The following is a 144,179-nucleotide window of genomic DNA, read 5'->3' on the forward strand; positions in this document are numbered from 1 at the left end:
GAGATCTTATTAAAATGAAGATTTTGATTCAGTAAGTCTGGGGTGGGGTCTGAGATTCTGCCTTTCTAACAAGTTTCCTGCTGATCCAAAGACTTCACTTTAAGTAGCTAGGAGACATTGAGGAAGATATGTGTTGTGAGCGCTGGCTATTGTGTACCTGTACTCTTGAAACAAATAACACATTATATGTCAATTAAAAATAAATCAATTAATTAATATAAATAAATTGGGGGAAAATAAAGGCACTGCTGGTAAGCAATAAATAAATAAATAAATAGCCAGGAGATAATGTTTGTAAAGCATCTGATACATAATAGATGATCAGAAATTATTGCTAGTCATTATTCCCAGTGATCACGATCATCAAACTCATACATCTGAATGGCTTCTACTTATAGTTAATTGCCATACAACACAACAATGATAATATAAGTTATTTAAATTTATCCAAGCTAATGTTTATAATGAATTTGGCTCAATTTCAGCAATAGGCTTTGTCCATATGTGTTTATTCTTTATATTACACGAATCATTTATTCACAATTTTAGAAACTAGAGAGAATGACCATGAAAACCTCTTGAATTTATGACATTATTTTTTATTTTTCCCTCCATTTTAGTAGATAAAGGAGAGACTATAATTTATTAAATGATAAGAAGTGTTCTTAGCATTACCTAATCAGAAATATTATTGCCAACAGTAATACTTGTTATCCTCATTCAGTAACAAAATATTACACCTAATAATGATACCAATTATGATGTGTATAGAAAAGAAAAAAATGGGAGGGATATGCAGCAAATTACCTGAAAATGGTGTTTTCTTAGGAAATCACAGTCTAATATCGGGAATTATTTCCTCCATTTTTTTCTCTTTCCATGTGATATAGTTTTATACCCTTAAACTTGCCATAATTCCATGTTTGACATTTGTAATTAAAAAATTAAAGGAAAAGCAATTATTACTTTTAGTCCTTGGATATGCTTGACTTTCTGGAGTCCTAACATTTTTTTGTAAAATAGACAAAATTTTCTTGAGAATAAAGTACTTCCTCTTACTGCCAAGCATTTTTACAGAGCAGTGAAGAACATGGTGAGATCAGCTTTTCCTAACGCTTACTTAGTTCTTGGGAGTAAATTGGGCATTCGAGTATATACTTTTAAGTTGTGCTGAGAGTCCATCTCCTCTAGGTCATGAATGCTTTGGTTTAAGAGTTGAATGAATTAATACACTTCCATGAGTAGAACTTACTCAGGATAGACACACTTGTAGACAATGCAAGGATTGTATTTTTGATATTTTTTCTCCTCAAGGGACATTAAAAACCATAAAACCAATCAAAATGGAAATGTGCTGTTTGCTATTTGAGATGACACCAAATTATAGACTCTTTAGCCCAGGATGGGATTTTTAGGCATCATCTTGTCCAAATCTCATTTTTAGGTAAAGGAATAGAAGCCTTTGGGGGTTAAATGAATCTGATCTGTAGTAATGCTGTTAGAAAGAGAGCCCCTGGAGAATAATGAATTGGTTTAAATTAAACTTCTGTGGGCAGATCTCAGCATTTTTTTCCTTGGTGTATAAAATGATTTCCAATACAAATTTTAAAATTATTTTGAGTTTCAGAGTGCTAGAGGTGAAGATTACATTTGCTATGTAATCTTCTGAGTCCTCTGGGATAAAACAGTGAGGATCCCTCCCAAACGTCAGAATAGTAAATGACTTTTCCTTAAAAAACCATAAAACTCATCATTTTAGTAACTGTTTTTACAGTTTTAAAGTTCCTGTCTATTCCTGAGTGCACAAACCTCACAATGTGCCGATATGCAGTTTAGATCTGAAGAGTGTAAGAAGACATTTGGCTGTAAAGGAGGGTTACAGAAGGTAGAAATCACAGCTTAGGATCAAAAGTTATTTCTCCATTTTAGATTTTCAATTAAAAACTTCTAGAATTAGAACCTTCTAGAAGAAAAATTCCCTTCAGATCAGATATGTAGGGCTTCCAGTACCCAAACTCCATGTTCACACAGATAGGGAATGTGTAAATTATTCAATGTTAATCCTGTAGAATTTGATCCAGAATGCCTGACTTCTAAGTTAATGCTCTCTGGGTGGTAATTCCTACAAGACAGAAATGATCAAAAGCAAATTTAATGTTGAAAACAGTTATGGTTCCTGAATTTGGATGAGAAAATAGATTCATGTGTATTGAAAACAGGAAGGAATGCCGTTGTGGTGCAGGTAAAAGTCAAAGGAGTTGTGTGTCAGAGTTCTCCTGGGGCGTCTCCACTTGTCAACACCTGGGGTTGTCTTTTAAAGATCACCATGTCTTTGGGCCTGGTGTATAGTGATAACTGGACTTTGGTCCCTAACAGCTGCATTTCCGATTTATCTACATCCGTAATTCTCATCCATCCTTTCATCCTCTTTAAAAAGGAGATTTATGCCCCCTCTCCCCCGCCCCCGCCAATTGTTTGCCTGATATATCCTCTTTTTGGCAGAATTTTTCAGAGGATGGGTTGTTCCAGTCCTTAGGAAAAAGCAGAACTATGATAATTTAATGGATCTAAATCATTTGTTGTTTAGCCCCTTGTTATCCATAACCGGAATTTTTTAAAAGTATACACACACATACACACAGTAATGACAGAGAACTCAGGAAAAATGTATAGAATTACCTAAGTTCTTAAAACAGCAGTTCTATTGAAAAAAAAATGGAGAAAAAATTCAAATTTAACCATTATATCAGGAGTATAAATGTTTCCAGAATTTTATGAACGGATATTCAGTTTTGCAAAATGATGACAAATTGTCTGTTCTCTATGTCAGTTTTCATCCAGATGAGATTTCATCAAATAGCAAAGTCAGCTATACTCCTGGTTGTTATGATAATTTGAATCCAGGAGGGAAAAAAAACAACACTACTTTTTTTTATGAAGTAGAAGGCCCAAATTAAACACTAAGCTTTATTGCCAACAAACCAGGATAGGAGACAGTAAAGCACAAGCCATATTCCCCTTCTAGTTTGATATCCAGTCAGCTGAAGCTCTTGGCACAACCATCTCTGTCCTTCAAGTAGTATTACAGGTGATGTCCTTCAGTTATAATAAAAATACACTCTTTGACTCTCTCATGGAAACAGTAAGGACCAAAGTGTGGCAAGAGGCTGGGGCCTCCCCATTGAAGGGCTCTAAACGGCCATCAAATGTCCCTAATCCCAAGAACGCTCTCACTGAAGAGACAGAATCTAGTTTGAAGAACTCCCAAAGAAACTCTACTTTCATGAGACTAACATTGTCAGACTGGCTTTATCATATTTCTTAGAAGCTTTGAAAGTAAGTTCCTCAACTGTAGTATTTGCATTATGGTCTTCATTCAGTGAAGACACCCATGATGTAGAATCTGGGATGTTGGGAAACGGAGTTGGTGGCAGAGAGGGAGAGGGGGCAGGCCTGGCATGGGGCCAGAAAACAAGCTCGTGGAAGCACTTTGCTAGGCTTCCCCAGGACACTTGTGGCTGGCCCACAAGGTGCACCTGAGGTCCAGGTAGCCTTCTTACTAGGAGACACATTTGTCTCATCCTTCCAAGCAGACTGGATTTGCCCTTTCCCAAGCCCAAAGCTTGGAAACCTCCATCTCTTAGATTCTTAAATACACTTGATATTACCTCTGGATAAAAGAAGAAACATTGTGTGTGACTTTTTTTTCCAAACTCAACTCACAAGGACCTTGTCTTCCTTCTCTAGTCTCATTTCCTCCTTCTTTCCTCCTTTCCCTAAGACACTGGTACCTGCAAGCCATGTGAAATTAACTTTAGATCAATCACTTTAGACACTAGTCTTCAAGTTTTATGAACATATTTTTCAACTCATTTCCTTGTTTTTTTCTTAAAGGTAAAGCACTGAACAAAATGCTCTCTTGTGAATAGTAAAAATAGTTTGGTCAGCAAATAGCAATTTTTCCTTCCAGTTGATACTGAGTGGCTTAAATATACATGAGAAGCAATGCAGTGCCTTATGGACCAGCCACATCTTTGTTTCATGGTAGTGTTCGATAGAGTATGGCTTCCCTTTCACCATTTGGGTGGTGGAAAGTGGAGGTAACAAGATCTGCCTTTGTGTTTATGGACTCGGTCTTCTCTAGCATTTCATGAAGTAAATAAAAATCATATCTTATTTCATTTTCCATTCACTAGCATCATCATCCCCACTGTCCACCTCATAGTTTTTAACGGAAATAACCTTCCTGCATAACCCTCGGTAGACTCTGAAACAAACTTCTATGCTTTCTCTACATTCTTTAATTTACGTGGTTGTCAAATGAAGAGATGCCTGGCTTGAGACAAGATTGGACACACTTTGGGAACACTGGAAAACTTTAATGATAGCAATTACATTGTGCATTTGTGTAGCACTCTGTAATTGTAAAAGAAGTTACAGCAATGGAAAAGCTTAAGTAGATGTAGAGATTCTAGCCTGTAAGTATGACTTTATCACCTTATTGCTGTTTGTTGATATGTCTTCTTGCTCTTTTGATATCACATTAAAATGGCATAGTCTTGTGAAACATTAAGTAATTATTTTTCTCACATGGAAAGAAACTAAGAGGGTAAGTGTCATTTTGTGTTATTTAAAAATACTTGTTAAAAGAAATGTTCAAAAGACTTTAGGAGACCTTGCAACAGTGGTATTTTCATATTAAGTGTTTAATAACTCAGATTAAGGACAGGTTGTTTGCTTCCTAGTTTTGTTTATATTTTTATTTTTTTTCTTTTTTTAGGTTAAGGGTCTATGCAATTTACATGGCATTATGGAATATTTTTTCTTTTGAAAAAAAAATTTTTAATTTAATTTTCTCTTTTTCAGTGCTCCAAGATTCATTGTTTACATATAACACCCAGTGCTCCATGCAATACGTGCTCTCCTTAATACCCACCACCAGCCCCACCCAATCCAATCCCCCTCCCCCATCCCCTCCAAAACACCCAGTTTGTTTCTCAGAGTACAGAAGGGCATAAAGAAAAATATAATGAATGTTCATGACTTCACCACCCAGGATTGATACTTACTAACATTTTGTCATAAAAAAGATAATGTTGAAGTTCCCAGTGTAAATCACTGACTTCACAAAGTCTTTGTGTCAGAAGTGGAATCACAGAGGTGGGATCCTCCTTAACTCACGTTGTGGAGTCTGTTTTCCTGTGGTGCAATGCCTTGTGAGGAGAGCTAGAATCAGTCACCCAGGCAAACTCTGACCCACTCCGGCCTCTCCAGCATATCGCTAACTTGCTATTTGCTGTTTACTCAAGCTTGCCATGACTACCTGAAGAATGAATGCTTTGACATAAACAAATGGTACAAATAACCATTAGTGATTACTACTGGGTGCTTCATCAGCCATGATTTCATTCCTGGACTGGCACAAATTTCTTTATCATTTTGGAGATGTTTGCCACTGCTGATAATTACATAGACTATTTTCTCGTATGGTGAGAAAAATATACATAATTCCTATTCTTTTGTGCCAGTGAAACAAGATAGGGACTATAAATATAATTTCCCCTCTAAGTTAAGAAAAAAACAAAAAACAAAAAATAAAAAAAAACACTCAGCAACTTCTTTTTTTTTTTTTTCTTTTTAAGGTACTGGGCTTATTTCTTAATTTCTTTGAAGGATGAGTATTTAAATGTTAACCTGGGTGCTAGCTCTCTCAGGGAAAGAAATAGGAAGATGAAACAGAGGAACATTCCTAGAAATGAGTGTGTGACCTACGTGGTCCTTACAGTAAATTATACTAATTCTACATTTATGTTTATGTGTTGTGGTCCTATTAAGCTGAGATAACTTTTCCATTAAGTGGGCAGGTTGATTTCCTGTAGTACCCCCAATTGCTTGAAGAGGTGTATTGTTTTCTTGTGTTTCCATTACAATATGTAGACTAAGAGGGAATCCTCTGTGGTATTTTCACATAGGTTATGAATCTTTTATCTGGCAGTTGTATTTGTATCTGAGGGGTGAATATTAATAGCGTCCTGGCAGCAGAGTGACTTTCTTAAAAAAAGGGGTTTCCCTATGTATGGGTGGATTAACCTTTCAAAATATATGTTTCTACTTAAACCACTCAGTTACTGTTTGATTCAAAGAGTCATAACGACAACCTCGCCACATCTCTGTTAGACCTTGTAGTATGCTTACCTAGATCTGAGAGGGACTTTCAGTAGAGACCATGGTGAGTAACATAACGCGGTGTGCCTTTACTTTCATTTCGCTTGCTTACCAGGGTTTGCTGTATCTTCATTTCTTTTTTAAATGCTTAAAGTTTTCATATTAAAATGGCATGTGTGATTGATGATAAGTTTTGCAATGGCAGTTAAGATATGGTTTCGTGTATTCCAGGTGGAAAGTTAGGTGGAACTTCTGAAATGTAATAATGTCAGATGTTCTCCTTTAAAATCTTCATAGCTTTTACCAGTTAGCCTCTTTGTCCACATCACAGAACCAAGCTTTTGAAATGACACATTGAACTCTATGAATGTTATCCTATATCCTTTATTATTTCTAGCAATTCTGTAGCGAGTAACTAAATTTAAGTACTTATATGAATAATTTAACTATGCCTTGTCCTTTTTGTCTATTATAGGGGCTAACAATCTTGACTGAGGAATAATCAGTGTAGGGAGTCAGGCGGCATGTGTCACTGTAATCTTCATGGTACAATGTAATCATGTTGATGGATGGCATAATAAAGCTCTCAAAATGTGTACTTCTAAATATAAAGTCACTGGTCTGTTCTATTCAAATAGTCAAATGTTGCCAAGGAAATAGAAAAATAAACCTCCTTGGGCATACTTCAGGTGTAAGCAATCAAACTGACATCCAAGGGAAGTTCATTTTAAAAGTCAGGGGCAAACAAAGGTAGACTGAATGCCTATGATCATAGGGACCATGTTTCATTAACCAAGCAGCATTAAACTTCTGGCTTGACCACGAAATTTCTTGCTATGAAATGCTAAGGGACTTCATTCTTAGGAATCACAGGTCATGCCCTGTTGCAGAAACTCCAAAAGCTCTCTTTTAAACAGTTACAGCGTCCACAAGCCTATCCCTCATAGCATAGGGCTTGCACAGGACCTTAACAATACGTGTGAGAAGCAAGTATTTGTAGGATGGGTTGATGTGAACTCACTATTTTCAGATATGCTCCCCTCACTTTTTTGAGGCAATTTTTAAAAATCAGAATTGTAATATATTTTTAAAGACCAGGAAACATATCTTCTCATTTCCCATTTCCTCTTCATTCTCTGTCTCTCTTTCTCTCTCTGTCTCTCCGTCATCCTCTCCGCTTGCTTCTCCTCTCTCTCTCTCCACTGTCTTCATTTTAATTAGTATATTATCGGCTTCCAGTACCCCTTTTCCAATGAAATTCGTGGCCACTGTACCATTTTCCAATTTAAATGTGGTAGATGACACGTGAATGAGGAAGAAATCATAGTTTTTTGAACATGGGAAATTTAATATTAAGCTCAGTCCCTCCTGTTAACGGAATGTGAAGCACATAGGCACTGAAGGAATAATACAGGAACTACATAAGAGAGATAGGCATCCCTATGCCTAGTCAGTCAAGGTCCCTGGCCCTGGACCGTCAGACTCTACTGGGGTTAGGCCTCTTTATTAGGTCAGTGGGGGTCAGGGTCGGGAGGAAAGCAAAGATGCTTACTAAGTTCTCTGTCAGCCGAATATTCCTGCTGAGGATAAAACCTTAGACCTCGTTTTAATTAACTTTCAAAAAGTGCTCTTTTATGCTCTATTTTTTAACACTTTAAAAACTATCAGTTTTTAAACCTAGTGTCCTCATTCAGATTAGATCATGAGGATCCCTCAGAGGAAAACCTGTGAGTCACAGTTGTTCTCCCATGTATTTGGAGTTGGGAGTGTTTTGACTTTTCAAATATTGTTTTCATGAAGGATGAAAGACTTGGAGTAAAAGAAACGTACTTTATACACATATGTCCTCAAGTCTCAAGAAAGATGCAAAAATTAAAAATGACTTTCTACTGAAATTGCACAGAGCGCTAGTAAAAAACTCCTTTTATTTGAAAACACAGCCAAGATTCAATATCGTCACGGTTTTAAAATTAAAACAACATATGGATGAAAATTATTCTAGTGGCCACAAAGCACAGTTTCAACAAATGGATCCTTGGATTGATCTAAGAAAGTAGAAAACTTGGATGGCCGAGAAATAGTCACAGTGGGGCAGTTGGTACACAGTTAATAGATCATCATGGTAAGTAATCAAAGTTAATTATTCTATGCTTTTGTATAAATTCTGTGAGAAGAAACATATTAGGCAGCATAATTCATAAAATACTTTTGAAGGCAAAATATCCCTTTAACAGTTTTAAATTATATCTTAAATTACAAATATGGTGAAATGTTTCCTTTTGATGTGAATGAATATTGATAAACAGAACATGTTATGTTTTGATGACTCTAAAATAGATTGTATGCTTACAGGTTATATCACTTTAATAGATCTACTTTAATAGATCGCCATATTTGCTTTTTCTCCTTCAACTTTAGAGAATGTATCATTAATTTTCACAAATTCTTTCCTAGAAGAAGGCATTCAAAAGTTTTCTGGGAAGATAACTTACATTTTTTGAATTACAAAAGGCAAAACAGCTGGGGATACTGAATTAAGCCAAAAAGAAAGGTGTTCCACCTAAACAAAAGAAAAATGCGTGTGCTTCCCTTTTGAATTTTTCTTTTAGAGAGGAACATAAAATACTGGCACAGTATGAAAACTGTTACATTTGAATTATCATTGAAAAAATGAGCAGAAAGAACTTCAACTTTAAGATGTTTAATGTAGACAGATTTCATCCTACCTAAATATGTGTCAAAAAAATAAGATGACTTTCTCATTAGAGATTGTCTTGCTGCTCGTCTAAAAACAAGAAAGAGGGCACCTAGGTGGTTCAGTTGGTTGAGTGACTGCCTTCGGCTTGGGTCAGGATTGAGTCCCACATAGGGTTCTCTGCTTGACAGGGAGTCTTCTCCTCCCACTGACCTCTCTCCTCTCATGCTCTCTCTCTTTCATTCTCTCTCTCTCTCTCAAATAAATAAATAAATAAAATCTTTAAAAAAAATAAGAAAGAAATATCAAAAAACATAAACATTAACAGTAAGATAAGAATAAGGTGAAGACTATATAATTAGTGTGAGAGGATCTTAAATTCCACAGGTAAAAACCTAAGCACGCATTCTGTAGCTTAACTCCAGGGTTCAGGGATTAAGTCATCTCAACTTTGGATTACCAACAGAATTCCTTTACTAAAATCCCAGAGCTGAGCTCAACAATTATTAATTAATTCTTATTATAATTAAAGTCTTTCACTTATTTTTGCTAAGGTCATCTTGAGACAGTGTACTTATTTAAGTATGTTTGTTAATCTGGAGATAATCACCTGTTAAAATTCCAAGGTTATTTCTTTGTGGTCACTGATATTTAGACTTACTGCAATCATTTGATTTTTTAATATATTTTTAACTGAAGTAAAATTAACAGTGTTATATAGATTCAGATGTACAATATAATGATTCAACATTTCTATACATAACTCAGTGCTCATCGCTGTAAGTGTACTCTTAATCCCTTTTATTTTACAATTGCTTGCTTTTAATAATAACAATATTTTGAAATAGAATCTCTTATATGGCTTCTATTGTTTAAAAATTTGATGTCGGTTAGAATACATTCACTTAAAGCATATTTTTCTTACAGCAAACAACACATCCTTATTCTCACATTTTCATGATTATCAGCAGAACAATCAACATCCACAAATAATAACATACATACTAGCATTCATGTTCCATAAAAATCACTTTCTCTGTAGGCTTACAGCGAGTTTTAGACATTAAACAAGATTTAAATTCCGCCATTTTTATTTAGGGTATACTAAATAGTGCATCTGATCATTACTATAGAACCGAATAGACAACTCTAGGCAAATGTGCTTATAATTAGAAAGCACTAATTACATTTAATGTAATTAAATTAATTACACTAATCACATTAAATGTTAATTTAATGTAATTAACATCTAACAATTAGATTATCTATCTAATTGTTATCTATCTAACATCTATCTAACATCTATCAATCTATCTAACATCTAACAATTACATTAACATTATTAATTACATTAACAATGTTAATTTAATTAACATCTAACAATTAAATGTTAATTTAATGTAATTAACATCTAATTCATTGTGCCAATGAATTAAAAATGCTTTCAATTCCAATCTCTTATTTAATCCTCATGTTCTTCCCTTTGAAGATAGGAAGTATTATCCTACTTCACAGATGAGGGTATATTGGGGCTCAGAGCTTAAATAATTTGCCAGAAGTCCCAAAGCTTGTTTGACACTAAATCCAATCCTCTCTACGATATACATGTTAAGAAAGGTGAATTCAGGGATGCCCGGGGGGCTCAGTGGGTTAAGCCGCTGGCTTCGGCTCAGATCATGATCCCAGGGTCCTGGGATGGAGCCCTGCGTCGGGCTTCTTGCTCAGCAGGGAGCTGCTTCTCTCTCCGCCTCTGCCTGCCTCTCTGCCTGCTTGTGTGCTGTCTCTCTCTCTCTTCCTCTCTGACAAATAAATAAATAAATAAAATCTTTAAAAAAAAAAAAAAAAAGAAAGAAAGAAAGGTGAATTCATCATTTGGGAATTCAGTGAAGTTCTTCAGTAGAAATTCACATGCCTGGGTGGCTCAGTCGTTAAGTATCTGCCTGCAGCTCAGGTCATGATCCCAGGGTTCTGGGATTGAGCCCCACATCAGGCTCCCTGCTCAGCAGGAAGCCTGCTTCTTTCTTTCCCACTCCCCCTGCTTGTGTTCCCTCTCTAGCTGTGTCTCCTTCTATCAAATAAATAAATAAAATCTTAAAAAAAAAAAAATCCACATTCCAAGAATAGTTCCCAAAGCTAAGCTGGATAAAGACCCAGAGTAAACATATGCTTATCTTGCTGCAGAATGAGGGACTATTATATGGAAAACAAAATCCTCTCTATAGGGTAAGAATTGGCCTTTGGTTGTATTTTGGTAAATCTCTCAGATGCATACAGCATGAGTGATATTGCAATGTATATAACCCTAGGATGACCAATTCCATAGCGCCTGTGTAATGGAAGGGCTCTTAGCCATTATAATGTCCAATCTTGGCTCACTTCAGAAATGGTGATAAATACCTTATTCAGGAACAAGCATGTTTAGTGACAGCCCTAGTGACAGAATCTTGGTCTCCTGACTCCTGGTTCAGGAACTTCTCCAGTGTCAGTTTCCAGGTGTCAGTCTTCCATATAGAAGTAGTGCAGGTGGCCTGATAGGATTGAGTAATAGAGAATCTGTGATGGCAAAGAATTTCACTTTATTGCTATAAAACAAAAAGACTTCTTAGAAGGAAATAGATGATAAAAGTCCCCTGATTTGACACCTTTCTCAGAAACATGAAATGGAAAAAAAAAAAAAAAAAAAAAACGGCAGTTCTTTTGGGTATTTCTTTCTTTTGGTTTAGCCAAACTATGTGTAGCCAAAAATCTTTCTTATTCTTAATTTCCTTCAAGCCATTACTGTAAATGAGACTGGTATGTATTTCCTCTCCTCCAATTTCTTCCACACTGCACTCAAAGGGCCTTAAGTATCTGTTAGATATAGGAATCTTACTTGCTAGAAGATATAAATGAATGAAAACCTAGAACATATGCTTATTTTTATGACATTATCATAGGTTCTTAAAAACCTTGAGTATTGGGGTGCCTGGGTGGCTCAGTGGGTTAAAGTCTCTGCCTTCGGCTCAGGTCATGATCTCAGGGTCCTGGGATCGAGCCCCGCATCGGGCTTTCTGTTCAGCGGGAGCCTGCTTCCCCCTCTCTCTCTGCCTGCCTCTCTACCTACTTGTGACCTCTGTCTGTCAAATAAATAAAATCTTTTAAAAAAATCCAACCTTGATGCAAATGGCAAATGGTTTATAAAAAATAAAAAATAAAAAATAAAAAAAAAAAAAAAAAAAAAAAAAAAAAAAAATCCAACCTTGAGTATTTGCCTAGTTTTGAATAGAAATTATCTGAAGTATTTTAATTGAATCCTAGCTTTTTGCTTATAAATTTAGGTTGGTTTTATAATCACCTGAATGTTTTTATAAGTTTCTGTTTCTAGGCTAAGTGAATTCCTTCTTTTTTTTTTTCCTTTTTAAAATTTTTTGGGGATATGATGACTTTGATAGGGATCTGTGGGGCTAAAGTTTCTTGAACATAGAAACTGGTATAAACAATAATTTAGACAAAGCTGAGGTATAATTAGGAAACTATATTCAAGAAAAATTTTACAGTTCTTGGGGCGCCTGGTTAGCTCAGTTGGTTAAGCGTCTGACTCTTGTTTTCAGCTCAGGTCATGATTCAGGGTTGTGAGATCAAGGCCCAAACTGGGCTCTGTCCTCACTGAGTGTGGAGACCGCTTGGGATTTTTTCTTTCCCTCTGCCCCTCCTCCCTCCTCTCTCTCTCTCTTTCTAAAACAAATAAATCTTTTTTAAAAATGTTACAGTTCCATGTACTACTAACTGCTGGCATAATTCATATTCTTCAATTCATTAACTGAATGTTTGTGGAACATTTAGCACATATATTACAGGCAGTGTACTTGGTACTGGAGATTCCGTTGTGAACAGAACAGGCATAAAATCACAGAATTTACAGTCTAGTGGAGAAGAATGGTCTTTAGTAAGTAATCACTCACACATCAAAATAGGGAAATTACGACTATAATTGCTACATGAGGAAGGTTCATATAGTTCTAAGAGTATATATATTAAAGGAATTTGTATAATATGGGAAGTCAGGAAAGATTTACTTTAAAGAGAAGAACAATCTAAGAAAGAACAACTGCTTCAAAGTTTACAGCAGAAGGGAACATGGCACCTTAAGAAACTGACAAAATTTTCTTGTGGGTGATAGAGAAGAGGCTGAAAAATGCTTCTGGGTCAATGCGGGGGAAGGGAGCATTTTTGGTTATCATAATAATTGGGGGACCATGATGTTAAGCATCTTGCAATACCAGAAGTGTTTCCACACAATCAACAACCATCATCTCCTACATCCAGTATGTAACCCATCTAAGACATGCAGAGCTCCTTAGCTATTACCAGGACTTTGGTCATTATCATGAGAAACCATTAAGGTGCTTTTATTGCGGGGGTGGAGAAAGGGGAGATGACAAGGTCAGAAATATGTTTTCAAAAACAGACAAACAAACAAATAACCTATGCTTACACTGTAAAGAGCAGATAGAAGGGAACCAAGAGAAGGAGGCACAGCAGTTAGGAGGCTATTCCAGTGGCCAGGTAAGAAGGAACACATTACCAATGGCTTGCAAGCTTTGGAAAAAAACCTATATGCTTGAAGTTATTTCTAACTAGTCAATATAATAGAACATTAAGCATAAAGAAAACTTTCTTTGGCCCTTTAGCTCCCCAGTTCACTACTTGAAGGAGAGCCACACATGGAGGCAATAGCACCCATGCTGCACTTCTGCTCTAAGCGTTAATCCAGTAGTGATCATGTTCACCATCCCATGGTGACAGTAACTATTTGCCAGTGATAGTCATACAATTTCAGAATTCAAGGAATATTAGATATAATCCCATCGGGCCTTGGTCCTGCAGAAGAGGACTGAAACCTAGAGAAAATAATCGTTATCCTTAAGATTTCATATCTAGGTAATTTAGGAATTGGGACAAGAGGAAAAAAGTGTCTAATGTGATGTGCTTTTTTCCCCACATTTCTTTCTTACTAATATAACAAGGAACTCAAAACTGTTAGCATTATTATCTGCATATTGGCATCAAATAAGCTCATGCTTTGGAAGGTACAAAAGGTTATGAAAAATACACTCAGTAATTATGGAAAGTAAATAGGGAGGAATTTTTTTAGAGAGAATTGTGTTTTGTTTGTTTACTTTGTTGTTTTTGAAAAAATGGAATTTTAAAACCTTTAGGCAGGGCATTCATTAACTGGTTCTTCACAGGTCCTACCACCGAGCCCCACCAATGTATGTTAGTTTCCTGACCCTGCAGGGTTTTCCCACTCCTGACTGAAACTATTGCTCTTTTTCTATCCTCCACGTAACCAACTCAGTATGGATTAACCATGCTGACCATTCTCTTTGTAAAACACACAGACTGGCACTCAAGGCACGCTGAATGCTTACAGCTGAGGGCATTCACTTATTTCTGTTTCAAAGTGAGTGGGACGTTACACCAAGAGTCAGCCTTTATTGTTCCCCTGAGTATTTATGACAATCTTATTTTTCCTCCAATTACACACTTTAGATACAATTTATATAAGCTGATGACACATGAGTACAAAAAAGATAAAAGAATTACTGTTTCTAAACAAGCTCATTTGAGTACCTTGGAAATATCCAGTAACCGTGAGTTGCTAAATTTAAACTGGATGTGGGTGAGGCAAATATAAAAGATTGAACAAATATTATAAAGATCTAAAAGCATTATTTTCAGATAGCTTCGTAAATGTCTTAAAATTCTAGTTCCCTTGTAAAAAAAAAAAAAAAATCACAATTAGAATTCACAGAGGATTTGTTGGGGGCCAGAAAGCCCATGTGGATTACCCTCAGTAGACTCCTCCTTGGAAAAGAGAGATTGCCAATTGGTGCGCACCTGGGTATTTTAAAATAGGATAAATTAATATGATACTAATATATTATTCTTCATGATTCCCAGCCTTAAATAGTTTTTTGATCAACTCACTATATATAGGTCTCTTATGTGAATGATATGAAAGCTTTTTTATGTATTAGACACTAAAACATCACTTCTAAAAAAAAATCAATAAAATTACATTTATATGTAAGTATAAGTATGTATGCCTTTATGTGTAAGGCATGTGGTTTTATAACATATTTATTTTTATCATATATAGAGAGATATAAGAATAGTAATTTTCATGATGTTTTTAGTACTTACCTAGAACATTCCATCCTTAATGTATTGAATCTGGCTCACATTTGATTTTAGTACAGGTGGATACTGGAATGAAACAGACTTTCTAGGTGAGAATTACAGGTTCTAAATTATATGTCCCAGAGGAAAGAGCACTATATACAGATAAAAACTCCTTGTCAGCTTCAAGGTTTTTCTCTCTTAAGTGGAGCTCTCAGGCCTTTGATTCCCACATATGTTTTGATACATTCCAATGCTATAGCATAGGCTTGACCAACACAAAAACTTATACGATGGTGGAAGAATTCTTTGGTAATTTTTAACATGACATTTTCAAGGTCTATAAAACAGATTCTTGCAGAGTTGACTATGACCTCTAATACTCACATCCTAGTCCTTGAATCTAACTTTAGAAATCCAAGTGTATTAAAAGCTGTCACCACAAATGGCAAAAAGCTCATAAAACTTGGTTTACTTCCCAAAGTAAGTTTATCCTCTAAAGTTGTGTTATTTTGGAACTGTGGATTGTGTAAACTTCTGCTTAAACAATCAAACAGCTTACGATCTTCACTGATTTACTGAAATCCATCCAAGAATCCAGGACATCTTTTGGTTAAGTTAAACAGAAACCAACAGCTGCTTCTTGAGCAGGGGGGAAAAAAAATCCCTCCTTAAAAAGAGGAGTAAGGGAGGAGGAGAAGAAGAGGAAAAAGAAAGTAACCAAATGATGGAAACAGAAATGTGTTTGCTTTTACCTTAGAGGGTGCTGTCAGCCAGTCAGGTACTCTAACATCTATGGTTTTAATTGCAAATCTTTTGGTTAAGATTTGAATCCTAAATCTTAAAATTAAGAAGGGTGAAGTACACTATCTTCCCTTTATCTTTCTACTGTTTGGTATTCAAATACAATTTGCCATAATGAAAATCCACCATGTTCTGTGTTAACTTGGTTGTCCCATTCTGTTTCAAATACTTAAAATGGTTAGCAAGATAAAAGGTTTGAATTACATATTTTATAAGACATTAATGAACCATAATCCAAGGTAAATGCAATGTACTGCTGGAATTGGCAGTTCTTACTCAATGTCTGCTAGTTTGTTGTAGCGGCTTTGTTCCTACATATTTTCATGTCTCCACACCAGCCAATAAAAATTTTGGAAATCCATTCCCTCCCTTTTAGACTGATTTTGTGCTTTTGCTCAGTGAAGAACTATTGAAGAGAGAACTTGAGGAGAATTCCTTATGTTACAGTTTCATGTCACCCTGAACTGTAATTAGTAAGATAAAGTTCAGAGGCACACGAATATTTGCTCAGTCTTAAGACACTTCTGAATTTGTTCATTTTCTCTGTGATTAAAACAAATGAGGCACTGGTATTAAGAAGCGCCCTGGGTCCTTAGGGTTGGCTTGTTTTATTTGTTTTCACCTGAAAGAAAAGTCTTTCAACTGCCAAGTGTCCTTTACTAATTGTCTTTTTTGTCGCCATTCCATTGGAAAAATATCTCTATCAATAAAAAAGGATAAATATTAGAAGTTATAATATTGGCTTTTGGCTATTGGCTTTTCTGATTATCACTACTCGGTATTTTGACTTCTATACAGAATAATAACAAGTATAAAATCTCAGCATATGAAAAGGCTATTTAGAAAGGAAATACAATGTTCAGTAAAATAATACCTTATGATACCAGTCTTGTGTGTTTTCACTGCCTCAGAGGTTTTATCTGTGCATCTTAAACTGTAAAATTCTAAGTCTGGAAATTTCCCTCTCCACATGCTGTTTTGGGGTTGTTTACTTAGTTCAATTGATACAAAGTCCTTACCTAAGAAATATACTTTTATGAGTTTTGGGAAGCACTTGGCTCAGTCAGTTAAGTGTTCAGCTCTTGATTTCAGCTCAGGTCATGATCTCGGGGGGTCCTGGGATCAAGCCCTGACTCAGGCTCTGTGATGAGCGTGGAGCCTGCTTAAGATTCTCTCCTTCCTTCTCTCTCTACCTATCCCCATGCTCAAGCACACGTACTCTGTCTCTCTGAAAAAAAAAAAAAAAGAAAAAGAAAAAGAATGATGTATACTTTTATGAGTTTCATTCATAATGTAAAATTTTTGTATGTTACTTTTTAAATATTTTAGTATTAAAATATCTTCCCTTATTTCAAACTTGAAATTTTGTCTGTATCATGTTTGAATATTTAAAAAAAAAAAACAAAAACAGTAGAAAACCACGGATTACGAGTTCAATTGGCTTGACATCTAATCCTAGACCAGCCATTTTTTAGCCAAATCACTTGTCCTCTTCTAGCTTCTGGTTTTTTCTCTTGTAAGATGATGGTGCCAAAACACTCAGAGTATTCTCCAAGGTCTCAATCCCATGATTCTCTGACATTCCAGGACTCCATGTATCATTTCAGATCTTTTGTGATATTATCACTATTTTAAAAGTAGCTTTAAGGATAATGAAGGCATTGAAGACATTTTTAAAAACTTTTCTACAAATTTATGTGAATGAATTAAATACATTTTTAAAAAGTCTTTCAGAAATTACAGCATAAGCACTTACTGCAAGTTAGTTTGTCAGGTAGCACCTCATTTGCCTGCCTTTTCAATGCATTTGCAGAACTGTGTAATAATTCCAGAGTGCCATATAAAGAAACTGGGCACTTTTGCAATACTCCATAATTAAAAGATAGCTGTACTAGTTGGTGGTCCAATTCCTACAACAGTCCTGAAAGACATTTGCTTTCATCTACTAACTGGCTACCATGGTGGTAACAGATGACTTTTAAACAGCTGTCACAAGCTGAAAACAAAACAAAAAAAAAAAAAACCCACTCTCCCACACTATGTACAGACAGCTTGCCAATAGCTGAAACAAATCTTAAGATCATTTTAACAAACAACCTCTCCTCCCTTTTTTTTTTCTTTTGGTTATTGTTACAATTAAATAGAAACTCATAAAACTCAGACAAGCTGGTTTCATGTTTCTTGCAGACCTGAACTGCCTACATTTTCTAATGGGATCACAGCAATTAGTGGTTTCCAGATGCATTTAAAATGTGTTAAGTGCCTGCAGGAATTGGCTTTTAACACACACACGTCTTCAAATGCTTCAATCTCAAGAATCTACTATAAGCCCCACGAGGTACTATGAAGTCTATATAATGTTTGAACAAAGTTGGGTGCTTACACTGCAATTAATAGGAAAAAAATGGGAAATTTCAAAAATTCTGTGTCTTATATACAGTTTTCTTTTTATTTCCTTCTTCTCTTTTAATGGTTACATCACCAGTTCCCTTATTATCCGAAAATCATAGAAATAATTATCAACTTTCATTAGAGAAAAATCTAGAGTGAATGGTGTTCTGAGAAGAAAGTTCTTGGTGTCCTTGGGTCATTAGGACTTCTGGAAAACTCATTCCTGGACTGTGGCTAATTGAACTACAAACATGTCAGTCTGACAATTTTAACAGTTTATGACTCGTCCGTTGAAATGTCCAGCTTTCTTTTACTTGTTCCTGGACAATTTCTCCCTGTCATGAGACTCTTCTACAACCGAAAGACTGAGTCTTTATGTTTATACCTAGTGTTTTACCTTTGGTTGAAACTAGGCAGAAGACGACTTTGTGGTCTGTTTTCTCATAACTGGCAGTGCTGAAAATAAGACATGAGAATAAAAACATGGCTTTTGATGAAAAATGTATTTAACAGGTGGTTTTCTTCTCTAGTCACTGACATGGTTACCTTCCCTGGAGACCCATCCAAGCCTCACGTCCTTCATATTTTTTTTTTCTTTTAGATTCCATGTGGACGACACATAAACAAAAATGAGAAACACGAAGAGAAACTGGTAATGTTCACCAATCAGCTGGAGGATTCTGAAAGGTAATATGACATTTGATTTAGAGGAAATATGCCTATAATAATAATGTTCTAATTGAGCACTTCTGCCGTCAGACACAGTTGATGAGTCCACCAAAAGTGGATGAGAACCTAACCGGATCAAACCACATAGGGTAGATAAGAAAAAGAGGGGGGATAACAATGTGGATTACTTGAATATATTTTCTTTCATTGCTCTCTCGGGGGCAAGAATCTATAGTAGGTCATGGAGGTTTTTGTTTATTTTTTTAAGTATTTGGTAAATTTACCTTGGCAAATTTGGACCTTAAGATAATTTCTCTTGAATAGTAGAAATTAGCTCCTAGAAAACAACTCTAGTTCATTAATAACATGAAGTGATCGTGATATCTTCTCTCCTGAGTTATTAAATCCTTAGCTGAGGGATAGGGTGAGAAATTTACTACATCAAAAATTCCCATCCTCGGGCACTTTCCATATTCTCTCAACCCTTTATAGATTTTCTCAAGCTTTCTATTCATTGACCCACATAGATTTTTCTTTGACTTTTTATATGGCACCTTTTAGGGGCAAGATATTTTGCTTGCTATTGCAGAAGATGAGTCAGATACTGACCCTATCATCTAGCTTACTTGCTGTCCAGAAGTGAAAAACCAGACACATACCTCAGTATATTATACCTTCAGCATTTGCCTCATAAGTAAGGCCTATATACACTTCTCTGAGAAATCAGAGGAAGGTGAGAATCCTAGTTGTGGCCATAAAAAGATGCCAGAAGAAGGAGTTGTCTGGCCTGACTTCTAGCAATAGAAGATGGGAAAAAAGATGAAAAAGTGAAGGAAGAAGTGTTTCAGGCTCAAGGCAGAATGTGTACAAAAATGTCCTCACAGGAAAATGAGGACTTGTGTAGGGACCAGTAAGCAGTTCATTCTGGCTTCCACATCTGGCATGTAATACAAAACACATCTTGAGTGAGAGACTAAATAGCCGGCAACTTATTCTGTAGAGCAGTGTTTCTCTGTCTATAAAGACAAAACTTCTTTCAAGTTAAAGTTAAAGAAATAATAAAACTCAGGTTCATAAGCCGGTGTTTCTCAAATTAGTGTTCTCATAACCTGTAGGTCTGGAGACACATGTTCAGGTTTCTTGGTCTGTGAAAAGCTACTAAAGAAGAGAGGTCCATATGTACTTCCAGTATGGGAATCATGACCCCATATGAGGGGAGGGAATTTTGAACAGGGCATTGACAATAGGGTAATCTGGCAACAGTGCTTACAATTGGCATGGAGGATGATTAGAAGCTTGAATAAATATGGAAATGTCAATTCCTCCCATTCCTCTCAACCAGTTTCTATAACAAGCATGTTAGTCTTCAACTGTATAAGTTTAGCATCTTAATTTGTACTACTCTTTGTTATTCTATAACTGTGCTGTGTGTATCAGTCTTCTCTCCCTGATACGATTTAATCTATCTCAAGAGAAAGAACTCAACATACAGCCCAACAGTATAACCCACCGTAGGTCCACAATAAGCACTGATCTATTTCATATAGAATTTTATCAAACGTAAGTAAAATACAAAATGTACATCACAGAAGTACTCTGGGGATTAACCAATTATAGTGACAACTCTAAGATACTATAGATATTACAGAAGCATAGAATACAACCTACAATGTTGAGTGATTTCTAGGAAAGCTGATACCTTACTCTCCTTTGATAGAAGAGGTCCATGTTTGCCATATTTTACCAATTTAAAAGAGAAAGAAGAAAAGTAAGGAAAAGAAAGAAAGAAGGAGGGGAAAGAGACGGAAAGAAGGCAGTCAAATCCATCGTTCCTGTGTTTTGAAGATATGTATATCCTTAGCATTTTCTGTATATCCACTCTGAAGAGGTAGGGATTAACCTCCTCCCCTCCCCCCACACCATTGTCTTCATGTGGAGAATTATAAGGACTCCATGGGTTCCTGGGTCTTACTTTGTTGCCTCCTCCTGCAATGCACAGGCATGTTGAGATTCTCTCCATTTACTAATGATGAAAATTACGCAGAATTTAGTAGTAACGTATTTCTTTCTCAGTAGTAAAAAAAATAATGTGTATTTCTGAGAGAAAGGCGGGGTAGGTTTTTAACAGTAATTTGAAATGTTCAAGAGATAGTTTTCAGGTTAACCTTTCAAGGTGTATATGACTCAGGGTCCAGAAGAAGTGTGAATGGATGAGGCAGATACTGCAGGCTGCATCTCTGTCTCAGGGGAGGTGAGAAGAAGGAAAAAGGGAGATGAGAAGCAACAGGGCAGCAACGGCAGTGTGAATGCTGAGTCATCGTTCCCTTCTGCTTTCCTAACCGGACTCCCTTCTAATTGAACCGTTTTAGGCTCTCCAGGGGTAAAATTTGCCATCTCTTCAAGTAGTACATGGCTATACTATGGATGTCATACCAAACTTCTTTGCAAAGTAGAAGTAAATAGTAGAGGTTTTTATGGATCCCAGGGAAGGATTATCAAAGTAAATACAGTATTTTATAGTTTTTTATCTCCCTTTAATAGGATCTCAAAGCATCTTTGTTTTGGAGTACTCTCATAATGCTAGCTCCTCATCTTAATTTTTCTAAGGTAAATGTTTGTCTGTCTTAAAGTTTATTTTAAGAAATGTGAGTATTTTTAAAATGAATTATGTGTTCAGAAAGTTATAACTTAGCAAGGAAAACTACTATGATTCATTATAGCCTCATGTAGAGGTAATCTCAGAAGGATAAAATGAATGTTAAATTCTCATGAATTGCCTCTTTTACCTGGCATTAAACTTATTCATGATGGCACTCTTTCAGCCTATTATTAAACATGATTGAATACAATCTCAGTCATTCATTGCCTTCCCAGCACGATGTACAGGTTTTAAATGCACTTAAGGAGCTTCTGTGAAGTTCAGAGAACTCAAATGCCATTATGCAAAACATTGGTGTACTTTAAGAAAATAAAGCAAAGAGACTCAATTATTACTAAATTTGTGGTTTGGGGGGAAATGTAACTAGCCAGTCTGTTAGCTTTTCGATTAAAAAAAAACAAATAACCCGGGGCACCTGGGTGGCTCAGTTGGTTAAGTGACTGCCTTCGGTTCAGGTCATGATCCTGGAGTCCCAGGATCGAGTCCCGCATCGGGCTTGCTGCTCAGCAGAAGTCTGCTTCTCCCACTGACTTCCTCTTCTCTCATGCTCTCTCTCTTTCATTGTCTCTCTCTGCCTCTCAAATAAATAAATATTTAAAAAAAAAAAAACAAATAACCCCCCAAAAATAATAAAAATAAAAATAAAGCAATAGTTGCTGGGGTTTTGGGTTTTTTTTTTGTTTTGTTCTGTTTTGTTTTTTAACCATATGAATAGTATACTCCCCTCCACATGCAGTATTTGGCAGCCAAACAGCTGCTGGCTATTAAATGTCCCTTAAAACTCCATTTTTTGCTCATAAAGGGAAGAGAAGTACAGGGACATTTATGGGCTGACAGGCAGATGTTTTTGTTAGAGCAAGACTATGTATTTGGTAAGAGAAAGCTAAAGTGATCTCTTTCATGATATCATCAGCATTTTTACAATTCTTTTGGCTTCTTTGTTTTTAACTTCCTTCTTACCTGACCCTGAATTAAACTATTTTGGAAAGGCAGAACAAAAGACCGCTTGTACAGTTGCCGTCCACATTGAAGAGAGGTTAGTGGTACCATCTACTTTCTCAGAGACACATAAACTATTTTCTGTCCCCTCAGATTGTTTCATCAGGTAGAAGAGAAATGATTTTGAAGTGTTGAGTATTTTTAATGACTCACAGAACATCACAGGTCATCATGATTTTTTTTCTCATAAATTTTGCTAATTCTTAGTCATGCTTTAAGTAGTTTCAATATTAAAGTTCATGAAACAAATTTGTCAGTTTTTCATATATTATAGATATTCAAACTAGTAAACATCAAAGTCATATTGGATTTCTGGACAGTATCTCAATTATGTGTTTATATGTAACATTAAATAAAACTAATTTTTTATTAGATGTATAAATTCACAGAGATTTAAGACAAGGGGCTTTTGGAAAACTTGTGTTTTCAGCCAGACTCTATAAAGCATATTTAGGAAAAGCTTCTTCCATATAAACAACCCCCACGGGATGAAAACAGACTTTTCATTTTCCGAGGCCTCGCTTACACAGAATGCCTAAACAGATATCCATAGTATGTCTTCTGTTCTGTTTTTGACACTTTATGCCTGCATAAACTCTTTGATTCAATGCAACAAGCACTTGAGAAATTCCTACTATGTGCTAAGAAGTGCTGGGGAGATGCTGGTGGAAAGAACACCAAATTAGAATTCCCCAAAGAATCTACTGAGTGAAATAAGTCAAGCAGAGAGAGTCAATTATCATATGGCTTCACTTACTTGTGGAGCATAAGAAATAACACAGAGGGCATTGGGAGATGAACAGGAGAAGGGAGTTGGGGGAAATCGGAGGGTGAGACAAACCACGAGAGACTGTGGACTCTCAGAAACAAATTGAGGGTTTTGGAGTGAAGGAGGTGGGGGGTTGGGTGAGCCTGGTGGTGGGTATTAAGGAGGGCACAATTGCATGGAGCACTGGGTGTGGTGCATAAACAATGAATTTTGGAACACTGAGAAAAAAATTAAATTAGATTTTAAAAAAAAAGAATCTTCTTATCAGTTATCTGAGAAGGACGGCTTCTGCCTCTCAGCATGAAATTTGTGTATTCAGAGGCTGTCTCTGCCAGCTTTTACCTCAACAGAAATGTCTCTGATATTAACTGTGGAGGGACAGAGCTTGCTGAGCAGGTCACAAATAACATGCAGTTAGCTGAATGAGCTGAATATTAGTCTTCTTTTTCTGTGTGTGCCAACTCTTCTAGTTGCCTTTTTTGCTAAAGGCTTCAGAATTTAAGCTCAAGGCATCTCCTCCAATGTGCTAATTAAATCCACAGATCCTTCTGAGGTGGTACAGTCAGTTTCCATGGATCAAACTTGACACAGTTTGAGCTGAATAACATGATGGAAGATACTGCATTAGCAAAACTCTGGTTTTCAGGGCAATTTGGAAGTAACAAATTCACGACTCTCTTTGTGCTGTTTGGACAGGAAGTCACGTAAATATACTATGTGATGAAATAATGAAAAAAATAAAGGAACTCAAATTTGGAAAATTTACTTTATGTTGGTTCTCTCTTATTCTTTAATATAAATTGAAAACTTAAATGCCCTCAGCAAATCAGGTTTTTTCAACCTCTGGTAGGTTTCTACTTCGAAAACTCTCTATGTCTGTTCAAACATAGGTTTACTTTAGAGAGTAGACAAGTTATGAGCAGAATTTGATATAAGTTTTTATTACCCACTTTTAGTCATTTATATCATTTACTAATTTTTATTTTGATACAGTACTCTGGCTGTCGCTTTATATTCGGAATATACTGCTTTGTTAGGATTGCAATTACTTACTTCACACATCACCTCATTTTCCAAGGCAACTAGACTAGAGATTTCACATCCAGAAAATATTTCTAAGATAGGGACATCTGCTTTCCAAAACAATTACTTCCATTGCTTTAACCATGTAAGTTCCATTATTCTCTTTATATTACCAGATCAGTGTTTTCCGTTGTTGTAGAAAATACCAGCACATTAAAAAACAAAATAAAACATATTTTTTAAAGGTTTATTTATTTATTCGAGATGGGGAGGGGCAGAGGGAGAGAGCGAGAAAGAATCCTCAAACAGACCCCCTACTGAGTGTGGAGCCCTACTCAGGGCTGGATCCCAGGTCCCTGAGATCTGAGCCAAAAAATCAAGAGCCGGCTGCTTAACCCACTGAGCAACCCAGGTGCCCCAAAATAAAACTTATTTTAAGATTGAAACCATTTGGCTTGCTTTGCCTTTAAAAAAAATGTTTCATTTTACTTTTTACCATATCACCCTTTATATTAGAACACAAGCAAGAAAGGAAACATAAATATTAGCAGCAAAACTTAAGTTTCACAGCCTATCCTGTCATTATTAATACTTGAAATACTGGAATACGACACTGTTGGGGTGCTATTATTCATAATCAGACTTAAATCTGTTTACTAGTTTACACAGCTTGGAAAGTCTTTTCACATCTATATCTAAATTTGGAGTAGGTTAAAAGGGTACATGGAAAAGTAAGCTTTGGTGTGTGATTCTTGGTTTCTTCCAGTGGTTTCCATATCTTATCTGCTGAATGGTTAGTTGCTTTGTATAAGAAAAGAGCTGATCACAATGTATAGCACATGGTATGTGCCCTGAAAACATTTGCAAAATGAGGGGATACAGTGGAGATTAATTTAGCCTGCAAGGTTGCTCTACCCTTAGGCTAAGAAGAACCATTTTCTGGTCATTGCAAATTAACCTGCCACCATGCCATCTTCTTATCCTCCTTGTCTTTCTCTTTCTTTTTGAAGTTAGTTTTTGTTTTCTAATTACAACATTAAAACATTAGCTCTAAGTCAGTTCTTTCTGTGTATGGCAACTTTCAGAGTTCCTGTATTTATGCAAAACGTCTTCATGTTTAAAATACAGATGGAAAAAGAAAAAAAGAAAAGAAAAATTAGGTTTAAACCCACTATCCCAAATAGCTACTGATAGAATTTTACAGATGTCTCTCTGTCTCTCCATTTTTTTTTCTTTAAAAATAGGACCAAAGGGGTGCCTAAACTCAGTGGGTTAAGCCTCTGCCTTCGGCTCAGGTCATGATCTTAGGATCCTGGGATTGAGCCCCAGATTGGGCTCTCTGCTCAGCAGGGAGCCTGCTTCTCCCTCTCTCTTTCCCTGCTGCTCTGCCTACTTGTGGTCTCTCTCTCTGTCAAACAAATAAATAAAATTTAAAAAAAAAAAAAAGGACTATAGCCAAAGGTTGTTTTGAAACTCTTTTTAGTAGGTGTATTATAAATATTTTCCCAAGTAAATATTTATCTCAATATATCTAGTTATATAATGTTTCAATATTTATTTATTTATTTATTCTCTGTTTGAGACATTAGATTGAACTCAATCTTTTACTATCAGGAAAAAAAATGCTACAACAAGTACACTTGTATTTGAAATTTTTGTGTACATTCACTTTTGTTTTTTTGAGTAAATTCCTTTTTTTTTCTTTCTTTTTTTTTTTTTTTTTTGGAGAGAAAGAGCAGAGGGAGGGACAGAGGGAGAGAGAATCTCAAGCAGACCTCCTGCTGAGCCCTAACCTGGGGCTTGATCTCAAGGTCCTTGGGATCATAATCTGAGCCAAATAAATCGAGAGTCTGAGGCTTAATTGACTGAGCCACCCAGGCACTCCTTTGGGTAATTAACCTAAAAATCCTAAAAGTGGATTATTGACTGAAAATTTAGAAAACTTAAGGCTTTTGATATGTATTGCACAATTCTCTCAAGAAAAATAACACACACCAGTTTACCTTCTCTGCAGGAACAAAGAGAGTGATTTCTTCTACAGTATTGTTATTGCTCCAAATATTATTCACTGTTGAACCAAATACCTTACTCTGGTCAAAATTTCTTCCCTAAGAATATTATCCTTTTCTTCAGTTAGAAGTTTCTCTCCTACTTGACTTGGTTGGCTTTCTAGATGTCCTCACTAAATCAAATAACCTACCTATGATATTTTCTCTACAGTAAATCCCAGCAGACCCTGTTTTTTCTAACACCCTCACTTCTTGAATGCCATTCAGCTCTCCAACCTGGAATTTTCCTTACCACCTCAGAATTTCCAATCTTTGCTTCTTTTTTGGCCATTCCGTTTTTCTAGTGAGGATTTTCCCAAATGTGTAGTCTTGGGACACATGACTGGTTAATAGGTATTTAGAGCAAAAGTGAGGGAAATGATCTCAGGCTACTACAGTTGACCCGGTAGATTTTCGTGCAGCCTCTCACCCTCACCCCTCCGTGTCCTCCTCTGTGCCTTCTTCCCTGAATCCAGAGGCTTTGGTTTTATCTTCCCAAAAGAATCAGCCTCTGGCCACACAAGGGATGTTAAAGACAGTTGCCAGGCTGCAAACGTCCATGTGGGAAGAGACCTCAGGGATTCAAATGTTCCAAAATCAGACACCAAATCAATCCCCTTGTTTTCAACTTTTTCCTCACTCCTTTCAAAAGCTTAGCCTCTCAAGGACTCTTTGTTGCAAATTGTCCTTACTTCCTGGTGGCTTTCTCTCTAAAGAGATGGGTTTTAACTTCCTGTGTCCCAGTAATGCAATTTCAACTTCTGCTTTTCTTCTTCAAGAAACTGATTGAGAAAAATCTCATCTACTGGTGTCTCCTCTCCCAATTCTCCTTGTCATTGTGGGTTAATATAGTTTAAAGAATTCATTTGTTGGGATATTAACAGAGCTCCAAGAAAAGAGTTTAATTGTTATGTATAATCTACCTTTTTTTTTTTTTAAGATTTTATTTATTTGAGAGAAAGAGAGAGAGCATGAGCAGGGGGAGGGGCAGAGAGAGAAACAGACATCCACTGAGCATGGAGTCCGACGCAGGGCAACATCACAGGACCCTGAGATCATGATCTGAGCTGAAATCAAGAATCTGCTGCTTGACCAACTGAGCCACCTAGGCACCTCTGTACTATCTACCTTATTGATATAATGCTTATCTGATTGTTAGGGAAATAGAGTATGTTCAAGATCAATTTTAAGAATTAGTTTATAGGGGAACCTGGATGGCTGAGTCAGTTAAGCATCGTTTCAGCTCAGGTCATGACCTCAAGGTTATTATGTCAGGGTCTGGAGTTCGAGCCCTGCACTGGGCCCTGGGCTCAGTGTGGAGTGGACTTCAGAGTCCTTCCTCCTCCCTTCTGTTCCACATCTGCATTTCCCCCTGCTCATGCTCTCTCTATAAATATATGCATATATTTATTTATTTATTTATTTATTTATAAGTGAGCCCAGTGTTTAGGTACCCTCTGAGGTTTAATGTTTTCTGACATTTTCAAATTAATGGCCAGAGATAGGTGAACTATCAAGTGTACTCACTTCCAACTAATTTCATAGAGTGTTAACTTGTCTCATTTAATGCTTCGAGTCTGAATTTTGCCTCACTGATCTCAAACCCAGCATTCTCCTTGCCTTCATTCGTCTGCTATGTCTTAGCCCAGTCCTTTCCTTCTGGCCTCTCAGAATCACTTGTTTTTGGAGTGTCTGTTCTTCAGCAAAGATTTGTTTTGCTTTGTAAGCCACATTGAAAATCCCATTTATTAAATAGCCAAGTTAATCCCATTTACATTTGTTGATATTACCAGTATGTTTGCTCTCAATTCTGTCTTATTACTTGATGTCAGTATTAATATTAGATTTACTTTGTTTCCCCCTCTTCTTAATCTGTCGATTTTGCTAATTTTTATTACTTACTTTTACATTTAGGAAAGCTTGTATTTTGATTTTAGTAGTTGATTAACTAGCTAATAACTCTTTAAATTCCCTTTATCTTTTTTTCCCCTTAATTAGGCTTCTATGATTTGTTAGACTTAAATGATATTATTTGACTTCTATCTATAATCTATGCAGCAATCAATGAACTTATTGTAATTTCTACTTTTTCTCTTCTCCAGTTTTTTTCAGCTACTTTTACTTTGTCAGAACACACACAATTTACATAAGACTTTTTCATATTTGTTCTTACCTTTGTTTGAATCCTGGATGCATTCTTAGATCTATTATTTTAATACTCATCAACAGTCCATTTGCCAAGATTTCCTTTAGTTTTGATACATATAAAACAGTTTCGCGGGATACAAAATTCTTTATTCATACTTCCCTAAATAAAAAAAGTCATTTTTTGTCATGTTTTTGTTATGTTTCAGTCAAGAAACTTTCATAAGTTTCTTGGTTTTTTGTTCCCCTAATCATATTTTTTCCAATTCTTTAAAAGTAAACAGTTTTGCTCGACTCTGTCTTATAATTTCCAAGGTATAAATTATAACAATAATATTAAGATTTTATTTTTTTTCTTTGGCTATAGTTTTAATAGTAGTTCTACTCCATTGTATTTTTCTTACTAAAAAGAAAGATTTTTTCTTATTGAGGAAAATCCAATGTATATATGATCTGTTTTGTTGTTCTATACCTAGTACTTCTTTCTGATCCTTTCATTTTAGTTGTGTTCCCTTACTCTAAATCTCTTATTAGACTTGCACATATCTATTCTCCCTAGGATACTTTGTAATTTGGGCTTCATGGGTGAAATTATTTTTCTTTTTCTTCAATTTCTTTCTTGAATTTGATCATCTCTCATTTTTTTTTTTAAGATTTTTTATTTATTTGACAGAGATCACATGTAAGCAGAGAGGCAGGCAGAGAGAGAGATAGAGAGAGAGAGAGGGGAGGAAGCAGGCTCCCTGCCGAGCAGAGATCCCGATGTGGGGCTCGATCCCAGGACCCTGAGATCATGACCCGAGCCAAAGGCAGAGGCTTTAACCCACTGAGCCACCTAAGAGCCCCAATCATATCTCATTTTAAATTGTGCTTTTTGTTCACTTCTGTCCTGAGTTTTCTGAATTTATGATTTAAGGTTGTCTTTTACATTTATGAATACTCATTTAGAGATGTTTACATTGTTGAGGCATGTGTTTTATTGCAGTTTTCCTCTGTTCCTGTTTGTTTTTTATTAAAGAATATTTCCATCAGCTAAACTCCTTTAATTCTCATTTTCTATTTTTTTCTTTCAGTTTTTAATGGGCACTGCCCATCATCCTATAATCATTTTCCTGAACTGAGGATAGGAGTTGTTTCTTTGTAGATATGATGAGTGTGTATTACTAGGTTCTTTAGTTCAAGAGAACCCTCTTCTGCTGATGAAGATAAATGATTTTCCTTTGGTAGTTGGTGTATTCCTGGTTGATGTATATTCTGATTTTATTTCCATGGGGTTCAATTCCACAGCTTGTTTACTTATATCCTTTCACCACCAAATTCCACAGGGCTTTTCTCATCCTCCCCTCCTCAGTCATGCCTTCCCAAGGTTGCCACTGTTAAAGAGACCTTGGCTTTCCAGACTCCAGAATGGTGAGAAATACGTTTCTCCTGTTTAAGTAACCCAATCTGCAGTATTTTGTTATGGAAGCCCGAGCAACCTGATACTTATTTATGCTGCAGGTGCTTGTTATGGATTTTATTTCCCATTTTGCTGATCTGTAAGGATTTGGGAGTATGTGTGGAGCAATTTGGATTAGCAGCTGCTAATATATAATAGGTATTTAGAAGTCCAGGTAATTTGCATTCCTTAGAGAACCATAATAACTTTTAGTAGCAATCCTATGATTACCAAACCTAGCTCAATTCAAGACTATTAGAAATTAGAACATTTCTAAGGAATTATTTCATCTCTATATAGTGGTAATCTTTGTTTAATTATTATATGGTGTAATTTATTAGGAGATGGTGAAACCCCTTATCATCAATGGCCCAGGGTCACTCACACCTATCTCTTTGTGCAAACTTGAGAGCAGAAGTTCTTATATACTGACAAGTAAAGGGCATCCACTATTTCAATCTCACCATTTAAAAACTGTATTGTGGTTAAGAATGTGGTTTCTTGAGTCAGACTGCCTGAGTTCGAATCTCACATTTTAAGTAAATTATTTAATCTCTCTAAAATTTTCATTTTCTCATCTTCCCAATGGGGATAATCATAGTTCTGAGGATTAAATAAGATAATACATATAGAGCTTCTGACACATAGTAAGCATTCAATTGCCATGCAGATCTATTTAAAACAACCAATTGGCAACCAAATTAGGCTATGGTATATTTCTAACTTTGCTTAGAAATATTTTCAAATTTCAGTAGTTATCTTAGAAGCAGTCATGTAAGATTAGGTATAGTTATATGTAATGTGAAAATTTGTTACTGGCTTATCTCTTACAATAACAAATGTATTATAAGAAACATCTAAGGCAGTTCTTGGCCCGTAATAAACTTTAATACATATTTGTTGAGGGAGTAAATAAAAACCACCTAACAAAATGATTAACTGCTATTTATCTCACCCCACTTGGGATCAAAGAATAGAGGATCCTGATTCTTCTGCAGTTATTTTATGGCGACTCAGAGATAGAAATAAGTATGGGTGAGATTTGTCATAACTTTATTGATCTGAATTTATAAGACTAATCTGGAGACTTATCTCCTCTGGGCTCACTAATCTTTCTATCATTATATAGAATTTGGGGTTATTATAAGCATTATTTATACCCATTGTGACATCTTTCTTTCCAATAGCAAATGAGTGGTTTTTGCACACCAGATTTTCCAAAGCCAACTGGGTATTTGGCAATTCAATTCAATTCTGACACCAGCTCCCTTGAGTTAGCACAGATGCCACAAGTTAGTGGTTTAGTACTGCAAAACTGAGCCTACTTTGAACTCCAGTCACAAGCTCCAGGGGCCACCTCTGCTTCTGACTGACCAGCTATAAATTTGGGGGTTCTATAATTCCCTCCTCAGGTTCAATAATTCATTATAATGGCTCACAGGACTCAAGCAAATATTTTCAATACATTTACTGGGTTATTATAAAGCATAAAACTCAGGAACAGCCAAAAGGAAGAGACACATAGGTAAGGTATGGGGAGGTATGCCCTCTCTGGGACACCAGACTGAAGCTCTCTAAGAGTCCCACCCTGAGTCACCTCATTAACATAAATTAAGTGTGGCCAGAAGGAGCTCCGATTGATTAATAAGACACTCTCATCACTCAGGAAATTCCAAGGGTGATAGGGGTTCTGCCAAGAACAAGGGACAAAAACCAATATATATATATTTTTTTGTTGTTGTTGTTGTTGTTTGTTTGTTTGTTGTCTTGAGATATATATATATCTCAAGACTTTATTTATTTGAAAAAGAAAGAGAAAGAGAGAGAGAGCAAAGCAGGGGGAGGGGCATAGGGAGAGGGAAAAACAGACTCCCCACTGAGCAGGGACCCTGATGTGGGGTTCCCTCCCAGGACCCTAGGATCATGACCTGAGCTGTTTGTGGACTTAATGAACTGCTGCTTAACCGACTGAACCATACAGGCACCCCAAGACCAAGTATATATTTTATTAGATGACACCCATTTTTTTGTTCCTTTACTCTGGGTGGTAAACTATGCCCCAAATCTGCATGTTTGGGGCACCTGGGTGGCTCAGTCTCTAAGCTTCTGCCTTCGGTTCAGGTCATGATCCCAGCGTCCTGGGATCAAGCCCCACATCAGGCTCCCTGCTCAGTGGGAAGCCTGTGCCTCCCTCTTCCACCCTCCCTGCTTGTGTTCCCTCTCTAACTGTGTCTCTCTCTGTCAAATAAATAAATAAAATCTTTAAAAAAAGAAAGAAACTGCATGTTTGTTGTTGTTTTCATTGACTAATATCTTAACTCAGAGCAGTTAAATAAAACACTTAAAAATTACCTGACTTATGAAATAGTGTAAAGAGGAAGATTTAAAGGAATATAGCACTTACATAGAATTAGTTGCTTAAGCCATGGACATTTAACTATCATAAATCATGTATTGGTGTATCCTGGTTTCTACCAAACTTCAGTAGATTTAACCTTAATTAAATTTTCTGATTTTTCTGAGACTTATAAATTGCTCTTTGTGATTTTTAGAAGTTCTTGCTTTGTAATGATCAGACTCTAATATCTTCTTTATATTCTAGATTAAAATACATAATTGACCATTGTTTTTTATTCATATTGTGCTTGTTTTTCTTTATACTTTTGAACACATCTCTGAACATTCAGGGTCATTTTTCAATTGTCAGTAGTTAACGATGCTAAAAAAGAGGAAAAAAAAAAAAAACCCAGACCACATACACAAAGATATTCTCACTAATATACCCTCCATGACTGTTCTTTTCCAACAAGATTTTCCTCTACCTGACCACCTTGTTTTGTTCTTAGCTCTTTGCCCTTTGGAGTCAATACTTAAATCTATTTGTACTGTGAGTCAAAATGTCAAGAGCCAACCCCATAAATACAAAATTAAACAGTTCTGTAGCTCAGGGGCTAGAGTAGGTCTAAGCCTCATATTTCAACACCTTTAAATAAATTTGTATTTAAAAGATCAAAATACTCAGTCATGTGTCTATAATAAAATGTTCTGACAATAATGAATAATTTGCATTATTATCTTTAAGAAAAAAGTCAAACATGATTACACTTAACTTACCTGCAAATCAGGCAATAACCAAAACTTCCTTACTGTGTTAAGGTGAGGATTAAATTTGGTCAAGTCTTATTCATTTGCTTACTCAACATATCTACAGAAATGTCTTTGTAGAGATGTCTAAAAGATACCTGAAATAAGAGGCTCAAAAAAAAACAAAAACAAAAACAAAAAACCCTCCTTCTGTAAGTATCCCAAATTTGCTCCTTCCTCAGTCTTCCGTCTCTCAATAAAGGGCAACTCCATTTTTTTGGTTGCTTATTCTCTGTCTCTCTTCCCCTTCTCCTTTCCTGTCCTACTGGTTAAATTCAAACTACGCCCAGAATCCAACCTTTTCTCTCCACTTTCCCACTAACACACTGTCCAAACCATTAGCGCCTCTATCTGGATCACCGCAATTATTTTCTAATTGGGTTTGTGCCTCTTCCCTTACCTCCTTAAACCCAGCAACCAAGGGATCTTTTCAAAATAAATCACACCATTTCACCCCTTTGCTCAAAAACCTCATCTCCTCAGAATAAAAGCCAAGACTCTTTTTCTTTAGTTGAAGTGTAGTTGACCCACGATGTTACATTAGTTTCAGGTGTACAACATAGATATTCGACATTGTTAGGCTCACCAGGAAAAAGTCATGTCTTTTTAATGCTCATCACACAAGCCCTCTTTGAGCTGACTCCCTTTTATTTCTAGTATTATGAGCTACAGTCCCCCTCCTAGCTCCTTCTACTCCAGTCATATCTTCCTCCTTGCTATTTGTAGGACATATCAGGCAAGCTCTAGCCTTAGAATCTTGACACTGGCTACCTTGACAGGAAATGACTGTTTGCCCAGTAAGTTACATGGCTCCCTCCCACACCTCCTGCAAGGCTTGCCCAAATGTCCCCTTCTCAATGAGCCCTGCCTTTGATCACCTATATAAAAGTGCAATTCTTACCTCCTCAAGCTAATACCCATAGTCCTAATCCCATTTATATTGCTTTGTGTTTTTTCTAGAACTCCTGTACTTGTGAAAATGCGCACTAAACAAGGAACTAGTGCAGATGGGAAAGGAGAAACACACATAAGGAAAGTCAGTCAAGAACCAGAAAAAACAATTACAAAATAGAACAAGCAAATAAATAATAACCATATTGAAATATGATCAACATCACTGATAATTAGGAAAATACAAATTAAAATAACACTGAGATATCCATTTCGGCAAAGATATTAATACATACAGAGCTGACTTCATTGCACGAAAATAAGAAGTCTTACACATAGATGACATAAATGAAAATTACTATAACCAATTATTAAAGAAGCATTATTAAAAGTTTGAACATTCAGGGATTAAGTGTCAGGCATCTGCTCAGGTCATTATCTTGAGGTCCTGGGATTAAACCCCGTGTCTGGCTCCCTGCTCCGTGAGGAGTCTGCTTCTCTCTCTCTCCCTCTGATTATATCCCCCTGCTGGTAGTCTGTCTCTTTCAAATAAATAATGAAAATCTTTAAAAAAAAAAAAAAAAAAAGTGTGAATATTCATACTCTTTGACCCAAGAATCTAACTTTGATAGATCTATATAAAAAAAGTTCAGTATATAAGAGTATACCTAGACAAACACTTCTTTTTTAAAAAAACATTTTATTTATTTCTTCAAGAGAAAGCACAAGGAGGTGGTGGGGCAGAGGGTGAGAGAAAAGCAGGCTTCCCACTGAACAGGAAGCCTTTGGGGCTTCATCCCAGGATCCCCAGGATTATGACCTGAGTCCAAGACAGAAGCTTAACTGACTGACCCACCCAGGCAACCCTAGACAAATATTGCTATTACAGATTGATTCTAGTGAAATTAAAAAAAAAAAAAATAGAAACAACTAGCTTTTCCATTATAGGGAAATGAATAAATAAATTTGGTCCATTTATAATTTTCAAGTAATATTTGGCCATTAAAAATCATTAGTTAACACTATATGTATGAACCTGAAAAAAAATTTCAAAGTGCTACAAAATAACCAAATAATTAGCACAATGATGTGTAATATGGGTATATTATTATTTTAAAAAAGAAAGGAAGAAAATACATAAATTTAATAAATAAATATCATATACACTTACATTTGTTATGAGCCTAGGAAAAAACATGGAATCCTTGTGTTAATATTAATTATTAACTAAGGTAGAACTCAGGGAAGGATACAAAAATTATTAACTTTTTCTTTTTGTCTTCACTAATGTCTGCTTGTTAAAATGCATGCACTCTTATAGTGTAAAAATATCCAATAAAAAAAGTGTATTACTTGAAAATGCGTAGCCCAATACTTTAATCAATATGTAATAAATCTACGTATTATACCACATTCTCAAAAAGAAAAATGATGACATTTTTAAATCAACCATGTGCTTTCAACATTGAGTTGATTTAGGATATTTCCTTTGATTCCCATATGAAGAAAATGAGATCCTCGTGCACATAGCAGTTTCTTGGTATCTGGCCACTGAATAAATGAATAGATGCATTAGTTACTAAGCAAAGAAGAAGCTAAGTACTTGCCCAAATAACAGGTAGGTAGGGGCAGAGGTACATCCGGAATCCAGGCCTTCCAATTCTGGGTCCAGAGCTCTTTCCATGACCGCATAGGCTTGGATGAGCAGCAGGGAGAAAGATGTATTGCCTGAAGCAGTGATAGACTTATCCGAAGACTTATAAATATTCTACCTCTAAATTCGCCTAAGGCAAAAATCATAACAAGGAACAATTAACTACATTTTCCTCTAAGAAAGCTAGTGATATTTTGTTTTGGGTTTTTGCTTTGGTGTTTTGTTTTCTGAAGCATGCAAAATAATGCTTAGAAATTAATTTTAAACACATGAGACAGAAAACAATACCTAATAACCAGATGTTCTACTCTGGAGCCTGCTGTTCTGTCAGAAGCAAGCCGGTGACCACACGCCATCTTGCATGGTTTCTTTTGTGGGGCCTCCTGTGGTCCTTTCCAAGCACTAAATAAAGCATTAATATGGCTACCCTGTCGTTCTCTTTTGTCGTTCTCATTTGATTAGCACCTTTTCTGGACTTTCCTCACACCCCAAAACTTCCTCTCTTGCCCCCTACTCATTCAGGCTCATCTGAAGCATCCACTGACGTAGCTTAGAATCCATTCATAAATTAACCATAGTTACTACAGCCACCAAATTTCCCCCTTGACCTTCAACTCCTACTCTTTTCCCCAACACACAGTTCCACTTTTACTAATATTCAGAGTCTGTTACCAAAAAGTGACCTTTACTTTCACTCCCACCTAGCAGATCCAAAGAACAGTTTCACTTTGTGACAATCTCCGCTGGGTTCGTTCTACCTAAGATACACGATTTTCCAGTACAGTTCTGCTTTCTCTTTTGAGTCTGAGCAGAGGACTTGGAATGGCCAACGAGACTGGAGTTCCAGAAATCCAATGGATGAAAAGAAACAAAAAGCTCTCTTAAGGGAATAGAAAGAAAACAAACAAACACACACTCACACACACAAAATCTGTTTAAGAAAGGCTAGCCAGTGTGCCTGTTTGCTGGCAGTAATTCCCTGGTCATTAAATCAATCATGCCCTGAGCGTCAGCCAGAGCTCTTTTTTGAATTAGAGTTCTGTCATAGGCAAAGGAATTTTCAGATGGGCAGTTCACTGGTGGTTACCAAAAGTGCCGTGGGAGCTGGAAGCCTGCTGGTCAGGGCATGTGTGCTCAGGGATCCCTTTATGCATCCAGAGACCGCCAGTGGCTCTGCAGCTGCCAACTGTCAAAACTGTGTGTAAAGATGAAAAACGTTGCTCAGAAGCGTGGAAAATCCCCTCAGCCTAACAAGTTCTAACTAGGTACAGTTTTGAGAAATTGGGTCTAAATAAAGCCTGCTGAGGGCCCTACTGTAACGTTTTTGAGAAATCTTGGACTGTAAAGTGTCCTATTCTTAATTTAAGATTATGCAAAGGGAATTTGTAATTTTCATAATGTCATTGTTGTAAAAACTCTTCTGCAGTCATCCTAGTCACCCTTCGCCAGTGCTTGGTTCTCTCAGGTGTGATCGGTGTTACCTGTTGGGTGAGAACTGGCACGAGGAAGTTCTTCCCCTCGTCTGTATCCATGTGGGGCCAGTAAAGGAGCTGAGGCAAAGTGGTTGCAACGCCTCAACATACAAACAGAAGAGATGCCAATGTCACCCCAGTGTTGCCAAATAAGGGCTCTGCCTCTGACTGTGGTTTTGGAGAGTGGACACGGTTGCCTGGGCACCACCAGCCCATGGAGTGCCTTCGTGTAATTGAGAAACAGGTGCTCCTCCTTCTGGGAATAAGCAGCCCAGTGCAGAGCTCTTAGAGAGGCAAGTGGAGAACCAGGGAGATCCCAGCCTTCCCTGCCCCCTCAGTCGGGGCTCTGATGCTGCAACCAGAACCATGCACGCTGTCAGTCACCCTGACAAGTTCCCTGCCCCAAAGTCACCTCAGAAGGATTGAGTTCCCTTAGCTTCCTTTCTTTGAAACATTCTTCTTAAGGCGTCTCAGTCTGGCACACACCATCCGTTCCAGCTGAGTGTGGGAGAATTGGGGAGATAAAAATCAGTTCAGTTATAAATTTAATCTCACAGCTCTCAACTTGTCGTGGGTTGAAACATTTAATCGATGGTTGCCGGGGACATTTTCTAATCCATTTGATGCCTAGACTAGCTCCTGACCGGGACATGTGGAGTTCTGTGGGTTCCCCAGCCAGCACAGGGGAGCAACATTCTTTCCTCAAAGGCTTCCCGCTCACCTTCTTTTACTCTTAAATAAAAACTGCTGTCAATAGCTATCACAAATATTTTACTCAACTCCTCCTAGCTCTTGCCCTGGCTGTTCCCTGAGGTTATGCATGGAGTGGGGAGGAAGGGGCCATCCCCATGAGCTCTTCCCAGTTTTCTTGTCCACCACAGGGTCTCTTGATTTTCTTTCTTTGTTTTGCTTTTGGCTGGAAATGTCTATCTCCTTGCCCTCATCCTTGCCCAGTGCTTTCACCTGGGGCTGCTGTGGTGTGTCCTGGCGTTCTCAGAGTATTTTATTTTTTTGGAGCGTTTCACCAAATCCCCTCTCAGGTTTTCTACAACTTTTTGTCTCTAGCTGTCATAGAGGATCTGTACCGTTTTCAAAAGAATTTTTGGAAAGTTTTACAGGTTAAAGATATTATCTTTCTTAGGAACCTCCCTAATTCTTCATTTTTATTTAAAAAACTTAAATACTTAAGAGTTTTGTGTATATTTTATGACGTAAACTCTAGGGTCTTAGTGCAGACCTTAGTCGCTTTTGAGAGGGGTTGTTCTCATAGCATATTCCATGATTTTGTTAACATTCTTCTTGAAACTACTTATGTTTTTCAAACAGGTATACTAAAATTTTAATTATTTGAAAGTAATTAATCTTCCGATCGGTATTCCTGGTCCTCACTGGATCTTCTGAGCCATGTTTATTAAGCAAATTCACTATAAATTTGTTTGGAGGTCAGGTAATTATTGTTATTTTTATGAAATTCTGGAATGTAATCTCCACAACAGCAGAGATTTTCTTCTTTTTTTTTTTTTTAAGATTATTTATTTATTTGACAGAGAAAGAGAGATCACAAATAGAGAGGCAGGCAGAGGGGGAGGTAGGGAAGCAGACCCCCTAAAGAGCAGAGTGTCTGATGCAGGGCTCCATCCCAGAACCCTGAGACTATGACCTGAGACAAAGGCAGAGGCTTAACCCACTGAGCCACCCAGGTGCCCCTTCTTTTTCTTTTTTGTTCATTGATATAATGTGCCAATCAGCAAGAAGAGCGTCTGGCACATAGTAGGTGTTCAATAATTATTTGCTGAATGGATGAATGATAAAATCTAATAATTCTCTTTTTATTTTGCTTTTTTTACCTCTGTAAAGCTGTGAGGATGATTTCATAAGCAAACAATACGTTTTGGGTTATGTTTTCTCTGAATGCGGTTCCTTACAATGAAAGTCATATACCACTTTTCATAGCTACCCATAAACTTAGTAACTTTCCAGTAGTCTATTGTTTTTCCTTTAGCATTTTGGTTTGAAAAGGTTTTAAAAATGTCATTGTCATTGCTTCCTTTTTCTTTCCTATAACTTACAAAAAAAAGAAAAACCCCAAAACAAAAAACAAACAAAAACATTGAAATCTTTCCTAGCCTGGATCCTTAAGAGGAACCAAAGATTTATACTGAACCAGAAATATATCTATTACCTACACCCTTCAGTTCTTTTTTAGAACCCCTTTTTAAAAACACGACAAAATATTTTTATTGCTACTCAATTTTTAAAATTGCTTTTGCCTACTTGCAATCTTAGTGAAGTTTTCCCATGTGTGTTTATTCAGTGAAGCAAGATCTGTCCTTAGGGAAATGTTTCTTTCTATGACTTAAATTTATTTTCATACTAGTGGATCTGTATCATGAAATTCTACTGCTCGCAGATAAGGTCTTTGACTTTCTAATATGGCTCTTCATATTAATTAAATTATTACTAGAAATCCTCACATCTCTTTCTTGATGGCGACCATATTTTGAGGAAGATTCCTAAATTTGCCCTCAAATTCCTTCAGAATCTTTGGGTAAATCCCTTTTTTTTTTTTTTTTTTTTTTTTTAATGTGTAGCTGTGTCATAAGACTTAGAATAGATCCTACATGTGCTTGAGCTTGGACTTAGGTGTTAAGAAACACCCAAAGTCTTTAACAGGAAAGTCAAAAACCAAGTTTCTTAACTCTGAACAGTCACCTGCTTGTTCTTTTATTTTTTTAAGTTTTTATTTTAATTCCAGTTAGTTAACATACAGTGTTTTTTTAGTTCCAGATGTACGATATAGTGATTCAACACTCCATACATCAGCTTTTACATTGCCCTGATAGTCTCACTCTCTTCTGTTTTTTTTCTGTCTTTGGGGTTTAAATACACTGTATTTTATTAACGTTTATTAAGCTCCATAATTTAAGCCAAGTTGGCTCATGTTTATTCTTGAATATTTTAAATTGAATTCCTCTCCTGCCTATGGATGTCTTTACTAAAGGAAAGGCCTTTAGTACTCTAATGATACATTAATCAGCAAAAGCAAAATATGAAAGTTTATATACCCTTAGCCCCAATTTTAAAAATACGTATGTGTATCTAAAGAAAATATTTATTCAAATTTTCTGCATTAAAGTTGTATTCTTATAATTATCGTAAAAATATTTATTACAAAAGATTAAAATACTTGTTATTCCTATTTATTCAGCATATTTGAGACTTGACATTGTTAGATATTCATACTTACATTTAGCATGAATATATATCTTTAAGCAATTAATTTTTTATCTACAAAACTAAATTCTTTTCTCTGCATATTTATGATTTCAGTGGTTTTCCAAATCTCACTGGAATTATTAATCTAATTTTTTTGTGTTATGATCTCCATGACATACATAGTCAACCACACAAAACTATTTCCTGTACCAGTCCCGATTTTTCAGTTCTTCAGGACCTAATCTTGCATGTGAACCTTCTTTTATACGTGTCTTCTTCTTTCAAATGATACTTGCTATGGGGGTGGGGGAACAAATTTTGAAAAGATCTACCTTTACCAGTGTCACTATGATCTTTCTAATCCTTTACCTTTGGCAGTGAACACATAATCCTTGCTCAGTGGAATGCAAGAGTTAAGAGGGTAAATGATCTCATCTCTGGGAACCTCAGTTTCCTCAACTGTAAGATGGGGAGGCAGCTCCGACCTCAAGAGGGACTTTGGATTGAATGAGATAAAGCACATACAGTGTTCAGTGCAGTGCCGGGCTCAGTAAATGCTGCCATCCACATGACTAGCCTGGATGGGCAGGCTATGTTTGTCATATTTCAACAAGTGTCTCTGAGTGAGGGTGAATGTCCTGTCCTTAGGAGAAGGCTACTGTTTCCCACCCCTCCTCTCATCACTTCTCAAAACAATGTCACCTTCCCCACCTGTTGGTCCCTGTTTTCACTACAGAATGCTATCTGGCCTTTGAAGATGCTCCTTTTTCCTTTTTCCACTGGATATCTGAAATACCAGTTATATGGGAGGTTCACTAGGTTGCCATATATTCTGACCTACCCAATTTTAGTAATTCCTATTCTAGTATTGTGTGTGTGTGTGTGTGGTTGCACTTACACAAATACTGCATTGCTTTAATGTCATCTTGTAAAGATGTATTAAGAACAAAAAGTAATTTTATATGAAATAATAAAATTATTTTGCTTTGCTGGTTTCTTTCATAATCATGACCCTTGAAAATTCACTCTTAATTCAGTGGTTTGATATTTTGTAAAAACAAAGAAAAGCCAGTGGTTGTTTTTTTTTTTTTTTTCCCCATTTCACCTACAAATAAATAATCCATTCTCTACACTCAGAAATGACGATATAAGGTTTGTATAGTGTTAGAGCTTTTGCATCTAAAAATAATATGGTGATAGGGGCACCTGGGTGGCTCAGTGGGTTAAGCCTCTGCCTTCGGCTCAGGTCATAATCTCAGGGTCCTGGGATTGAGCCCCACAACGGGCTTTCCACTCAACAGGGAGCCTGCCTCCCCCTCTCTCTCTGCCTGCCTCTCTGCCTACTTGTGATCTCTCTCTCTATCAAATACATAAAATCTTTAAAAAAATAAAAATAATACAGTGATAAAACCTCATTATAAACATCTGTGATGTTCTCCAATGTCAAAGGTCTCATCCTTGTGTAAAAAAACATTATAATTATTGAAAGGAAAAAAAAATCCCCTTTTATGCACATTCCTTTCTTTATGAAACGCATCCAAAATGATGAGGACACTCTTGGTTGATTTTGAAGGTTAATGGACCTTACACAAAGAAATTTTACGAAAATATTTGTGGAATCAAATGAGAAAAAAATGTCTTTCTAAGACTTTTGTTTTTTCTAGTGTGTATGGATTTTAGCACTAACCCACATTTCCAAAAGTAAGCTTCCACAATATGAGTTCAACAGAGCCTATATATTTATTGTAAGTCCATAGGGAGGTGAAATGCCAGCTATTACAGAGCAAAGGTGAAGACATTCAAAGTTTGGGGTTTTGTTTGGTATTTTGTGTGTTTTTTTCCTAACTGGGTTTTAAATACTATGGTGAAAATAGCTCATTTGTTTTTCTGAAATGGCTAGAAAAGACCATCAAACTAATATGATTCATACAAATGTTCTTCCTCTGTATTCTTTTACAAAACACTTAATCATCTTTGCTTTGTTTTGGTTTGCACTAATTTCACAAATCTCAAAGAAGATTTATTGGCCTGTGTCTTAGTGTCCGCTGCATAATGAAATGCTAATTTCATTTTATAAAAATGATTTCAACATTGAGCATAAGATAATTTATGTGTCGAATCAGATTTTATTTTGTAGGTTTAATATTTAAGTACTTTTTTACTTTGAAATAATTTCAAACTAAAAATTTCTAAGTGTACAAAGATCTTTTTACTCCTGGGCCATTCAGAAATAAATTACCCCTGTATGATTTAGTTGGCATTTCCTACAACCAAGGACACTTTTCTGTGTAATCACAAAATAATCCCCTATCCACTAGGACAACCTTTATCTCTACCCTCTGAGGCTCAGTATCTGGGGTCTGCTAATTTACCTGACAAAGGCTGCTTAACAAAAGAAAAGTAATATACACGTACTAATGTTTTTATTTGCACAGGAGTTCACAAGAAAACAGGTGAAACTTAAAGAAGTAGTTAGATTCGGGAGCCTATAGATACTTCTTAACAAAGGAAAGAGGTGTGAGCGTCAAGGGAAGATAAATTGTAGGGAAATGAATAGGAAATATATGGGGGGACCGTTGGATGATAAAGATCATTTCGATCAGTATGTTTATGCAGATTAATTTCCATGCTGGCTCTCCATTTCTGTGGATAAAAGTCTCTCTTCCCATCCTGGTAGAGGAGAGGGGTGAAATTTATGCCACTGTCACAAAGGAAAATGCATGCTCTGCTTTTAGGGAGATCAGGGAGGACCGAGAAGTCTTCCTGTATTTGTCTACTCATAATTGCCCTCCGCTTCAAATCATCCTATGTTAAAGTGAAATAAAAAGCTACACGTCAAAATCAGAAAGTGAACCAAACTGATACAATACTACCACCTAACCCTCAAACCCATTCAATGTTTTGCCAATTTTCTGGTTCATACCCTTCATAGGAAAAAAAAAAAAGGATGCAATCCAAGATCACACACTGCATTTATTTTTCATGAGTTTAAGCCTCTTTCAGTCTGAGATAGTTCCCCAGTCTTTGCTTGACATTCATGATGTGACACTTTATAGGCCTGATATTCAGTAGAATGTCTCTCAGTTAGCTTTTGTCTAATGTCCCTCATAGTTAGATGCAGAGTATGCATTTGGGGCAGGAATATCACAGATGTGAAGCTGTGTGTTTTTAATGCATCCCATCAGATGGTCACAGTTTAAATTTTTCTCATTACTGGTAATTTTAACCTTTATCATTTGGACTAAGGTGATGCCTATCAAGATTCTCCAATGTGAAGTCATTCTTTAGTATTTCCTCCAGTATTCACTAAGTATTGGGGTGGGAGATCCCATGAAATTATGTAAATATTCCATTCTTCATCAAAATTTGAGCCACTACTGTTAGCATCCATTGATATTTCTCAATTTGAATTGTTACTGTGATGACTGTCAAATATTAATTTTCTAAGACCATAGTTTCTTTTAAATTTATTAGTAGGCATTCCAATGTAAAGAAAATATTTCTCTTGTTCCCATTTCTGTTCATTTTAAAATTTGTGTATGTATAAATTAATGAGTTCCTATTTTATTTAATGAGATATAATGCATTCTTATCATTATTTATTTTAATGCTAAAATTGTCCCATTTGTTTTTTTAAAGATTTTATTTATTTATTTATTTATTTATTTGAGACTGAGAGAGAGAGAAAGCTAGGGAAGAAGCAGAGGGAAAGTGATAAGCAGACTCTGAGTAGAGTGCAAGAGCTAGATACGGGGCTCGATCCCTTGACCCTGAGCTCATGACTTCAGCCAAAATCGGTTCAGCTGATTGAGCCACTAGGTGTCCCTAAAACTGTCCCCCCCTCCTTTTTTTTTTTTAAGATTTTATTTATTTGTCTGAGAATAAGAGCACAAGCAGCGGGGAGGGGAAGGCTGAGGGAGAAACAGACTTCCCACTGAGCAAGGAGCTTCATGCCAGACTCCATCCCAGGATCTGAGATCATGACCTGAGCCAAAGACACTTGACCCACTGAGCCACCCAGGTGTCCTAAAATTATTCCATTTTAACCAGTCTTCTGAATACTTCCTAATTTTTGGCACAAGAAGAAACTCTAGGTTCATCAATTTCACATTCATATGAACATTGCAAAGGAAAAAAAGGTAAATAGGGACTATAGCTACCTTTAATAAACCAACTAACCATTATAGGAGGAAATCTATTTGGTGTAAGTCTATTTACATGAGTGTTAAACAATGATTGCAACATAAAAAAAAAAAAAAAAAAACTTTTATTAAAATACTTTAAAAGGAAAATAAACAGAAGTAAGCTACAATTATCACACATTGTACACTACACATCTCTCCTCTCTCCCTCTTCTGTAAAATTCAAAATGAAAATGTGAGCAACGTGAGAAACTAGTTTCTACCTGAACTGAATGCAGAGTGCCCTCTAGAGGCTTTATTCAATCAACACAGTCTTTCCAACAGAGGAACCTATTTAAATTTCTGTACGTTTTCACACACAGTTCTCAGAAGATCCATAGGATTACCCCACACATGATAATAGCTGACCATGTGATAATTCAGCCTATTAGGTACTGCCTTAAGAAAACATGTAAGGGAGCTAACAAAAAGTCGGCAGGTACCTGATGAGTTAGACAAAAGAATTGGAAATGTGCTGTCAGAAGATACCAGAAGAAATTAAATTCTCTTATGTCAGTTTGCGACCTTTGGAAAAACTGTTATGAAATATCCCCCAAATTTCTGACACAACAAATGTCTTCATAACTTATTCCATCATTTCTTTAATGTCCGTAGACAGACCAGTGTGGATTCCGATGAGCAAGCTGCCTCACTTGCCAGTCTTCACTTGGCTCTGCACCTCTGTATGCTGTAGGCCACTCCAAATCCACAGATGGCTCATAAATTAAAACCAAGAATGGCAACCATGCTTTAATGAAACTCCAAAACAGATGTGAAAAAAAAAATCACATTTAAGCAGATATAGTTTACATAAGTATTATTTAATGATCATTTAGAAAGATCAACTATTCTAAAATTTTTATAAAGCTCTGGAATTTAGTGTCTAAATTACTTAATACCTCAGATATTGACATTAAAAGCATCTCTCGCCATCTTTGATATAATTTAAAAGAATTTGAATGAAATCATTTTGCTAATAGCTGCTTCTTTAAAATAGAAAGTCCTTTCAAATATTTGTCCCAATGAAGTTCAACTTTAGCAACAGTGATTTAATAGTTTTAAGGTGATACTGCTTTGTCGTTTGATGGTAACACTTACCTAAATACATGGTCAAGAAACATCATTTGAGGTACAAGAGGAGGTATTATAATTAATTAGATATGACTCAAACTTAGTCTTTCAGTCTTCCTAGTCACAAGTTGATGTTGTGTAGAGATTTGAGATACTTTTTTAGAAGTTAAAGGAAAACCACAGTCAACACAAGAATGTGGTTACATCAGATGAAAATCCCAGGCCTGGGCACCTGGGTGGCTCAGTGGGTTAAGCCACTGCCTTCGGCTCAGGTCATGATCTCAGGGTCCTGGGATCGAGTCCCGCATCGGGCTCTCTGCTCAGCAGGGAGCCTGCTTCCTTCTCTCTCTCTCTCTGCCTGCCTCTCCGTGTACTTGTAATTTCTCTCTGTCAAATAAATAAATAAAATATTTAAAAAAAAAAAAAAAAAGAAAATCCCAGGCCTAACTTACCTCTTTTGTTTTTTGATATGGACTCTACTGCAAAATATACCAAAATATTCCTGTTGAAATTCTTATTTATAAGAAAGGTAAATTCTTTCTTCTGCCCATTTTAGGGCTTGTCTGGGGCTCTGTAATGAAAGTTTACAAGAGAAAAATATACAAATGTTTCTGTGATATGGGAGCCCTTCTGTGGAAATGAAGAGCCAAAGAAAGAGCGAAACCTAAATGCTTTTCTACTAGGTTGAACAAAGAGAAGGTTTTGTGGAAATGTAAAATATATAGCAAAGCTAAAGGAAAATCAGAATTATTTTAACAAGGTCTGTTTGTGGAGAATTCGCTCAGTCTTCCTGGCCTGGGTAATAGGAATGTTTCTTTTCCCCTAGTAGAGGGAGGGCATCTTTCAAAAGGAGTCTTATCTCAGTTTTCAGGAAGAAAAGGGGAGATCCCGGGCGCCTGGGTGGCTCAGTGGTTAAGCCGCTGCCTTCGGCTCAGGTCATGATCTCAGGGTCCTGGGATCGAGTCCCGCATCGGGCTCTCTGCTCAGCAGGGAGCCTGCTTCCTCCTCTCTTTCTCTCTCTGCCTGCCTCTCTGCCTGCTTGTGATTTCTCTCTCTCTGTCAAATAAATAAAACATCTTTAAAAAAAAAAAAATCCTTAAAAAAAAAAAAAAAAGAAAAAAAGAAAAGGGGAGATCCGAATGCCTTCCTTCCATCTGCTGTTTTCCGAGTGACTTTCGTTCAAAAACAATCCTCATGCTGGAGTGCCATATTTTGGAACGGGATATTCTGTCACCGTTCAACATGAACAAAAAAAAATATGATTTTTCTGTGCATGAATATCTAGTTTAATTTGTTCTCTTCCAGATGTTCATCAAGAAGTCAATATGAGAATATTCATACTCCAGAACAATAGTTCAAAAGCACTGACTAGGTAATGCAAATGGTAGAGTAAGTGCCAAGGTCTTCTTGTCTCGAAAAAGCAAGGCTTAACTTGCTTTTCATAATGGTGCTTAGGGACAAAGTTTCCTATCACCTCAATCTTTAAGATTATTCACTTTTTATACTCTGCTTCTTGAAGAGAACGAAACTTTAAACAAACAAACAAACCCTAATGATAGTATCCCATATTAAAACAAAAATAACAAAAAAAATACCAAGGACTCTTTGCTTGCCTCCCCTCCCCCCACCATCGGTGGGCAAACCTGTGAAGCTGTGTTCTTCCTGCAGCCTTGTCCAAGAGGGCATTTTGTGTTATTTATAACTCTGTGATAAATGATAGGCAGAATAGCAAAGTTTGCTTGACTTCTTCCTCTTCTTCCTTTTCCACTTCTTGGATCCTTGCTCCCTGGGGTAGAAGAACTCACATCTCAACACAGAGGGCTCTTCATGATGAGATCTAGTGTGGTATCATTTTCCTCTCGTCAAAACTGAGAGAGTGTTAGTAAAGAACTGTGCTTAATACGTGCTTTTGAACCCTTATTTATGTTTCTTCTCAAGCGTTGATGTGACTGTGAGTTTAATTAATTAACTGGAAATTGCTACTCAGAAATATCTCCTGAACCCTGCCTACTGATGCCTGAAACTACACTTTGTAGCAGAAAGATGTGTCCCTTTCACGATATTCATAGCTGTAAGTCTTTGTCAGCTCCTTTTCTCAGAGGCAAATGTATTGACATGAGGAGGGAAAAAATAACATAGATATCATCGTGGAGAAAAACACTCTAAAAAGGACAGAGGGACAGCCTATACATGACTTTTAATAAAAGCTTCTTCAGGACTACCTTCTATCTTTGTTGACTTAAGATCTAGTTGTTCTTAACTATTTGTTCTCTAGTGCAATATTTAATAATCCTGGCGTGGATCTGTATGTAGATGGATAAGCAAGCTAAATCTGTCCCTGCCTCCAGAAGCATATAATCGAATGGAGAATGCATGTAAGTAAGCAAACACACAATTACGATAAAGCGTAATAAGCTTTGTAATGGGAGAAAGGCAGGTTGTGATGGAAATACAGAGTTGGACTATCCCATGCAATCTACGATTCAGTTTCCCTCCCATATTTAAGGTGAGAATCGTAGGATGGCTAACATTAAGTCAAGCAAGGAGGCCAGTGTATGCACGTATTAGAATATTTCCCAAGGCTATATCCTATCTCTGTCCTTCTGCCCTTGTGAAAGAGAGGGCTTCACCTGTACAGAACAGCTCCAGTGAAGAGCCAACTCAGTAGGGTAACTGTTAGGAGGATGTGGTTTCTACATAGCTTTACTCACTGGTGCCCTTCCGTGGCCTGACCAACACTTGCCGCAGCTCTGTATCTATTCTCCAACCTGGCGTCTCTGTGCGCATGCTCCTCGTGGGTGCATCCCAGGAGCGCTGCCTTGGGTAGGAGGCGCATTAGTTCAGCAACCTGGCACATTTCAAAAGCAGGGACAAGATAGGTAGGGATCTAGCCAGGAATGCAATTTGAGGGCTATAACAGACTCCATGTTTCTAAGAAATAACCCCTGTATCAGGCATACCAAGACCACTTTTAGAAAATATTTAAATTATTAAACCACATAACCTTGGGTAAAACTTTAGAAATATTCGTTCTTGCCTTAAGCCAATGCTACTTTAAAAACTCTCTGAGTAATCATTTTCTATTCTACTACCTTCTTAAGCCACAACTGTTGAAGTTCTCAACTACTAAAATAATTAAAACACTGTGACTTATTCATTTAGCACACATATACATATTACAAAGTAATATATTACATATCACATATTACATATTATAAAACACATATTACAGAGTAATTTGTTTCTCTCCACATTGGCCAGGACCATACTCAGAGTACTAATATAATAACAAAAAGTAAAACCTAAAAAATTACTCTTTGATTATACTCTTTTAGACAACACTTCTCATTCCTGGGTCACCAAAGATTACAATTCCCAGGCTTTGAACATCTGGAAGCATTTCCATTAGAGAAGACCCACTATTGACTTTTCCTTGTCTTATATTTGCAAATGTGCTTTGTTCTTCAAATTCTTCCCTAAAAGGTCTTGGCTTAGGAGGTAAGATCAAAGCACAAAATGTGACCTTGGCAGCAGGCTGGGAGGAAATGTGGACATTTGAAGTGGGCGAGTATATGTGGAGGAAGGAAGAACATTAGTGTCCTTAATTCTTGCCCTGTCTTTGCAATCCATCGTTTAACCCCTCTGTGCCTCATTTGTGTGTGTTCTAATGCAGGAGATGAAGAAATGAATTTCAGGTTATTTCCAAGATTGTAGTTATTTGTTTTGTCTATTGAGTAAAATAATGTTCTTCAGGAATTTACACTACTGGCCAATACCAATGATGCAACCGTAGCATATAACCATCAAAACCAAGTCTGGTGGATCTGGATTGCATGCTCACCATGAGTCATTATCAACAACTAGAAACTTGATGACTTTGAAGTATAGATATCCAGTGATATTAATGTCAATGCACAAAAAGTTGAAAACAGGATCATCATACAGCTTAAAGTGAACTTCTGTTCATGGTTTTAATTCAACTCATTAATTAATGATACCCCAGAAGATAAGAAGACACATTCAAAGAGCATTTGAGGAGCTGGGTAGTTATAGGCAATTTGATGAAGGAATGTTAGAATAATATGCTAAGATATTAGTGAATGCTCTACAAAGCGGGAACCCATAACCTTCGGGATTATCTTTTCTAACAGAGAGGTTTCTACAAATGAAAAATGTCTAAGCTCTAATCAAATAGTAAAATTTAAATAATGATATAATCCTTGGATAAGCTTATTAAACCATGGCATTCAAAGACATGCTCTATACTTTGTTTAACTGGATAATTTTTTTAAGGCCTCTGTACTGGAGACTTTTGAATGTGTAAAAGAAGTCTGAGGGCTCCAAATATACCTATTTAGTATATAGTTCACTTCTTTCCCTATTTTCTGTGGTTGCTCACTGGGCGAATCATTTTTTCCTCGTGGTAGTCTAGGGAAAATCAGCTCACACATCATACATAATTTAGGGAAACTTTTTTTTTTAAGCTTCATTGTCATACTGGATTAACTTACTATCCTACTGGTAAAATCTGATTCATATTAATACCATTTCTATTTACTTTTCTATGTTGGTTTGTTTTTGCATGTGAAAGGTAGGAATGAGGGATAATAATTCAGGAGATTTATATTCATGTGATTTTAAAATAAACTATGAATAAGTCAGGGTCCAATGGGGATTTATTAGACTTCATTGAATTCAGTCATGCTCACCTCAGAGAACTCTGAGCTTAACAATATTATCTCTGTAATTCTCTGTTCACTTGTGATTTAGCAGGGAAGCCAAGTCAAATAAAAATTTTAGTAAGAGTGTTTGAGTCAAAGAGACATTTATGAATTTCTGTACTTTATTCATGGTAAAAAAGAAATTAAAGTGTACTCTTAGAGAAAACCATGCTGAGATTTGATTTTTTACAATATTCACTCATGACAATAATTTAAGTCAGGTCAGTAACTTTCAGCTTTTTGGGGGAAGTCCAGATCTTGATAAAAACTATAGACCTTTCCTTTAGAGGGAGACAATGAGCATATAATGCATCTATTATTTCATATTCACTTTTATTTGGGATGATTTGTGTACCATCTGCATCTCATGTATGCACCTTGGCCAAGAACTCACAGCTTAGAGAAAACGAGTCACATTGAAGATAGATCATAGGTGAGACACCTGATCCTTATACCTTGTCTCCTAAAGCTCTCCTAACAACTGACTTTGTAAATCAGCTGCATTTCACTTTAGACCCCAGTAGGTTGTTTTCTTTGAAGCTGAAGCAGACACACTCAGCAAGATGGAAAACCTCAACTCAATTATTTGGGGATAACATAGCATTCTTATGGTCTTGCTGTGTTGACAATTCACACCATAGAGTGAAATGTCCTGGGCTTCAGAGTGCATCCTTATCCTGTCCCTTATAATGAGAGACCTTAAGAAAGGTTTTTTAGGACGTTTGGGTGGCTCAGATGGTTGGACAACTGCCTTCGGCTCAGGTCATGATCCTGGAGTCCCGGGATCGAGTCCCGCATCAGGCTCCCAGCTCCATGGAGAGTCTGCTTCTCTCTCTGACCTTCTCCTCGTTAATGCTCTCTCTCACTGTCTCTCTCTCAAGTAAATAAATAAAATCTTAAAAAAAAAAAAAGAAAGGTTTTTTATTGGTTTTGTTTTAAAGATTTTATTTATTTGAAAGAGAGAGAGCATGCCCACACGTGAGTGGGGGGGGGGAGAGGCAGAGAATCTCAAGAAGAGTCTGCACTGAGTATAGAAACAGAAGTGGGGCTCAATCTCAAGACCATGAAATCATGAACCTGAGATCATGACCCGAAATGAAACCAGGAGTCAGACACTCAACTGACTACCACCCAACCACACCAGCATTTCTTTCCTAAGGCTCAATTTTCCAATGAAAAATAATGGTGATTAAGAAATAGGGACTGGAGTATATGTAGGTCATTGGAATCATAAACCTCAATCTGATCAGTGGGGTAGAAGTAGAAACAGGAAACAGATCCAAAAGTGAGGATAATATGTACCCAGTAAAACTCACGCAGGATCATGTAGGTTTTGTTCTATTTGTATATAAAAATTTGGTAGAGTGTTATTATTTTTAACACAACTCTGGACCTAGAGTTGAAATGTTATATTAAAACTATAACTATGGTGCATGATCATCATTATTTAATGATCTAAAGAGAAAAGCAGAGTTTATCAACTTTAATTGATTCTTCCTCTCAACTATCACATTGTTGAGCCTAACAGAAAGAAATAAACCTTGTTAAGTACTTTTTTTTTTTTAAGATTTTATTTATTTATTTGACAGAGAGAGATCACAAGTAGGCCGAGAGGCAGGCAGAGAGAGAGGAGGAAGCAGGCTCCCCACTAAGCCGAGAGCCCGACGCGTGACTCGATCCCAGGACCCTGAGATCACGACCCGAGCCGAAGGCAGCGGCTTAACCCTCTGAGCCACCCAGGCGCCCCCTGTTTGTTTGTTTTTTTTGTAGAATAAATCTAAGGCCAGTTGAAATTCATGAACTAGAACAAATTTCACTAATAAATGATTTTATCTAACAAATTCTCATATTAAAGAATAATCTAAGAGATTTGCTAAGAATGTTTAAAACCCAAATAGCAACATGGCTATCTTTTTTTATCCAAGGTGTGACTAAACTTTTTGCTTATCTTGTGAATCAAATTGGATTTTTATGTGTGTTTTCTAAATTATTTTTCTTTTCAGCAATATATGCTAAATGTATTTTTCTTACTTTCCAAGCTCATTTGTTAGAGCATTTGGTAGCTGGGCAGCACCCTCAGAATGAAAAGAGTGCTCTCAATTATAGAGCACCTACAGCAGGGCTGGCCCTGGGCTAACCCTTGTACATGTTATCACTAATCCTACTGATAGTCTCACAATATAACAGTATTTCTCTCTTCTTATCAACCACACCAAGAATGTTCAGAGAAGCTAAGAGACTCTCAAGGTCCCATCATTAGGTTCAACTCTTAAGGCTTATATTCTACTTTCCACTGCATCTAATGCTTCTTTCAGAGGCTTCTACTGTACGTTCTGAGGTATACTCATTATAGTGACAACAATGGCCATAACAATGCCAGTGAGAAATAAGTGCAAATCCTCACTGCGGTAAGATCTCTGGAGTCCCACCCTTCCTGTGTTCTTTCAGTTCCCAGGTGGGGTTCTGAGCACTCAAGCCCTGTCCCTGCCACAGTGGTCAACACTGAGACCCACCAGCTCCATATATATGACCAGGAGCTTCTTGCCTCTGGTCACCACCACGTGGTTCTCTTCTTTTTTGCTGTCACTTCTCCTCTTCCTGTAGCAAAAAGTCACCACATGGAGGCTCATTCTTCACCAAGTCCAGGGACCACCACCCTCATAAGACCCTCTGTCTTTGGCTATTATTCTGAGCCCTACACTCAAGAGAGGGAACAAGGTCCCTGCTCAGAAGCAAAACATTTACTCACTTGTCCAAATCAAAAAGGAAGTGGTGGCTGTTGGCATCTAACCATGTTCACCATTAAAGCTGAGACAATGTGAGAATCAACACCATGTGATTGTTTCTGTGAAAAGTGAGTACCCTGCAATAGTGAATTCTCAATGAATTATCGCTGAACATTGAAGAATGCACATAATGCAAGTATAGAAGAACAAGGCAGGGGAACCTGGGTGGCTTGGTCAGTGAACCATCCAACTCTTGATGTCAGCTTTGGTCTTGATCTCAAGGTTGTGAGTTCAAGTCCCAGAATGGAGCCTACTTAAAAAACAAAAAAATAAACAAATGAACAAAATACAAGGCAGCCATGAAGACAGTAATAACTGAGCTCAAGTGTCCATTAGAAAGCAACTCTTAGTGTTTCCTTGCTTCATGATTTAGATCTCAACTTTATCAGTCTTATGAGTTTGAGGTTATTCACATACATTTTAAATAAGCATCATAATTTAGTGGCTAGATTTGAGTTAAGGTTAGGTGTTGTGAGTTAAATTTTATCACAGTCACATTTATTTAATGACAGATATTTATTGAGTTCGTATTATGTGCCAAGGAGCAGAGCAGCTGAATAAAATCAAAGGCCCTTCTTTTCTGGGGCATATATGGGAACTCTGTGGGTGTCAGAGGGAACAGCAAATACATAAAAAATCAAAATAATAGAAAATTCTAAGAAGAAAATGAAACAGAATTAAGGGATAGTAGTGATAGGTATGAAAAAGCTATTTCAGATGCATTAGTCAGAAGAGGTTTTCTTGTTAAAGTGATTTTTGAGGCAGGACCTGAGTGGCAGTGGGGAGCAGGTTTTGTGGAAGTAATAGCAAACACCAAGTCCCCAGAGTGGGCTTTGTGCTTAGCATGTTCTGTACCCTGTGATGGGGCAAGAGTGCATGGAAGATTAAAAGAAAGAAAAAAAAAAAAAAAAACCTAGGTAGTAGGGGAAGAGATGAGCTCAGAAACATAGCAAGGGAGCTAGATCATCTTGGGGCTGGGTGTTAATGGGTCATACCAAAGTGGAGATCCTGTCTGGGGTTTGAAAGGGCTTAGGAATATGTTTGCCACAGAGGGATGTTGTGACAGAAAGTATTGTGAGCTGGTGATAGGCAATTCTGGTTCAGATTTGGTCTGAAAACTGCCTCAGGGGCTTAGCCTTTGGCTTAGTTCAATCCCAAGGCTATTTGGGACTCTAATCTGAAGGATTTGAGGGAGTTTTCAAAGAAATTTTGCAACTCTTCTCAGAGGGTTGTGGGAAACAATTGCAGACTCAATGTCATGCCTATGTAACAGTTTGGGTCATGAAGAATTTTACCCTAGACCCAGTAGCTTGTAACGTACAGTGACATCATATGTGGGGCATGAGGTGCAAGTTCACAGCCTGAGAGAAAAAATAAATATAAATATGAAGGTCAGGGTGCCTGGGTGGCTCAGTCATTAAGCGTCTGCCTCCAGCCCAGCTCATGATTCCAGGGTCCTGGGATTGAGCCCCACATCAGGCTTTCTGCTCCTCAGGAAACCTGCTTCTCCCTCTCCAATCTCCCTACTTGTGTTTCCTCCTCTCTCTCTGTCAAATAAATAAATAAATAAAATCTTTTAAAAGAAAAAATAAATACAAAGGTCAAGATATATTACTTAGGGATTTTATATCACAGATAACAGAAACCAAGCAAAGCTAGATTATATATAAAAACAAAAAGACAGAGATAATTCACTAAAAGGACATGGAATGGTTCCCAGAATATAAGGGTGGGAAGGCAATTATGCCTTAGAAAAGGATTATTCAGAAATAGAAAATTGTCGGGGCGCCTGGGTGGCTCCGTGGGTTAAAGCCTCTGCCTTCCACTCAGGTCATGATCACAGGGTCCTGGGATCGAGCCCCGCATTGGGCTCACTGCTCAGTGGGGAGCCTGCTTCCTCCTCTCTCTCTGCCTGCCTCTCTGCCTACTTGTGATCTCTGTCTTTCAAATGAATAAATAGAATCTTAAAAAAAAAAAAAAAAAAAAAAAGGAAATAGAAAATTGTCAAGACTCTGAATTTTCCCTGAATTTTGCCCTGAATTTTCCTACCCATAGCTCTCTGCACACAGAGGAGAATCTCTTGGCTGGGATCAGTTGTTTTCTCTTGGTTCAATTAGTTACAACCAAAGAAGTGAGGTCAAGAAGGCATGACTGTCAGAGTCTGCTCCTAAGAGTCACTCCCAAAGAAGGTGGCAGGTTGGGCAGACAAGCCAAGTAACCTCTTCCACATAGGTCTACACCTAGGTCATCAACTGATGCATTTATTTTATGTGCAGACTATTTGGAAAAGTACTCCTAAAAGATTCCCTACCCCAATCTAAGGGTAATTTTTACCCATTAAGAAATTATAAGGCAGGGGGGAAAATATATATATACACATATATATATGTATATAAAGAAGAATCAATGTATACATTTTTCTTGTGAATTGTGTTTTTAGTGAGAAATTTTCTCTATCACATAACATGGGACAGATGAGACAGAAAAATAGACTTAAGTCGGAAATTTTGGTTTAGGTGCACCTGGGTGGCTCAGTCAGTTAAGCATCTGCTTTCAGCTCAGGTCATGATCCCAGGGTCCTGAGATGGAATGCCACATTGGGCTCCCTTCTCAATGGGGACCCTGCCTCTCCCTCTGCCTGCCACTCCCCCTGCTTGTGCTCTCTCTCTCTGTCAAATAAATAAAATTTTAAAAAAAATCTAGTTTAAATCTTGATGTTATTAACTAATGGTCATGGCAAGGTGAGCAATTCATTCTAGTTCTCATAAATGATAACCATTGGACTAGATTCTTTTTAAGGTAATTAATCTTTGACCCTAATACATTATTTCCATTTGGTAGCAAATAATTGCTTAGGCATATGTTCTCAGGTTAATTGCAAACATATATCAAGAATGGTTAAGAAACAGGCTTTACATCATCATTGATAATAACCAAGACATGGAAACTACCTAACTGTCCATCAGTGATGAATAGATAAAGAAGTCGTGGTGGGAATGTGTGTATGTGTGTGTGTGTGTATAATTTTTTTAAAGATTTCATTTATTTGAGAGAGAGAGAGAGAGAGAGAGTAAAAGAGAGAGCCCAAGTAAGGAAGAGTGGAAAGGCAGGGAGACTGGCGTGGGGCGCGATCCCAGGACCCTAAGATCATGAACTGATCTAAAGGCAGACGCTTAACCAACTGAGCCATTCAGCTGCCCCTATACAATAGAATATCATTCAGTCAGGAAAGGAAATACAACTATTTGTGACAACATGGATGGACCTTAAAAGCATTATGCTAAATGAAATAAGTCAGACAGAGAAAGACAAATGCTGTATGTACTATGTGATCTCACTTATATGTGGAATCTAACAACAAAACAAAACAAAATAAAACAAAAAAACACAAGATTGGAAAACCCCCACCAAACTCTCAGAAAAAGAGATCAGATTTGTGGTTACCAGAGCAGGTGGGGGAGTGCCAACTGGAGGAAGGTGGTCAAAAGATACGAATATGCAGTTATAAGATAAGGACTAGAGATGCCATGTATAGTATGATGACTAGAGCTAACACTGCTGTAGGATATATGGGAAAGTTGTTAAGAGAGTAGATCATAAGAGTTCTCACCACAAGGAAAAATGTTTCTTTCTTTTCTTTTTATTGTATTTATATGAGAAGATGAATATTAGCTGACCCTATCTTGGTAATCATTTCACAATATATGTAAATCAAACCATCGTACTTTAACTTATACAGTAATCTATGACAATTATTGCTCAACATAACTGGAAGGAACAAATAAAAAATAAAATAGTAAAAAAGTTAAAAAAAAAATAGTAATAAAACATATGCACAGGCACATGCACATACAGAGGCTATAGAATCCTATAGATTTGAGTTTTCTCTTGCCAGCATCTGACTTTGCATAAATTCGTAAGTTGGTTAATTTCCTAAATCCAAGTTTGGTTAACTGTAAAATGTGGGTATGGGTGATACTTCAATGGACTCTTATGCCACTGAGTAAGAAACTGTAGGTCACCCGGTTCACTGTAAGTGCTCAATTCTGGTCATTGTTATCAGACTGTGAAAATGCCTAAACTTGTCTACCTCTTACTTTATCATTTTGTATAAATGTGCAAGAAAGTGAAAATTAAACTCCCGTGTTCCTTGAAGTATTCTAATGGCATGGACTAATACAAAATGAGATCAGAGATTGGGAGACTCTAGAAAGGTACTGTATACCTCCATGCCATTGAAAACTCATTGTACCCTAAAATAATTTTTAATTGGCTTTATAAAATGTGCCTTTCCCATTACCCCCCGCGCAGATGTGAAAGCATGGAATTGGACAATAAAATCCGAGATCTGATTGAGAGGAATGCTTCTCCTGATCTTAAAGGGGCGGCCCTGGGAGCCATACCAAGTCACAGAAATTCATGTTCCCTAAAGGTAAGAAACCACCTTTTTTTTTCTACGTTTTCTCAAAACACTCTTCAACAGTGTGTTCACCCAGAAGAATTTATGGGGACAGTCCCCAAATCATTTACAGTAATGTACTTCCTTGATGACTGAGAGGATAAAGTCAACCACTATAAAACCTCTCTTACACAGTCACTTCCTGTTACTGAGGAAACCCTTCAGCAGAAACACTTTCCCATTTAAAGTGTGATGCCAGGCAGGCAAGTGTTGCTGCAGGGAAGTAAGGACAAGCTCAGGCTATGAAAAAGAATGTCAAATACAGCAACATCTCTTTTGGGGGGAGTTAAGTCACCCAATTTGTGTAAACATTCTTACATTGGATTACTAAAATCAGTACAATTCATTATCTTTTTTTTAACATTTAAAAAAAATTTAAAGATTTTATTTATTTGAGAGAAAGAGAGAGAGAGAGCACAAGCAGGTGGAGTGAAAGAGGGAGAAGGAGAAGCAGACTCTCCACTGAGCAAGGAACCCAATGCAGGGCTCCATCCCAGGACCCTGGGATCATAACCTGAGCTGAAGGCAGACGCTTAACTGACTGAGCCACCCAGGCACTCTACATTGTCTGTTTTTTAAAAGAAAAAACAGGCTTTTCAAATAGAAGGAGTTGTCCAACTATGAATTTCTTCTTGTTTCAGGATACTTTTGTATGGTGCTTCATAGAAGCAAATAAAATTCAAGGGTAAGGTCAGGCTAGGAATCTTGAGGATGACTTTCTTGAAATGCATCATAAATGACCACACGAACTCAAGCTCTGTAGCCCTCCTGATTAGAAACCATCTCTAATGATCTTTTCAACTATAAAAATCCATACAGAGAGTTTTATAGCTTGGATCTCATAGACAAATATTTAATTATGCACCTAAGTTGCTTTCATACACTTATATCTTTTTCTCTTAAAGAAGACCCTGGAATTAAATAAGGTTTAAACTCCGGACCTCAGTGAAATCTCTTGGCCCACTACTCCGAAGAGAACATCTCTTAGCATTTGAGATCTCTCTGTGTCTCTCTTTTTCACACACACACACACACACACACACACACACACACACACACAGAGTTCATTGAACCTACCTCTTTTCTCTTTAAGAATATGCTGCAGATACACCTCTACCTCTTTTTTCATTCATTTAATAAATATAGAATTGTTTGTGTTTGGTATCTACATACTTTTTCCTGTTTAGAAACTCACCTGTTCCTGACAAAACAGTATCTTTTTTTTTTTTTTTCAAGATTTACTTATTTATTTTAGAGAGAGAAAGAGAGAGTGCACAAGTCAGGGGGAGGTGCAGAGTGAAAGAGAAAATCTCAAGCAGACTCCTCACTAAGCATGAAACTGGGCTGTGGGGCTCGATTTCACAATCCTGAGATCATGATCTGAGCCAAAATCAAGAGTCAGACACTTAACCCACTGAACCACCCAGGCGCCCCAACTAGTATCTACTTTTAAAGAAAGAAATGAATGTCTGTGGATGGTTAGAGCCATGGAAGGCTTCTTTCTTCTTTTCTCATCTCACCTCTTCCTCTGAACCCTCATACATACCATTTCTAACTCCCAGTTAGGATTTTCCTCCTTCATGGAAATGTATGCTTTTCTCAAGTAGCTTTCTTGTCTACTTTATGACGAGAGTTTGAATCCCCTCCAGTACCCTGATCCTCATATGTTTTGATTATCAGCCCCTGAGACCCATTTGCTCATGACTGACTTCCTCCCAACTCTGTTCATTTTGTCCTCTGGATTTCTCCTTATATGGTAAAGACCTCTTCTACATCCTCATCGTCATCCTCTTGGTAATTAGTTCCCCCTATTTAGGGAACTTACCCAAAACTTGTTATCTTTCTTTAATATACTGCTTCTCCCATCAATTCCCTGATGAAATTTGTTCATTTTCCTACACACCACACATCCAGGCAAAGGGCTGCAGATTCCAAGCTGATGGTTTGCTTTGCTGTGTTCTTTTTGTTTGTTTGTTTGTTTGTTTTGTTTGTTTTTGTTTTTTCCTTGAGAAGTATGAGATCTGGAGGAAAACATCTGGAGAAAGTGAGAAGGTGAAAGGTGAGATCCAGTATTTAAGGAATTTGCAGAAGGTATGGCATGAACAGTGGGAGATCAAAGAGAGGAGTAAAATTGCAATGAGTTGCTGAAAGCTGTGAGGACAGAGCTGAACTTGTCCTATCACCATTCGGTGATAGGACAAATCCCTCCATGGCATTTGGGCTCCTGTATCTTCAGTAACCCCATCACCTTTCACCAGCTTAAAATATGCTTAGCACTCCTCCACTTTTAAGCATGTGTGAGACCCCATATTATTTTATGGATAATGTTCTAACTTATTCTTGTGCATCATATCCAAGCTTATTGATTGGGACATTCAAAACTTTTCAGCCCCTTATCACATCACTAATAAGCTCTGCCTTGAAAAACCCAATGGTCATTTTGCATCTGATTTTTCACTTGTTCTCTCATGCATTTGATGCTATTTCCTAATTCAACCTTTTAAAAATGTCTTTCTCCATCAACAGCTATAAAATCAATCTCTCATTACCCCTCCCTCTCCACTACCTACAACTTTTTTTTCTCCAATCTTCCCTTTTCGTTCACCTTCACTGGCTTCACTTATATAATGTGCCTGTGTTGTATTAGTGTTACCCAGGGATCTATACGTAGTCCTTGGTTCATTAAACTACAAAATATATGCCAGTGACTCCACACACATATAGCTTCCTAAACTTGGAGTTCTTTTCTTCATGCACATCAATTTCACTCAGTAGTTGCAAAATGAATTCAACACCTTTCCTGTTAAAACTGCTTGCTTTTTCCTCTCTACATTTCCCACACTAATGAATGGATCATTTTTTTTATCCAGTTATCCAAACTCGGGTATAATCCAGGGCTACCAAGCTGTCCAAACACAGGAGGCACTCATAGAATAATGCCAGTCTTCACCCTGGACCCTCAAGTTATTACCTCTTTTACCTTGGTAAAATCTTTGGACTTCATTTTTTTTCCCTTCACCCTTCCTACTGTGCCATGGTTTGGATATTCATTATCTCTTGCCTAGACTATCCCCAGGAGATGCCTAGTTGCCCTTCTTAAGTTTTATTCCACATTAATCCATATTTACCAATATGGATCTTGCTAATGTGCAAATCCTTAGAACTTAAAAGTAGACCATCATACCTACATTACAAAGTCCAAATGCCTTGGCTTAATACATAAAATCCTCCAGGGTCTAGTCCCTACTTATATTTAGAATAAAACAATAGGGAGAGAATCTAGTATTTGTAGGTCAACTACCATGATAGCTATGGAGGTATTTTATATTATGCTTGAGATCTATAACAACACTTAAATATGGCTATCTTTATCCTCATTTTCTAGATTCCCTTTTTGTGGCTCCATGGTGTGAGGTAGGAGCTTCATAGTAGGTTCTGGGAGTGGGGAAACTCTTTCTTGTGGCTTTTGCCCCACTTTTATCTTCTCGAACAGTGATTCAGACCCAGAAGGGAATATACTTCTCCCATTTCATAAAGGGGAAACTGAGGCATTGAGGAACAGACTTTTGGACATGGTTCTTGCAGCTTCCATCTAAGCCATTTCAGGGTCCCAGTGCTCCTATCACCTTCTTGTCATCCTCTGGTCTAAGACAAGGTCAGAATATGTGAACCTCCCCCAATAAAATATTTGACAAAGAAAAAACAAAACAAAACAAAAACAACAACAACAACAAACTGTGCTTTCACTCTCTCTTTGAGAAAAGTTTCCCAGGAACAACCCCTGGGAGTCTCTCTGCATCCCAACAGACTTCAAACACATCTTCCTCAGTTGTTGTCAGGAGGTATCTTCAAAAACTTCATTGCTTGAATGAACACAATTTAGTTTCCAGTTGTAATCTCAGCTGAATTACTATTTATCCAAAAGAACTGCACAGGAGGGAATCCTACATTCAAAACAAAACAAAAACTTTTGCATTCTCACTGAGATATCTATAGGACTGAAAGAAGTATATGAAAATTTATTTTTGGTGTAAGACAATGACAGTGAGACTATGGAGTGTGTCTCTCATTTTCCACTGAATGAAGTAACCATAAGATCAGTAAGATCTCTTCCCAGGAGCAGAAAATAAATTTCTTTATAACTTAAGAGATAGGAAAAAGTGTAGCTGAATGAAAGAAATATGATTTAATGAAAGGCCCCAAGACATATGTCAAGTTCCCTTTTTCGCTCAAGAAAATGAACAGACTGACTCATTGCTGTGAGGAAACAGAAAAACATTATTGATGAACATGAGGAACTCCATAAGTATAAGAGCATTCTTTAATATTTGGGAGAGTTGAAATAGACAGTTGGTGAGCAAACAGCACTGAAGGTCTTGTAGGCAAAAGAAAAATAATTGTCTAAGTGACGGGTGTCTGAGTGGCTCAGACTCTTGGTTTCAGCTCAGGTCATGATCTTCATGGGTCATCATCTCACGGGACATGAATTCCTGGATCATGAGATCAAGTGGGGCTCCATGCTCAGTGGAGAGTCTGCTTAAGATTCTGTCCCTCTCCCAACTAACATGCATGCATGCACTGTCTCTCTCTCTCTCTCCCTTTCTCTCTCAAATAAATAAATAAATATCTAAAACAAAATGGTCTAAGTGAGAATAATATTCATATTCCAAAATTAATGTTAAAAATATAAGTGACACTAAACCAAAACATGGTCTGAATACTATAAGAAAATTAATGTATGAATATTTTTTTGTGACCCTGTAATTGTCAGTCTTAAAATACAATGGAAAGGGGGAGGAGAATTGAAATGCATTTGTCCAAAAAATATAGAAATAAATTCTTGTAATTTATTGTAACTCTTGGAAATAAAAATGCAATTTGGGAGTAAGAAGAAAAGCTATCCAAATTTTAAAAAGATCCACTAGAATTGAATTTGTTTAAGAAGTTTGTCTTGTCTTTGGATTCATCTTCCTTTTCCTCTTTTTTTTTTTTTTCCTTCTGTTTTTAAATAAGAGGCAGCACCTGAAATTGGCTTTCAGTAATTTTGGCACAAGCTGAGGAAGGATTTCCCGGTAACTAAGAATAAATTCTAGATCTGGACATTCTTCCCAAAATAAAAGGCCCTGGGAAAGTTCTTTTGATGATTCAGAGAGTAATATAAACTTATGACTCTTGGAAAGATTATAAAAGAAAAACTTCCTACAAACTACAGTAAGTTGACACACGTTTTCTGTAACCACATTGTTGAAAAAAAAAGTTTCCCTTTCCTTATTTCCCTTTTTTTAAAGCTAAGCTAGTATTCTTTATCAAAATGCAATTTTGAAGATCAAAATATTGTTTTCTCATTTGTAAAATGGAAATGATAAAAATATAAAGTAAGTGAAAATGTGAAAGCAGTTTGTAAGTATAAAGGGTTAAATGAGCATTATTGCCATCATCACCATCATCATCTTCTTCTTCTTCTTCTTCATTATTTTTATGCTAGTAGGATGATCTAGAGCTCCCCCAATCTTTTTTTTATTATTTTTCTCAAATAATAACTAGCTGCTTCTTTGAATCCCATTATCTAATTCCAGCAGTGATAGCTGTGTAATTTTTTTAATGTATTATTTATTTGGGGGGGAGAGGGAGAGGGAGACAGAATCTCAAGCAGGTTCCTCACTAAATGTGGCACCTGATGTGGGGCTGGATCTTAGAATCCTGAGATAACAACCTGAACCCAAACCAAGAGTCAGACACTTAATGGACTGAGCCATCCAGGCACCCCTCCAAGCATCATCTTTATATACATATGCTTTTTCTTAATTATACATGCTTATAATTTATATTTAAAAAGTAGTATCCACATTTATGCATATGATGTTGGTATGTATTGTCTCAGGAAGGAAGTAAGCTCTTTTACCTGAAATGTCCAAGCTAATTACTTGTTGATTATGAAATGACACAGAAGCATTTCCATCCTCAATGGAGTGGTCCCTTGGATCTTCAGATTTATATTCAAAAACCAGAAAATATGTGAAAGACCTATCTGTTTTGTTCATCTTTATATCTATAGTTAGCACAGTACCCAATCCATAACCCATAATCAATAAATAGTTGTTATAAGAATGCATACATGAATGAAGATGAGGAAACACATGAGCAAAGTATGAGAAAAATAAAGTTATCTGCACTGATATAGCATGATAAGATTAATGTTCCCACTGAGAAGAGAAAAAAAATTAATTCAAGTAGGATTATAGGATTTGGAAGCTAAATTTCTCTTTGCAGATGCCTAGTTATTCATAGTAGAAGTTAATCTCTAGGCAAGTGGTGGTGGAAACTGGTAAGATTTTGTTTGGATATAATCTCCAAGGTCAAGCCAATTCATACCTAGCCCGCAAGAAAGCTCAATGACCTTGAAACTTTCCTGAATTCTATTCCTTAATGGCTTGGGCTCCTGAATGATGTTTTGTCCAATAATTTTCAGCTGTGTTATTTGTATCTTGCCCATATAGATAAAAGGTTCTTCATGGGGAATAAACATGGGGGGTTAAGTGAACTCTGGTAAGGGTTCAGCTACCCACATGTCATACAATGACCATGGCCATGTCACTTAACATCTCTGAATTTCAACTTAATCCTTGTTATCATCAAAGATAACTCTCCTGACAACCTCATAGGGTTGTTATAAAGTTCAAATTAAAGCAAATATAATGTTCCAAACCACAGAACTCATGTATGCAAAATATATATATTCTTGCTTTCTGAACTGAACTTAGTTTCAGTCTAGGACACCATCCTGTCTCTGACAAGATAAAGTAATCTGCTTGGCTACAGAGAATGTCAGCCACTCCATTGTTTTCTCTGGCAATTGACATTGCAGGCCTTCTCTTATCTCCCTCCTTCTCCCCATAATGGCACATAAGGTCTGTGCAGCCAATTTTGTGAAGTAATCAAGGTGGGGGAGGATTGTCAGAAATAGCAAATAAAAATGTCTTGTATTTTCTGGCAAGTTTAGGGTGAAAGCATTTAGGCTACAAAAATCCACCATCCTACAATGCCATTGGCACTAATGTAAGCTCCTCCTGATGGTCTTTTCATTGGTCCATATCCTTGGTGGCAGTCATTGAAGCTTCCACAGCGCTCATTTCACCTCTTATCCTCGGGGCCATATATATGGTAAATAATGCAAACATCTCAGTTAACCACTTTTTCATTCTTCTCAGAAATGTAGGAAATAATCTGGTTCTGCTTCCACAGCACTTTGGTGTTGAGCTGTCTCAAGACCTAGACATGCCACAAAGTCTCAGCTGGGTACCATGGTGGTATGGAGAAATTCTCTTCAGGACTGGCCCTTTCTCCAGACTTAACCCAGGGGATGAGGCTGAAGCTGTCTCTGTTCTTAGCCACAATCTGAGCACTTGGATAGATGATGGATGAGTCCGTAGAAGTAGGGGAGTGGAGCGCCATTTCTTCCGGAGCCCTCACAACCACCCAGATACTCTTATTCCCTGATCTTTTCTCATTTTCCCTCAGGCCATGAAACCTTGAAACCTATTCTTCAGTGAGGGGGTGGGAGTGGAAGAGATAAGGAAAAGGTTATATTGACTTCTCAACTACCATCTTTTCTATCAGTTCTTAATGGCAAAAGGTTTATGCCGGGATTCTGTCTTTTTCTCAAGCATTTTATTCTGAAAGTTTCAAATATATAGCCAAGTTGAAAGGATTTTATGATATACACTGGTATATCCACCACCTAAATGTTGCCACCAACCTTTTACTATACTTATTTACCACGCATTTATCTACCTGCTCACCCCTCTTTGTATGCGTTAATCTCTGTTATTTTTTGAGGCATTTCAAAATAAACTGCACAAGAGGAATTCATCTTTAAAAAGCTTTTCAAGATAATTTTCAGAGAAAAAAAATATCTTTTGCAATTCAAAGTTTTGGTCTTCAATATGGTCCCTAGAGTTTGGAGAGTCTATTTTGAAAACCAAAGGTTAGGTACATCTTGGTGACTCAGTCAGTTAAGTGTTTGCCTTTGGCTGAGACCATGCTCCTGGGGTCTGGGAACTGAGTCCTGGCATAGAGCTTTTTGCTTAGTGGGGAACCTGCTTCTCCATCTGCCTGCTGCTTCCCCTACTTGTGCTCTCTCTCTCTCTCTGACAAGCAAATAAATAAAATCTTAAAAAACAACAACAACAAAAGAAAATCAAAGGTTGAACAGGGACCATTTTTCTCTTTGCATTTAATGGCAAACTTAATCAGCCCTGGAGGCAGAAGAGATCATTAACCAAGCAGAGAAAGGATTAGTTACAGAAAACAAAGAGCAGTGCCTATTTGGAAGGATCATGAGTTAATCAAGATATTAACTTATCTCATAAGATGTGATAAAGCCCTGTGCAAATGTAGGAAATGTTATTGAAGACCACATTTATGCCTTTTAAAAATTCCCACATAGCATGTACAAGTATTTATATTGCTTATTATTAAATAGTAACCAAGATAAGGAGAAAAAAACCTTAAATCGGGATTATATGGAGGCAAATATATAGAGAGATCATATAACTAAAATAGAGAAGGATAAAATATTTACCTATAAAATGAATAAAAAGAAAATACACAGAAATAGAACAGTTTTTTTTTTTTTTTTTTTTTTAATGGTTGATGCCCCTACTCGATCTTTTTTGATTTGGAGGCAGAATATATAGCTTTGTGTGACTGTGGTCATTCTCCTCCGGGCTGTATTCATAGAAGTGGAGGTGTGCTATAATTTCCTACTGAAGACTCATGCATAAACAGATACATTCAATAAAAATGGATGGTTTCACTACTCTGGAGTCTGAAGGTACTATGTTAGTACCCAACGTTCAAGTGATAAATATTGACCCTACCTTTAAGAAGCTTCCAGCCTCTCAGAAGGGAAAGGTACATAAAATTAATGACTATTTTACTGTAAATGCTGGAGTTGATACCTCACAAAGCACCTTGGCATCACCAAGGAGGAAATAACTAATGGCTGTAAAGAACCAGGGCTGCCTTCACAGGGAGGGCTGATGGTCCAGCTGTCTCAGATTGCTGGCTACTCTGTGCTGTGCTGAGAAACGTTCAGATGTGGAAGTCGCATAGAGTCTGCAGTTGCATAAAGACTGCAGACTAACCAGCAGAAACCACTTTGCCCTAGGATGTATCTGATATGCACCAAACACTAAAAGTATATAGAGAGAACAGACTTCAAGCAAGTCTAAACTGCCTGAAAGAATTGCTTCAGAGTCAGAAGCTGGAAGGACAAAACCAAACCCCATCCCCCATGATGTTATGGAATTTGGGGCACCTCCCTCACCTGACTCTCCTAGTCCAAACCCAAATTTGGGGTCTGAAGGAGAGGTGGTTTCCTAGTTTGGAGGCTAAGAAGTTGAAGGTTTTGATCCTTAGATCTTTTATAATCTCTTCTGAAGATAGCTGATTCAGGAACATTCTTGATTTAATTTTGGGTAGCAAGGAGACTATGGGTGTCTGAGCATTACGTGTCCTCGAGTAGGCACTAAAATAATTGACATGATCTTAGATTTGAGAAACATGGAATGAACACAACAGACAAAAATTATTATCATGAAGTTTACATTCTAATGGTGGGAAGCCACAAAGAAGAAAAATCTATATTGCATTATACATAGCGGTATGGAAAAAAACAGCAGGGAAGGTAGATAGATAGAAAGTGCTGGGAAGGAGGGCAACTTTAAATCAGGAGGTCAAGTAGGAATTCAAGAAACAGCGGACATTTAAGCAATCACCTGTTGAAGGCGAGGGGGTGAACCCAGTGGATATTAGGGGAAAGGTAGTTCTTGGCGGGGAGAACAAGGAATGTGCCTGCCAGGTTCATGGAGCAGCAGTGAGGACAGGACACAGGGCAGAGCGAGCAGAAGGAAGAACAGTGAGAAGTCAGAGAAGTGGAGGTGACGCCTTGTGGACCCCTCTGTGGAGTTCTACTTTCACTCTGAGTGTTCTGTGCAGAGAGGTGTCATGAAATGACATATTTTTAAAGATTCACAATAGCTCCTATATTGATAATAGACGGGGAGGAGGTGCAAGAGGAGAAGAACAGAGGCTATTAGGTTATTGCATCTACGGGATGAGCATGACTTGATCTCTTCAGAGCTGCTAAGCACCTTGCCCAAGTTCACATAACTAGTAAATGTGGAAGCAGGATATGACACAGAGACAGATTTCAGCCACGACTGGACGTTCTCTGAAATTGTGTACGTGAATAAAGTCAGGACACAAACACTAAAATTCCCATTTTGAAAAAGTTACCAAAAAGGTACGTTTACTTCACCTTTGCTGCTGTCGTTGAACTGGGAAGCCTGTAGGCTCTTGGGCCCATGAAGGGCTCTCCTTTCTGGTATACTTTCAAAATGTCTACAGAATGTTCTGATAAATTGGATACAGGTTGGGAGGGAAAGAGGAATCAAATATGTCAACTCTAAGATTTATAACATGGAGCATGAAAGGTGCCATTGAATGTGATGGGGAAGACAAGTTTTATGTGGAAGACCAGGAAATGGGTTTTATACCCAGTGGAGAAAGAGATGCATCCAAATAGAGATGACAAGTGCATGATTAATACTGGAGTGAGGCTGCTTCATTCTGTGTGCCCTATACAAAGTGATGGTTAAATTGTTGAATATTTCAAATATTATTTTTCATTATATCTATAAGGAGGTATTGCAGTTGTGGTACATAATGTGTATATCCAGGTTTCTTTTTATGAAAAAGATATTTTGATCATGTAAAATTCCTTTTCTCAAGGGTCTTCAGTGGCCCCTTATGGCCTATGCAATAAAGTCAGAATTTTTGGCTATGAAGTGTAAAGCCTTTCACAATTTGATCCAAATCAATGTTAGATGAGCTCTACTTGGGTTATATTGGGCTTGTTAGAATCCTTCATACTTGGGTCTGTCCACCTCCATTCTATTTATGTTGCACACATTATAGCAGTGTACCTCAGCTTCCACCACCTATCAAAATCCTACCCACCCTTCAAGGCCCAGCTGAAACTGAAGCTCCTTCCATAATAATTAAGGCTGAGAATGAGCTCTCTTTCCTCTGAATTCTCACAGACAGGTGTGTGCGCACACACACATGTGTGTATATACATTAATTTCATTAGAAGCAAGGACCTTTGCTTATTTCCCTTTGGCATCCACTCAGAGTCAAGTGAAATCTAAATGATAGATAGCCCTTCTTTTTCTCATATTATTTGTACAACAAATTGATATCCCAGTCTTTAAGATATTATAATTAATATCTAAATATTAATTAATAATCAATATTAATTATTGATCGACCATTAATTAATTATTTAATTAATTGTTTGATTAATAATAATGATAAATAGATATTATTGATATCTAAACTTTTGTATGTTTTACCAAAGATAGCAAGGAGGACACAATTGTGCCCCAAAGAGGAGGACACTATTACAATTGTCATTTTACAAATGAGGAAGTTGAGGGATGCCTGGATGGCTCAGTCTGTTAAACATTTGCCTTCGGCTCAGGTCATGATCCTGGGGTCCTGGGATTGAGTCGCACATCAGGGTCCTTGCTCAGTGGGGAGCCTACTTGTGCCCTTTGTCTCTTTCTATTTCACTCTCTAACAAATATATAAAATCTTTTTTAAAATTTTTTTTAAAAAAGCAACAAGTGGAAGTTGAGCCTCAGAGGCCTTAAGGATCATGCCCAAAATCACAAGTGGTGAATGGTAAAGCCAAGTTATGGGTGCAAATGAGCTGACTCCAGTCAGACCTTTGCATTCCCTGTTGATGCTCTCAGTCCTTCCTGGATAGTACACTCACTTAAAAATTTGTGCCAACAGGTTCAGGAAGCAAAATAGGGTTTCAACCTTCATTCTAAAAGGATAATTTAAAAAAAAAATGTTTATTTTACCTGACAAAAAATGCCTCCAAGCATTTATAGAAATGTGATGATCTCTCTTAGAATAGTTTTGAGAGAATTATCATCAACTCACATAAGAGTTGCAAACCAGTGACTGGTGGTTCCTTGGTCCTTTCTTCACCATATCTCTTTTTGTTCATTATTTTCCTCTATGTAATATTTTAGTCACTTGAGAAATGAGGACTCTTCAGATTCCACTTAGAAACATGGAATGACATGTCTTTTCCTCTGAGGGTTATTGCAGCCAGTAGGACTTGTCAGGAAACAAAGTCTGTCCACAAGCCAGACTCTGACACAGTGCATGTAAGAAGGCTGGAGGTGAGGTAAGGAGGGCATGTGTAACAGAATATATCTAGCTTATTTCTCAGGCTGGCATAGTGCAAGTTCCTTTTTTCTCAAACCAAACTGGGGGCTCTCCGGAAGAGCCGTTGTTAATTCATAAGTTACCACACTGTTCTCTGGAGCTAACTGAAAATCCGTTTGCTGTTAAACTGCATAGCAGAAGAGGCAAAGGAATTGTGATGAAAAATGCAAAGGTAGAGGACTTCCACTCCATAGAGCCATCATGCCATGTTGTGCTATAACGATGAGTGTGCATTGGGAGAACTATACAAAGGAGACCCAAAAGCCACCAAGGCCAAGGACGGTACTTTCTGGCAAGAAATGTCCTTTCCAACCACCCCTCTAGGCTAATGTTAGCATATCCCCTGGTTTTATTATTACCAAGTACACAGATGAGGCTGAAGTGAACCTTGAACAATATGCGTATAACTATTATAGGGGAGGAGGATTGGGAAAAAATATTTTCACATTACAGTTTGTTTTCTTCATTTTTGATGAGCAGGTTTTAGTGTTAATGAAGTGTCAGTCTCCAGGGAATCTCTGCTTATATCCCTTAAAATCAGATCATATGTGAAATCTGAACAATTTGATTCCCACCTGCATTTTTGGATATTGCCTTAAGGAAACATCACTCTATTTCACTAGAGTGCACACCTAGGACAGACCAAGAAACCAGGAGAAAACAAAACCATGTACATATACATACAGACAGCAAAAAATCTATAAATTTGGCATGTAGATATACATCAATTAATTCATTCAGCAGAATGTGTTGAACACATGCTGTGTGTCACGGTGCTGTCACGGTGAAGCAACCATGCAACCATGCAAATAAACTATTTTAAATACTAAGTAAGGGTTCTGCTTGGTTGGTAAAAGGAGGTCAAATAATATCATGGGCAAGAGAAGCATTAGCCAGGTTTTCCAGGTCAATTAGTTGGAGTGGGCCCAGAGGAGGGAATGTTCGGGGTAGAGAAAGCGACATGTATTAGACATATGGCTTATTTCAGGAAATGAAGGGGATTCAGGATGGCTGGAGCACAGGAAGAGCTGGGAAGTGATGGAAGATATGAAAGAGAAAAAGGACAGCCGAATTTGGGGCACCCACTATTCTCTTTTAAAGAGTTTGAATTTCGGGAGTTTTAGGATTTACCCCACATATAAGAGCCCATCCCATAGGAAGGTGTAAATGAAAATGTAAATTAAGTGATTGACTATAAATTCTTTCTTTTGCTTTCTATATTCTTGGCTGGTTTTTTGCTCCCTCTCCTCCAAGCCCAGAATGAGGTCTTCTGCTCTACCATGACACATTTGTGTAGCTCCAAGCATCCATCTTTTCACGCTTTTATCTCCATGACCCAGGATTCCATGACCTCAATGTCCAGTAAAAGGATACGTCAACTAGTTAACACTAAGATATTAGTGATAAAATGACAACAACAACAAAAACAAAACAAAACATTGAACTGCAAATGAATCATGGAGAAAATCTGGACTTGATCTATGGAAAAGATAGTCTTAAACTTGAGAACCGAGTTTAAGCTTTCTGCCAATATAAAAGATAAGCTTTGCAAACAATAGCCAGGTTTTGTTGTAATGGATTTTCGCTTTTAGTTCCATAGGAATTAGTAGCACTTACAGAATTGTGAATGACTCATTAAGTACAACATGGCTCAGTGCACAGTTAGAAGGCATTGCCAGAAAATCTCGCCTTAAGGGAAGCAAGTAACAGAGTTGTCAAAAAGTCAACAGTTACCTAATTCTCTGGGAAATACAATGAAGTTATAGAAGTTTGGCTACTGAGGCAAGACTTGGTTTGCCCAGGCTTTCTGTGGTAACTTCCTCCTCCAGTGGGAGAAACTGCCGGTAAAGGAAGAATGACAATTTACTTACCATAGGCAAGGCTAATAGGCCTGTCTTAGTCACAGCCTGCCTCCTTGAGACATCCTGGGAAATCCCTATCTAGAAGAGAAGAAAAGTTAAAATCACAGATGCTGTGCCGATGACCTTATTCTGCGTAAATCGTATACAGATTCACTTCTCTTCATTTTTAATGAAAACTATGACTGTTATTTTCTGTCATGAGTTAACTTTGTAGTCTTTTTAAAATTGTACATATTTGGTCTCACTTTAAAAAATACACAGGAAACATTTTCTTTCTCTTTATCTCTCTGTCTTCCAAGACCTCAGGAAAAACAGCTTCCACGGCACATCTTGCACAGGGAACAACTAGAATGAGTGCTGCAGAAGGTTCTATGGAGCATGCAGAGGTAAGAACACATTTCTAGGGGATGAGTTGTCCATCTCTAGCATCAACTGCATTTCCTATGGTTCATGAGCCAAGGATGAATAAGAGTAGAAATGGCTAGTTTGTTTTCTTTAGGTACTATCTGCTACATATTTTTAATCAATGTTATTTAACAAAGGAAAAGTATCTGGGTGATCCTAGTATTTCCTTTGGTCCCTCTGAGCTACATTTCTTCTTGTACTGGTTTACAAAGTCCTTTCAGTGGTCTCCTGGGGGCTCCATATTTTACCCTTGCTTTAGAGAAACTTGGTTCAATGTAAAATTTAAAAAAACAATATTCGTGTAGTTGGAAATAAAAGAGTATGTATGTACAATTAATACCATAATTTTGTTGGGTTACTGGTTACTCTAACAGAGACTTACTACATGAATGAATGAGTGAAAGTGCTCTCTTAAAGTTCTTTTTAGAACTTTTTAGAACTTTGGTTCTTTTTAGTTCTTTAGAACTTTTTAGAACTAGTTTTTTAGAAGAACTTTTAGAACTTTAGAACTTTACTACTAGTGTAGAATCAAACCAAGTGATTTAGACATTTAGATACTTAATTTAGCAGTGTCAGAATTTGAGTATCTTAGAAGCTCTTTTGGGTGTTATGGTAAATGAGAGAGAAATGCCCAGATACTTTAAGCACAGATTACACTAGACAAGGAATAATTGCTTTGTAAGTGGGCCCTTAGTAGAAGCAATGACTGAAAATCTTTGTATTTATTGAAACATCAGATACCTTCGTAAGTAACTGGAAAGCAAAGCAAATACAAATGGAAATTTCTCCCAAAATTTTGTGTTTGATTGACTTTGCTTTGTTTTAATACATTCCTGAGACATATGAACCATGGTAACATGTTGATTAATTTCCAGAGAAACCTCTGGTGATATATTTATGGCATGTAAGAAATTCTTATTACTGTGCTTTCTGTCTCTCTTTTACAGATTTAGGATCTAGTTTTTCAGTAACTCTTATTTATAAAATAAAAACTAAAGTCCAAATGTTTTATAATTTCTTTGCAGAGAAAATTATATATGACAAAAAAATACACACTATATAATTACTTTTAATCTGGATTCCCAGAAGCCTGGGTCATACAAATGTTTGCTGGTGGCGGAAGTTTGTTTTTTTGTCTATATCACAAATAGAGAGGAGATTTTTTGAGGACCCCAGATCTATGCCTCCAGGCATAGTCTGGAACAGGAGAAACTTGAACTTTAGTATGAATCACTATAACCTCTGAAATTTATTAAAAATAGAAATGGGAGGGACGCCTGGGTGGCTCAGTTGGTTGGACAACTGCCTTCGGCTCAGGTCATGATCCCGGAGTCCCGAGATCGAGTCCCGCATCGGGCTGCCGGCTCCAGGGGAGTCTGCTTCTCCCTCTGACCTTCTCCTCACTCATGCTCTCTCTCCCTGTCTCTCTCAAATAAATAAATAAAATCTTTTTAAAAAAATAATAAAAAATAAATAAATAAAAATAGAAATGGGATAAGTAGCCTGAGCACAGAGGATTTTTAGGGCAGTGAAACTATTCTGTATGATACTGTAACATCATTATACATTTGTTCACATTGACAGAATGGGTAACACCAAGAATGAACCCTGATGTAACCTATGAATTTTGGTGATGTGTCAGTAGAAGTTTGTCAATTGTAAGAAAAACACTGCTCTGGTGGGAGTTGTTGATAATGTGTGCATAGGTATGGGAGCAGCAAGCATATGGGAAATCTCTTTACCTTCTACTAGATTTTGCTGTGAACCTGAAAATTCTCTAAAAACTAGTTTATTAAGAAGGAAATGGAGTGCTATACTCCCTTTTCAGAAATTCTGTTTCAGTGTTCATGATGCCCTATGTTTAGCAAGCTCCTGACAGTGACTTTTATCTGTTCTTGTACTAAGCACCACTGGTTTGGAATCTGGTCTCACTGACTGTCTGCTTTGCCGAGTTTAGGATACCCTAAATACAGTTTACTCACGGCACTTTCCAAATCAAATGTACCTAATAGTCTGTTCTGAAGCGGAAAGAGTCTAGACTTCCTAAAAAAGGGAAAGCCCAGTTATAAGACCAATGTATTGTCACCTGGATTTTGATGTTCCTTTTGGAACTCCGCCAAATCAGCTTCTTGAGGTCAGACGCAAGCATAGTAATTCTAAACTTAATGACCCCCTGAAGAATATCTCTTTTTAAATGTGGCCCTAATTGTTCATGGGTCTGAATAAAAAGAAGCTAAGAAAACTAAGAACAGTATCTATAGAGATATAAAGTATCATCTAGCCCTAAAACATCGAGTGAGATACAGATAAGTAGAGAAAAGATAGAAAAAGTTTTGTAAATCATGTCTAATGAAAAAAATCCTGGAAGTCCCATGATGATTGTAAAAGAACATGTCCTATAAATATTTTTGGCAAAGGCTGACACATGTTGAAAATATTTAATTGTTCATGAATATCTGTAATCAATTTCCAAAACTACTGAGCCTAAAACTGAATAGCAGACTTTGGACTATCATCATCACCAGATTCGTTGTATTGTTTATATGACTTGGAGATGAGATGGTAACAAGACTATTGAGTTAGTATAGAGAAAACAGCACTTAAGTGAACTTTGTTGGTGGTCCATTTAGACAGATGGCACACAGTTTCCAGAGCTTTTGTTCTTTCTTTAAATAAATATCCCAGTGCTAGGTGGGTGGGGGAGAGCTGAAAAGAAAGGTGGTTAACTTTTTTGCTGTGCCAATGATTTATTATGTATCTCAACTTATAACCTATTGGCTTTATTCAAAAGGCTGGTGAAAATTGCAAAATATCGGATAATCTATGGCAACCTCTCTATAACATAATTGTATGATGGACACTGAGGTAGCTAATTCATTATAGTCTCAGAATCAGTTTGCTGCCTTTTAGTTATGTGTATTGGTCTTTTTTTCTTGATGATTCTATCATTCCTCTGACTTTTGCCGGGGTTACTCTTCAGATATGGACACATCTACAGAAATGACTTTTTAGAAATATGTATTACTTACTATAAATATCCAGTGCTCGCTTCAGCAGCACATATACTTAATATAAATATCCAAAATGTGTCCATGAAACCTACCTGATTTCTATAAGAATTATTATTATTTTTGTTTGGAAAGGGGTTGAAATAAAAACTCATGAAATCCTAATTTCTTAGGATCTGTACTTTGACATAGATACATTTGTAATTTATTAGAGAATTATTTTGTCAATTACTTCATATAAAGGAACCTGAAACATAATATAAACAGGTCTCTATGATGGACTATGGTGTGAGGGATGGTACCTCTAGAATAAGATATTTTTATGAATCACCACAGGAGAGCTGGGCAAATGCATGGAGTTTGTGAAGGATAACATTTCCCCAACTTATGTTGTAGACTATTTTGTTTCACTCTTTTTTCTTTTCTTTCTTTTTTTTTTTTTGTTTTTTTTTAGTATGATCAATCATCAAGCAGAAAGAACTTGACAAATTCTCTTGAACAAAAGATAAGGTGTTTGGAAAAACAGAGAAAAGAGGTAATTTAGAAATATTAGTTGAAGCAACATGTAACATGCTTTAATGCTAAGAATAAAATAGAAGGTATATCTAGAGTCTTTTATTTTTGTTATTGGATCACAATAGTTCTAGGATATTGAAAAATGTTATTTTGAGAGCGAGTGCTTTTTTCTTAATCACTTTTATTTCTCTTACTCACTCTCTCAGTTTTTGTGTAGAAGAGTGAAAAATGACAGTCATAAATCCCATTATTATAATCTTAATTTTCTCAAAACTTAAATGTTTCATCCACATGGACTATGTGAGCTTATTAACTATGCCATTATGCCTTGCAACCTGACACACTTTGAGACTCAAACTGTCACAGGCTTTAAGTGTAATTGATTTAGGTTCTATGACTTTATGAGCTGGGCATCCAACCACATAGGGGTTAAGGAGCAATATCATGAAAAAAAAAAATGTTTCTTTCTAAAATGCCATTAGGGATGTAATGGATGTTATTTTGAGTTCTGTTTTTCTCAGTTTAATGAATGTTAGAAACTCTTTATTCTTCTTGACAGAGAAGTGAAAAGTATGACAATTTTAACCCTGTGTATGTTGTCAATTTTTAAATTACTTTTCTAAACAATTCGACATGTTATATGCTTCATGTCTTCTCTGTGGTTCCCTCTACTCCTTGTTGATACTACATAAAATATTGAACCCTTCTGGAAAATTACTGAACGATAGCAGAGTAATGTTACCATAGCATAGAAATGTTAATCCTTAAAATGCCAACAGATCAAATATCCTTATAGAGTAATATTATATAGTCCATACTAAAAACCCATATCTATTTCCAGCATAAGATTTACCTAGTGATTGCCTGTCAGGATTAGGTATTTTGTTTTATAACTGGGAGAATATCTGCTTCTTTTTAGTCATTGTGACTATCCTCTTGATCTCTGTCCCATATTGACAGTGTTGGATTTCTCTTAATGTAGGAAATTACAGACTTCCCTTACAAGAAAACTAAAACACAGGTCATAGTGTTTTTTCTTCCTTTTATCTAGCATATAATTTTAAAGCTTCCAAATTGCAGCCTAAATTATTTCTAAATATTGTCTTACAGTAAAACTATTATTCCTTGAAAATCTGTACTTTGAAAAAGGTGATATTATCCATTCACTGAGTATACTTTACAAATCATGTGTTGATTTTAAAAAGCACAATATTGCAAGCACATGTGATCAGTTAATATAAATTGGAATTTGTTAACATAAATTCTGCTTTTTAAAAGCTAAAAGAAATATTTCATTGTAATAATCAATGTAATATGGAAAGGTTTGAAAAAAGACCCTTTATATATTAATAAATTTTACAGAAAACCATCAATGCTCTCACATATTTTTCCTGGATTTTAATTGGGCTAAACAAAGATGAAAATTCAAATAACTAAGCAAAGTGGAAAGTTGCTAATAAGTGGTTCAGCTGACAAGTCAAGATAGACAGAAGACTTAATAGTTTTTCATACATGAGCCACTTGTGAAAACAGGAAAAGTGTGCTCATTTAAGTCATCGCAGCCCTACCAGTACTTGGTGAAAGGAATACTGTCTTCACCCATGGCTTGCAAGATCTTAGTACCCCCAAAAAAGGGATTTTATTTTGGCCAAATTTCCAAATGGGCAAAAATCCATATTGATTAGCTAAATTTTAATAATTTCAGCTCCTGGAAGTCAACCAGCAATGGGATCAGCAATTCAGAAGTATGAAGGAGCTATATGAAAGAAAGGTAAACACCTCCCTGTTTAGTATTGTTTAAATCAATAAGCACTGGGACCAAATCTATGAAGATTCTCACTGATTTCAGCTGAAGGAGATTCGTGACCAGCCAACTGTTGAATAATGATGGGGGCGGGGGGAAGGTGCTGAGTGTATTATTGGCCTCTTGGTACCGAAGATTAATGAAGGATATCAGTGAATTCTCTTGCGCAAGGCAATACAAAAAACAAAGTACTAAAAATAGCCTCTCGAGGTGTCTCTAGAGTTCTTATGCACACATTTATCATAGCTCACAGAATATCGTAGCAGGAATGAACACAGAAGGTTATAGGTGCGGTGACAGATGGTTTAAGGTTCATACTGTTTTTCGCAAGGCTAGTTCTCGACTTCTTTAATTAGATAGCATAAGCTCTTTCCACAGATAGAGAAATAAACAACGGTAACAGTGGAAGTGTGAGGGGAAGTGGTGCATTCCCTTTCCCCCCTAAAGTATGTTCTCTGTCAAAGAATCTTTAGTTTGGGTGAGAAATTTTGGGAGGGATCAACTTATCATTTTAAATTATTTCACGTTCAAAAAGAGGGAAAGGGAGAAAGTAAATTTCCCTGAATAATTCAGAATTAAGAAACCGGACCACGATGAGTAACATAGCAGTATTGCTCTTCTCCATTTTGATAGGCATAAGTATTAAATTTAGTTAGTGCACGATTATGTTCCACGACATGAGGCCACGGTCAGGTCACCTTATTAGAGTCAGTCTGGGACAGCTTTTGTGTCCCCAGATTTTAAAGAACACGATCCCAGAGAAAATGTCTAAGCTGCTCAGGAAGAATGGCACGCAGGTTTATGAAGACCGGGGGTTAACAACGGGCATCTTTGATGAAGCACCCTTTCCTAAAGCTTCTCAACTGGACCGGCGTCACTCCGAGGGCTGATTCGGCCTTTCGTAGGGGGTCCAACATTGCACGTGACTGATGAGTTAAAAGCCATTGTTTTTCTCTGGTGTAGACATATTCACTTACCCCCTATCCCTCCATGCCGCCCTTTTCTAGTCAGGAAAGGGCCCATGTTGAGAGTAAGGAATAGAATGACAGGCCCAGAAGTGTCCCCTCACCCCGTCTAAGGTCCAAATCTTTATTCCCTCGGAAGTGATGTGGTTTGGAGAAAAGAGGGAAGGGGCTGAAGTCTGTTGCAGGGGTTTGTTTTTCCCCCCGGAGAGGAAGTCCTTTTTTTAGATGCACTTGTCCTGATCTCTGCGAAGGGGTGGGGGAGGAGGAGGGGGGGGAGAAGAGCTTCTCCCCTTAGGGGCCCGCCCAGGAGGGGGGCGTGTCTGTCCCCAAGTGCCCTCGGTGGGAATAAATCCGGGCGGGGGGAGGAGGGTGTGAGTTTCAGAAGCGGTTTCAGAAGCGGTTTGTGCGACGCTCTGTGAACGACTTCCTCAGGTCGCGGAGCTGAAAACGAAACTGGACGCCGCCGAAAGATTTCTCAGCGCGCAGGAGGAGGAGCGGCAACAGAGTCAGAGAGCGAGCGACAGGCGGCTCGAGCTGACCCGCGAGCGGCTGCAGCGCCAGGAGGTGGGCGGGGCTCGCCGAGCGGACCTCCCCCGCGCCGCGGCCGGGAGTAGCCGGACCCCACACCTGTGTGCGAGGGCGGGGGGCTTGTGCGAGTCCCCAGAGGCGCAGAGCCGGGCAGTTCTCCGCAATCCGAACCCGGGACCGGCCCCGCTCGCTTCCTCCTTTGTTGACCAAATGGGCTTGCGGTCCTGTGTCGGTAGAGCACAGATCTACCGGCAGAGAGAACTGATCTGAGATTTGGAGCTGTCTTTCTAGCGCATTTCAGCCTAGAAGATGAATTTCGCTCTTTCGATTTTACTCACATATATTATTATTAGTGTTAATACTAATAGGACAGTACCTTGTATTTGTACAGCTGCTTTTCAGCTTACAGAGTTTTACAAATAAACATGGCTTTTATCATAAAATTTAGGACGTTTTAAAAAGCGGCCTCACCTTCATTATCTCACTTAACAAGCTCTTCTCATCCCTGAGGAAAATATTATTTTTGCATTTTAAAGACAAAAGAGCTGAGATGTGAAGAGGATGCGTGACTTGCCAACCTTGCCAGCCCAGTACTTGGGAAAATGGGAGTTGGACCCCGTCTCCAGATTCTAATTCTCCATTAATTCCTGCAGAGTGCAAGGCGGTGGTCATGAAGGCGAAAAGTTTCTCCTAAAATACTCTTGGTTTTGAGGCTAGTGGATATTGTAGAAAATGGGAGAAAAACCTTAAGTTCTAATGGACTCTCATTTTTTAATGTATGTTCACAAAAAACAAGAACTGTAAATATTCTAAGGTGAAGTCTTGTGACTGATTCTGTAAGGCATTGGCTGTATTTTAACAAATGCACCAATCTTAACGCAGTGCCTATAATCAGTGCAGACATTCCTCGGTGTAGGTTTCCTATTTGGGGAAGGGTGTCTCCGTCTCAGTGAGAAGAAAACGAAGTTTAGCAAGTCCTTCTGGTCCTGGAGCAATACCTTCCTTTTCCATTTAGACCCTGACCAACCGGGAATCGTGACAATTGTTCCTTCATGCAGTTGGAACCATATTCTAGTGAAGTCCTTTTCTTCTAAATTATGCCAAGTTAGAAAATGATTGATTCATTTTCTAAGCGTATATGAGCTCATTCTAGTTAAAGCAAATAGAAAGGTTTTCACTAAAAACAAATAAACAAACAAAAAGAATAACCTAAAATAGATATCTTAAATCTCATTATTATATTGGGAGATATTAATAACTAAAAGAGCATACTTTAACCTGTGTATTAGCTATCTTCTCATCTTGAGAAGAAATATTTATTTTATTAGGTTAAAATCTGAATGCCATTAAGAATCTAATTCACTCCAGAAAAAGTTTACTATCTAAAATACAAATTAAGAATTAGAAGACAGATGTTGTCTGAATCCAGAGCTGGCTAGTGTCAAAGCAACAAACCTTACTTCAGTTGTTTAAACCACAGGACATCTTGAAGGTTATCTGGAACACGGAGGAGTGATGGCAGTTGGACTAATTGATCTCTACCTTTTTTTGTCTTTTTTTTAAACCTCTACCTTTTAAAAGTAATAATCACAATAATACAGTGCTCTGAATAATTATCTGTAGTGAAGGCTCTCATTGGCGTGAATTTGTATCCTCTTCTCCCCCTTTTCAGAATGATGCAGGCAGGATTGGGTTTTGAGATATTTTGTGTTTTTGTTGCAATGATTTTTTTATCTTTTTTGGAGTTTAATTACTTTCACTAAGTCGCTTAACTATCATTTTGTAATAGTACATGGGAACTAGCTTATTCTGTGGACCCATTTGACCCTTGAAAATGAGGATTGGGCATTTTGAGCTTTTTTAGCATCATAAAACTTAACAGCACTGAGTAATAAAGAAAGATTTTCTCAATCCAAACCCTGTCCTCCACCCAAAGAATATTGCTTAAATGGATCAATTAAATGAAAATCTAGCAGATTTTCAGACTTTCAGTTGTATTTCAGAAGTATTCCTACAATATTATGTCCTCTGAATTTTATTGATTTCAATTTTTTTTTCTTTCTGTTTACTTCAGAAGGAAAAGGAGAGCCTACGCGAAGAATTACACGAATTGAAGAAAGAAAATAAGTTCTTGAAGGAAAAAAATGCTCTTGTGAACAAGAAGAAGGAACATTATGAGTGTGAAATAAAACGCCTCAATAAGGTATTAACTGGGACAAGCTGGGGAGATGGAAGGAGAGGTCCCTGTATAAAGAGCACATTCTTACCTGAGAGTCACAAAAAAATCTGAGCTGCAGTGTTGTTCCCAGTCCTGGGAGCTTGCACAGAACTTCTCTGTAATTTTCTCAGTCACTCCTGTCTGCATCTTTCAGCCATACTTGACTAAGGAGGCTTTAAGGAATTAGTGTCCCTACAAAGAATCGCCATGAAAAAGAGAAACAAGGAGAAATTTTAGAAGACAGAAAGAACTTTTTTTTTTTTTTTTAGTTCAAAGAACCATATTAAGCGAGTGTGTTTTGTGAACAATAGCATACCTCTTGGTCAACCGCAAAAGTTTCCTGAGGAAACAGGCTGCTCTTTAAAATCATCACTATGGAACTGGCTGTGATGCAGACTCTATGGAATCATGCTAAATACCAGACCCAAGGCTGAGATGGTGGCTTTCCTGATAAGAAGCCTAAAACTCACTTTTTTTTTTTTAAGATTTTATTTATTTATTTGACAGAGAAAGAGATCACAAGTAGTCAGAAGCAGGCAGAGAGAGAGGGGGAAGCAGGCTCCCCGCTGAGCAGAGAGCCCGACGAGGCGGGGCTCAATCCCAGGATCCTGAGATCATGACCCGACCCAAAGGCTGAGGCTTAAACCACCAAGCCACCCAGGCGCCCCCTAAAACTCACTTTTAATTGGGGTGTGGGGTCCCGATGGGGGCCGGGGGCTGGAGGGGCAAGTCTGTTAGAAAAACACAAGTGGTTAAATGCCTTTGCTTCAACTTAGCTATTTCAAGGGGCTACCTGTGAATTGCTTACCAAAGGATGACTAGGGAGAGTTTGTGCATTTGTGTGTCTGTGTGTCTTCGAGAGCTAACAGCTTCATTTTCCTGGGAAAGGGATTGCTGACTTGCTCAAGAAAACAAATCCTTTGCTGTTGATTTTTCAGAGAGCCACATCAGGTGTGGACCATGGGAATACTTTTAGTACATGTTTGAGTCAAGATATTCATCTCTGAAGTTAGCGATTTCATTTTTTTAAAAGATTTTATTTATTTGACAGAGATTATAAGTAAGCAGAGGGAGGCAGAGAGAGAGGAGGAAGCAGGCTCCCCGCTGAGCAGAAAGCCTGATGCGGGACTCTATCCCAGGACCCTGAGATCATTACCTGAGCTGAAGACAGACACTTAACCGACTCAGCCACCCAGGCACCCAGGCACCCCTCAAGTTAGATATTTCTTAACCAAAATAACAGAAGTTGCCTTCTGTTATTAGGAAGGTTTTTTCAAGCAAATAGGAATGACCAATGTCATTGAAAATGTACCCAGTGCCTGTATTTTGGACTGTGCGTCTTGTGGTTAACTAATGTTGAGAGGATCTTTTAAAGATCCCCCAAGTGTTAAGTTTGTGCCTGTACAGTTGACAGGATGCTTTACAAATGTGCTGCTATACTCGATCTGCTTGTGAGATCAGTTACTGATCAGAAGATGGGAAAGTAGTGACTAACTTCCTGAACAATGTACTTCTCTATCCTCTAAGAGAGGAAAACGATGTTCAGAGATAAAAATTTAGGGCAAATGAATTTTCCCTTTTATTCTCTGTTGGAAATCCTCCACAGATGAATTAGAGGAACGAACACTGAGATTATATTTGAAATCTTTCCCATTTGTGATATATTGTTTGATAGATTTTCTTCTGTTCTCTAATTCATTTCTGTAAGTGTAAGTGTTGGCACAAGAACATAAATGCTGTAGAAATTAGAACAGCCAAGAACTCTTTTTTGCTCATGTCTACATGTACCCTTCATTTTTGTGTATCTGTATCTATAGTCAACAGAAATGTTTTAAAAGTCAGTAAAGAATTTTAACCCTTAGGATTATAATAAAATTGAGAAAGTAAGAACAATTACTTTGAGTAAAATTCAGGCCTTAAACAAATGTCATCTTCTCACTAAGAAGATTTTTCTGGCCATTTTAATTAAAAATACATACCCCACATCTGATATTTCCTATTTTAATGTTTCTTTGTAATTTATTGCTATCTCATGTATGTTCAGTGTCTCCTATTATCAAATTTGTTTCCTGTCTCCCAATCTTAACTGTAAGCTCCATGAAGGAGGAGTTTTGCTGAACTGACTTCTCTATCAGGCTAGTAGGCACAGTACTAGGGCTCATGATACTTATAGTGGCCTATTAATATGTTTAATTTCCCTTAAAATCAGGAGAAAAAATGGACTTCAGGTTGAAAAAAGTTTTCATATTAATATTATTACATTCATCTTTATAAGAATGCAGTTATAAAACATAATTTTAATATGTATTCTTTGAAGACAAGGACTCACAAATATAACAGTCATAGTGTGGCCTAAGCTTTTCTGTTTTTTGTTTTGTTTTGTTTTGTTTTTTACGGCTATAGTCTGACTGCCAGCAACAGGGCCTTGCTCACAGTATGTTCTTAGATATTTATTGAATGGATGAATTAAATAAATAATTTAGCTAGTACATAATACGTTCAATAGCCAAATCTGGCTCTGAGTTTCCTGCTTTAGCAGGCATAATGCATTACTTATGACTAGTGGGAAAAAAATAAAAATAAAAGGGCACTTCAAGCCAGAAAACATTTTGTCTGCCACATCTATACCATAAGGTGTCATTAAAAAAAACATAGATATACAATGATAAACTATGAGGTTTTTTCCCTCATTTAATCATGTATTAGGGTCTAATGAAATGTATAAGATATTACTATTCATTTTTACACCGTAGATTTGACTTGGCTTTTCTTTTCTTTTCTTTCCTCTCCTTTCCTTTCCTTTTCTCTTCTTTCCTTACCACTGTAATAAATAGACGTTACTCAAAATGTTGATTTGGGTAGCTGATTGTGCATACCATCCAACACAGCATGGAATTTGGGGCCCAACCTCCTTGCACAAGCAGACCGCCTACTGACCCATTCACTCAGCAGAAATTTGTAGCATGTCAGTTTAGTAATTAACATATGGTTTTCAGAAGTTCACACAACTGTGTGTACTCAATTCAACTTATTTGCTTTGAAGGAAATACCCAAGGGCATTGTTTTCTTTGAGTTCTTAAAGAGAAGCCAGATGTTTAACCAAAGTGAGAGAAATTACCTGAGGCTAGTCAGCCAGTGCCACCCATGGGCAAAATTGATTTGTCCAACATCTCACCGTCATGAGATGGGTAGATCTGTTTAGTTTGCCTGTGCTGATAGTAAATTACTGTCCTAGAGTAGGTTACAGGTGTTTGTTCAAGGAAGTTGGAAAACCCCAAGATGGAATAAATGTTGATTAAACTCACCTTTCGTTTATGACTCATTTGTAAAATTTCTAGGAGCCTGAATAGCATGAAAGGTAGACCAGGAAATTCAAATAAAACAAGACCCACAAAAATAATCTTTTCATAGGGGTAGGATATGAAATCAGCATTTTTGATTTAAGTCTTATTTGGCTCACTCCATCCTAGATTCTCACCATTACTATTAACACATTTTTAAAAATTATAATATGATACTTCCTAAAACTCTGTAGCTTAGCAACAAATTCTAACAAAACATAAATTATTAAATGACATTTGTTGTTTTTTTAAGTTCCTCTCATTTCTCTTACAATTTCCTGAAAAATGGTACTTACAATCAGGCTAGACAGTACCCATAGGGTTAAAAGACATTCTTTTTTTTTTTTTTAAAGATTTTATTTATTTATTTGACAGAGAGAGATCACAGTAGACAGAGAGGCAGGCAGAGAGAGAGAGGGAAGCAGGCTCCCCGCTGAGCAGAGAGCCCGATGCGGGACTCGATCCCAGGACCCTGAGGTCATTAGGAAATTCTTAGCCTGTCTACACATATTTAAGATAGTAACTGCTTTTCTTTTCCTATCTTAATAACCATATTGTACAGTAATGCAGGAAAGTAGTTACTAATAGTATCACCAAACGCACATCATTGAAGCTACCAAAGCAGTTTAGAGGAATTGAAATCTTGGAACTCTGAAAGTGAAACTTTTCTGTTTGTATAAAGGACTCATTTGATAATGAGCAAGTAGTCATTTTGTATGTGAGCTCCCAAACCGCACCAGGATGAGGCGTGTTGTGTCTCAGTTTTCACAGCTATTTATTGAACTCGTCGTGAACTGAGGTCTTCAGAATAGAGGTGATGTCTTTTATATGATTTGACGAAGTATAGTAAATGTAAGAGATCATGGGCTAGTGAATAACGAAGGTAATCTTGTTGGCAATTCTAAGTGTCTCTTGTTGCTTTCACCTCCTCACCAGTGAAACCACTAAGTTGGGCTGGGTGTCAAGAAATCATGGAGCACTTGGGTGGTTCCATCAGTTAAGCATCCAACTCTTGGTTTCAGCTCAGGTCATGATCTCAGGGTTATGAGATAAAGCCTTGTGTTGGGCTCCACACTGAGCATGGAACCTGTTTGAGAGTCTCTCTTTCTTCTCATCTGCCCTCCCTGCCCCATATCTTGCATACTTTTGTGCTATCTCTAGGGAAAAAAAAAAAGAAGAAGAAGAAGAAGAAGAAGAAAGAAAGAAAGAAAGGAAGGAAGCAGAGTACTCTTTGTACCCTGCAGTGGGTTAATGAATTTTTTTTAAAGATTTTATTTATTCATTTGACAGAGGGAGAGAAATCACAAGTAGGCAGAGAGGCAGGCGGGGTTGGGGGTTGGGAAGCAGGCTCCCTGCTGAGCAGAGAGCCCGATGCAGGGCTCGATCCCAGGACCTTGAGATCATGACCTGAGCCAAAGGCAAAGGCTTTAACCTACTGAGCCACCCAGGTGCCCCTAATGAATGTTTTATTAGAGAATAAATATGACTGTGGCTAGGGCAGGGCACGGTATACTGAGGACGACAGGGCAGAAGAGCAGCAAAAAAGTAGATCTAAGGAATATAGATCTGCATGGGCTAATGTTTCCGTGGGTCTCGCTCTCTCCTATCGGGGGCAGGGCTGGATAGCACAACATCAGTCATGATGTCATCTGGGACCAGCAGCATCAGCCTTTGAGGAATGCAGATTCTCAGACTCTCTCCCCACATCTACTGATTCAGGAACTCCGGGGATAGTGCCCAGAGATAGGCATGTTTGCTACCTCTCCAGGTGATCCTGATGCTCTCTAAACTTTGAGCATTATTGATAAAGTATGTGTTTGACTGAAGCAGAGAATCTGAAGGAAAGTTATAGAAGTTTTCTTTTCGTGGTTGGCTTGGTGGCAGGGAGATGCCCAACATCAATATCAAAAGCCCTTCTAAATAAAAATGACAGTTGAATAACATAAGCATCGTCATGGAGAAAAGACAGAGATTCTGAAAAAAAAAATTGTATGCTAAAAAAGGAGAAAGAAGAAAAGTTATTCAGTCGGAAAGGTAGCATCAAAAATGGAGTTCTGTCTTGCAGGGGTCATTTGAGATCATTGAAACAATTATAGAGGAATTCATAAGATGTGGTAACTCTTAGCTCAACCGCATGCTTATTATATAACACAGACTCTTCAAGATGCCTTGAAAATCGAGTGTTCTTCATTTTCGGAGGACTGTTTGGGCAAGTCTGCAATGGAATACAGGCATGAGGAGATGCGAACAGAAATGGAAGTTCTCAAACAGCAGGTGAGAAGTTGAAAGTGGCGCAATCATGTAGAAAACTCAGGGCCCATTGTTCATGCTCCTTTGGACATTTTTGGAAATCTTTCTATTCAAAACATGTCCAAAGTCTTCACATTTATTTTCATTAGAATTATCTAATTTTTTTTTAAGATTTTATTTATTTATTTGACAGAGATCACAAGTAGGCAGAGAGGCAGGCAGAGAGAGAGAGAGGAGGAAGCAGGCTCCCTGCTGAGCAGAGAGCCTGATGAGGGACTCGATCCCAGGACCCTGGGATTATGACCCGAGCCAAAGGCAGAGGCCTTAACCCACTGAGCCACCCAGGCACCCCTAGAATTATCTAATTTTAAAGCTTGATAAGAGAATATATATCAGCTAGCCCAACTCACACTTCATAAGAGGGGAATTGAGTTTCAAATGGGTGAAATGGTTTATCCAAGATTATACAGTTAAAAGAAGGGCTTCCTAATTAACCTTTTGGTGAGATTTTATTAGCACTGGTCTAGAGAGTTTCACGTGGACACAATTTATTTTGAAAACACTACCACCGCAAATTGTGGACCTTTTCAGAAAATGCTTGCAGCCAGGCTGTTATTCTGAGCTGTTGGCCTCCAGGCCTTTGAACAACACAAGCAGTGTTAAATACTCTGCACTGATCATAAGCACTGAAGAGCCAGCTCTGTGCACCGACAGCTACATGTGGATGGCACCACCTAGCAATTTATTGACACACAAGGCCCTCTTCCTCCCCACTCACCCAGCCTCAACCCCACGTGACCAAGTGGACAGAAGAGTAAAGGTGTTAGCTTCTACATGTATCAGCAACATGGGCTATAGGCACAGAGCACTGCCTGACTGATTTGGATCTAAATTTAGTTCAGCCAGCTGGAGCTGGCTTAGCTGAGGGGCCACCCATGCATATCATATCTCTTTTCCTGTAAGAGGTTAAATAAACTAATGAAGATAAAGTTCATGGAACAGTTCATGGCGATGTCAGTAAATATAGGATACATATAGGAATCCTATCTCTGAAGCACACATTGTCAGTAATATATTAGCGGTGGGGGAGAGGATGTGATAGAACAAAGGGCTGGGAAGTATGTCCCTGGAACTGATTTGTTGGCTGTTCTGCTCTGAACAAGGCCAACTCCAAGGATTCTTGATGCAATACGCGAAAGAATGAAGCAACTGCGTTCTTGTTGTTTATCGTTATCACTCCTAAGAAATAGCGTATCTGTAAATCTAGAAAATTCTAGATCTTGCACTTGATCGTAAAGTTGCATTTTCTCTTCTTTTAAGCCATTTGAATATTCGGCCCCATTACATTCAGGATCAAATACATGGTTTAAAAATAAACCTATGAAGAGAATAAGGGTAGTTTTCGGAGTATTAAAGCTCTGCCAAATTCTCAACCCCTAAAGTACCATTGCCACTAGCCAGGATTCCTCTGAAAAAAACTACTTCTTATGTTCAGACACTTGAATCATCTTTGATGCTCTCATATAATGGATCCCACATGCGAGAGAGTCACTCTTACACATGCATAGAATTTGCAGCAATGGTTTAGCTCATATTGGATGCAGACAATGACAGGTATCCTTTTTTTCATTCTCCCCAAGAGGTCCAGAATCCATCTCCTTAGCTTTTGCTAACTTTTTGCTAACTTTATGCATACACATTTTAACGGTGCACATTTTTAATTGGACACCCACAATCACTATATCATCAGGTGTCATGTGATACACTAAAGGATTTCAATTCACAAAGAAACTGAGCTAGAATCTTGGCCACCTGGCTGCAGTGATGACATCACTATCAGTGTTGTGTTTGATAAAGAGTGTTCAGTTCTGATTAGACGAGCTTCTCCCATTTCAAATGCCTCTGGTAATTGTTTACAGAGCATTAGTTTGACTCTGTCTGGAACTGAGCCTCAGATCTTAACCCAAACCCAAACCAAAACAAAATGTCAGCTTAGCTGGGTGTAGTTCCCTTGCAATGCTTCTGGTGGTTGAAACCTTAAAAATTAAATGTGTATATCTGCATCTAGATCTGTATAACATGTTTAATTTTTTCCTTTTTTGCCTATTACATGTTGTTCTATTGTTATCAACTTTAATAAGCCTCTAGTTAAAACGTGGTGCATTATTCATGGTGAAGGTGCAGAGTGCATTGGTATTAATAGACAAAAATCTAACTACTAGGTTCCCTTGGAAGTTGTAATTTAACTCATTGTCTTAAAGAAATTCCTTTGCCTTATTCCCTAAGCTTCATTTATTTTTATAGTTCCACATGCTAGTCTCCAAACCATCAGTTAACACTATGCCAGTTAAAAACAATAATGATCAAACCTGTTTTTCTTTTGGTTTGATTTTCTGGAATATGTGGAATATTTCTTGCAAAGCATTCCACTAAAATATTGCTACTTTTAAAAAACTGACATATCCCCAAAATTACTGAGGCCAATTGTGAATACCTTTTAACAATCATACTTGGCTCTTTCACATACATGAGCCTTTAATTTCTATTGCATATTCAATTTACTATTTATATTTGGAAACTGGCACGCCAATATTTAGTGGCTTCACTTAACAGCTATTGCCAGTAAACTGTCTTTTAGAACTTCAAACACTATTCCTACATCAAAGCTTTGTGTTGGGGATGGATGGCTTGCTCCAAAATAGAGATACTTAACACTAGGCAAGGGGAATGCTTATCACAATAAGGAAATATGCAGCGAATAATGGGTAAGGGAAATATTTTTTTCAAAATATCCATGTTGTTACTTTACTTCTGAATTCCTGACACATACTCAAGGAGGAAAAAGTTGAGAACTGCCATTCTAAAAAAAGCAAGAGATAAAATTATGGCCAGATCCATTAGGATGGAGTCTCATCATGAAAAAATAATGATGAAAAGAGGATAGGAATTACTCAGATTGGACAAGCCCAATGATTTCTTCTGAAATCATTTTAATAGTTTAGAGAAAAGGCTGCCAACAGTAACAAGTCAATATTTCCTAGGTGCAAATATATGAAGAAGATTTCAAAAAGGAGCGATCAGACCGAGAAAGACTTAATCAAGAGAAAGAGGAGCTGCAGCAAATTAATCGAACTTCTCAATCCCAGTTGAACAGGCTGAATTCTCAGGTATAAGTCAAAACAAAATAATCTTTGCCAGCACATGTATGTGGGTTTTGTTTTTTTTTTTTTTTTCATTAAAAATATCCAAGACTTTGGCTTCTGTTAATTGACATTGATTTTCTTTGAGAGGTAAGCACCTGGGATGAAATCATTCTTAAACAATCTTGTAAAGAGATGAAAATGACTGGCGATTTCTTTTAACTTAAATCTATTAAGGAGTTACCTAAGAAATTGGATTCCAAAGTCTTTTATAAAATTCAACTCTTTTGATCTTTTTCTCATAATATTTATCTTGGTGGAAAGGGAGTTGAACCACTTAATACTCAAAATTCAAATCCAAAGCACTCCAGCATCGTGAATTTGTTTCTACAACTCTTTTCATTTTCTTTGATGGGTCATATTGGAATGTTCCTGTCTTCCAGAAACATACATATTTCTAAAAGTTATTTATAGATATAAAATACAGTGAAATCGAGAATTTTATTCAGTGGGTTCCCCGATTAAATGTAACTGGATCACTCTCAAGGAAGCCACATAATGGTAGTTTATTGGAATAGAATATATTAAATGTAAACATATTATAATTAAATGTAATAGGATATATTAGAAGTAGACTCAGGAAGTGGCATGATGAGTAAATATTGATGTTAATGAGGAAAATGTAGCTAACACAACTTTGGCTTAAGAAAATGAACCACAGAATTTTTGATTTGCAAAATCATTCAGTGCTTTTCAGTAAATAGGAAATTGTTGTGGGATATACTGTGACAGCTTCAGAGCTGCAGGATTCTTAGTCTCAAAAGAAATGTTTAACTATTTGTCATCCTCTTCTTCCAAATACAAAGTATACTGTGAATTAAACTCAATTTCTTCTGTGACATATTTTCAAGGATTCATTTGGAATTCTTAATCTTACATGCAAAAAATTATTTGGCCAAACCATTTTCTAAGAAATTAAAAAAAATAAAATAGTCATTAAAGTATAATAAAATGCTTTTCTGAAAATGATTCATGCACCTTACTTTATACAAACGAGGAGCGAGGAAATGTTCTGATGACTCTCGGTGAGGAAATCACTCTTGATTTGTATCTCTTATGTGCAAAGCTCCGTTAATTTCCTCTAAGTTGTCACTGCACTAATTATTTTACTTCCAGCCAGATTTTAATTTGCTCATTCCACTATATTAAATTCAGATTGATGATAAATCTGTGTCTAAGATTGGCAATGTCTTTGCCATTGTAGACGTTCTAGTGCTTCCAGGAACACATAACAATCTAAATAGAGACTATAATCCACAAATAATTTTTATTTCTCTGTCATCTGTAAACTAACTTTTAATTGATATCAGCAAAATAATGCATTGTCTACATAGAGTATGGTATAATTGTATTGATAAACTAAGGGATAATCTTTATGAACCTTAAAATTACCAAAATTTTTCTTTAAATGATGATAGTCCAAGCATTTATTTTTCATCTTTTTAAAGATTTATTTATTTAGGGCCCTTGGTGGTTCATTCGGTTAAGCTACTGCCTTCAGCTTGGGTCGTGATCCCATGGTCCTGGGATTAAGACCCACATCAGGCTCCCTGTTTGGTGGGGGGCCTGCTTCTCCCTCCCCTTCTGCTGCTCCCCCTGCCTGTGTTCTCCTGCTTGCTTTCTGTTAAATAAATAAATAAAATCATTTTAAAAAATAAGGATTTATTTCAGAGGGAGAGAGAGCTTTCGTGCATGCATGAGTTGGGGGAGGGGTGGAGGTAGAGGAAGAGGCAGAGAATCTCAAGCAGACTACCTCCTGGGCACGAGTCTGACACAGGGCTCCATCCCATGACCCTGAGATCATGACCTGAGCTGAATTCAAGGGTCAGACACTTAACCAATGAAGTCACTCAGGCACCCCCAACCATTTATTTTTCAAAAATCTCATTCACTCTAGTCAAAGATATAGTAGATGGCTTAACAAACTTTGTTTAATGTATTAACAGCAAATCGAATGCCATGATACAATAGAATTGGCATGATGTTATTTGAATAGCGTATTATCTGTGGTCCAGAAAAGGAATTCTTAGGTCAAATTATTCTGGCACTAGTTTCCTGTGTACCAGAGTTTATACATTCTATTGCTAAGGATGTTTTAAGCCAATGACTAGTAAAATAGGAGTGTGGTAAAGAGCAAGATACTTAGAGATACTTAGGAGTAGGAGTAGGGGTAGAAGCTTCATGTCTGTCCCTGCTTTGACAATCAGGAACGACACTGAGCAAGTTCTCCAACTTTTCTGCGCTTCGTTTTCTTCACCTGTAAAATGACAAAGTTGAACCAGATGGTCTCTAAAATATTTCTTATAATTCTAAAACCTCTGTCTCTAAAAGTAAGTTTCTAAATCTCTTAGTATACTCACCTGTGAGATATATGGATGATGGTTTCCACCACCTCCTGACTTCACAAAGTTGTTCTCAGGGTGAAATGAAAAAAAAAAAAAAAAAAAAAAAACCCTATACAAAAACATCTAGTTCGGGACATGCCTCACAGGTTTTTCACAAAATGATTTTAGTCTGTTGGCAGGGGGAGTTTTTAAACAGAGTCAGTTAGTTACATAATTAACATGCCACATTTAGTCCCTTGTAATTTAATTTTGATGCTTTATTTCTCCAAGGCATTTGTTATATACCGTGAGGAACTAAAAGAATGATCCTTGCTATTAAAGACTGACAATATAATGAGGGAGACATATATAGCCTATCCATATGGACTCCTTATAGTCTATCCTTGTGGATTCCTGATAGTCCTTAAGGATTCCATATTGGTGTATCTGTCTACTCACTGAAATGTATCTGTCACCCCAAAAATCAATACTGGTGCCACCTAAGTCCATTTGTGAATATGTACAGAGCAGAAAAAAACTTGAGTCACCTTGCACAATTGTTCCCAGTTGAGGTCCAACAAGGCCTTGCCTCCTTGCTTCAGCTCTCAGACTATAACAATTATCTTTTTTGTGGTTTATTTCATCCCACGTGTTCTCATTTTTGTCCTTTTTGTTGGTTATTGCTTTGCTTAAAATGCCCCCCACAGAGTGCTGAGGTGCTACCTCATTTCCTTTAGCACAAGAAGGCCATGCTGTGCCTACAGAGAAAAGACATGTTAGACAAGCTCGTTCAGGGAATAACATGATACTATAGGCCAAGAGTTCAATGTTAATGGACCAATAATCTATATTTAATAAGATGCCTTTAGCAGAAACACACATAAAACAAGATTCTGTACTGATCAGCCAGCAAAAATGGTCTGACCAGAAGCTCGTAGGAACCTAACCCTGCATTTCCCGAGGAGCAGTGGTTGCATTCGCCACTTCATGTTCATGGTGACTTTACAGAACATAACTCCTGTGGGTTATGAGAACTGATTGTACACAGTACACATTGGACTATAAAAAGTCACATGGAATATGTATAATGCTAAATGGGAGGACAAAGGAAGGAGAGTGGCGGGACTTGAAACAATATCATTCAGTGGGGATATATGCCTTACATGGATGAGGAACAGGGTGGTGGGGATGACAAGAGCATGACTAACGAGTCAAACAAAAACGGCTTTCTCTAGTTGTGTCGGATGTTGAAAAACCGCAGGGTGGGTAACTCTGCTGGGCCTTAAATAGGGAGAAGCCATAAAGTATAGCAGTGCGACATTGGACAAGTTCCTCAGTATCTCAGAGCTCCGTGTCCTCATCTGTAGAACAGGGATAATAACACTGAGTACCACATAGAGGCATTGGGAGGAATCAGTGAGTTATTACATGTAAAGCCGTAGATCAGTGTCCGGCACGGAGGAAGTGCGTGCACAACTTCTAGCATTGACTGTGGTAGCTCTTCAGTGTACAGCAGACGGATTCCAATTTTGCAATAAGCCGTGGAAGCTGTTTCTGTGTCTATCTCTTCCTTCCTCTATCTCTTCCTATCTCTTCCTTCTTCTCTACATTTATGTCTGTATATCAGAATATCAACCTAAAACTGAGAATGACAGTTGTTTCAACAAATTGAAATAACAATTTAAAATTATTCCACTTTCCAGACTTTACTTGGGTTTTCAAGATAGAATCAACGCGGGTCTGGAAAATCCAAAACGTGACTGTTTTCAATGGCATGACTGCTGTATCAGTGCTTCACTCCTGGGGCTTCTGAGCAGATCTTGACAGTTGGGTCAAGAGTAACTTTAGAATGAACCATGTGGACTCTTTCGATAAACAAATGCCTTTGTTTTGTCTGTAGATAAAGGCTTGTCAGATGGAGAAAGAAAAACTCGAAAAGCAATTAAAACAGGTACGTCACTCCTTAACCTGAATTCACCAATCTTCTGATTGTAGTTGAAATGGCAACATTAAGTTCTGCCCCCACATTTATTCCTGGGCACAGCAGTTCCTCATGGTTGCAATTAAAGATGTATTCAGGCTCTGCTACAGATGTTCAAGAACAACCCAGGCTTTGCTTTAGGGACTAAAATGCCAGTGGATAGATAATGCTTACATTCCACCAAAGCCTCTCAGCCCTAACACTCATGAAAAACACATGCTTTCCAGAACATGTTACCAGTAGCACATGCCTTAGCGCATAGAAGTCTATGGGGATTTTTTCATAGACCCATGAACACCTGGTAAGTATATTTCCTAGGTGTTTCTTGCAGTTGCATACACAATGTACAGTGGAAAATTACATCAAAGGTTTGTGCCTCTTCAAGAAAATACAATATCTTCTTGGCACAGAAGTGTTCTGTCCTATTGGTTCTCTAGTAGGCTTCAGGGATGAATATTATTTCTCTTAATTCTTAATTTCCTCTCTGGACTTCCATTATGCTGTAGGAGTCTTGTTAAAACTTCTTTTATGGTTTCAATGGCTGGTTCTTCTTAAGTGAGGACTCTCTGTGAAGATAACTCAGACACATAAAGTTCAGTCTATACCATTTAAGTGTTTCTGATGTCTTCAACATCAGAAGCTAATCATCTTCCCTGGGTGCCTCATTGCTGTCAGCCCAGAGGTCACATCCGTGCTCCCACTATGTTGAGTTGGAATTATGAAAGAGTTCGAAGGAACCTTAAGATTTCAGCCAAACCTGGGGTTGTATAAAGCAAGTGTCAGTGTGACTCCCCAGTTTCACCCACTTCCAGTGAACCAACGACATTATCCTCCCCCAGATGTTGTTCCCGATGTGTAACTGCGGCTTGAATTCCCACGGGCAGGATCCATGTGCACCAGCAGGCCCTGGAGCTGCACGGGATCAACAGAAGCCCCCAGTAAGTAAGAGCCTGCGTCTCAACACACGAATGCTTATATTACCTAGTAGGTGCCAGTATTTTTTTTTTTTTTTTCCGGTAGAAATGCTGTCTGTCTCTATAATTTGGACACACACTCTTGTCCACAGAAAGAGCCTCTTTTTATCTTGGCCTCTAAGTTAGAGAGTTACAGTGGTCATGGTACACTCTACACTTTTTGGGACACGGAATCCATAGGACACACGTGGATACAAATAAATTCACTGAATGGCATCAAATTGAGCTGTAATTCATTGAACGATCACACAACATTTTATAAAGGCCATTTTAAATGACATACCTGACTCTTCCAAAAGAGGGCTTTTGTGCATAAAGAGAACCAAAATGAATATCACAAGTCTGAGAGATGCCTTTTTCAGTTGTAAACTTATATTGAACTACTGGATATGGCTACATCTGTGCAATATAGTCTTTGACATTTTCCAATTAAAAGGATATTCTTAAAGGATCCCAGCAAAAGTGACCCACTTAAGTTGCTCTCCGTGGCTGTGTCTAGCCAGGCAAAATGAAATGAACTGTGGAGCAATTATTTGTGAGTTGAATTGATTTGGACAGTCAACCTGAATAAGCCAGAACCAAAGCATCCTTCCTTCCCTTCTCCATAGCACTATTCCCCCCACCCTCCCCCACCATCTGGACGCTGGTCTCTACTCTGTGTTTTGGCTACATAGACAATGTCTTTATGCAGGAAAAAAAAATTATGCATTTTCTGCATTTTGGAAATGCTCAGGCAACTCCCCTCCCCCTTACTTTGTGTTAACTGTGTTTTTAATTATGCAAAGAATCTTGAGATTTTAACTGGGATTTTCCTGGCAGAGCACTTACGGAGAGCATGAATCTCTTGCTTGCCATACTTTTGTATTTGAGTGTGACTCAAAGCCCTTTTCCCAAGGGAGGAGGTAATGACTCTTTGGGTGGCAGAGGCATGTCAGAATTTAATGAGCATCCCTTCTTTGACCCTGGTGTGACACACAGCACACTGCTGAGAATTGGGTTCTTTTTGTGTTATCGCCCGTTGTCACTTCTGTCTGCTCACCCTGCCCCGTTTCCTTTTTTCTTTACCTGTCTGCTTACTTTTCAATCTTTACCAGAAACACTTCTGGGAATCCCCAAACACAGCTATTGTTCCTTAAATTTTTGTCTTTCAGAATGTAGAAGTAAATTAATATTGTGGGAAACATAAAGAGATAAGAGTTCACTTTGGATTGAGCTCCTACAGGTGCAGGAATTGGAGAAATATTCTTGTGAAAGGTTAACAATAAAACCAATGAGTCATGCAAGTTTATCTAGAAGTAAAAATGACTGTTTTCTTCAAATACTCATTTATGAAAAGAAGACAGAAATTCACCTATTATAAAATCTCATCAGACTTGCCCAATCAATTATAAGAGGCAATACCTTGTCCAGACCATGTAAAATTATCACCAAATAAAGTCTTGTATTTGAAAAAGATTCCAAGCCATGTATAATGGCCTACATTATCAGGCAGTGTTCAGTCAAACAGAATCTTGGTGTAACAGTAGAATTTCACTCCTGGAGTTCATTTTAAAAGAACAGTTCATGCTTTATGCTTATTTCTAAGCCTGAATTAAAGGACAAGCAGTAGTGTTTGTAAAATTACAGTATATTTGCCTTCTTTTGGCAACTCTCCTGGAATCTAAAACTGAGGCTCACGTCACTTATCCTATGTGTTCTTTGAGACATCTAAAAATAAACGAGGAGATAAAAAACAGAGGTGATCTCATTTCCTCTTTTAGCTTTTTCGTGGACCAAAATGAGCCAAGAGCCTAGGTGTCTGAGTGGGGGTAAAGTGGGGTCAGACTGTACTAAATGCAGAGTTTCTTAGTGTCTTGTCAGATAATTGAGCTTTAAGGCAACTTTCAGTGGTCTGGCAGCCCCTGCAAATTCTCCCTGTTGGCTTATCGGTAGAGACATTTTCAGGAGTTATTTCAGGAGGTAATTAATTAAGAGAACAAAAGATCTGTATTCTGTGTGTCTTGGGAGGTGGGGAGTAGGAGGCAGGGGTGAGCACTGGAAGCAGAAAGACAGACCATCCTCATGGGCAGGGGAGGCTGGGTTGCTCTGTTCCGAGTGGCTAACTATAGAGGTACTCCATCTTGGATTTCTCTATCTCTGACTTGGAACTCTATCTTGAATTTCGGGTCAGTAGTTTATGATTTACTCAAAGTAGTTTGTTTGACATGTTCCCCAATGTCCAATATCTAGGTGTTCTTAACTGGTGAAGCCTAGAAGAAAATCCCACAAGAAAAATCCAAGTCTACCCTCACCTCTTACCTCCTTTCTAATCTAAACTCTCTGAACGATCTAGAGAGTACTTTCTATGGAGGAACAGAACGAAGAGAAAGATCAGCCCTGCTTCATTGTCCTGAGCCTCTGTAAGCGCTCTCCTCACTGAATGGCTTAGATTTCTTCCTTGTACCCCAAAACACTAAACTTGTCACTGTTCTCTTGGTCTCTCTGTTGTCTCCCGTGTGAGTGCTTTAAGCGCAGTACTTATTGATGGTAAACTGCTTTGTTTTATTTATGGACTGTAGTAAGTTTTACCGAAGTATTTATATTTCTGCAGATATCCCAAACACATCTGCTTAAAAAAAAAAAAGAAAAAATGCCACAACCCCAAAGTAGAAGGAACTCTGGCCAACACAAAGTGGATTTGGTGGGGGAGGGGGGGGTTGGGAGATGGGGATAGTGATGAAGGAGGTAAGAGAAATAAGCAAGATTGGCAACAGGTTTGGATAGAAAGGACTTTTGTGCTGCCTACGTAATAAAAGCCACATAGTATAATTATATTTTTAATATGCCACTATGTTTTGTTTGAAGTCCATATTGCTATAATAATGTTTTATTGTTCCACACAGCCAGACTATCAGTGGTATGCTCCTGACCAGTTTCCGCCAGATGTGCAGCACAAGGCAAATGGTAAGACCACAGCTGTATTGAGCATTCTTTCATGTTTACATTTTAATGGGATCTTTTTGGGATGTTTACTCAACATACATTCATTCGTACTCGAGGAGGGCCTTCTATAAAGTCGTGTTGAATACACAACTCTAATTTGATGCACCTGGGGTTAACTTGAATTCCTTCAGAAACAGAAAATGTTCAAATGCAGAAATGTAGGAATCTCAGTTCTGGCTTCTGCTCCTATTCCAGGCTCGGAGTCAGTATTCCATCTGGGGCTAGAAATGAAAACTTCAAGTGAAGCTATACTGTAACAACAACAACAAAGCTCTGGGATTCCACTACAAAGGGCAGATGCACATCCACTATTCCAGGTTGAGTTTGCTAGACAGATGTTTTAAATGTCACTGGCAGACAGACAGAGGAAACCAAAGGCTCAGAACTGTGTTCCCAAGTGACTAAATGTCAGACTCCAAGTTTAGGCCAAGGTAGCCCACAACACCCACCTCTAAGTGTGCTGGGGAAAAAAACAAAACAAAACAAAACAAAAACACTAAAAAGTCACCTTTCAAGTACTCACAATGGAAAACTCTTTTATTTTTCTTTGGTTGACCGTTCTCCTCTTCTTTCCAGAATATGCCACACTTTCTCCTGCTTGTTTCTGTGCTCTCATGAGATCACTCAGGAACAGGCTGTATAAACTGGGCTATAACTGTAATCCCACCTCTATTCTCATCACAAGTCAGCCATGCCTGCTACGTGTTTAAAAATCTCAAATGACACACACCTGTGACCCTACATTCTTAATTACCAGAGACTTTAATCTATCTAGAAAGGCTGAATATGAGCCATATTCCAGTTTCAGGCCATACTTGAAGCTTGATCTCATTTAGTTCAGATCTGAGATCATAGAATTCTAGATTTTACTACAAGGAGCCCATTATGGAGTAGAAATAGAATGCCAGGGATAACACATGTGGTTTTGTAGATTGTGTACTTCACAAGTTCAAGTTCTGTAAATTGAGCTTCCTAGAGTTGCACAATACACAACCTGGACAGGTGTCCGCAGCAGCACTAGGAGTGGCAAAGGCCATAGCTTATAGCAGCTTTATAGAGAAGAAAGATAAAAAGTGAGAACTCTATAAAAAAATGTCTAGGTATGTATCAGAAAACTGTAGGACTCTTTTTCTTCTGTTTCTACTATGAATACAACCATTGGTTTTAATGAAATTCTTGGGTTCCAGTCATAATAGAGAGCTTTTATTAGAAAGACATACTATTAACCATAATGGTTGTTGCATAATGTCTGTGTTTTTGAAATCCATTGTTGTATAATAGCTGAGCTGCCACCCAATTATAATTTTCCACTTCATATTATATTGGTCTGAAATGAATATTAAAGGTATTTTCTCCCTGAATTGGAGTTTAACCACTAGAAAATACAATTATGCAGTAGAGAATTCAGTAATATCATAAAGCCATTTTTGTATCACTAATAGATTCTTCTTGGACCAGTGTAATAGAAGCTAATAATTATATAAGGTAGAAGTGAATTGTGATGACCTTCAGAAACTAAATTAAATATGTAAAAATAGAATGTTATAGGCAGTATGTAAGACCTAATGATTTTTGTCTGTTGGGAAGAAACATAATGAAGTTTGTGTTGCATAAACATGCTGTGTAAGAGTCTACAGATGTAAAATTACAGTAAAATATAAACCTCTATTATGTAGCAACCTGAGTATTTTTAAGGACATTGCATTAATCTTCACAGCAATGCTATAAAATAGGTTTTATTATATTGTACCATTTTACAGATGGGGAAACTGAGGCTTGGAGAAAATTAAAGTAGCATGCATATATCACACAGTTGATGAAATTTAGTCCTGGGATTAGATTCTAGTCATATAGGACTTCAAAACACCTGTGCTTTGAATCACATCCTATAGTGCCCTCAAAAACCTACCTCTCTCACTATATTAGAGTTTTCTATAATGACAGATAGAAAATGAGAATGGGGATTTACCTTGCATAATTATAGAACTTAAATCTAACCCCAATAATCTTTTCTTCCTATGAAGCCATAACATGTGTTATCTGTACTACTCATTTGGTATTTTGAATATCACAGGGAAAAGACAAGGTATTATGTAAGATTAAGTATGTAATAAATATGTTATGAATCAATGCATGCTTTGTCAGCCCTTGTCGAAACTGATGGGATATGTTGCTGTTTGAACCCTTTCCTTCTGCATACCAGCCCAGCTCTGCAGACGACTGTGGCTTGTCTGCAGCAGGGACAAGGGCTGATCAGGGATAGGGAACCACTGGAGAAATAAATTCCTTACTCAGGAATCTACCTGTTTTTGATTTCTATTTCTCCTCTTCTAGCTTTCAAAGCTGATGCTATCTCAAGGTTCAAGCCAGTTTGGCAAAAACTCTGAAATCACCCTTGTCAAAAAAAATCCCTCGTATGCCATTATTTAACTTCAGGGGTGGTTCTTATTTTTCTTTATGTCATTTAATTGGAAAGCTCGTAGATCCAACTCAATTGCTCAGAATTCTTAAAAGTAACTTTGTGGTATCGTTAAATAGTTTGAAAAAGTTTTTGTTAAGCAGACATTTTTGTTATGTTATTACTCATTGTCTTAATACTTGGCTAATATGTTTATCTTTCACTATTCACAAATACACTGCTAGTCAGCACACCCTGTGTTTTGGGCTATAAATACCCAAACTCAAACAATCAAGAAAAAAATGAGTGGAAAAATTAGGCTCTGTTTCTGGTAAATTATAAACAGAAAGTATTTTTAAAACTCTTATAAATATTTATTCATTTAATAAGTACGGAAGTTTTCTACTTGTATTTCAGTGAAAATAACCCTTTCAGAAATATGGATATTCAAATGAATATTAATCTGTGTGCGTGTTTTGTACATTGTCCTAGTTCTCAGTTTTTATTAATTTCCTATGACTCCCAACAAATTTTACTTTTCTGACCCCAATATATATAGCACATTGTAGTATGATCCTAGTATCTATCCTTATAATTCCTCTTACGGGAATCTAACCTTAAATAGTGGCTCTGACATCTACACGTGGAAGCGTTTGCAGAACAGTAGCCTTTTGGGTAATGAATGATTAAATTGCTATGATCACTAGATTCTCCTTTAACATGAGGCATGAATACATGGAGAGCTTCGTACTTCAGGCTCAATATTTAAACGTCATGAATCAAGCGTAGAAACTATTATAGTCTATCCTCCTATTGACAAATATAGCTGGAAGGGTAGATGAAATTTAAAATGCTCACATTCCAACCAGGACACAGTGGCCCAGGAGGACCTGAGCTGTGGCCCATCCCCTTTACTTCCCACCTTTCCACTGGGAAGGATCTTGAGTGTGAACTTGCCTACAGCCCAGTTGGCACATCCGTATGTCCCTCATTACACTACAAACAGCGTAGCATAATGAGGGACTTCAGGCCTGGGCTTCAGGCCACATGAGGCTGAGAAGCAGAAACAGGATCACTTGGGCAGGAATTTTGAGGTTCCTCATGTAGGTACGAAGAACTTGTTCTAGAAGGAGGCAGGTTTACAATGGGGAGGAAAGTGGCTGGAGGAGGGCCAGAGCAGGGTCCTCTAAAAGTGGGAAACGAATGAAGGGCTTCCTGGCCAAAGAAGAAAGTCAGTAGGTACTGAGTACTATCATGCAGTCTTTGGGTCACCGTATTTCCAGCTTTGCTCTCAGTTACATTCTTTTGTTTTTTTGTTTTTTTTTTAAGATTTTATTTATTTATTTGACAGAGACAGTGAGTGAGAGAGAACACAAGAAAGGGAGTGGGAGAGGGAGAGGCAGGCTTCTTGTTGAGCAGAGAGCTTGATGTGGGACCCGATCCCAAGACCCTGGGATCATGACCTGAACTGAGGCAGATGTTTAACGACTGAGCCACCCAGTCGCCCCATTTTCTGGTCATTTTAGAATGCTTTGCAGACACATTGGAAATTAACTCTTCTTACAAAAACTCAAGATTTAAATAAAGGTTTTTAAGGCATTTAAGACTTACTTGGCTTTCTCTCTTCACATTACTAAATAATTGCATTTTTATATGTTGAAGTCTATAGATGTTAAGGGGTTACTGTTTCTGTTAAGAAACATGATTTTATGCAGAACATTTTAATCTCATTTCATCTGTTATCAGAATGGGATGCAAAATGACTTCCATGTTTCTAGAACAATTATGGCATTTTAGAGTTAGTATAACCTTGAAAACATGTTTTTTGTTTCTTTCTTTGTGAAATGTCGAAAGACTGTGTTTTCTAACTATATCACATGCCAGTCTCTTCTGTACCTTCCAAATTTTTCATATGCTGCAGAGCTGAACTTTGTCTAATGAGCTAGAATTCAATTCTTACATGTTTGGAAAGACATGAAGTGTGGGCACGTGAGATTGTGTTGTGAGCAAACATAATTATTTCTTTATGATATAAGAGATCAAAGCCCAACTATTATAATTGGTCTTTACTAATGTCTAGTAATAACTAATTAACCGAATACTGACTAAATTCCTTTCCTAGGGCTACCATAACAAAGCACCAAATACTAGATGACTTAAAACAGCAGAAATTTTATCCTCTCATACTCTGGAGGCTAGAAGTCTGAGCTCCAGGTGTTGGCAGGGTCATGCTCCCTCCAGAACCCCTAGGGAAGGTTCCTTCCTTGCCTCTTCCTGTTTCTGGTAGCTCTAGAAGTTCCTTGGCTTTGGCAGCATAACTCCAATCTCAGCCTCACTCTTCACATGGCCCTCTTCCCTCTTGTCTGGGTCTGTGTCCAAATTTTCATCTACTTATAAGGACTCCAGTCATATTGGATGAGGCTAATCCAGTATAATCTCATATTAACCTGATTATGTGTACAAAGACCTATTCCAAATAAGGTCACATGCAAAGGTACCAGGGGTTAAGACATACACATTTGGGGGGAGGGACACACAATTCAACCCATAACATTGGCCATGTGCCAGAAACTATTTTAGGCATTGTATATATTTATATATTAGTTCATCAAAACCTTAGAGCAATGCTATGGAATGAGTACTACTGTTGTTCCTGTTTTAAAATTTTGGAAACCAAGAAACAGATAATGTCACTCGTCCAAGACCACATAGCTGGTTATTGGCTAGGACACAGACAAGCCAGGAAGTCTGCCTCCAAAGCCCATGCTGTAACCACCAAGCAATATGGACAACTCCATGCTACATTAAAATATAATAGTGTCATCATTTAGATCTATTCTATTTAAATAAATTCTAATGGATCTATCCTGAAAGCCAGAATCTGCAATTCTCAGTTTGTGTCTTTTTATAACTGTCTTTATAACTGAAAATTACAGATAATTTTACATCAGTAAAATGGCTGGATTAGTTGGATTTTTTGCAGTGGTATGAAGAGATATAGGAATCAGCATAAATAGTAGAAGGTACTTAAGAGATGTAAGAAAGAAGAAACTTGGACACTATACTTGCGTGATTTTCAATACAAATGGATAAAATACTAAGAATATTTTTTTATAAAATATACTTAATTATCTTACCAGCAGTTAATAAAAATAATCAAAATTTAGAGACAAATAGTTTTCTGTCTATTTCTGGATTTTTAGAAAGAATTGCAGGAGAAATGCATCCTCACCTTATAATGCCATAAAGGTCAGCTTAATGGTAAACTAAGTGGTTTTGCGAATGGACATTAAATAAAGTGTAAATGTATAATTATATGTACAGGAACATATCAAAACACAGGTGGTAAATATATTCCTATGCAGACATTGATTTATAAGCAAAGACTAAACATTCTGATTAACATCTTATATAGATAAACATAGGTAGATAGAACCTAGATGAGAAAAATGCCCACAGTAAGCTTAGACTAGTCACAATTCTATTAGGTGAATAAAATTGCAATATTTGTCTTAAACCGAAGATAAAAATCTGTAGGGAAATGAGGTTTCTATTACATGTCGCATCCCAGCTGGGAAGAATGTCTACTTACCTACGTTTCCATACTGTTGATGCTTGAGCACGCACGTTCTGAGGTGAGTGAGCATGTAGAGAGCAGAGTCCTCCTTTTACCTCTCTGCTGCTCTGGGGCACCTCCCCTCGTAGAGGACTTTAGATTCAGCCGATCCTTGAGATAGAGTCAGACATGGCCTCTGCCACCAAGATCTGTGGGTCCTGTTCAGATCACTTCAGCATCATGGGAATTAACCTGCACTCTTGTGAACATAAAAGCATAGAGTGTAACGCATACCATTAATAAATAATAAGGCACACAATCGGTTACTGGAACTCTTTATCAACCAGTAAGGCAAAGCGGACTGTGTCTGCACTATGAGAACCCATGTTTCTCTGGTGGCATTTCTCTTGCCCTGCCATTCGAACCGTGGAGCCAAGTCCGATGACAGAAGTCTCTTCCCACATTCACTGTATAGGCACATTCTGTCTTCCATTCAAGAAACTGAAGACCTATTTTTTTTTTCTTTTGTTCACATTTCCATTCTGCCACGGGTCCTCTCAGGGGTCACAACCTCTCTCTGCTAAAACATGGGAATACTGATTTCACCTCTGTATCTATTTCACAGGAGTGCTATAAAAACTATAGAGAAATTAATTTTTCTTAATGTTTTAAGATATCTAGGGGTAGGTATCATAAATAGATTAAATCTAAACTTTAGACTGGTAAGACCAGTGGATTATACTTCTGGGTCCAAAGTCATGCTCTCACCATATTAGATACCTTTTTAGTAAAATGGGCACCATTCTTAGAGGAGTATTTTATTTAAGCCTGGAAAGGAAACAGTTCATTAGTTTGAAAGTTTGTTTATTTGAAGTACCAAGTACAGGGCAACAAGTGTAGAACATTTAACATGTTCTCAGTTGTTATCATGGATAAGAAAATACCTTACTTCTTGAAATTTGTATGTATTTTTTTGTCACCCTGAGTAGATCTCTTTGATTTTGTCTTCCCTATAGTGCTCATTTGTGGTATTCTATCCTAGTCTTACTGAAATATACCACGTTTTTCGTATTGGTCTTCATGGTACATTAACACATCTTAAGTACAGTGATCTTTTCTATTGCTCTGACAATAATGTACCCTTTGCCATACTTAAAGTAGTTTATGTGGTAATTATCTTCCCTGGGCTAAGCACTAAACCTAATAGTAACAAATATGACTTACTTTCCTAAGCAAATGCTTGAGCTACCAAAATGCCAACAGAGATAAGAAGTAGTACAGAATATTCCTCTTCAGGCATGAGTAGAACTAGGCCACAGCTGATTTCACAAAGTGGTAAGCATATGTCAATGCTTAAAATAATAACCCTCCATTTCCCGCCTCTTGATTTTTTCAGTGTAAACTTGTGGGAGCTCATGAATAAAATATTTCTCTTTATCTTTTTTTTTTTTTTTGCCAACCTCAAAGTTTATGTTAGCCCTGAGCCAGAAGAAGAGAAATAAATTTTTAATTTTTAATCTGAAACATTTCTCTGTTTTTCATAGGTTTCTCCTCAGAAAAGAAAGTCAATCAGTAGAAGCACACGCAAGTAGAGGAACACTCGACCCAGAGGGAGAGCTTGGCTGACGACCCTCATTTTTCTTTTTACTGGTGGCTTATGTTGACACAACTGCACATCCTCTACTCCATGATTCGTGCGTGGTGGTGTTTCCCTTTGGCACAGAGAGAGGAAAAGACTTGGGACAGCTAAGATCCTGATCAAATCTGAGAAGCCAGCATTACACAACCAAATGCAATGTCCAGTTTCCTCGAAATGAGATTTAGCAGATGGATTATGCACCATTCTTTGAAACTCTCTTCAGCATATTGCTGTTGGACTTACAGAGGCTGATCTCATGATTTCAGCAACTCCACTTTTGGTACAGTAATATTCTATGTTGATTGAAATATATATTCCCTGGGGGAAGAGTTACTGCAGTTATAAATTTGTAACATTGCTCCCATGATTTCTGTCGGGGCTTGGTTCTTTAGCCAGTGTGACTAGGTACTGTGCTCGTCATTGTTGGTCTTGGTGAACCTATGAATAGGACTGAAGACATGTATAGACCTCCTTAAACTAAATGGATGGTTCAATCTGAATAAAATGGTAACCTTGAAACTATGCTTTGAACAGATCATTCCCATAAGGCAGATAGAGAAATTGTGAGCTTCCTTCATTCTTCGGTGGGATAGTTTATGAAAGACAAAACTCCACTGTGATGTTGATGGCTTCGCTGTGTTCATATGTACTGCAGTAGTAGTTTGGAGACACATGGATTTAGGGTGGAATCTGTTTTTATTTCCCATGGATTTGAGTAACTATTGATGAACAACACGTCTGACTCCTCAAACCTATAAAATTGAGAAATGAATGTATCCAGATTCTATTGTAATTAAATTTTACCGTGACATGACAGATGTCTAAAGACTAAGCAGATTTAAAAGTATTACGTTCATCCATTTAATAAGGTTTCTGCTAGGACCAACTGGAGGTCCTCTTTGTGAGGAGATGTAGAAGTGTGAGACCCATGGATATATGTAATCCTAGAAGCACCTAAAGAAAACTAGGAGCATCTGCTGAAGCTGCAGTCAAATGAAACCATCCGACACACTGCTGAAACTCTGAAACTCTTTGGCTCCAGCTTCCAGAAGTTAAACTACTTATTTCCAGCTCAGACTCTTCTTTTTTTTCAACTCCTGAATATACTCGCAGCTTTGTGTAATGGGAAGGTGAACCAGCCTTAGAAAGTTAAATACTTTCAGCCGGGGTCTGGCGACTAGGAAGATAATTCCTGAGAAAGAATTATCCTTCCTTACATTAATTCTCCTAAGCTTTGTTTTTGCTGCTACTTATTAAAGAGACAAATCATCCTTGAGCAATTCTTCAGCATAAGTGAATCAGAAAAACAATGGGGTTTACAAGTCAGTTTCATCAATGGGGTTTACAAGTCAGTTTCATCAAAGCTTTTTTTTTTTTTTTTTTAATTTCCATTTCCTCAGATTTGTGGAATAGTCATTTCAATAATACCTTTCAGTGGTGGATTAAGTTTGCCAACTGAGATGTGCCTATAGGAATAAAAACTGAACATATACGCAAAACGTACCCTTTGATAGCCTCATTCTAGGTTAAACATGATTTAACCATCCTATTACTATTACTGAAGTCATCCTATTATTAATTAGCAAGTTGGCAAACATTGGCAAGATTATGCAAATGCTAATGTAATGGGAAAAACTCCAATTTAAGTGAGACCTAATTTAATTTGAATTCCCAGTGGGTGACTGCAAATGTGGGAAGAGGACCCCTTGCCCAGAGTGCAACAAAAGAGAATTTCTACAAGAAGACAGATTTCTACAGCCCCGGCCCAAGAGCCAGTCAGTCCCTCCTGTGTTCCTCTTTCCAAATCATTTGTTTGGGGACTTCTGTCTCAGCTCATGCTTCATCCTCAGCTGTGGCCCTTGCTTCATTATCACACACAATTTCTGGAAATTAGGTGAGGAAGAGCTGTGTCCCTTTGTAGGAGAGGAAATCATACCACACAGTCTCTTTTATTGAGGAAATGGAAGACAAGGGCACATTTTAAGTTTTTGACAATCATGGAGAATTTAACCTTGAAGGTATCACATGAAGAAAATGATGTATTCACCTTGTCTTGGTTGTGACATGGAGTAAAAAACAAACAAACAAACAAAAAAAACCTTCCTTCGGACCTTCAGGTCTGGTTAAGTCTGGGAGTTCGGCCAGCCTCTGATGCTACTAGCATAGTTTATTTTTACTCCATTTTTCTGACAGAAAGGATATTTTGGACTAAATTGCTAATATGAAGCATGAACATACTTCCAGGTGATTTTCTTTATTTACTGAGCTCTATCCCTTAATGTTCAAGTGCATTACATGGTGGAAGTATGGGTCTGACTGGTCACTTTCATGTATTAATACTTTTACGTAGCTCAGTCATAAATGAAATCATATCTAAAAAGACATATGACCTCCCAACTCAATAATTCAATTTTACAAAATTTTTTTTAAATTTAAAAAAAACAAACAAACATGGTGTGCTTCACCAATTCATGTGTCATCTTTGCTCAGGGGCCATGCCAATCTTCTCTGTATCACTCTAATTTTAGTATATGTGCTGCCTAAGTCAGCACAACAATTATTAGATGAATACCCACTTGTTTTCCAAAATGTCTAGGCAACAGCAAACATCAGCCCATTCCTTTCTTGGCTTCCAAATAACCATTCCTCCCCCGCCACCCCCCACCGCCAACCCCCTGGAATAGCACCTGGGTATGCTTTAGGAAAGTTACCCTTTCCTCATTGGACCCAGTATGATCTAAAGTGCCCTGGCCTGTTCTAGTCAAGAGGCAACCATGTGATCCAAACCAGGCTAACTGGACACCCTGTTGCTGAAATTTGAATTTCAAGCCCGCATAGTCCTGGGGAGGCCATGGTCCTTACATTTGATCATGTTCTGCAAGTTTCATATATTTGATGTGAGTAATCCGGTGTCTCTCCAATCAATTCTTGAAGTCAGAGTTTCTCTAGTTTGAAACAAAAGAACCTTAAATTACACACGTGAGAGTTAAAGCTCAGAGACTGTCAAGGATATTGTGAGGAACACATATGTATGTTACACACACACATTTTTAATGATATATTTTAAAGTGGAAAACAAGCCTTGTAATAATATAATCAGATAAGTTAATTCAAATGTTATGCTTGCCAGTCTTACAAAATATTACTTTGGATCATTGTGCAGTATATTTTAATATCTTTAAAGTGGAAAACACCATAATAAAAAATAAAATACAAAAGCCCCTTAGGAAAAGCCCCCTAGGAAAATATTTTAACTAGGCAAACTTGGGAAAAGTTCCAATGAAATAAAACCACCAAAGCCCATGTCTAACTTCCTTATTTCTTTTTCTGAAGTGCTAACTTGCATGTAACTGATCATTTACATTTTCATAGGTTGTTAATAAATAAATTATAGGAAATAGGATTCTTTTGTATAAGAACAATACCAAATGAATTCTCCTTTAACATCTCAGTGGGATGATGGTTTTTTCCTCAGCAAAGTTAAACTCACATTATAAAATTCCCATTATTCTGTAGCAGAATGTTCATTCAAATGCAGAGTAGTTCCTTAATGAGAAGTTAAGATAAAATTCCTGAATGCTTCAAAATCAGTATAGTTTTACTTATATTTGATCAATTCTACACATATCCTAATTCTCATCTTGATCAAATATCTATTTTGGATGTTATCCTTTGTCAATGTCATTTACTAGAAATTTGTTTTGTTTTTGTGAAAATGTGTGTGCAGTGATGGGACATGCAAAAGCAACAGAGACACTTTCTATTCTTTTTACTGTCTAAGGAGAATTATTCTAGCAGCTGTAGGCAGGAGGCTCTGAAGCCAGGGTGAGTGAAGCTCCTTTTAATTTCCAACATATTTTTTGGCCTTTCAGTGTCTTCAGAAGTATCATATTTTTACACAAAGCACAGAAGAGAGTCAGAATTTGGCAATTTATACTGAGCAAGATATTAACATATTCACGTGCTCTAGCAACATTTTATAAGTTTTCCTTTTTACAAAAATGTGTTCTTTCAATAATCAGCAGAATCTAGAATCATTTCCTATGAAAGGACAAGTAGCCTTTAATTCACTTTTATATTATTTCTAGCTCGATAAGTTTCTAGCAGTTTGACAAAAATCCATCTTTCCCATAAGGCATTAAAGGTTAGTCTCAGAATATAGATTCATTATTAAGAAAACTTACAAAATTAAAATGTATTTTTTTTTAAATACAGGAAGTGGAGAGCCAATGTTCTGACTTAAATTAATTTTTTTCCCAGTTTCATCATGTTTTCCTAAAGAAAATTATCATTAATACTATTCTGCAAACTTTTAACTTTCCTTTGGTCGTTCTTTCTTGCTTCAGCACCAGATAATTTAACATCTATTTCTTTCACCTCCTCCACCAACTGGGGAGACAGGATGTGTGAAATTGCTTTCCAGTCAAATGAAAAAAAATCAAGTAAAAATAAGTTATTATGGGTTTTTTGTTTGTTTTTTGTTGTTTACCAACAGAAGGAGTCAAGGTAGCTTAAGACCTTTTATCCCAAATCCTTCAAGAGAGCCACTTTTATCAGAAAGAATGTAATGAGTGGGTATAGCAACATTTTATAGAAAGAGTATGGTATTGGAGTCAGGCACAGATTCTGCGCCTGGTTATACCAGCTGTGACTATGAACAAGGGAGCCTAAACTAGTGAACCTCGGTTTCCGTAACTGAAAAAGGACAACAAGAAAACAGTCTCAGAAGATTTTTGTAAAAACCAATTCATATCACACACGTCACGTTTCTCCCTAGGTGGTGGTTGGGATTTGTTAGCTTCCTTCTGCTTATTGTGATAGTGGAAGAAATTTCTCTTGGGTAACATTTCCCAAAGTGTGCTTGGTAGGTGGGAAAGTGATTTTAACCCAGCTGTGCAGGAGAGGATTCCCCATCTCCATGAATGTAAGATGTTTTGTCCAACTCAGCTTTTACTGTGGGACACTTCTCTTATCTCTTCATGTCACATAGCAAATTGCAAAAGGTATATCGTGGATTGTTCTCACTGTGTTAAAATGTTATGTTATGTTGATAAGGAGAACATACATAGAATTAACACAAAAATCCGATGCCACTCAAGATGAATCTCTGCAAGATAGAGGCATAAAATTCCAAATTCTCTACTAAATTTAGATATATTAGGCTTATTAAAAGTTAGACCAAACACGGAAAAGGTTATGATACCACATATCATTAAGATTAGCTTCTTGTGGTGTGGGACCGGGTAGAAGGACGAAAAAAGGAGGTAAATAAAAAAAGAGGTATACACCTTGATGGGATGGACAGGTGCAGATGATGGGAGGAAGCCCAGCCCCATGAATGGGTGTGATATGCCAAATAAAAGGTGACTCATACAAGGGAAGATCAGTTTGGATGGAAGCCCCAGCAAAACCAACAAGGAGTAACAATGGTGTTCACAGTGAACATGACTGAAAATGGATCAAAGCATGCAGATTGAAAGGGTTATCCTGATCCAGAAAGAGTGAAACAAAACAGAATATCTGGACACATTCTGAAAAAGCTGAATGATAAAGATAAGGTAATAATCATAAATTTGAAAATCCTCATACAGGTTTCCAAGCTAAAAGAAAATCAGTCGGTCTACAAAGGAACAATAGAGGGACACCAGCCAATCCTGGACAATGCAACATACAGGAAGATAATGGAGTAGCACTTGTCTTTTTTTCTTTACATTATACTCTTATTTTTCATTTACCTTTTCACTCATCTTTCAAGTATCAATGTAAATCACATACTGAACGTATATAAATAATACACTGAAATTATATTAAATTTTATATAAGTTGCTCTATAATGCCCTAGGAACCTCTCCTAGAGTTTATGTTCCAGTTTTGCAAATCTGAATGGTTCATTACTTTTATAATATACAGGTCACAGTTCAAAGCCAAAGACTGAGTAAACAGTGTTTATCTTTTCAATCTGAGAGCATTTTACATTTTGGCCATTGCACAAAATCCTTATTTTTATTTTTATTCTATCTTGCAATTCAGAAGAACTTCAGGTAAAAGTCAGATTTCATGTTATCTCCCTTAAAAAAACAAATCATATCATGGAAGGAGAAACTGAATCACACTGTAGATATAGAGTTACCAACCTAGTATAATTTTTATATAATTTTTTATATAATTTTCTAGTTTGTAGGGTCCTGATGAAGCCAAACTTACATATGCCACTTTATGTAGGGGAATTTTGGACATTTTAGTCAATATTCTAGAGTCAACCATCTTCAAGCACATTCTTGATAATAATGTCTGCAAGGCACCTCCAGTTTCCAAAACACAATTAAATTGTTGATTGGTTTCATCAAGTTCCTAATTAGGTTATTTCAAAAGTAGAAATATGGGGCACGTGGGTGGCTCAGTCGTTAAACTTCTGCCTTTGGCACAGGTCATGATCCCAGGGTCTTGAGATCGAGTCTTGCATCAGGCTCCCTGCTCAGTGGGAGCCCTGCTTCTACCTCTCCCACTCCCCCTGCTTGTGTTCCTCTCTTGCTATCTCTCTGTGTCAAATAAATAAATAAAATCTTTAAAAAAAATTAAAAGTATAAATATTCCATATATACACCTGAAGTTATTAAAGTAATAGGAAATTAGTGGTAAAAAGCATAAAATCTAAATGTTTTTCCTTTATAATCAATCTGTGAAGACAGCATATATATAAGTATTACATATATTTTTTAAGTAGAGCACTAAATAGATGATGAAAATATTCTAACAAATGTAAAAATGAAAGAACTGAGCTTTAGATAAAACTGTTTTTTTCTTCTGGTAACTTTCTGAAAGTCCTTTTGTACCAATAAACATGCCACCTAGTACCTTTCAGATTCTTTTTTATTTTTTTAAGATTTATTTATTTTAGGGAGAGAGAGAGAGCCAGCAGGGGAAGGAGCAGAGGTGAAGAGAAAGGGAGAGAATCTCAAGCAGACTCCTAGCTGTGCAAGGCTCTATCCCAGGACCCTGAGTTCGTGACCTGATTGGAAATCAATAGTCAACAGTGTAACCGAATGAGCCACCCAGGAACTCCATTAGATTCTTTATAAGGGATATCCAAATTGATTGCTAAGGATGTTACATGTCACTCGTAAAAGTTAGAAATAGTCATGCCAGTGTGGCTTTTGCATGTTCTTGGACAGAGGATTGCTAGAATCAGAAGGAGAACTCAGAATGTAGTGGCCCTAAAAAAAATTCTCCTTGCATTCTCATCTAAGCTCCCTTCACAGTCTTCTGATTTCACTAGTCTCTAGGAGTAACGGGAAAGGAGCTGGCAGACTAATAAGAGAAGATGGAGGGTTAATAGGTGAGTTCAAGGAAGGGTGACATCAACGAACACCCATCATCTGACACATCCATGACCAAAACCAATGAGCATCATTTAGTTGAGAATCCCAGGAACATTACAGCCAGAAGCCAACTTAAGTGCCAATGTCTTTGAAGCCTTGAGGTCCTCTGATAAATTAGCACCTAGGACAAGCTACATGGTAACCATGAACAAGGCCAGCCACAGATGGCAAAATGCTATCTGAATGGCTCATGGAATGAGTCATCATGTTCTTAGCACAGAGTTCACAGCCTAAGAAGTTTCTCTGTTCGTTACTAGCATAAGGTCAGCTTTGAGAACCCATAGGAAAAAAATGGCTATCTTTGCTCTGCTGTACTGGCATTCACCAAAATCACTGGATTTTCTTCTTTTACCCTTTACAAGCTTTCTTAAGAAAAATAGTTGCCTTTTTTCTTCACTTTTTCCTCTATTAACAGTTACTGTCTTTGATTTTTTGAGGATGATACTTGACTGAGGACCTTCTCATTATTGACCCAGCACCAGCCATGTTGAGCCATGTGGCCCTTTCCTCAGAGGGTGAGGACTGTATTCCTAAGCTTTCTAGATGGCTGAGAGCACCTCTCTGAGCCAGACCAACTGTCAAAAGTCAGAGAGGATCCTTATAAAATATTGAAAAGAAAATACTGTGACCCAGTATACTTGCCAAAATCTTGTACCATGAGTTCCTATATACAGGAGCTCAGAAAATATATCACCCATGTGAAAGTCTGAAAAAAAATGTTTTAAAGATACTTTGCAGCTAAAGAATATATTCTAGATGGATTAAATAGTAAAAAGAAAAATATAAAACCCTAAAAGCAGTATTTACCAAAATGGAAGAAACAACAACTAAAACCAACTTATTCAATCTATAAAATGCAACTATAAATATGTAAATATACATGAGGAAACATGTATGTAAGCATGAACCATAAAAATCATAAATACTATATGTGGTATTTACATATAACATATAGGTGACTATTTTTTTTTTAAGATTTTATTTATTTATTTGACAGAGAGAAATCACAGGTAAGCAGAGAGGCAGGCAGAGAGAGGAGGAAGCAGGCTTCTCCCGGAGCAGAGAGCCTGATGCGGGGCTCGATCCCAGGACCCTGGGATCATGACCTGAGCCGAAAGCAGAGGCTTTAACCCACTGAGCCACCCAGGTGCCCCGGTGACTATTTTTAAAACAATATAAATATGTAAACACTTACAAGAAATACATATGTATATCAAATATGATGGACAATTATCTGAAACTCTAATGTATAAATAGTTTTAATAAATCTTTAAAAACACGTTTATTTAATAAATATTTGTTAAGGAATTACGTTCTATGCTATCTAAAATGAGCCTGGAATTTTCATGTATTACTAGTGAGAATGTAAATTAGTTAAACTTTTCTGGAAAGCAGTTGATGCCATGTATTATGTGTTTTAATAACCCTCCAGTCTTTGATCCCATAAAGTCCTCTTCTAAGAATCTAAAGAGTCGGTAATGTAATCAAAGGTCTACACGAGAGTTGTTAAATAAATTAAGAAACATGTAAGAGCCATTTGTTATTATTAAAATTATTGGGGCGCCTGGGTGGCTCAGTGGGTTAAAGCCTCTGCCTTTAGCTCAGGTCATGATCCCAGGGTCTTGGGATTGAGCCCCGCATCATTGGGCTCTCTGCTCGGCAGGGAGCCTGCTTCCCTCCCTTCCTCTCGCTCTGCCTGCCTCTCTGTCTGCTTGTGATCTCTGTCTGTCAAATAAATAAATAAAATCTTTTTAAAAAATAAAAATAAAATAAAATTATTTACAAAACTTTAACATATTTGAATGTTTATTTAGCTCTAAGTAAAGAAAAATCACCATTTTAAAACATGGACTTAGGTTCATAATTCATTATCTGCAATTCTGAAATTTAGAAAGTCCAAGTAATAAAAATTATTTTGTAACTCATTTAATAGCTAAATATGACCTGAATTCATATAAGGCTATTTATAGTCCCTATTTATCTTATTTATTGTGAACTTCAAAATGTAATATTAATGTATTTGATTGAAGGGTCCTACCCTAGCCCACACTGGGGATATTATGTAATATATAGTTATATCATATTATCTTTACATAGCTAATCAATTCTCAATTCCCAAGCATATTTTGGTTCAGGTAAAATTTCGGGTAAGAGATGGAAGACCTATGTACAGTCTCAACTAAATATATCTATATCTATATAAATATATATATATATCCATCTTTGTATTTATTTTTCATTCTATCTAGAAGGATGGATGGAAGGAAGGGAGAGAGGGAGAGAGGGAAGAAGGAAGGAAGAAAGGAAAGGAAGGCTGAGGAAGAGTACAGGTATGAAAAAGAAGGATTTTTCTAAAATAGTAGTTATCTGTGAACAGTGGGACTATGGGTGATTTTATTTTCTTTTTAATGTTCTGAATTTTATAAAATAAGCAAAATTTTAGAACAAAGAAAAATTTTAAAAATACAGAAAATTATTTGGGGAGTATTTTATATTACAAGCTCTTCATGGAAAACACAAAGATAAATTTTTTAACCAATCTGTGTTTGAATTATCACAAATTTTAAAATAGTGAGGGATATAGTAATAGATACTCAGTATAAAAATACATTTCTCTATATATAGCTAATATTTAATTTTAATTTAGGTTGTGTTTCTGTAGTCATGTAAATATATTATACACACACATACATTATATATGTACAGTTTTCTCTCACGAGATCTACCCTGTCCATTTAAAAAGGCAAAAGGCAACATCTCTCATGCTCTAGATTTTCTCTCATGCTCTTTTTCTCCCCAATCGCACTTACTACCTTCTAACATAGTATATTTACTAATTTATCATGTTTATCACTCCTGCTAGAACATTAACTCACAAGGGCTTGGATCTTTTCTCTTTTTGTTCACAAATGTATCTCAAGCACCCAGAACAGTGCCTGGAACATATTAGGCATTCAGTGCATATTTGCTGAATTAATTAAGATACATATAATTCCAAAATACCCAATAACAAAGAGAACAACACACATTTTAGTAATTCATAGAATGTCAGACTTCTCAGAATCATATTATCTGAAAGGACCTTGAGTGCTCTTCAGTATAGATAAATATGGCTTAGCTGAATATGGTTTTAGGACATTACTCACTTTCTAAAGGTTTTCCACTGAAGAACCTCCAATGGCAAAGCAAAAATGAAAATGTTGACAACACAGACACTTTTTGGAAGATTTCCATCATCAGTAAGAAAAATTTAGGACAATGTTGCCATTGTATCTATTTGTTTTCATATATAAATATTGACTAAAATTGAGATGTCAGAAAGATGTGCCATACATATTCTGTGACTCCACTCTATTTATATTCCAGACATTCCATATTTCTTTTTTTTTTTTAATTTTTTATTTTTTATAAACATATATTTTTTATATACATATATTTTTAATCCCCAGGTCTGTGAATCACCAGGTTTACACACTTCACAGCACTCACCAAATCACATACCCTCCCCAATGTCCATAATCCCACCCCCTTCTCCCCAACCCCCTCCCCCCGGCAACCCTCAGTTTGTTTTGTGAGATTAAGAGTCCATATTTCTTAAGGAATATGCATTCTGTAGTTTTAAGACTTGAGAAAATAGTTTCTTCCTATTTTAAAATCTTAAGAACTTATTTCTAATGATGTTAGACTGCAATATCATACGTCGTCAATAGGTGCCACCACTTCACAGAATTTACCAGAATGAGCAAATTTTTTAGTTCAACGTCCATAAGTTAATTAGTACATTTAAAAAGGAGTATGATAAATGTAGAAGATGCATTGAATAGCTTTATTTAAAATAAGGATATTTTTCAATGGGAATCTAAGAGAAGTAAAGTTGCATAGATAAATACTACCAAAAAAGCTTTGTGAAATTTCATAAACTCCATAGAGGATTATGGATGCATCTTAGTACAGCACCCATTATTTTCCTTATGTTCCTAGAGTTTAGGATACTAAACTTGCTATTACGATAGATTATGCCACATTCAAACTTGAATTTTTTTTAAATGAAAAGATATGATTGTTTCCAAACATATTTAAATCACTCTCTTTTTCATTTCAAAATTTTATTTATTTTTTTTTTTTTTTTTTTTTAAAGATTTTATTTATTTATTTGGCAGAGAGAGAGATCACAAGTAGGCAGAGAGGCAGGCAGAGAGAGAGAGAGAGGAGGAAGCAGGCTCCCTGCTGAGCAGAGAGCCCGACGCGGGGCTCGATCCCAGGACCCTGGGATCATGACCCGAGCCGAAGGCAGCGGCTTAACCCACTGAGCCACCCAGGCGCCCCTCAAAATTTTATTTAAATTCTAGTTAGTTGTCAAGTATTTTTGTAAAATTGGTTTCAGGTATAGAATTTAGTGATCCATCACTTACATATAACTCAGCGCTCATCTAAAAAGTGCCCACCTTAATACCCATCACCCATCTAGCATCTGCCCACCTCCCTCCATCAACCCTCAGTTTATTCTCTATAGTTAAAAGTCTCTTATGGATTGCTTTCCTCTCTTTTTTTTTCCCTTCTCTTGTGTTCACCTGTTTTGTTTTTTAAATTCCACATATGAGTGAAATCATAATATTTGTCTTTCTCTGACTTATTTTGTTTAGCGTAATACATCTTAGTTCCATCCATGTCATTGCAAATGACAGGATTTCATTCTTTTGATGGCTGAGTAGTATTCCATTGTGTGAGTATATATACTTTATATATATACGTGTGTGTGTATATATTTTATATATATATACATATGTGTATGTGTATATATATATATATATATATATATATATACACACAGTTATATGCATTTCCATCATTTGGCTATTGTTGATAATGCTGTTATAAACATTGGGATGCTTGTCCCCTTCTGAATCAGTATTTTTGTATCCTTTAGTTAAATACCTAGTAGTGTAATTACTGGATCATAGGGTAGTTCTACTTTTAACTTTTTGAGGAATCTCCATACTGTTTCCAGAGTGGCTAACACATACTTGGAAAGATGCTCACCATCACTCATCATCTGGGAAATATAAATCAAAACCACTTGTGCAAGATACCACCTTGCACCTGTCAGAGTGGCTAAAATTAACAACACAGGAAACTAACAGATGTTGGTGAGGATTGGGGAAAGGTGAACCCTCTTGCACTTTTTTAAAGAAAAAAGTAATAATGGCAAAATGTTGTGGTGGAAAACACATGGGATTTGGAGTTAGAAAGATGTAGGTTCGATCCCAGCCTTTCCACTTACTACTTGGACAATCTTAAACAATTTACTTGACCTTTTCTTTTTTTTTTAACTCAGGGTTGGTATATCTTAATCGCAAGGCTTACACATCTGACAGAGTTTGTGGAAGATTAATAATGCATATAAATCACCTGATACATAGGAGGCATTCAAAAGTTAGTAGTTATTAGCTGCAGTCATGTTTCAGCAAAGCCTCAGAAACTACATTATTACCATGGCATAAATATGGTGGTGTTGAATGTTATTATTAATAGTTGTAATATTAAGTTATAATATTAATTTTAATGGTTTCTAATCCACTATCTAACATTTGAGAGGTAAATTTATTTCCATATCAGATCAACTTCCATTTAGCTTTACTATTCTCTCGTTGGAAACTGAATTTGTACTTAGATTTAACTAATCTGGTGACCCAACGAGGTAGGAAAAAAGACTCATTCCAAATATCGGACGCAAAGGCACTTAAAGCAATGGACTTCCATGGCCCTGTGCATGTATTTTTGCTCCTGCTCTCAGGACACCCCAAGTTAGGCATACCATCATTGTAGGTCAAAGTTCAAGGGTTGAAGAAATGAAGTAAAAGAACATCCCCTTCCTCAATCCCACCCTTGACATGATAAACCACTTCAACCTAGTGTCCCTTATAGAATTTTTCCCAGGCCCAGAGAACCAGAAAACAAAAGACTGCAGAGGTGACATCCTCACATAAAACGACCTCAGAAACTTCGGGGCAGGCTTGGACCTGACCAAGGAGAATAGGAAGGACGCCCTGCTACTGAGGGTATCATTCCCGACATGCTCTATGCCACTGCCGCCATCTGCAGAGCACATCCTGACAAGTGGCTGATCATGGACTGTATACAGCGTGAGCATGGGTGAAGCACTGCCCAACAGTGATGTCTGCGTGAGTTTGCCAGGGCTGCTGCAAAGTGCCACACACTGGGTGGCTTCAGTGACAGAAGCTTCTCGTCCCACAGGTCCAGTGGCTGGTGATCTGAGATCAAGGTGCCAGCAAGGTTATCTGTTCTGAGGGATGTGAGGAAGGATCTGGTCCTTGCCTATCCCCTAGTTTATGGTGGTTAATTGACCATTTTGGGGTGTTCTTTGGCTTGCAGAAATAACAGTTCATTTTTGTCTTTATCTTCACATGGTCTTCTCCCTGTGTGCATGTTTGTGTTCAAATTTCTCTTTTTTTATAAGGACATTAGTCATACTGGATCAGTGGTTCACCCAACTCCAGCGTGAGTTCATCCTAAGTATAATTATATCTTCAATGACCCCATTTCTGAATAAAATTGTATTGTGGGGTACTAGGGTTAAGACTTTGACATATAAATTTCGAGAGGGTTCAATTCAACGCATAACAGTGTCACTTTAGAAGTGGCTCCAAGATACCCTGATTCTATGGTCTGAAGGTTTGTGTCCCTTTCCAAATTCCTATGTTGAAAACCTGAAGTTGAAAGTGATGGTATTAGGGCCTTTGGGAGGTGATAAAGTCATGAGAGCCAAGTCCTCATGAATGGGATTTGTGCCTTCACAACAGGCTCCAGAGAGCTAGCTTGCCTTTCTATCATGTGAGGACCCAGAGAGAAAGAGGTAGAAGTTATACAACTCAGAAGAAGGGTCTCACCAGAACACAACTCTGTTGGCATACAAATCCTGGATTTCAGCCTCCAAACTATGAAAAATAAATTCCATGTGGCACTGACTGAAGATAAGGAGAAAATCTACCTTAAAAATGCCAAAGTTAGGGCTAGAACTCTTATTTGGCGACTTGGAGAGCTAGCCTTGAGTAATGGCAATAGATATTCTGAAAGAGTCAGCCATCTTGCTTTAATGAAAGAAACAACTTCTGTAGAGAATCCCTTCACGGCAACAAAAATGAAGCCAGAAAAATGGCAATCACCATCGCTGTGTCATTTCTGGCCTCCAGGACTCTTATCTTGCAGTTTTTGTCTTCAGATTCTCTTCCATTTGTTTCACAGTACTTTTCAACACATTATTTGGTTGAAAAGAGAAAAACAAATTCATGCATGATATCCTCAGGCTTTCCTAATGAAAACGGTCTTGCAATAATGACCATCCGGTTTTGAATTGGGTCTTTTTCTTGGACTTACTTAGGATGAACACACTTTCTGAAAGAGAAGCAGAGGGGATGACTGTAGGGACCAGGTCTTCCTCCACGGTGGAGAAGCCCAAATATTCACAAAAGCTGAGAGCATAAGGGTGCTCAGCACATGGTGAGTGCTTAAAAGAACACCAGCTGCTTGACTGAAGTGGGCTTGGAGTAGATCTTTCCGGATCAGTCCATCTGGGATTTGCGCTTACCTGGCTCCAGCCCACATGCAGAGTGAAGAATGGCGACCATGCAAATACTTGCATCGTGGGAAGAGGGCTAATCGAGGTGCCTTTGTGTGTACAGTGAAATAGCATTCTACACTGGTCTTAGTGTTTTGCATTTATATGGGCACATTCAAGACATCATTCCACACCAGCCTAGCATGTAACTAGAAGGGGAACAAACACATTTTTTCCAGTATGACAGAGCCATAACTAAAGGGTGCCATGGAGGCTATGTCACATTGATCTCAGCTAGTCTTTATTTTACCATCTGGCTCCTTTTCTAGGGCTCCCTCAAAAGGGATACCCCTAACTAACCCATCAGGGCCTTCTCTCCCATACATCAGTCCATGTAGAAACAACAAAGGAAGTCAATTGTGCTGATTTTCTGTGTAAGGCCCCATACCAGGCTTGTTAGCAGAAGCCTCCTCCTTCACCCAGCCTGGCTGGCCTCCCCTGCGCAGTCAGGAGTCTTCATTTAAGTCCCTTTTAATGAGAGGAGCGGCTGGAACTCAATAGGCCCAACCTTCCTCTTAAAGGGACTGAGCCCCACCCTCCCACCACAGCTACTTCCAACAGCATTCCTAATAAGACTCTGTAATGTTTCCTATGATACTTATTCAGCGTCTCCACATTTTTATTTTCGGAACCAACAGTGCTATTTTTCAGAGTAAGTGTTACGTTAAACTTGTCCATTTGAAATAGGACCCTATCACCTACTGCTTTCCCAAATTACCTTGTAGAATGAAGGCCACACATTAATAGGCCGGTTTCTATACGTAATATATAGTAGTGAAGGCTTGGTCGCTCACGGATGAATATTGGAAACCCCTTCACCAGTTCGAGCTTATTCCATAGGAGATCTAATCTACTTATCATTTCATTGGGTTAAACCTGTTCACTGAGGAGATGTGTTCAGCAGTCAAAGAAAGAAAAACAGTGTCTAACAGCTACTTCAGTTTCCAATTATTTCGGTGATTTATTTGGAGCCGAAGAAGCCACTTAATCTAAGAATGCTTAAATAATGCACGGGTAAGCTGTAGCTTGCTGAATCTCAGTGGTAGTTCTTTTGATTTAGGATCCGTGCGGGTTCCCAGACCTGCTTGTGGACATCACCAGGAAGTCTATTCTGTGCTGGTCTCTTTGTGCTTGTCTCCAGCCGACAGTGTTCTTCAAACACAGTGGCGTGTTCAAACATATATATATAGTGCAGAGTGTGCTCTGATTGGTGACTGGAGCAAATACATGGCCTCAGATTTACTTGTAAGAAATCTTTTTAATCATCTAATAGAAAATTCAAAACAAACGTTTGTATTTTTCATGTCCTCCATTTACTTGGCATGACCCAATCATCTTGCCTAAAATGATAATCAACTCTCTCCCACGGAGGTAAAATTTATCAAACTCCCATATTGCACATGTCGTCTTGTGTGTGAAATCTTTGGGAAGCAGGCTGGGCAGAATTGGTGCGATCTCTTCACAGCAGCATGAGAGGGGCTCCAATTTCCTCAAGTGTTGTCTTAACCCAGTGGCTTGACCACAATACTTCAGGAGCCCTCTAAAAGCTGTGACTTTTGCCATTTACACACTGATTTCCTCATTGTAAGAAATAACGTTATTAATGTTTACAGACAGTGGTTCTCAAAGTGTGGTCCCCAGACCAGCTGCATCCGCATCTGCAGAGCACTTGTTTGTTAGAAACACAAATTCTTGGGTCATACCCCAGAGGTTGAATCAGAAATTCCAGGAATGGGAGTCTACCAATTTGTTTGAACAATCCCTCCAGGGGTCTGGTGCATGCTGAGCTCTCATGGGTGAGATACTTAGCAGATGGCAGATTTTACCTGCACATGAAGTAGATAACGTAAGGAGTCTCTTGTTGTTGAAAGTCTTAATAAAGCAATGCACAGAAGACGTTATATCAGCTTTTTTCAGCCTTTTGCCTTTATTCTAGAAATGGTGAAATTTCAATATTTCGTTTTCACCCAAATCCATTTTTAGCACATGAATCATATTCTCTGATACCATAAGCCCTGTTGAAAAGATGGAGGTGAAAAATACTAGGCCATGGGAACACCAGAGATAATGACAGCAGGCCTGGTTCCCCCAAAAGGGCCCGCAGGCTGTGGGCCTTTTTTAATATTTTAAACATACAAATCTCCATGTGCAGGATTTTCTCTCTCTTCATTACTGAAGCTAAATCTCTCACTCAGAATGGGTTTTGCCCAAGGACTTTGGTCTCCTAATAGGCTTTCCTCTCGAAGCCAAGTTTCTTTAATCCTCTCAGGTCAACTCTAAATACAGCCACTCTAATCATCTTTTCTGTTGTTGTTTATGGACTTGAAATGCCAGTCATTCCCTTTGATCTTTTCACATGAGTTCCCAAGTTCAGGTCTGGAGCCTGCATGTCCTGTGGTCATCTTCAGGCAATTTGGTCCTGTGTGGTCTTCTCTGTTCATTGACTATCTTCACCTAAGCTATTATTTCATAAGTGTCCTTCGACTGGTCCTTTGGGTCCCATATCTATTTAATATCTGGCAGCATCGCCTGTAAGTAGGTAAGCTAAAAAGCTGTCTACAATGACAGGGTAGATCCAAGACAGGGTAAGATGAGGACAGTCCCCTTGTGGATAAGGCATTTTAACACAGCATCTGTGTGTGAAAGAGGATTGAGGTTGCTGAGGAGAAAAGACCATTGGTAGAAGTCGGCTTGGCCAAGATGGCGCCATGGCTTCACCATTGTTCATGTGTTCTGAGTGTTCCAACCCACCTCCGATTCCACCTCCCACTCCCTGCTTTGCACATCACTTACACCCTTGGCACACCCCATGCCTCTGTGCAAGCTACAAAAGAAAGTGATCCCTTTGAGCAGACCAATGATGAAAAGATACACAGGACAGACATTCTGCAAAGGGGCCCTACCAAGTGGACAAAATAGGTGACTCTTCCTTCAGGTTAAGGTAGTCCTCAGGACTCAGGAAGTGAGGTAGGGGCTGGATTTCAAGCCCCCTCACCACCACCACCTGTACTCAAACTTTGTTTCATGCTAACACTGCACAAACCAACCCATGGTGCTCTTGTCTTTTTCCCCATTACTTACTGCTCTGTCTGAAGCCGTGGTTCCCAAGGTATAATTCTTGGGCCAGGGCACTATCACCTAGAAATAGGTTAGAAACACTAATTCTCGAACTGAGTTATAGACCTTCTGCCTCAGCAAACAGCAGTCTGTGTTTCCATAAGCTCTCCAGATGATTCTGATGCACTCCTGACTTTGGGCACATTAGAAGATGCCTGGTACTTTCTATCACTGCTGCATGACAGGTACTCAGTAAATGTGTATTGTGTTTATTGGTTGGGTGGATAAATAAATTTTCCATCAAAATTAAACTCAAGCATCCCCCCACCACCGCCCTTGAGAATAGCCTCCTTCAGCCTCCATCTTATCTGGCTGTGCCCCTTCCCAGGGTTCTGTATCACTGTGTGATGAGATGTAAAGCACTGTAGAAAATCATTGGCTTACTTGGCTCTTCCCATGGCTTCAAATGGCACTACTTGAGGTAGGAACTGTGTTTCTTGACTTCATTTCTGTACCCTCAGCCCAGTGCTTGCTCCACAATAGTAACTCAATTCTCATGAAAAGAAGCAAAGGAGGAAGACACAAAGAAACAACCAGGCAGAGAGTAAAGTAGTCACCGGCCAGGAATTGGTGCCTCCCCAAAGGGTCCTGGACTAGCTGATTGGAATTGTAAAAAAATCCCAATCAATTCAAAAACTCATTCTTGAAAAGGTCTTTTCTTATTGTGACTGAAATAATGTACCCTTTCCTCTTGTTCAGTGGTTTTGCTTACTCTTACTTAGTTAAATAATAAAATTTGTTTATTAAAATATTTAAGCCCCCTGTGATTTGCCAAGGGCAGCATTTGCTTCTGTTTCTAGATCTACTTGGGAACAGGATAAGGAATGAAGATGGCTGAATGTTTGAGATGCTAATCCAGTCAGCAGCAGGAGTCTAAGGATACTGGAAAGTTGGCCTTATATGGGTGAAACTCCAGAGCAAGAATGTGTGAAACTTGCAGAAAATGGTCCCAGCACTTCCCTGTCCAGACAACTGCCTCTCAAGTCACCCAAAGGCCTTTTTTACTAGACTTACGGCCCTTTGTTTCCCCTTCCAGGCCCCTCTTCAGCACAGCATGTGGAGGATTAGCTCCTACATCTCTACAAGTATTCTACCATAGACCAACAATACCCTAAGAAACAAGGTTTTTTTTTTACTTGTTTTAGTCCACTAGAGCCATCATAGTAAAACACATCAGAAATGCATTTTCTCATAGTTTTGAAGATGAATGTGTCCATATGTTTGATTTCTTCTTGGTTTGCAGATGGCCACCTTCTCCTTGTGGCCTCACATTGTCCCACCTCTGGTATGTGAGCATCCCTGGTATCTCTTTGTGTGTCCAAATTTTCTCTGCTTATAAGGATACCAGATTAGATTAGGGTCCACTATAGTGACCTCAATTTAAATTAATCACCTCTTTAAAAATCTTATCTCCACATATATTCATATTCTGAGGTACTTACTGGAGGTCAGGGCTTCACCTTATGAATTGAGGGGAAGGGAAACATAATTCAGCCCATAATGCAGCCAAAAGCAATATACCATGTCTCCTGTTCCTGGATTGAGTTGGAAGCAGGTTCAGCTATTAATTAAGGATCTTAATGGGCAAATCAATACACTTTCTTAGGTAGGTTGATGCCCTATTTGTTTCTTTTTTCCCTTTGATTATCTGTACTCAGACTTGGCTGAATCCTTGGATCCCGGCTCAGTACCCAAAATTTTCAAGCTCTATCCTCTGACTTTTCTCGATATGTTACAAGTGCATAATTTGCTACAGTCCACTGCTCCTAATTTTATTTGAAATCTTTGACCATTCCTCAAAACTCTTTCATGGTCAATAAAGTCTTTTATGTTTTTGTTTGTTTGTTTGTTTGTTTTTTCTTTTCTTTTGTTTTTCTTTTTTTTTTTCCCTAGAGAGAGAGTAGGCAAGCAGAGTGGGGGATGCCGTGGGGCTAAGGGCGAGCGAGAGAGAGAGAATCTTAAGCAGGCTCCACACTCAGCATGGCACCCTACAAAGGGTTGGATCTCACAATCATAAGATCATGACCTGAGACAAAATCAAGCTTAACCAACTGAGCCACCCAGGTGCTCTTCTCTTTCATCTTAATTATAGTAAAATACACATAGCATAAAATTTACTATCTTAACATTTTTAAGTATTCAGTGTCATTAAGGACATCCACAATGCTGTATAACTATTACCACTATCTATTTCCAGAATTGTTTCTATTAACCCAAACTGTACTCATTAAACAATAATTTCCTGTATCTCCCCATTCCCCAGCCTCTGGTAACCTCGATTCTGCTTTCAGTATTTGTGAATCTGCCTATTCTAGGTTCTTCAATAAGTAGAATCATATAATATTTGTCCTTTTGTATCTGGCTTAATTCACATCATGTTTTAAAAGTTCATACCTATTGTAGGTATGAAGCCAGAACTTCAGTCCTTAAAAAAAAAAGAAAGAAAGAAAGTACTTCACTCGTTTTAAAGGCTGAATAACATTCCATTGTATGTACATTCCACATTTGTTTATACATTCACCTGCTGATGGACACTTAGATCGTTTCCACCTTTTGGCTATTGTGAATAATGCTGCTGTGAATAGTAAAACTTTTTCTGAATAGAGTACTGCAGTGGTTTCAACCGCTTTCCATGAATTTCCATTAGTTTCCTATATCAGCATTTCATTTGAGGGTGAAAATAATAGTTTCTTTGGTAAAGCAGAGCAAACTAAGGATTTGGAGTGAGACCGGAAATGCCATTCTGCCTCCTATTTTCTGTGTGAATTTGGGAGAGTAATGTAATTCCTATAGGCCTCTGTTAAATGGATCAATGTAATAATCCAGTTATCTGTTAAATGGATCAATGTAATAATTTCTGGTGCCCAGAGTGTCGTGAAATGAAGAACACAACATATGGAAGTACCTGCTAGAATGTTTGGTGCCAAGTAAGGTAAGAGAGACTGGTAGTCATTGGTTTTCTTTCCAAATGGCCCCATAGTCCAGTCCTTACATTTCTAAACTAACCTAGCTGCTTCCTTTATCCCACTGCCACAGGTTGGAGCTTTGTTCCCACTTTTTTCTCTCATCGCTCTTGAGAGTTTGATTTCAGTCTCTTGCATAGATCACAATAACACTCCTTAATTTTCTAACCTGTTTACCATTTCCTTAAAAGGTCTAGCCAGCACGTTTACCTTCAAGTCTAGTTTATAAATTCCATTATAGAGAAAGATCATTAGAGAATACATTATAGAGATTCAAGACCATTCATGTCTGTCTGAATTATTTTGAGGCTCATATACTGAAAAGTACTTCTGTCGTATCAAAGACAGTTGGTAAGACTCCCTCTATCCTGGGAAATGATAGTTAACTTCTGAGACCCAGAGGGAAGACTTCCAAGGACCAAAGCCCTGAACCACTGTTTTACAATTGCAAAGTGGCGTTTTGTCACCACACAAATATATGGGAATCCCAGGAGGACTACAAACTCACATGCCAAAATTGAGAAAAGCCTCAGGAGGCCCTGGGATTGGTTCCAATGTGAACCAATTGTACAAAAAATTGGTTCCAATGTGTACAAAAGAGGTACAGAAACACGACTTAACCTAAGACTACCTTGGTGCTCAGTTTGTCTGCTCCGGGTTGAGCCAGTCATAGTGAAGTCATAGAAGGGATAAAAGGGAGCCAGAAATGCCCTGCCTTAATGCAAAGAGCCTTGCACCTGAAAATACAATCTGCACATTTTAAAAGATTTACTCGGACCTTAATCATTTTAATTTTTAAACCAAGCTAAAATTAAATAATGATTCAATCAACCGTTTTGGTTTTTTGAAATGAAATTCATGATAGGTCTATTCACAGCCATTCCCAGAAGAGTCAGGTTTTAAGTTCAGCAGGAAAACAATGACAAGAACTGTGACTTCAGGCTCACTTTATTCCAAGAGCTTCAAAGTTTACTCTTAGGCCTTCAGTCAGCTTTTGGAGATCATGGAACTAACTAGAAGTGACACTGCCAAATCAATTAAAAAACCCAACGATGTTAATACTTAGGAACACGTCCAGATGATTAATATTCGAATGAATCATCTAAATAAATTGGATATTTTGCTATTGTGTTGCAAATTAAGCCATTCTCAGAGGTCAAGTTTTTATATGCCCAGTGGTTTGTAGTGTCAATGATATTGGTAGGTAGACCCTCTCGTGCCCTAGGACTAAAGCAGGGGTCGGTATCCCAGGTGCTAGAAAGGGACCAGCACCTAGCTAAAGCGGAAGCCAATAAATGCTGTTGCTGAAATGAATCAATTAATGAATGATTTCCATTGTTTTACATTTGAAAGCTCTTGTACCAAACTCATCTCAGTCACTCCAGTGCTATCGAGCTCAGTCCCGTACACTGTTTAAATGAGTCCAGTCTTTGCTGGATTTCTCTTGTGTTCTTAAACACAGGAGAGTGTTTTCTTTACAAGTAGACATTTTTGTTTTCCAATGTAATATTTGGTTTCTAGTTCATTGTTTGTGGATTTAATGTTTTAAAACAAAGTATCTCTGCTATTCTTCCAGTTATTTTCTTCTAACGCTGATCTTGTTAAAAGGGAAAACAAAAAGAAAACTGAACATTTGGAATCAAAGGTTTGTTGCTAAGTAAAATGTCCACTAGATGGAACTATTGTTTCAAAAGAATGAGAGCAATGTCTAGAAAAGAGCCCATTTCTAAAAACTTTCTCACTGAAAGTTACATCATAAAAACTGATCCATTCCCGTTCTTTTAGGATTTTTTAACTGTTTTTTTTTTTAACAAAAACGACATTAGCACTTAAAATGAATGCCGTTTGACAGCTTAGCTCTGAAAACCTTTGCATCTGTAAGACTTTTTTAAGATATCTCAATAATGAGTTCTTTTTTTTTTTTAATATTTTCTCATATATTTCACAGGTTTAATGAAAATATCTTGGTTGTAAAATATGTCTTAAAATAAGAAGTCTGGGAACTTGCTTAATGAGTCAGAAATAATTCACAGAGCTTAAATAAAAACCCTAAAGCTAAAGGGCTTGCAAATATATATATATATAAAAACCCGTCAAGTGTGGGAACACACACACACACACACACAGATTAAATGTGAGTGTCTAAATGTGAGGTATGTCTGTCAAGTATTGTGCATTCACATACTCTTGTCCACATTACACAACTGTATTTAAAGGACCTATTTTACTATTTGCTAATGCAAATGGCATAGTAAAGTTGCAAATTATTTTTTCACTCTGCAGTTGCTGACATGAATATAAAAATTCTCTTTATTAACTGAAATGTATCATGATTTGCCCTTAATTTAGCATACTTAAGGCAGCTTCCAAAGCATTTTTGTTGTTTTCTTACTATAATTTTTATGACTAATATTTTTAAAGAATTTGCTTAATGTCTTAAGGAATATTATGTGTTATATTTAAACATAGCTTTTTGGGTTAATTATTAACTTCTCTTTAAGAAGTGTAATTTGGAGGAAGCCAAGTTATGATGCCATAGAAAAGCATTTTAGTTTGAGGCTTCAAACCTCCAACCTAATGACAAGCTTCCTCTACATGGCACCCCATAAGTATAATACTTTCAACAATTGATAAAGAGAAATCAATCAGTCCCTCCACAAACTCTTTATAATCAGAAATATCAAAGACTGGTTATTTCATACAGCAAGCCTGAGTCACCATGATGTCATTGAAAATACTTTGGTTCTTTTTTCTCTAGGAAGGCGGAAGGAAGTTTTTTAAAAATTAAACTCAAATAGTTAGAATACTTTCTTAAAGGGTTTTTCAAGACCCTCACCACTGAAAAATATCTTTAACGTTTTAAAAGTAAATATTCTTCCTTGGATAATTTACTTGACAGTAAAATTTAGCAAAGAAATGAAGGTTCTCAAAAACTTATATAGTAATTTAATATCCTTCATTTAAATCATTCATCAAAATGAAGTTTCAAATATTAGGTTTTGATTATTATATGCATAAATACAAAAGCAGGTCACACTTCATTAAATTTACTTTTGAAACATTTAGAAGCTTATTTTCCAGTCTTAAGACTAGCAAACTAAATTCACTTATGAGGGGATTGTGGGCCAGTTTGTTTTAGAAATGACTGCACGCCATTGATGTTTGGTTTAAATAGTAGACATAGAGCTGAAGGCAGCCTCCTCACATGATTTTTAGTTATAAGTTCAAAACCACACACCCTTGGTTCCAGTGTTTGAATAACTGCATTCCCTTACCTGTTCAACCTCACGATCACCCCTTCATTTGTTAATCAATATTTCTCAAATTCCTAATATACCTCTTTTAGCATTCGACGTTTTGCATGTCTTTATTTTTAGTATGCTGTCATACCTTTCCAATATGATTTCCAAATATTCTACTTTTTAAATACTAAAATAAATATATCTTCTGTTACTTCCCACCACTCACTGAAAACAAGTCCAACTTGGGTCTGACGTGAGTGGCTTTCTTCAACAGAGTTCCCACTTATATTTTGAGATTTATCACCTACTATGCCATGTATCTTACATTTCACTCAAATATTATCTACTCATTGTTCTCTAAACACTACCTTCACTTTATTGACATTTCCCTTTCCTTAAACTCTTCTCTTACTAGCCAAGTGTCTACACCTCTGAGTTTCTTGCATACTTCCAGACGTATCTTAGATTTTACTTCCTCTATGAGGTTCTAGTCCATCCCAAATCAGAAGCAACTTTTTCAGTCTCTGAGCTACCGTTCATTGCCTTAAGTCATTCATGTCATGTATCACTTTCTCCTTAATAACAGGTTTATTTGCATATGTTTTATCTCCTTCCTCTAACCTGAGAGAGGACCGAGATCCTGGCAAATTCATCTTTGTGTCTTGAAAGCTCTTACTACACTATCCTTTGTTACCCAACCATCGACTATCATCATTCCTTTCTCCTGCTACTTGGAGAGGATTGCCTCTTTGTGGTAGAGGCTAATGCTTCCACCACCATCTCATACCCTCCCTCCCACTTTTTAGGGATCTCCTGCCACTGGCTATTCTCTTCTTTGCTGGCTTCTTTGCAATGGCATATAATTATGCTTAAGTCTTCCATAAGGCTTCTTTTCAACCTCATACACACTTTCAACTAGCACTCTATCTCTCTTCTCTCCCTAAACATCAAACTTCTTGAGAGGCTCTTCTACACATGTTGTCCCCATGACTACAGCCCCCACTCAGTTCTGAACCCTATGTGATCTGGCTTCCATCCCCACCACTCAGGTGAAAATGTTCCCACAGGAGAAACTGGTGAACTTCTGGTTCCTAAATCCAACGGATACTTCTCAAACCCTTCTTCATTTGGCCACTCTAGATCACCTAACACTATGGGCCATTCTTTCCTCATTCAAGTGCCCTTCTACCTTGGATTTCTGTGACATTTTATGTTTCTGGATTTCCTCTTGTGTCTTAACCCATCTCTTAAAATGTGGACTTCAGTCAGTGTGCTGTCCTTGGCCTTCTGTTCTAAGCCTACATACTTTTCCTGAATGGTCATCTAATCCACAGCCTCAGAGGCTAGACTGGTGACTTGTGTATCTTTGTCTGACCTCCATCTTAGTCTTTTCTTCTGTGCTTTATACTCTCATAAAGTCTGCTGGACTTTTCTGCTTGAATGGTCCATATGCACCCAAAGTACATGTTCTAAGACAAACTCATCAAATTTTCTCATTCACCCAAATCTATTGCTTATTTTTTGTTCCTCATCTCATTGAAAGGCAGTACCAGTTATCAAGCTTCTCAAGCCAGAAACCAGAGAATCTTCTCTGGATTCTTCCTCTCTTTTATTCCAAAAACTCTATCAAACACTAAGCCACACTAATTCTACCAAGTATAAAACTTTTGAATATGGCTCCTCTTATCCAATCTCTCTCCCATTACCCTGGTTAAGACAACCATAATTTCTCACCTGGATTTTTACCATGTCTTCTAACTCACTATGCCTCTAGTCTTAGTTTCGGACAATGCATTTTCCACACTGAAGGTTCAGTAAACCTGACAAATACAAATCTGATTATCTCCCCTGGTTAAACACATCAATCACTGTAATGACTCCTAGAACAAAATCCAACTTCCTCAAAATCGTTTACAATAGTGTCCATAACCTGAGCACTGCTCATTTCTCTGGCCTCATCTGTCATCATAGCCCTTCAAACCCAACATTCCAACTCTTCTAAGGTCTCCAAGTTCCATCACTATACCATGCTCTCTCACCTCGGGCCCTTTACACGTTCTGTTCCTTATGTCTAGATCACCCTTATTCTTACCTCTTAACCTCTTCGAAAGGTTAATTCCTTCCCATCTATCAAGACTTTCACCTTATACATCTCTTCCCCCAGAACATCTCCATTTACCTACCACACCTGGGTCGTACCTCCAACGGCATCTTACACTTTATAGATTATACTTAATTGTTCTTGCCTATTTACAAACACTGGTATGCTCAGAAATTGGTATGTAGGGACAGTGTCCATTTTTTGTACTGTCCTAACCATAGCCCCTGATATGTTACCTGGAACAGGCAGTGAATAATACATATTGAAGCAATTGTAGGTGCTCAATAATGTATATATGTACAAATTCTGAAAAGTAATCAAACCTACCACGCTGGGGAGAAAAAGGCCATCCGTGGTTGGTTAATAGTTTTTGTGGGTGTGTGTTGTGTTATTTGTTGTTGTTGCTGTTGTTGTTGTTTGCCATATGACTATCACTAGGAAAACAATGGTGATTTCATCTAAGAGGTCAACTAGATGGTCATACACATAAGCTCCATCATGGACTAGTAGGGCAATTCTATCAACCTATACTTTGACAAGTACATAGATGGGCAGCTCCTACACAGGTTGCCACATCATAACATGTGGGTCATCCTATCATAATCAACAATGACCTCTAAAAGGATCAAAATAAATGAATTGGCTACGAGGCAGTCTGTACATCCCATAAATTCAAACCCAGCCTATGTTTGCATTTATATATTATAAGATTTTTATTAAAGAAGTAATCTGTACAGGTTATACTGAATTACTGGAGAAATCACTTTACTTTGTGCTAGACAATTCTAACCATTCACAAATTAAAAGTGAATTCTTCAGCGCATAGATTCACATGAAATCTAACATTTTTAACTATCTAAAATAGCTAACTGTATAAAAGAAATAAATAAGTAACAGTGTGTTTTAATCCTAAAAAGTATTCAATACTTAATTTGCAATAGCTGGACAAGAAAGGGTCATCTTTCTCAATTCTCTCACTGTATAGATGAGAAGAAAGGAGTCCCAAGAGGTCAGATTTCATCGTCCAGGTCACACCACCACATAGGAGCAAATCCTCATCCTGTTAGTAGGATCACAGTGGAAACCACTGTCACACCTTCCTACACGGGGCTCTTTCCATCACCCTGTGCAATTGCTGACCTCCCTCTTTTCCCTTCATTTGCACCTCGTGTGAACGCCCTCCTCCTGGCTCAGAATTTCTAAGTCTTGCAACATTGAGATATGTACTGCATGCAATGACATATGTTGTCTAACTGGGTTTGTAAAGAAATATTATCGCTACTAACAATAAAATCTTACCTGAAACCACAATGAAAAAAAAAAAAACCACACAGATAAGATCAATGGATAAGTTTTCCATTTAAATCTTCACACTGTGCAATTTAAGTCTCCATTGTGGAATCCCTGAAGCCTTTTCAAAGGTTGAAAATATCTAGAGAGCAGAGTTGGAAAACTACTCTGGCCTGAGGGAAGTGGGTATTTGGCAACAGGAGTTCTGGATTCTGCCATTCTCCTTGAGCTTGAAGACAGCCCGCTAACATAGCAATTTGGCATTCTTATGTGCCTTAATAGTGTTGAGGGTTGTTGTATTTTGTTTTGTTTTTATCACAAGCAAGCACTAAATAATTACCACAATAAAATATTAATACAACTCAGAGCTCATCCAAGACAAAATAATAGAAATTGGGGGGAAAGGGGCTCTCATGCTATCTTTTCTTTCTTTGTAGCCTTACATGCAGTCATTCAACATTTTTAAAATTATCTGTTTGTTTGTTTGGCAGTCTTTTCCCCTGAGGGGCCTTGGTTCCCAGCATCTCGGCTATTACTCCTGCCACTTAGAGACCTGACCTTGGGTGAACCAACAGACAAATTTTTCTTTTTATTAACATAGTTTATGTTTCAGGCACTGGCCAGCCATAAAAACATTCACACATGTCATCTGCAATGCGTCACTTTCCCCCATCCATGACTCCAAGTCCACTCCATATTTTAATTTCTCAGTCATTCTTCAACTCTTATTTTGCATCTTAGCTCTCTCATAAAGCCCTGTCCAACACACCCATAGGAGGCTGAGATCGCTTCATCCTTTTTACCACATGCATTTTGCTCAGACTCCTTTTATCATATTTGGGTTCATCACACAGCTTTCCCAGTACTGGTCTTCTCTCTGCTCTGCCATCCATTCCTCTCCACAATGCTCACTTCTATTTTTTTTTTTTTTAAGATTTATTTATTTATTTATTTATTTACACAGAGAGAGAGAGCACGAAGAGGGGAAAGAGAGAAGCAGACTGCCCGCTGAGCGGCGAGCCCAATGCGGGACTGGATACAGGGACCCAGGGATCTGAGGCGAGTGGAAGGCAGATGCTCAAACCAACTGAGCCACCCAGGCGCCCTGCATACTTCTATTTCTAAGACAGTTGTGGTGTCACTTACCTATGCATCCACCAGAGCAACTAGCCCAGTGCTTTGAAAACAGAATGGGCTTTAGGAAAGACAAAATCCTAGCCTAAAGACAAATCCTAGCCTTATATTTTTTTTAACCTCATCTGTTGGTGATATAACTTTTCTGTATCTCAATTTCCCCAACTACAAAATGGGGAGAAGAGCTATTTATAATACTTTGGCTAAGACAGCAAATAATACATGTAAGTTCCTCAGCTCTGAACTAGTAAAGGAGGCATATCATATCATTATTTACTATATCATTGGTTTAATTCACATAGTATGGTGCTTTGGTTTGCTTTCTGGCCTGTAGGTTACTGTGGTTGAAGTAGCAGTCTTCCCTCCAGGCATTGATGGATACGTGGCCCAGAGATTGGCCTATAAACTCTGGTTTATAAAGGCAGATTATTTTTTTTCTATCCAATCTGTTTTTTTAATCCTTTGCACACCTAAGTCAGTGCAATATGATGGAAAGAACAATTTAGAGCAAGAAACTCTTGCTTTTAACCTAAGCTTTCACTGACTGCATGATGCTGAGGAAGTCAGACATTTACATTGTTAAGATGAGGAGAATCCTGCCATATTTACTTCAGAGGCTTTTTGCAAGGAGCAGAATTAAGGAAGTTGGAGCCATGTGAAAACTGTAGATAGGAATACACATATGAATTAAATATATTTTTAAATTTTGAATAGGTAATGTAAACCTTGCATAAAAATACAAATTCACAGTGACAGGCAAGTCCTCTCCCAGTCTTGTTTCCAGCCACTAGGATCTCTCATTCAGGACAAGAGACGTCTTCAGTTTTTAATTTATACTTCCACAGATATTATATTTATATGAAATTTATCATATAAGTTTTAATAAACTCTTCCAACTGCCCCCCACACCTTCCTCCAACCTAAGGTTCCACTTAACACCTTTAAAGCCAGCAACACCCAGGACTGACACCTACAATTGGCCTACTTGCTCTGTTAACTGTATTTACTACTAAGAGTCACTCAGTCACTGAGAAAAACTCTGTCACAAGTCTGAAAAGACCATCAATTCTTGGCACACAATCCCCACAGGGAGCACAGGGCCCAGTGAAGCCCAAAATTGCTACCTCTTCTGTTCAGAATGGTAACAACTTAAATGGTCCCTATTCTCACACATTCCTACTGAAGCTGCAATCCCCTGGAAATCAATTGTTTTACTTCTCTTCTACATGCCCTTGCTTAACTTAGATGTATATGAAATGATTTATTTGGATTATCCCTTCTATTCCCTTGAAACAAGTATACCTGAAACCATCCCAGTCTTTGGCTGACACATATGTGATATACCTCCTACCATATTCACAAGATTATTGCGCTGATGAGCTGATTTAAGTGTCCCTATTACAGAGCGCTTCCAAACCTTGAGGTGAGAGGTCTGCATTATGTTCTGTAGTTTTCTTATCAAAGGGTCTCCCTAATCTTAACCTACTCCAAAGGTGGTAAACCCTGAAACTTCTTCAGGATTGTATTCTTTAAAGCCTTCTGGGAGGTACATCCTGAACTGCAAAGATCATGCCTCCAATGATCAGGATTACCGTTATATTGTTATTTTATCATCTATGTTACCCTTCAGTCATTACCCTTCAGTCACATTACTGACAAAATCTCTTCAATAAGAATGGAGCCAATATAAAAATTTGAATTTCTGGGGCGCCTGGGTGGCTCAGTGGGTTAAAGCCTCTGCCTTCTGCTCAGGTCATGATCCCAGGGTCCTGGGATCCAGCCCCACACTGGGCTCTCTGCTCAGCAGGGAGCCTGCTTCCTCCTCTCTCTCCACCTGCCTCTCTGCCTACTTGTGCTCTCTGTCTGTCAAATAAATAAATAAAAATCTTAAAAAAAATTTTTTGAATTTCTTTTCAACCAAGTAATAATAATATGTGTCAGCCAAGGTCCATCAGAAAACAGAAATCAGATCTGAGAGAATTTAATATAGCCAAGTATGAAAGAATTGGAAAGGGCACACTAAGGGGAAAAAAAAAAAAAGTGGGCGGGGCAACACCTACGACTCTGAGAGGTAGCAAAAGAGAAAGCAGTGGGCTCCTGTGGGTACAAAGGGAAGAGATGCAATTCTCAAAGCCAAGAGCCTGGAGTTGAAGTGGGGAGGCACGCCAAGCTACGGAAATGCCCACTCTGAGGGCAGGCCCAATCAGGCTCACGCTGCCGTCATTGTCAGATGGGAGAGAACCACCCCGCCTGCGAACCCGGACTGAATCCGGACCCCCAGTCCCTGAGGACGGGCGGCGCTGGTGTCCCTGAGGGGATGTCACAAGGCTGCCTCTACGGGCTAGGAACACCCGCTACCTAGGACCAAGGGTTGCTACTGCAAAATCTGGCCACTGCCAAGGCGGGGCGGGGGCTGGGGGTGAGGGGGTTGCACGGGCAGGAAGTGGTCTGGGTAAGGCAGGGAGGCACAGGAAGGAAAGCAGCAGGGGAGTAAAACAGGAAGCATTGAGGAAGGAATACGCTCCTTCTCGCCCCTTCAGCCTTGCCTGATCCCCCCCATCACCAAGCCGCTGGCAAAGCAGAAGTGGGTTATGCAGGGTCCCAGCCTCAACACCACAAAACAGGGGAGGGAGAGGGAGGTGGGTACAAAATGGAGAGAAAAGAATTTAATACCAGACACAAAATGATTCATATCCAACATACACCCATATATTTGAAAGGGAGCCTCATATATGTTTAGACTTCAGGAAAAGCATCATTTCCAAGCCCTAACAGTAAGGTAAAAAAATGAAAGTTCTCTCACTGTTTTAGGAAGATTTGTAAACTTTTCACTGCTTCTTAAATATTGATCAATGGAATGTGTAAATTACTCTCTTCTCCACTTTTGAGGTAACAATAATATTCTAGAGGTGTTCAATAAAACACTACAATATTACTCTTAGTTAAGAATTAAATGCAATGTAAATCCTTTCTCCATCTCCACTCCAAAGTGGAACTATTCTTCTACCTTAAATGAATGTTTGTTTCTATAAATGCTTGAATTAGATGTTTCACCCACAGAAAGATGTCATATAAAAACAAGCCACTTCGTTTTTCCTTTAGGTTAAAATAAGTTAGCCTTTAATTTGGTTCTTCCCATTCATATTAGAAAAATGATTTTCTAATTCGGTGGAACAAACATAGTGCAAGAAACCTGCAATACACCAGGAGGGGTGCGTATTTACGTGAGTGTGTGTATTTATGTCAAACAGGATTTATGAGACTTGGCATCCCAAAATAAGAGCAAGAATTAGAATATAACTGTCCATCCATAAAAACAAAAACAAACAAACAAAAAACCTGTCCATCCATTCCTCTCCTACTTGACCTAATCCTGTAAAAGTCAGCCCCCAAAATATCCCCAAAAACATGAAAATGAATTTCCAGATTCATATCACCTCTTTTAAATTATGTGGATGACTCTGTTTTTTGAGCCTGTGATTGAGTCGGGATGGATTAGAAATGGCCACAAATTCTTTACAGTATATCCCATCAAGGAATGGAGTATACTTGCTCATTTCTTGACTCCGCGCTGGCTTTGTGAGGTGCTTTTATCAACAGAATGAGGCAGAAGTGACAGTGTGAGAGAGACCTCCATTCCAGATGTCAAAGGGCCTTTTCCTCACTTCTGCCCCTTTTCTTCCAGGCCTTGGGGTTCACTGCCTATTGTTTCCTATATTACCTGTCTCCTTAGGATCTTTCAGGAACTTCTCAACACTATGGATTAGACAAGGTTCCTCCTGCTTTCTTCTCAGCCTAGGACTATCTCATTTCACATGCATGCAAAGCAACAATGGCATGAGATATTACTTTAGACTGGTTCCATGACACATATTTTATTTATTTAATGTGTATGAGAAAAGAAGAACATAACCAGTATATGAAACAGATATTACTGTTTAGTTTGCTAATTTCCCTTTTAAATAAGCTATTTAGTAAAAAAAGAAGGTCTGCAGTTTAAACAAATCAAGTAATAGTAGAAGTTATGTTTAAATACAGAAAACTATGGGGAAATTCTACTTTAGGGCATATTGGCACAAATCCCACTTGTTGCAAATATACAATCTAAATTACTTTCTCTCCTTTTCCTAAGAGGACTCTTCTACCTTTAAGATCTTCCCTGCTTCAGGTTTCTATCCCTTTCCCTTTCACTCAAATGGAAATCAAGCTCTTCTTTGAAGCTTTCCTAACTGGGAAGGAGATGGAAATTCTTGAAATATGGTACCTTGTCCACACCCACCACCAGTAAATGTCATTGTCCCTACTTCATTTTGTTTTCCATTGTATAAATATTGGCACTCCGATGTCACTCTAGATTTCGTTCTCAGTTACTCTAGATTTGGTGCTAGATTTTTTTCTTCTTGGATTTCTCCACTCCTCTGATACATTCGCTCTTTATTTTCTTGCCTTCTTTACCTATTAAATCTTCAGCCTCTGAGCCCTCTACTACTGTCCTTCACCTTAACCATTTTGACTTTACTTTCTCCTGACTCTCTATTTTAAACTCTTAACCACTACCTCCTCTTCTCTTCACTCCTCCCTCTGCTCAAACCCTATTTCCCCCTTTCTTCTCCTACATGTGTCTTGCGGGACTTGCCTCAAAATAGAGAGGAAGAGCAACTAGGAGGCTCATAAATGTGTTTGTTCATGCAAAGATAGAGTCAGACATTTTAGCACTTTTGAAGGTCTTTCTGTACTTGGATGCTGCACTTTCTCAGTCAAATTACGAACATTCCGGTCTAGAATTGGTTGGATATAAGATTATCTTTAGTTATTGAATGAGACTTAGTGTTTAACACAAATTACATATTCCTCATAGGTCAGTGTGCAATTTTCCACATAGATAAGGTCATCGAGAAGTTCTTTCAAAATCAGAATGATATTCCTATGTTTTGACAGATGCACAAATGAGTTTTTTGGAGTTTAGTATTTCAAGTGACCTCTGAATTTCCAACCTATTTGAATGTTCATGATGTTATTTTCTTCTAATTGCAGAAAAATGCTCAACCCCTCAGCTGCAGTTTCTTCACAATGGGAATTCCCTCCGATTTTGACTGGGCACTGTCAGGTTTAGGAACTGAAACGGATACAGCGCCACTATGATTATCACGATAAGAGAGATATATGTACTTAGAATACAAACAGCTACTGACAAAAGGCTAAGAAGAGAAAAGAGAAAAATTCAAAGTTCTATATTGTTTATATTCTATTTATATTCCCCATATTCTATGGGGGAAAATGTCATATAAGGATTAATCTGAAGAATGAAGATTATTTAGGTTAAATTACCTAAACTTACATAAGCAAAAATCAGAATTTTTCTTTAGAACACCGGGAGTTTTCAGAGTCACATCGGGAGTCCATTGGAATGAAAGCTGTTTTCCCAAAATAATTCCAGTGATTCAATTACAATTTATTATCCAGAAAAAATGGCTTAACTCCTTTTACATGACCTGAAATAATGCAATCTTTTTCTTCAATAGAGCATAATGAGAGTTGAGAAGTTATGCTCAGAAAATGAGAACCGCCTCTGTTTCTCATTACCTTGAACATACAGATTTTCAATTTTACAGAGTAGTGATTCATATTTGATCTAGTTTTACAACAGAATCTGATTTGGCACACTGAAGGAAATATTAATACATTTCTTTCCTAGACGTGGTGTTTAAAACGAGAAATGTGACAAAATCCAGCCTTAACTGCTCTAATCCAAAATGGAATTTAGTGTATCTGAGTCTGATAATACACACAAAGAAGCTTAATGGAATTTTTAAATAATGTTATCCTATTTAAGAAAAGTTTTATTTTCTCAAAGGGAACATATTTATAAGAAATAGCTGAAAATGGATGTGGATATAATGGGAGTTGACTTATTCTTTAATTATTTAGTTCATTCCCCACATTTAGGAGGCACCACCTCGAATCTATTCCAAAAAGGGAGAGGACAGTGTCATAGAAGAAAGTGCTGACTGGGTTCCAATTTCTTCTTGGCAAGAAATACAACAAATTATGACAGCCTCAGTAGCCACATCTCTAAAATGGGCAACATGATAATACCTCTGGAAGAAGGCTCTTGGGAGACTAGTGAGCAGTAACAGTAGAGGCATGTAGACACCACTCAGTTAATACAAGGTTTAGACAGTCAAAGGGTTAATGAGGAGAGACCTTTTCTTTTTTTCTTTTTAAGTAATTGAGCTCTAGGGTTAACAAATCACTAGTAATGAAAACTAGTTGAATCAAAGGTATGTAAATCACATGTCTGTTTTTTCTTATGAGCTGCACATGTTAAAATTTTTAAAATTTTATTAGGCCTCCTATCCATTCCATTTTTCATAGACAAGCTCATTTGCTAAGTACCCTTAGGGAAGGTCCTACACTGTGTCAGTTGGATGGAGTTTAAATGGTTGTCTAGGGTGCCTGGGTGGCTCAGTGGGTTAAGCCGCTGCCTTCGGCTCAGGTCATGATCTCGGGGTCCTGGGATCGAGTCCCTCATCGGGCTCTCTGCTCAGCAGGGAGCCTGCTTCTCTCTCTCTCTCTCTCTCTCTCTCTCTCTCTGCCTGCCTCTCCATCTATAAAAAAGAAAAAAGAAAAAAGAAAAAAAAAATTAAATGGTTGTCTAGTGAAAGGCTCAGGCAGCTAACTCAGTCTGGACTACTCCACCTCCGTCTGGTTTAATCTTCTAGACTTGGGACCTGAGAATTTTGTGACCAGAACTGATAAACTGGGAAACTTTTGTGAAGAGCATGTGTGGTTACATTTGCTCTTATGGAATGCCAACAAGGAGCCACCAGATCAAATGCTGTGGTGAGACCCTCTTCTAAAAACTGCCCATTAACCTGACAGCACCAAAAGGAGAAAAATGAATCTGAAAATAGTTGCCACAAAAGGCTCCAAATAATATATCAGCTTGGAAAGTTGGTTAAGTGCAGAGGCTTTGGACCAGACCCCAGCCTGGCCACTTGTGCCTCTAACTCTTCTTCCTCAGCTGAGAAATATGGAAAATTATGTCCTTTTCACTGGCTATTTTAAAGAATAGACTAGAAAAAAATTATAAAGGGAAGGGTACTAGGTAGAGTACATTTTGTCAAACACAAATCACTCATTTTGGTCATCCTAATGAGCAGGTTCTGAATGTTCCTTTCATCTTTGTTGTTTTTTTTTTTTTTTTTCACTTAAAAAATGGCCTTCTGATTAGGTAGAGGCAAATGATTTATGTAAATTGAATTTAAATATAAGGTGAATTGAATCCAGGGAGTAAGAACTGCCAATTATTTAGTATGTATTCTTGTATCAGGCACTTTACATATTTAAAACAGTCTAATTCTGACAACAACCCTATCAGAGAAATTTTATTATCCCCATTTTACAGATAAGAAAACAGAGCCTCAGAGGGAACAGATAATTTTCCAAGTTCACACAGGGACAGAGTTATTAAGAGGCAATGTAGGAAATCATACCCAAGACCTCTGACTCAGAAGCCTCTGTTTTTTCCACTCTTTCTCATGCCATTCAGCCTCACAACATTTAAAAAATAACCAGGCTTTGTGTCTATGTGGCTTAAGGCAGTATGATATCACTGGCATGGAACTATATGGTTCTTGGGTCAAACTGCCCGCACGAAAGAGTCTTCTTTTTAGCTGTGCCTAAACAAGCCATGAGATATAGAAAATAAAACAATTTTTAAATGACCCCACATTATAGGAACATAATCACATACTCCTGACTCCCTGTTATAGCTAAGACATTCAATAAATATTTGTCTGCCAGATCCTGAGGATATGTTACTAAAAAGACAGAAGGTACCCATTTCTTTCAGCCCTTTTTTTACTCCAGATTTTCTCATCTATTTTTGTGTGCATAGACCTTTAGTATCCTTACAATGTTGCTGCGAGCTGAGGCTTGAGCTATTTGTCACTGCTATGTAATTGATCTGGTGCAGGGTGCTGAAAACAGCAATCCGTGCTGATTTGGCCAAATAGCCTGGACCAATGAACAGTGATAGGACACCACAGGCTGAGACTCAATGTCATCAGTAGATTCCTTCTTCTAGAACATAAGAGGTTCTCAGGAAATGTTTTCTGGACTGACATTTAAAAAAATTTTAGTTTTTCCAGTACATAACTAATAAAGTATAATATATCAGAAATGTTTCTTTTCCTAATTGATATATTAAAATATATATTGAAATGCAAGGGTATATTGAAGGGTATATTGAAATGCAATGCATGAATAGATATATACTTTGAAGTGAGACAAATAGGGGATTTTTTTGTAAGAGGAGCTCATTTACTATGATCAAAAGAATGTGTCTTTTACAAACCAGGAGTGTTTTTAAGTGTAGCAAACGGTGCTTGCTTTAATGTTTTATTTATTTAAGTCTTCCTCATTGCCAAGAGGATCAAGTCCAAACCTCTTCTAACATGGCTACTCCAATCTGTCCAACCTATGTATCTCATTTTTCTGTATTAATTCCATTAGCCAAATCCATCCTAGCCAAACTGTACTCTTCCCTGCCTCTTAATGCCTGTTGGTATTTCCTTCCTCTAATCCTTTGCCAAAGACATCCTGTGACTTCGATACTCTCACCCTCTTCTCCATCAATCCAAGCCTTTCCCAAGGTGAGTAAGTTCTATTTTATGATGTTTATTACTCCCTTGGCAATTATCCCTTGGTGTCTGATGTTGTGACCGAAATTTGAAAACTAACTTATTTGGCATTATTGTGCTATAAGCTCTCTAAGGGCAGAGCTCAGTTCTGTCTTTTTAATAACATATCCTCAAGATCTGGCAGATAAATATTTATTGAATGTCTAAGGAAAGGAAAGAAAAAAGTCTGAACTCTTCTTGCAGAGTTGTCCTGGGCAAATATTATTCTATGTATTTTTTAGTATCTCTTTCGGTGGTGACCACAGTGCCTTGAACAAAGTAAGAATAAATTTTCTTTTCCATGTACTAAATTAATCTTTGAAAATCCATGCAAAACTATGTTTGAGGTTTTTAATAAAATTTCAAATTTTTTTTAGTCCAGTGATGCTTTTATAAGATAATGGTGATTCTAATTTAAGTTAATGTATTTAAATGTACCATAGCAATTTTTAAATATACCATTTTACTTCTCAAACAAACTAAACTCCAAGAAATTATGTTGATCATATCTATACCTTTATAATTAAAGTGATTTAATTAAGGCAGTTCTCTCTAGTAATGGCTTCTTTGTAACATTCCCTATATATATCACTTCCTAAAGTAACTTTAGTCCCCAATAGATAACATTCCCTCGATACGTTCTTTCTGTTCTTTCTTCCTTCGAACCTTCATTGACTCCACAGCCCTGTTCTGTAGCCCAAGATAACTGATTTACCTTTTGGGTCCCTACTTAGATGTTACTTTCTTCGAGAATATTTTCCTGAGGTCCCATTCCCACCTTCCTCATAGGCATGCACAGAATACCACCGCCGCT

At 37.6% G+C, this 144,179-nt stretch overlaps 1 protein-coding gene, 1 long non-coding RNA gene and 1 other non-coding gene across 4 annotated transcripts; 1 reads left to right on the plus strand and 2 right to left on the minus strand.

Moving 5' to 3' along the window:
* Positions 1–6,151: 6,151 nt before the first annotated feature.
* TNIP3 (TNFAIP3 interacting protein 3) lies at positions 6,152–107,330 on the plus strand. 2 transcript variants are annotated; one of them, XM_059169341.1, is made up of 14 exons: positions 6,152–6,229; positions 18,819–18,904; positions 57,415–57,535; positions 72,030–72,116; positions 75,598–75,678; positions 77,365–77,430; positions 78,861–78,992; positions 81,031–81,159; positions 86,670–86,789; positions 89,807–89,932; positions 94,190–94,240; positions 95,155–95,208; positions 98,127–98,187; positions 105,725–107,330. In XM_059169341.1, exons 1-14 carry the CDS (start codon positions 6,227–6,229, stop codon positions 105,754–105,756), a joined length of 1,149 nt encoding a protein of 382 aa, XP_059025324.1. In that variant the 5' UTR covers positions 6,152–6,226; the 3' UTR covers positions 105,757–107,330. The 2 variants fall into 2 exon arrangements, with proteins under 2 accessions (XP_059025324.1, XP_059025317.1); XM_059169334.1 differs by having other exon boundaries at positions 95,110–95,208; positions 105,725–107,326.
* On the minus strand, positions 91,893–99,045 carry LOC131828616 (uncharacterized). The gene is made up of 3 exons (XR_009352514.1): positions 98,750–99,045; positions 92,838–93,047; positions 91,893–92,222 (listed from the first exon to the last, which is right to left on the minus strand). It is a non-coding gene; the product is annotated as an uncharacterized LOC131828616 (long non-coding RNA).
* Positions 107,331–108,264: 934 nt separating the features above from the next.
* LOC131822881 (U6 spliceosomal RNA) lies at positions 108,265–108,371 on the minus strand. The gene has a single exon (XR_009350363.1). It is a non-coding gene; the product is annotated as a U6 spliceosomal RNA (small nuclear RNA).
* Between the last annotated feature and the right edge of the window lie 35,808 nt (positions 108,372–144,179).

This window comes from Mustela lutreola, chromosome 1, assembly GCF_030435805.1.
Source record: "Mustela lutreola isolate mMusLut2 chromosome 1, mMusLut2.pri, whole genome shotgun sequence".
NCBI classification, from domain to species: Eukaryota; Metazoa; Chordata; class Mammalia; order Carnivora; family Mustelidae; genus Mustela; species Mustela lutreola.

Excerpts from the sequence above, each read along its gene's own strand:
- TNIP3 (XM_059169334.1), top strand. Across the intron at positions 78,993-81,030 it reads AGCGGCTGCAGCGCCAGGAG|AAGGAAAAGGAGAGCCTACG; the intron begins GTGGGCGGGGCT and ends TGTTTACTTCAG. Across the intron at positions 86,790-89,806 it reads TGGAAGTTCTCAAACAGCAG|GTGCAAATATATGAAGAAGA; the intron begins GTGAGAAGTTGA and ends AATATTTCCTAG.